Source organism: Conger conger, chromosome 2 (genome assembly GCF_963514075.1).
Source record: "Conger conger chromosome 2, fConCon1.1, whole genome shotgun sequence".
Lineage (NCBI taxonomy): Eukaryota > Metazoa > Chordata > Actinopteri > Anguilliformes > Congridae > Conger > Conger conger.
Genome location: NC_083761.1, coordinates 67,892,578 through 68,015,819, shown reverse-complemented (window position 1 = coordinate 68,015,819; position 123,242 = coordinate 67,892,578). Strand labels below are relative to the sequence as shown.

The 123,242-nt window shown below is 42.1% G+C and overlaps 10 protein-coding genes and 3 non-coding genes across 29 annotated transcripts in view; 8 read left to right on the top strand and 5 right to left on the bottom strand.

Moving 5' to 3' along the window:
* The window catches only part of rptor (regulatory associated protein of MTOR, complex 1), a 181,595-nt gene extending 179,408 nt beyond the window's left edge, over positions 1–2,187 (top strand). For both annotated transcript variants that reach the window (XM_061230924.1, XM_061230923.1), the window contains one exon: positions 1–2,187. This exon is cut by the window's left edge and continues 544 nt beyond it. The gene's annotated coding sequence lies outside the window, so the exon portion shown is untranslated.
* A 5,403-nt stretch (positions 2,188–7,590) lies between these two features.
* On the top strand, positions 7,591–22,909 carry pecam1b (platelet and endothelial cell adhesion molecule 1b). Of its 11 annotated transcripts, none has more exons than XM_061230974.1 (16): positions 7,591–7,767; positions 7,871–7,915; positions 9,050–9,340; positions 9,507–9,788; positions 9,898–10,161; positions 10,403–10,681; positions 10,872–11,156; positions 14,791–15,072; positions 15,707–15,808; positions 15,895–15,925; positions 16,166–16,245; positions 18,163–18,216; positions 18,454–18,546; positions 19,195–19,251; positions 20,065–20,087; positions 21,344–22,909. In XM_061230974.1, the coding sequence occupies exons 1-16, from the start codon at positions 7,695–7,697 to the stop codon at positions 21,401–21,403; spliced, it is 2,301 nt and encodes a 766-aa protein (XP_061086958.1). In that variant the 5' UTR covers positions 7,591–7,694; the 3' UTR covers positions 21,404–22,909. The 11 variants fall into 11 exon arrangements, 10 of the variants coding, with proteins under 10 accessions (XP_061086958.1, XP_061086957.1, XP_061086960.1 ...); XM_061230973.1 differs by having other exon boundaries at positions 21,341–22,909; XM_061230976.1 differs by lacking the exon at positions 19,195–19,251.
* Positions 22,910–38,219: 15,310 nt separating this feature from the next.
* Positions 38,220–57,349, top strand: p4hb (prolyl 4-hydroxylase, beta polypeptide). The gene is made up of 11 exons (XM_061225632.1): positions 38,220–38,559; positions 40,687–40,893; positions 42,174–42,307; positions 42,820–42,957; positions 44,367–44,471; positions 44,770–44,895; positions 45,300–45,500; positions 47,460–47,580; positions 48,568–48,749; positions 50,824–50,928; positions 52,655–57,349. The coding sequence occupies exons 1-11, from the start codon at positions 38,421–38,423 to the stop codon at positions 52,727–52,729; spliced, it is 1,533 nt and encodes a 510-aa protein (XP_061081616.1). The 5' UTR covers positions 38,220–38,420; the 3' UTR covers positions 52,730–57,349.
* A 2,220-nt stretch (positions 57,350–59,569) lies between these two features.
* Positions 59,570–62,803, top strand: LOC133122161 (protein phosphatase 1 regulatory subunit 27-like). The gene is made up of 3 exons (XM_061231944.1): positions 59,570–60,004; positions 60,561–60,711; positions 61,706–62,803. Exons 1-3 carry the CDS (start codon positions 59,773–59,775, stop codon positions 61,824–61,826), a joined length of 504 nt encoding a protein of 167 aa, XP_061087928.1. The 5' UTR covers positions 59,570–59,772; the 3' UTR covers positions 61,827–62,803.
* Positions 60,667–67,461, top strand: mcrip1 (MAPK regulated corepressor interacting protein 1). Of its 5 annotated transcripts, none has more exons than XM_061231949.1 (5): positions 60,667–60,711; positions 64,259–64,337; positions 64,733–64,851; positions 65,119–65,223; positions 65,642–67,461. In XM_061231949.1, exons 2-5 carry the CDS (start codon positions 64,330–64,332, stop codon positions 65,704–65,706), a joined length of 297 nt encoding a protein of 98 aa, XP_061087933.1. In that variant the 5' UTR covers positions 60,667–60,711; positions 64,259–64,329; the 3' UTR covers positions 65,707–67,461. The 5 variants fall into 5 exon arrangements, with proteins under 5 accessions (XP_061087933.1, XP_061087929.1, XP_061087930.1 ...); XM_061231945.1 differs by lacking the exon at positions 60,667–60,711 and adding an exon at positions 62,993–63,113; XM_061231946.1 differs by lacking the exon at positions 60,667–60,711 and adding an exon at positions 63,044–63,269.
* A 2,387-nt stretch (positions 67,462–69,848) lies between these two features.
* anapc11 (APC11 anaphase promoting complex subunit 11 homolog (yeast)) lies at positions 69,849–71,596 on the bottom strand. The gene is made up of 3 exons (XM_061232088.1): positions 71,419–71,596; positions 71,071–71,194; positions 69,849–70,861 (listed from the first exon to the last, which is right to left on the bottom strand). The coding sequence occupies exons 2-3, from the start codon at positions 71,177–71,179 to the stop codon at positions 70,716–70,718; spliced, it is 255 nt and encodes an 84-aa protein (XP_061088072.1). The 5' UTR covers positions 71,180–71,194; positions 71,419–71,596; the 3' UTR covers positions 69,849–70,715.
* A 1,530-nt stretch (positions 71,597–73,126) lies between these two features.
* LOC133122227 (THO complex subunit 4-like) lies at positions 73,127–76,712 on the top strand. Its single transcript, XM_061232087.1, has 6 exons — positions 73,127–73,549; positions 75,195–75,368; positions 75,626–75,773; positions 75,875–75,941; positions 76,095–76,269; positions 76,364–76,712. Exons 1-6 carry the CDS (start codon positions 73,301–73,303, stop codon positions 76,376–76,378), a joined length of 828 nt encoding a protein of 275 aa, XP_061088071.1. The 5' UTR covers positions 73,127–73,300; the 3' UTR covers positions 76,379–76,712.
* A 3,053-nt stretch (positions 76,713–79,765) lies between these two features.
* LOC133122554 (rho GDP-dissociation inhibitor 1-like) lies at positions 79,766–99,268 on the top strand. 2 transcript variants are annotated; one of them, XM_061232584.1, is made up of 6 exons: positions 79,766–80,017; positions 92,985–93,174; positions 94,049–94,132; positions 95,340–95,416; positions 95,781–95,844; positions 96,915–99,268. In XM_061232584.1, the coding sequence occupies exons 2-6, from the start codon at positions 92,988–92,990 to the stop codon at positions 97,112–97,114; spliced, it is 612 nt and encodes a 203-aa protein (XP_061088568.1). In that variant the 5' UTR covers positions 79,766–80,017; positions 92,985–92,987; the 3' UTR covers positions 97,115–99,268. The 2 variants fall into 2 exon arrangements, with proteins under 2 accessions (XP_061088568.1, XP_061088567.1); XM_061232583.1 differs by lacking the exon at positions 79,766–80,017 and adding an exon at positions 81,139–81,313.
* A 1,041-nt stretch (positions 99,269–100,309) lies between these two features.
* trnaq-cug (transfer RNA glutamine (anticodon CUG)) lies at positions 100,310–100,381 on the bottom strand. The gene has a single exon. It is a non-coding gene; the product is annotated as a tRNA-Gln (tRNA).
* A 456-nt stretch (positions 100,382–100,837) lies between these two features.
* Positions 100,838–100,910, bottom strand: trnar-ccu (transfer RNA arginine (anticodon CCU)). The gene has a single exon. It is a non-coding gene; the product is annotated as a tRNA-Arg (tRNA).
* A 1,029-nt stretch (positions 100,911–101,939) lies between these two features.
* Positions 101,940–104,437, top strand: mrpl58 (mitochondrial ribosomal protein L58). Its single transcript, XM_061232905.1, has 6 exons — positions 101,940–102,240; positions 102,338–102,362; positions 103,376–103,435; positions 103,694–103,776; positions 103,916–104,085; positions 104,207–104,437. Exons 1-6 carry the CDS (start codon positions 102,052–102,054, stop codon positions 104,283–104,285), a joined length of 606 nt encoding a protein of 201 aa, XP_061088889.1. The 5' UTR covers positions 101,940–102,051; the 3' UTR covers positions 104,286–104,437.
* A 1,689-nt stretch (positions 104,438–106,126) lies between these two features.
* Positions 106,127–106,199, bottom strand: trnar-ucg (transfer RNA arginine (anticodon UCG)). The gene has a single exon. It is a non-coding gene; the product is annotated as a tRNA-Arg (tRNA).
* A 1,346-nt stretch (positions 106,200–107,545) lies between these two features.
* LOC133121969 (cerebellar degeneration-related protein 2-like) lies at positions 107,546–122,851 on the bottom strand. The gene is made up of 5 exons (XM_061231583.1): positions 122,010–122,851; positions 115,601–115,713; positions 112,562–112,710; positions 110,940–111,104; positions 107,546–110,672 (listed from the first exon to the last, which is right to left on the bottom strand). The coding sequence occupies exons 1-5, from the start codon at positions 122,086–122,088 to the stop codon at positions 109,769–109,771; spliced, it is 1,410 nt and encodes a 469-aa protein (XP_061087567.1). The 5' UTR covers positions 122,089–122,851; the 3' UTR covers positions 107,546–109,768.
* Between the last annotated feature and the right edge of the window lie 391 nt (positions 122,852–123,242).

The window sequence follows — 123,242 nt, the reverse complement described above, 5'->3', positions numbered from 1 at the left end:
GCCACTTCACCCTTACCCCGCCCCCAACTGTGCCAAACTTACACACCCTGCCAATGTCCGCTGTACCCTGTCCCTCTGTCCCCCAGTCCCCCAGTCTCCCTGCCCCCCTGTCTCCCTGTCCCTCTCAGTCTGTGACGGCCTGTAGAGGGCGCTTGCTGCCCCTGGGCAGTATGAAGCAATAAATCAGTTGCGCAGCCCCGCCCCACTGCAAAGCCCCTTCTCGTTACTGGATCCCATTGGCTCTGACGCCCCCCACCCAAACACGGCTGTCCCAGCACACATGAGCCCCCCACCCAAACACAGCTGTCCCAACACACATGAGCCCCCCACCCAAACACAGCTGTCCCAGCACACATGAGCCCCCCACGCAAACACAGCTGTCCCAGCACATGAGCCCCCCACGCAAACACAGCTGTCCCAGCACACATGAGCCCCCCACCCAAACACAGCTGTCCCAACACCCATGAGCCCCCCACGCAAACACAGCTGTCCCAGCACACATGAGCCCCCGACCCAAACACAGCTGTCCCAGCACACATGAGCCCCCCTCCCAAACACAGCTGTCCCAGCACACATGAGCCCCCCACCCAAACACAGCTGTCCCAACACCCATGAGCCCCCCACGCAAACACAGCTGTCCCAGCACACATGAGCCCCCCACCCAAACACAGCTGTCCCAGCACCCTCCCCCTTCCCCGCACCCAGGACGGGCGGTGGACCATGAAGCCGACCGGAGATCCACAAGGAGTCTGAGGTCACTGCTGCAGTGGCCTGTTCCACAGGTCCCCACAGAGCCCCCCTGTGGCACCTTAGCGAGGTGCCCCACTCCATGCGCATCAGTCTGCCTGATCTCACTCGCACACCACTATGAACTGTCACCAGGCGGACGTATATTTATTTTCTTTTCTTTTTTTAAGGCTTGATTTTATTGCAAAGATTGATTTGGTAGTGTAGTGTAATGCAGTGAGGATGATGCATATTTCTCTCTTTTTTTTTTGTTTGGTTTTTTTTTTTCTTAACCCAGCTTTAGTGGTAGAAGCACAAGGTAGACTGCAGCCCCAGGGCAGACCACTGCACAGCCGAGGTCTTTAGTCCCTCCCACGAGTCACCGGTGTGGTGACCGTCATCACGAGCACACACACAACCATCACGGTCACGTCAGAGAGGGACTCTCTGTTGCCCATTGCCTCTGTCGGAACTGAGTATAGCCACGAGCCTGCGGTGGATTTCTGTGTTGACTGACACGTATTGCTGAATTTCGTTTTCATTTGTGAAAACCACAACAAGTCCGTGTTGCCCTTGAAGACTTTGCTCAGGTATTAGTTGGCCAAAAGTCATCACAGAGATGTTTAGTGTATGTGAGGGGCCTGGCATTGAGACGGGGGGGTGAGGGGGTCCTTAGGCAAGGAGGCTGCCACAGAAGGTCTTATGCTATTCTTATCTGATGTTAATGTTCCTTCCAATCAATTAATTATGACAAGCCTTTTAGTACCAGGGAACATAGATGGATAATGCGTAACCAACTTTAATGTGTGGTAAAAGGATTTTTGTATTGTTGTTGTGAGGACATTCATTATTTAATTTTTTTATTTTCATTATTTTTATGCTTTCTTTGTCGTGCTTGTAATTTTTTTCTTAACCTTTTGTCTTTTTTTCCTGTAAATTTGGTTTTTAACTCAGTGCCCTGTTCCCTGGCTTGCCACTCTTGATCTCTCTTAGGCAAATAAAGGAACGGTTGGGATGTGGGTAGAGTTGCCCTCATGTGTTGTTCACTTTCTCTCTGGCTTTTATGCAGAGTTACACGCGCCTCTGGCCCCTAAATTCCCCTGCTCAAATGTGGCCTCTAAAGAATGGACTATGACGCTAATGTGTGGACAGAATTGGGGAAACATGAATTTAGAATGCGGTCCCGCCCCAACTTGGCACTCTGTCTCCCTCCAGGGGAGGGAAGAGGTTATAGCAGCTTCACCGCATCACTGACAAAACCAGCTGCATATCGTGTCACCATCTCTTAATATCCTGCTCTGAATTTTAACATTTTAGAAAGAAAACTTTGAAAAGATATATAAAATAAAATAAAATGAAAACAATCAGGTGTTCTCTGTGACTGTAGGCTGCTTTGCTGACTACGGTTTGTATGACAGGAGAAGAAATCATTGAAATAAACCAAATACATAAAAACGCAAATGGTGAGTTGTGCGTGTCTTTTTTGAGGGCCATGACGCGTAGGAGTGCGCATCGGTGCGTAGGAGTGCGCATCGGTGCGTAGGAGTGCGCATCGTGCGTAGGAGTGCGCATCGTGCGTAGGAGTGCGCATCGGTGCGTAGGAGTGCGCATCGTTGTGTAGGAGTGCGCATCGTTGTGTAGGAGTGCGCATCGGTGCGTAGGAGTGCGCATCGGTGCGTAGGAGTGCGCATCGGTGCGTAGGAGTGCGCATCGTTGTGTAGGAGTGCGCATCGGTGCGTAGGAGTGCGCATCGTGCGTAGGAGTGCGCATCGGTGCGTAGGAGTGCGCATCGTGCGTAGGAGTGCGCATCGGTGCGTAGGAGTGCGCATCGTGCGTAGGAGTGCGCATCATGTAGGAGTGCGCATCGGTGCGTAGGAGTGCGCATCGGTGCGTAGGAGTGCGCATCGTTGTGTAGGAGTGCACATCATGTAGGAGTATGCATCGTGCGTAGGAGTGCGCATCGGTGCGTAGGAGTGCGCATCGTGCGTAGGAGTGCGCATCGTGCGTAGGAGTGCGCATCGTTGTGTAGGAGTGCACATCATGTAGGAGTGCGCATCGTGCGTAGGAGTGCGCATCGTGCGTAGGAGTGCGCATCGTTGTGTAGGAGTGCACATCATGTAGGAGTGCGCATCGTGCGTAGGAGTGCGCATCGTGCGTAGGAGTGCGCATCGTTGTGTAGGAGTGCACATCATGTAGGAGTGCGCATCGTGCGTAGGAGTGCGCATCGTGCGTAGGAGTGCGCATCGTTGTGTAGGAGTGCACATCATGTAGGAGTGCGCATCGGTGCGTAGGAGTGCGCATCGGTGCGTAGGAGTGCGCATCGTTGTGTAGGAGTGCACATCATGTAGGAGTACGCATCGTGCGTAGGAGTGCGCATCGTTGTGTAGGAGTGCGCATCATGTAGGAGTGCGCATTGGTGCGTAGGAGTGCGCGTCGGTGCGTAGGAGTGCGCGTCGGTGCGTAGGAGTGCGCATTGGTGCGTAGGAGTGCGCATCGGTGCGTAGGAGTGCGCATCGTGCCTAGGAGTGCGCATCGGTGCGTAGGAGTGCGCATCGTGCGTAGGAGTGCACATCGGTGCGTAGGAGTGCGCATCGGTGCGTAGGAGTGCGCATCGGTGCGTAGGAGTGCGCACATGAATTCTTCACCGTGCTTATCAGCTAGAAGCGGAAGAGCCTGTTTCCCATTTGGCTCCATATTAAAGTATTACGCGTTTGTGTGAAAGGAAATGTAAGCTTATGTCTTACAGCTGCTGTTCAGTATTGTAGTTGTTTTCTCATTGTTGCCCTGTTCTTTCCATTCTTAGGATTCCAGCCAAGAGGCGTGTGCTGGGCAGTGTCATAGAATACACTGTTTACTTTTTCCCAAAAAAATTCTCTGTTCATTTTGTCAGGCCTCTTCAAAAAGGAAGCAGAGAGGAAATCATAATGTATCCTAAAAATATTAGTGCATGACAGAACCTTTGGAAATACAGGAAAATATCAAATATCTCTTGCTCCAAATGCAGAAATGATGAAAACTTTGAAAGGAGCCCTGTCACGCTTATTTCAGTTGAGCTTATTTGGATTAAATGCTTAAATTATATGTGTATGCATTTTTTAAAATCACCTACAGTGTTGCAGTTTCCTAAATATGGGGCAAAACTTCTAAGGGCAAACACAACCAGTGATATCTCCAGCCTGTGTTTCCCATGAGGTAACGGGTGCTCCAACTGCCCCCTTGAGCGCAGAGACTGGTTTATGGACGGCCACCCCTCCAGGCCATGACATTAAAGGTACAATAGGTAGACTTCTATTTCAGCAACAAACACACTCAAACCACAACACTGTTTATCCCGCCCCCTTCTCTGTGAATGCGCTGATGTTGAAATGCCATTGGCTGTGGCCATTAGAATCAATTTTCAACCAATGAGCTTGAATTATTGTACAGCTATACAATATTTTGCCCGTCAACTGCATGTTTTGAAACTCGAATTTAAGGACTATAAACCCAGACAGAGGGTGAGTCAACATGTCACTGAGCCTTTTTCAATGAGAGGAAGGGATTTACAATGGTCTTGTAATAATGTTATAAGACAAAGATCTTAGCTATTGTGCTTTAAAGTTTAATAACATTAAGTTTAATCACATGAAGTTTAATGAGAAAGTATTAAATATTATAATTACAACAAAATGGCTGAATAATCGCACCCAGGGCAACATCTATAACAGCTGTGACAGCAGATTTGTGTGCGCCGCCTCTCACCCTCATTGGGCCTCTTGTGGTACCTCATCTTACTCTCTAACCTCTTTATAAAAGAGCACCTTCATTCACACCATCTTCAACAATGACCCTTTCTCCCATACCTCACTCTGCTGTTCACTGCTCCCTGTCTCTTCCCTTACGCCTGTTCCCTATAGACTCCTTTATCATTGGTCAAATTCAGAATGACTTCATTTATCTGAGAAGAGGGGTGCACCTTAGTCCATAAATGTAAAAACTAGCTAAATGGCTGCAGGTGGAATCTGTCTGGAGTCAGGGCAGAGCTGTTAGAGGAGCAGGATATCCTCACTGTCCTCCACAGTGTGATGTCAGAGTACACACCCATGATGTCATCATAGCGCTCTGCCCTTGTCTTCACAGTGCTTTCTCAGAAGCCTCTCGCAGTGCTGATGAGGCAGGAGCTGCAGCAGTGTGGCAGGCAGCCAGGACTGCTTTAATAAATGTTTTTTTTTAAAGTGCCTTGTGCCAAAACAAATAATATATTTTACATTCCGAAGTTAATGAGATGAATATTCAAGATTAGGTTAAAAAAAAAAAAAAAAGGTCTTGTTTGGTACCAATTAACTTGGCACAATATTAATTTTGCCTTTGCTCTGATACATAGTAGGTTCCAGAATTATTGGCAGCCTTGATAAAAATGAAGAAAAAAGGCTGCATATAATAAACAACACAGATAATAATGTTAGCATGGGAAATCTATTGTTTTATTTCAGTACATTTACTCTCATATTTGTGTTTTTTGTTTTGTTTTTTCAATATTTATTATTAGTAATCTCTTCTAGTAATCTAATCTTTTTTCTGAAACCCATAGGTATCAAAATTATTGTCACCCCTAACAATTATTGTAAATAAAATTGGAATTGGCAATAAAATGGCAATAAAATGTTGCTTTTAAAATGGTAGCCTAAAGGAACCATATTGTGTCATTAAATCACTTCTTGTTTCACTAGAGTATAAAAATGAGGTCACATGCATGAAATCTCCCTTTGTTATCCATCAGCATGGGAAAAGCCATAGAACTGTCAATTCAGAAGAGACAAAGGGTAATTGACCATCGCAAATCTGGTAATGGGTACAAAACAAATACATAAACGGTTAAACATGCCACTTTGCACTGCCGGGGCAAAAAAAAAAAAAAGTAATCATATGGAATGGTTGCAAACATACCAGGAAGAGGATGCAAGTCCATGGACTGTAAGGAAGATGGTGAGGGAGGCCATGAAGAACCAAAGGATTATGGTTTAAGAATTGCACAGATTGGTTGCATATTGGGATCACCAAGTCTCAGAAAGAACCATAAAATGGCACCTTCATCCCAACAAATTCTTCTGGAAGATGGCACAAAGACAGCCCTTATTGAGCACAATAAACAAAACTAAGCATCTGGAGTTTGCTAAAAAATCATCGGGTGAGGCCAGAATTGAATGTTTTGGCCATATCAATCATTGAAGCACCTCATAGCTATTGTCAAATATGGAGGTGGGCAATTGGTGTTTTTCTGATGTGTTGCTGCCACAACACATTTCCTGATGTGGTCCAGGGGCACTGTTTAAGATCAATCTGGCCTCATACAAGAACCAATCAAAATTTCTCAAATTTCCCTCGGGATGAATAAAGTATCTATCTGTCTATCTGTCAATCATATGAACAGATATTTTCTTGAATTGCCAAAATCTCTTTAAGAGAACTAGAAGTTTTTCTTAGGTAGGAACAACATCTACGAGTGGTCCTGACCGGCCGTAGCAGTTATGTATACAAGAGCCTTGCAGTGCTTGTCGGTGCAGCTTGTCTGGTACACCAAACTCTCAAACCTTTCAAACTAGGCATTGCAGATGAAATATGAATCAAATATTTTCTGAAATATATTATGGTGGACATTTTCTCTTCTCATTGGCCTCCACTGGCTTCCCATTGCCGCACGCATCCGTTTCAAGGCCCTAGTGTTGGCATTTCAGGCTGCTAAGGGGACTGCCCCACCTTACATACAATCCCTGATCACTCCCTACTCCCCAGCTAGACCACTCCGGTCTGCCAGCTCTGGTCGCCTTACGGTTCCCTCTCAACGTGCACCTGGCGGTCGAGCTGCACGTTCACGCCCGTTTTCCGTTCTGGTTCCTCAGTGGTGGAATGACATGCCTACCACTGTCAGAACAGCAGAATCCCTCCCCCTATTTCGACGCAGACTCAAAACCCACCTTTTCAAACTCTACCTTAGTCCTCCCTCCTGATTTCCCCTGCCCCTCCTTTCTGATATCCCTATCCTTGTCTAACCCCCCCCCGCCCCCCCCAAAAAAAAAAAAAAAAAAAAAAACTTCTGATGACAACTATGTTTAGAACAGCATTTCCTGTGTATTTTGCTAGTTTCTGGATGTGATGCTCTGACTTATGGTAGAACCTATGCACTTGTAAGTCGCTTTGGATTAAAAGCGTCTGCCAAATGACTAAAATGTAAAGTAAATGTAATTTTAAGAGAAAAAGATAACATTTATCAACGGTCATTGCGTTTTGCCAAAAACTAAGGAATCGCAGTCTACCCAATCAGGGTACTGTATTATGACATCGGTTATTGTGTATGTGTATTATGACATCTTGTCTGTTCATGCGTTTGTTGAATCTGACATGGCACAATAAGCCCTTCATTTGAAAAAAGTAAGATGCATTAATAAGAAAACCAAAATGTTCTTGCTGGTGGCCCTATATGCCAATTTTTTTTTTTGGGGGGGGGGGGGTTTATTAGAAAAATGTAATACTGGTTGATTCTATTGACTATCAAGCACACTGCACATGTTGGAAACTGAATAATATAAATTATCAATAACTGTAATTGTTTAGTTTACTGTATTTTTTGTGCGTATTTATCAAGGGTGCCTATAATTGTGGAGAGCACTAGCCACTGTTTGTAACATTCCTTGACAAGGTCAAGTTGTTTGGCGCTGGAGCGCGCCCCCTGTCCCTGGCCAAGGCGGGCAGTGGGGCATGCGCTGTAACCGTGTGTCAGCCTCCACAAAGAACATTCCACAACAGCCAAGAACTGGAGCTCACACATCCTGAGGAAGCAACAGTCACTTCCTGGCAAATTAAGCAAAGCAAAGGCAGTTCCGAGTGATAACGGGGCCCGTTCGGTGGATGTGGCATAGCCGGCCCACCCTCTCATAGTCGTCCTCCTCCCCTGGCTCCTCGCCTCTGCAGTCACCCCTGTGCCGCGCGCGATGTGGGCCGCCCAGCTGCCCCCTCTCAGAATGGGCCTCCAGCCTCTGCTCCTGCTCCTGCTCCTGGCCACCTGTAAGGACCCCCGCCTGTCCGCTCCCTCTCCCCTTCTGCTCCGGCTGTGTTTAAGTTTGCGTATTCATGTGCCTATCCTTCTCACTTTTCTTTTTTTTGCAAGCTCTTGTTTCGCCAACCCGAGTGCAAGATGCTGAGCCTCGGCCTGGTAAGTACAGACTGTGATTTAAATTCTGGTTTTCATTTTGGACGGAAGGCACAATCGTTTCACCAAGGTCGAGGAAACGTGGTGGTTTTCCCGGGTATAATGTTGGGTGTATAATGGAGGGTGTATTGTCGCAGTGTAGTGGTGGTTCAATCTTGGAATTAGCCACATGTAATCGGAATTGAATTATTGGCAAATATGTATCATGAGTAGAAGGAACTTGTAAACACTTTATTTTACTTACGTGAAAGGGTGAAAATGATAAATTTAGTATAAATTAAGTGATACTAAATGATTCAGATCTGCTTTTCAGACCGAGGTTTAACATGGCAGTGAATAAACTGGCTTGTGGCTCTGGGAATTGGTCAGTGTGTAGTGTCACAGGCTGTCCCTATCTGGGCTGTTTTGATTTGGGAAAGGAAAAAGCAGCTTTCGCTAGGCGAGAGAATGTGTTTTTCTGCCTGAGTTTTATGTTCTGTGCCAATTGTGATAGCACTCCCATTGTTAGGATTGGTCACTATGTCATTAACATGCTTTGTACTCATTGGACTTTTTTGTGTTTTTTTTATCACGGTGTTCTGGTCATTTGATTGGTGAGGGTTTTTTTGTATTTTGCCTGTACGGCGGGCTGGTGGTTTGTGTGTGACGGTGAGTGACGTTGGGTGGGGCAGGGGTCTAAAATAACGCAGCTCTGCGAACGGTCCCCAGGGACGCTTGGCTTCTGTTTGTTTAACAAAGTGCTTTCCTTCCCCTGGCTGTCCATGCTAACTGCAGCACTCCACTGAGAGGCTACAGGCTAGACATGCAGGTTTGGAGGAATACAGTGTCCCTTTATATTTTTCCAAGGACTTGGATTACAAATGAAAAGTTGGTTTTAAGAGATAAAAGAAAACAAATTGTTTACTTCCCTATATATCTGTGACTTCTGTGCATTTTCTTGTATGGAGTAGTGAGCTACAGTGTCAAATATAGCCACCTATCAACAAGCCTGACTACTGTATGACCAGTTGACAAACTTAACTTGGTGGAAACAGTATTTTATGCTTGAACTTTCACACAAATTGACAATAATTTGTCTATTTGTTTCGCTGTGTGTGTGTGTTTAGTCCCACAATTAAACAGTGTGCTGTTTGTCAGTTTTCTTAATAGACAGTGTCAAGCTCAAGGTTTTGCCTGGACACAACGTGGGGAGTGGCACCAATGTGACACTACAGTGTGTCCCAAAAATCACCTCTGGCACAGGGAAAGCCCCGAGCTACCAGTCCATCTTCTACAGGGACGGTGATCTGGTATTCACCCAAAACTCCACCACAGCAAGCCTGCTGCATATACCAGGGGCCAGAGTGGCTAACTCTGGATCGTACTCATGCGTTGTGTCTGGGTATGGAATGCGCAAGGAAAGCAAGTCTGAAACGTTGAGTGTCACAGGTATGTGATCTAACCCTGGTTTTTGGTTGATTGTCCTTCACTTAACAGAATGATCAGTGAATCTCAGGGGATCTGTCCCGCATGACCTCAAATCCTGTACGTCACACTGTGAAGGCTTTAGCGTGGAGCACCTCTCAGTCCCATCGCCCTCTCGCTGTGTGTCTAGGCTTGCAGACCCCGGTTCTCATCCTCAACAAGAGCTTTGTAACTGAGGGGGAAGAGGTGACGGTCTCCTGCAGTGCCCCTGAGGAACTTGGCAAGTTCTTCTTCTACTTTTACGAAGAGTCGAAGGAAGTTACAAAAGTACAAGCCTCCACCAACTGGGCAAAGGCACCGCTCATTTTTTCTTCACAAGGAAATAAGAGCTTGCACTGTGACTATGTTGTCGTCCTGCACCCAGGTTCTATGCGTTCAAACCAAAGCAAGACAGTAAATGTTTTTGTGCAGGGTAAGTCGATGGCTTTGGCCATATCTCCAGACAGCTGCAGACTGTGTCTCCATTTGATGATAAACTTTCTCCTATGGTCGTGTCCCTGAACATTTTCTTTGCTTTCCAGAGCTATCCATCAGACCCTCAATTGAGATACAGCCTAGCACAAATGTCATTGAAGGAGACATTCTGAACATCACATGTAAGGTCATCGGCTCACTTTACGAATCCGTCAATGTGTATGTGTCCAAGGACAATAAGCTGTTGCAAACGGGATTAGGCAGAAGTGTCTTTTCAAAGAAAATGCTGTCTGACGACTCGGGGACGTATGAGTGTAAATTACAGATGGGAAATTTGCTGAAAACAGTCAACAGTTCTGTCGTGGTTTCAGGTGAGAAATTCACTCCTGGTTTTCCCTGTAGCTTGGTGTGAGCTATGAGAAAGTAAGGACTACTAAGGTTCAGCAAGGTTGTGTATTTTCTGTGATAGTCAGGTCTTTGGTATTATAATAGAGTATATTCTTTTGTGTTTTTATCATAATATTAATAACAAAGACAGCACAGAGTAAATAATAAATAATATTAAATACAGTAGGTGAAAATATTTTTCTTGTATTTTTTTCAAACCCACAGAACTGTTTTCAAAGCCAGTTTTGACAATGCACCCCAAGGAGGTGTTTGAAAAGGAGCCCTTCTCATTAGCCTGTAACAGTCTCAATATCTCCACTCTAAGGATCCAAGAAAATAATGTGAAATACAGCATTTTTAAGAATGGCAAGATTCTAACACTAGGAACTTTTCATGGAAAATACAATCGTCGAGCAGATACCTCCCTCAATGGAAATTACACCTGCTATGCAGTAGCCCATATGATACGAAAAACTAGCAACACTATAGTGTTCAAAGCAAAAGGTAAGTCCAATTAGAAGCTTTTGGTTGCTTGAAATGTTGTATCCTCAAGGTTTGTGTTTTGGAGTTGTTTTGTGAGATGGTAGCAAGATGGAGTTTCAGTATTAAAAAACAAGAATTTATGCAACGTACTCTTTCTGTCTCTCAATGTCGAATTGTCTTTCTGGGTCTGGTTTCTTTTCTCATGCTTCAGTCCTCGTCTCCAAGCCATTAATGAAGGTCTCTGGAAACGTTATTGTGGGGAAGAATCTCTCGATCCAATGCCACTGTGAGAATGGCAGCCTGCCCATCAGTTACACCCTATTGAACAAAAAAGTACCAGTGCACCCTGTCATGACAGTATGGCAGCCCAACGACACTGCTTTGTTCAATGTCACCATAAGGAGGAAGGAGGACATTAAGAATTTCACCTGTGAGGCCGAGAACAATGGCTACTCTTCGAAGAAGGAGAGTGATGTGCTCAACGTTACAGTCATAGGTGAGCTGGTTAATCCATGTGCGACGCAATGGGCATAACACTGCCATTCAAGATCTGCTGATCTTACTGGGCCACATGTGCAATGCTGTGGGAGTTAGGCTCATTCCTTTACAAAATGTCACACTGGAATACAGAAAAGCTATTTGGCTAAATGTGCCGAGCCATGATATTTTATCTATTTTCATCAATCAGTTTAAGATCCATTTATTTAGTAAGTAAACTTATTTATTTGCAAATGCTTTTTTGCTCTTTTCAATATTTGCAAATGCAGTTTATTGCTCTTGTCAATATTTACAGCTACAATGTAATATATGCTGTATTCTTACACCGATGAAGCAAAACATTATGACCACGCACCTAATATGCTGTTGGTTCATCCTCCGCATGCTGCCAAAACAGTTCTGACAGACCTCTGAAGGTGCCCTGTGGTATCTGGCACCAAGATGTTAGCAGCAGATCCTTTAAGTCCTGTAACTTGCGAGGTGGAGCCTCCATGGATCGGACTTATTGTTCCAGCACATCCCACAGATGCTCGATCAGATTGACATTGGGGAATTTGTAGGGCAACACCTTGAACTTGAACATTCATCATGTTCCTCAATCCATTCCCGAACAATTTTGTGCTGTGTGGCAGGGCACATTGTCCTGCTGAAAGAAACACTTCTATCAGGGAATACCGTTGCCATGAAGGGATATACCTGGTTTGCAACAATTTTTAGGTAGGCAGCACGTGTCAAATTGGTGTCCACATGAATGCCCGTCCCCAGAGTTTCCCAGCAGAACAATGTTGAGAGCATCACACTCCCTCCACGAGTTTGTCTCCCTTCCAAAGTGCATCCTGGTGCCATCTCTTACCTAGGTAAAGGGTGAACATGTACCCGGCCATCCACATGATGTAAAAGAAAACTGGACTCATCGGACCAGGCAACCTTCTTCCATTGCTCCAAGGTTGAGTTCCGAAGCTTGCGTGCCCATTGCAGGCGCTTTTAGAGGGTTAGCACGGGGACTCTGACCATTCTGTGGTTACACCGCATCATACACAGCAGGGTGCAATGCACTGTGTTGTGACACATTCCTCCCGTAACCATCATTACAATTTTCTGGAACTTGTGCCACAGTAGCCCTTCTGTCAATTCGGACCAGATGGGATAGCCTTTGTTGTCCTTGCGCATAAATGAACCTCAGGTGCCTAACACCCTGTCGCTGGTCATGGTTTGTCCCTCCTCCGACCACTGTTGGTAGGTACTCACCGCTACTGACCGGGAGCACCACACAAAAGCCTTGCTCTTTGGGAGATGCTCCGACCTAGTCTTCTGGCCATAAGGATTTGGCCCTTGTCAAAGTCTCTCAGGTTTTTGCGCATGCCCATTTCTTCCGCATGTTGACTACGAGAACCAACTGCTCGCTTCTTGTCTAATATATTCCAGACCACGACATGCATTGTTGTTACAAGATAATCAACATTATTTGCTTCATCTGTGAGTGATCATAATGTTTTGACTCTTCGGTGGATATAGTATACTGTTTACATAGTGAGCACTTTATTGGGTAGACCTGTACACCAGCTTGTTAATGCAAATATTTAATCGACCAAACATGTGGCAGCAACTAAATGCATATAAGCATGCAGATGTGGTCAAGAGGTTCAGCTGTTTTTCAGGCCAAATGTCAGAATGGAGGAGAAATGTGATCATGACCGTGGAATGATTGTTGGTGCCAGACAGGGTTTGAGTATCTCAGAAACTACTAATCTCCTGGGATTTTCACGCACAACAGTTTCTAGTGTTTGCAGAGAATGTGAAAAACAAAACAAAAAACATCCAGTGAGCAGCAGTTCTGCGGGCAAAAACTTGTTAATGAGAGAGGTCAGAGTAGAAGGGCCAGGCTGGTCAAAGCTGAAAGGTGACAATAATGCAAATAACCCCACATTGCAACAGTGGTATGCAGAAGAGCATCTCTGAACACACAATCCATCAAACCTCTAAGTGGCTAGGCTACAGCAGCAGAAGAAGACCAATAAGTCTAAAAAAGAAGTCTGATAAATACCTAATAATGCTTATAATAGTGCCTATAGAGTGTATATATTTACTTCTCTGCTGCTGGTTAAACAGGCTGTTTGTTCCTTTGAAAAGTAACTGCATCACTGTAGGAGCAGGAGGGATCGTTCTTGTATCATAAATACAGTGCATCCGGAAAGTATTCACAGCGCTTCACTTTTCCCACATTTTATGTTACAGCCTTATTCCAAAATTGAATAAATTCATTTTTTTCCTCAACATTCTACACACAACACCCCATAATGACAACATGAAAGAAGTTTTTTTGATTTTTTTTTAAATTTATTAAAAATAAAAGACTAAGAAATCACCTGTACATAAGTACTCACAGCCTTTGCTCAATGCTTTGGCAGCAATTACAGCCTCAAGTCTTTTTGAATATGATTCCACAAGCTTGGCACACCTATCTTTAGGCAGTTTCGCCCATTCCTCTTTGCAGCACCTCTCAAACTCCATCAGGTTGGATGGGGAGCGTCGGTGCACAGCCATTTTCAGATCTCTCCAGAGATGTTCAATCGGATTCAAGTCTGGGCTCTGACTGGGCCACTCAAGGACATTCACAGAGTTGTCCTGAAGCCACTCCTTTGATATCTTGGCTGTGTGCTTAGTGTCGTTGTCCTGCTGAAAGATGAACCGTCACCACAGTCTGAGGTCAAGAGCGCTCTGGAGCAGGTTTTCATCCAGGAGGTCTCTGTACATTACTGCATTCATCTTTCCCTCAATCCTGACTAGTCTCCCAGTTCCTGCTAAAAAAACATCCCCACAACATGATGCTGCCACCACCATGCTTCACTGTAGGGATGGTATTGGCCAGGTGATGAGCGGTGCCTGGTTTCCTCCAAACATGACGCCTGGCATTCACGCCAAAGAGTTGACAATCAATCTTTGTCTCATCAGACCAGAGAATTTTGTTTCTCATGGTCTGAGAGTCCTTCAGGTGCCTTTTGGCAAACTCCAGGCGGGCTGCCATGTGCCTTTTACTAAGGAGTGGCTTCCGTCTGGCCACTCTACCATACAGGTCTGATTGGTGGATTGCTGCAAAGATGGTTGTCCTTCTGAAAGGTTCTCCTCTCTCCACAGAGGAACGCTGGAGCTCTGACAGAGTGACCATCGGGTTCTTGGTCACCTCCCTGACTAAGGCCCTTCTCCCCCGTGGTAAATTCAACTGAATTTACCACAGGTGGACTCCAAATCAGCTGTAGAAACATATCAAGGTTGATCAGTGGAAACAGGATGCACCTGAGCTCAATTTTGAGCTTCATGGCAAAGGCTGTGAATACTTATGTACATGTGATTTCTTAGTTTTTTATTTTTAATAAATTTGCAAAAATTTCAAAAAAACTTATTTCATGTTGTCATTATGGGGTGTTGTGTGTATAATTTAGAGGAAAAAAAGAATTTATTCCATTTTGGAATAAGGCTGTAACATAACTAAATGTGGGAAAAGTGAAGCGCTGTGAATACTTTCCGGATGCACTGTATCTCCATGATTGAGAGCAGAATATGATATGTAGCATCTGCCACAGTGAAGCCCCTTGTGTTCATATCGAAGTGAGAGCCTCTTCTCTTCCTTACAGAACCTGTGTCAAAACCAAACCTGCTCATTATGCCATACTTGGGGGATGTCACCGAGGGAGAGGATCTGTACCTTCAGTGCACTGTCAAAGACGGCTCTCCCCCAATCACCTTCGAGTGGTACCGCGATGGATTGGACCAGCCCCTGTACTCCACGAAGTCAAAGGGGAGGTCTGAATCGTATCGTTTGGGTCGAGCAACGAGTAATCACAGCAGCTCGTATCACTGCAAGGCTGACAACCAGGCCAAAGAAGAAATGCTGAGCAAGGCGGGCACCATCAACGGTGAGGTCCGGTCACTCACGCACAAACCCGTGCATGCGCACACACACACACACACACAGAAACACAATCCAAACATCCATTGGATTGAACAGATGCATGGAAGTTTGTTAGTGAATAGTGAACAGGATGTAACCATTTTATAAATAAAACTGAGCTGGAAGATCACTCCTGTTTTTCAGACTGCCGTCTGAAGGTGCCTTTTGCTGTGGAGTGTTGGTCTGGGGACAGGAATGATTAGTTTCCTTCTAAATCAGCTTGGTTGCTGTCACATCTTACTTGGGTTGCCATAAAGACAAAGTTTTGTTGTTTGGTTGTCACATATCCTTTAAATCATGGGTGTCAAACTCCAATCCCAGAGGGCTGCGGTCTCTGTTGGTGATTTTTTTGTACCAGCACCAGTTGACTGTGGCTTGGGTTCACTCCTGGGGGTTGCAACACCACCGCATGATTGCGCACACACTCATTATCGATCGATTGCATCCTGCTCCCGTAATCTGCTTACGGTAGCAGGTAACGCGTAGCTTGCTGGTGGTGGAGTGAGGAGACTCACATTGGGTCTCCGTCATTGGCCACCGTCATTGGCACAGGTTAAACCAGGCCTGAGATAAACCCTGTACATTCTCCTCCTCTACAGTGAGACTGGCCAGGTGGAAGAAGATCCTGATTGGTGTCTTCTGCATTGTACTTCTGGTGTCCTTGATCGGCTTTGGGTGCTATCGATACAGGGTCAAGAGAGGTAGAGAGACCTACAGTCCGCCAGCTTTTCAAGCACATGCCTGACTGCCTATGAGTCTTTTCACCTTTTCTCTCTGTCGCTCACAGGTAAAAGGGAGTCTGCCACAGAGCTGTCAGTGTGAGTTGGCTTGTACATTTGCTTCTCTGAGCATATATGACAGTTCTATGGGAAGTTCAATGGTTTACCTAAACAGTCTGTTATTGGCTTTTGACTTGACTGTGTGTGCACAGTGACTGGCTTGCTCATCACATTATGCATATGGACAGCTCCCGGGCCCCCCCTTAAGGGGGGTCCAATGAAATCATATTTGTTCTTGTTTTTAAAAATGCCAGCATTGATTTATTATCCATTTCTTAGAAAGCCTTCGAGCCCTAAATCAGAGGACTCTCTCACTGTGAGTCTTGCCCACAGCACGGAAGTATATAACGCTGACAAAGGTAGCTTGTTTTCCTCATTTTGTGGTGTGCTCTAACTGTCATCGTCCCCTGCAGCATAAACTCCATAATAAACTCTCGGCTCTGTCTGACCCATCCATCCATCCATTTCATGTAGACCATTTGCATGGTGAAAGCATCTCATCAGGTGCTGGGTTCATGTCGACAGCTGTGCATGCATACGGCTATTGGAGCAGCATCAGTTGACATAACGCTCTGCTTTAGTCGAGCCCCTTTGCCTTACCTGATGGCGAAACGGAAGTACATTGTCTCAGAGAAGCATGTAACCTGCCAGAAGCCCCAAGCTGTGTGTGACAAGGAATGTCAGGGGCAATGGGGTAGAATGAGATCAGTGCATTTGTTGAAGTGTCTGTGGCTGGCTGTAGAACAAAGTTGATTTCAGTTGTCAGTGTAGAATGATGTTCATGGGACGTGTCATGAGTGATTGGTCTGATTTGTTGGAGCTGATGTGTCCTCTGCGGGTATATTATGGGCCCCCTCCCCCCCCCCGTCTTATTGCAGGCGCAGCGCCCCACTTTGACAGCACGGAGGGGAGAGCGGCCAATGGGACACGAGATAGTGTGGCATCACTTCCTGCCAACAACAGCAACAGGAGCAGCTACAGTAGCCCAGCCACAGGCTAGCGAGGGAAAAATGTTCTTAACCAAAGCTTCCATCTGGGCAAACAAGCCGCAATGCGTCTGCGGAAAACTGGAGAGACAACAGGAACAGGGAAATGCCACAAAATATCAAAATCATAATGAGAGAGCAAACAGCATCATCTTATTACTATCTTTATCACTTAAATTGGGTTTTTGTACCATATTGTCAAGTTTGTTTTTGTAAATTGTCTTTTAAATGGTCATTCTGGTGGTGGTGGTGGTGGTGGTGGAGGGTAATTTGTTAACCACAGCACATAATGCTGAAAAGCAATCAATCCTTTGACGTAATGAACCTGGATCCCAACGGACATTGCTTGCTTCTTCTCCACGTCAACTGCACCGTCAAGTCCCTTTCCCCTCCATTCCAAAAAGTGGCTATTTCAGGAGACTCCCGGACCTCCGTGTGCATTCAAGAAGCACTACAGCTGATCCCAAGACTGTCCAACCCACTGTAGACTGTGTTTAGTGAACCACTCATGTCATACTCTTCACACTGTCTTTTGTGTTCTGTTCTTTGAAAAGCTGTGCTTGAATAACTCTCCTCGTTTGTCTGGCTGCTTGTGTCTGTTTCAGTGGTGTGTCCTCCAATTACTTCTCACACGTTTACTGTATGTGCCTGCGTATATGCCAACATACACAATCAGCATATTTGATAAATAATAGAAAGGAATTGTTTATATATTTTGATTGATTGACTGATTGGTTGGAGGAAATAATTTAGAATAAACAGTTTTATTTTCGAACGTGTCTCCATCCAGTGATTTTTGTCTGTGCAGTTTCCAGTTCTGGTTCAGGTGTTTGACATGTAGGCTGGTCTGAGAATGTCTATATTACATTGGCAAGTGGAGAAAATTAGCAGTTTGCCTTTTCAGAAATGGCTGCCAAAACATATCCACATCGGTCCTTTTAAATAATCGCAAGGGAAAGAACCAACTGGAATGGCCGACAGCTCAAAGCAGGGAGGTTCTGCTTGAACAATGCCTTCTGTGCACAACTTCCTCCGGGTCAGGCGTGAATGGCTGGCTTAAATGAATACAGCAGGTGGAGGAAATGTGTTCATTAGCAGTGAGTGGATATGGCCCATGATTAATTTAAAACCGAGCAGGCTAAATTATTTTAGCAGTGAAACACAGTCCCCACAGTGCCCCACTCACTTTAACATGTTTAACGTGCAAGTTGTCCACAGTGCTGAGGTGAATTTCCTCTCTGACCCCCCAGGTTTTGCTGTGTCAGCTCCTTATTGTACCTTGTCTTACAGACAGCGGCGATGCTAGGGGAAGGAGCGTCTGGAGCGAGAGGGAGTCGCACTCTGGTGAGGCCTGTTGAGAGCGGTCTGTTGAGCACAGTTTGACCTCTGAAGAGACGGTTATAAACTGTATGGGAAGAACTAGTTTGTAGTGGTGTCTCTGCAATGTCTGCTCAGGTACTTTAATGGAGCTGTCTGCTTGGGGAATGGTGTGTCTGGTGTATTGTCTGCATTGCTAGCTTTCATTTGTGTATGTAGATGAGGATTTTGCTGTTAAGATGCGCTTGTGCTGCTGTGCTCCAGACAACGATGAGCAGAGCAGCGAGGAGGCACCGAAGGAGCCTGATGTGGAGTACACCGAGGTGGTCCATCCTCAGCCTGCAGACAGCTCACGAGGTGAGGCACAGACTGCGGCCTGTGTGTGTGTCTGTGTCTGTGTGTGTCTGTCTACCTGTCTGTATGGGTGTCTGTCTGTGTGTGTGTGTGTGTGTGTGTGTGTGTGTGTGTCTACCTGTCTGTACGGGTGTCTGTGTGTGTGTGTGTCTGTTTGTCTACCTGTCTGTATGGGTGTCTGTGTGTCTGTAGGTGCTATGATCCCTGTTCTTGCTGCTACTGGACAGAGATAGTTCAGTGAGTTGAATCTGGGCTGCCTCTCAGTCCTCACTCAGTACAGTTAGCCAGCAGTCCAGGGGGGATGGCTGCATTTTCTACAATTCTTTGGTAGATGAAAGAAATGGGTTATCTGTAGGCCTTCCTGGGAGTGGTCTAATTACATATAATTGAGACAACATCAGGATCTGAGTTATGGTGGGGCTCATAATTCTTTTTTGTGTATACAGGAAAGGCTTAACTAACTGCCATACCCAAGTGCCCCCTCCCTGTCCCTCCCGTTTTGGGCCGTTAGTAGTCCCAGTGGTTCTATGTTGTGTCGTGTAAGTGCGGGTTAAGTTAATAGTCACAGACGAGGCTTGGTGTGGGCTTCATAGTGTGCGGACTCAGGAGGAGTGATATATACAGTAAGGGCTGTGTTGATGTGTTGTGCAGCTCCAGTGAGGAAAGGCACAGATACTGTGTACACCGAGCTCCAGAACTCTCCTCAAGGTGAGCTAGCTCCACAAAATCTCCCCCAAAAATGTGCTTATACCACACTCATAGTCCAGCCAGCCAATCAAATGCAGCCATTCAAATGTTTGAAAAATGCACCAGGATTGTTGTCACTACCTGAGAGTGGAAATGGAGGGAGAAATGAGGCAGAGGGGAAAGAGAGGCCAGGTGTCCATTTTCCTGTTGTTGTTTTAGGGAAGTTCCTGTTATAAGAAAGCGACCCACATGTCAGCTCTTGTCTGAAAAACAATCAGTACGAATCAAGCCATTGTTGCTTATAAGAAATCAGTCATCTTTATGTCCTGTGTACATAGTTTATGAGCTCCCATCTTATGTCTGTGGTCTGGGAACAAAACGGCCTGTAGTGGAGGGAGTGCTGGTTGTGTATTTCAACTTTCAGAGTACATTTAAACAATGGCCTCTTCAACTAGAGGACAAATGACTCAGCAGGCCCCCATACTGGGGTGTAGCACATTCTTGGCCTTTTGAGCATGTAACAAAGAGAGGTAAAAACTTGTATGTTTATAGAGAAATGGTCAAATTGTATTCCAGACAGAGGTCAGGCTGAGCTCCCAACAGCTCCAGAGCAGGGTCAATGCCAAACTGCTGATATGCATACAGCCATCTCCCTCGTTCTCAAACTGTAGCTAATATAAGCACATACAGTACAAACAAAACAAGGACCATCACACTCTCTCCCCTGTCCGCTATTATCACATAAGGCATTGGAAAACAACATATCTGTGGTCACTTTACAGCAGGCTACATGCATTTTTCCAAAACTGACCCTGTTGCAAATTCTTTCTGCAGATGTAACTGACCACTCTGGCTATGTAAGTACTATTTTCTTTTCAAATTAATTCTCTGAAGTGTTTTCATTTGAAGATTGTGTATAAGAACCCAAATAGATAAATCTGGAACTACAGGGAAAGCTGTAAAATGGGCACATGAGTAATGATGCTTTGCGGCAGGGCATGTTCTGTACACAGAGCTGCATCTTGTGAAACAATACTACAATATTACATTTAATGGGCTTGCCTGTATACTGTTCTCTCCTATGAGCCTAAACAGAATTTCAGTGACATGCCCACCTTTATCACACCATAGCTTCTATATGACTGGGCACAGCTAGCCAAAAAGAAACCAGACCCTCTCTGAACCAACACGGCAGTCATTTTCTAAGCGGCAGGCTAGCGGCCTGCGGGCTGCACTGACGCCCTGTCCGTAACCCGTGTGCAGAGGGAAGCAGCCGTCAGAGTTTCCAGAGGCAGAACAAAGGGAGCAGGGCCGTGGTTTCCTTCCCTATCGGGCCGCGGGATCTCGCCCTGCAAATTACCTCCATGAATCCCCAAAACATCTCGGCCCCCTCGCTGTCCTCACAATGTGCAGGGGGACGGGGCGGGGCTCAGGAAGCGCCTGCCCCGGAGCAGAAGGCCCGCCCACAAGGGCAACTTGTCTTTTAAGGAGGCAAAGTAGAGCGAAAGAGGACAGGATAGGCTGAAAAGGAGATAAAGAGAAGGGGGGCAGGATGGTAATCGAGGATGGAAAACACCGCAGACGTTAAGTGAGAGGTTCCTGTGTAGTACATTTCTGACTTATGACACAGAAGATAGAAATGACCGAAAGTTACATTGAAGCTATTTAGCTGACGCTTTTATCCAAAGAGATTTACAATTGATTAGACTAAGCAGGGGCCAATCCCCCTTGGAGCAGTGTGGGGCTAAGGGACTTCCTAAAAGGCACTGATCTTATTTTAGCTACACTGGGGCTTGATCAAACCAACCACCAAACTTCCAGGTCCCAGTCAAGCACCATAGCCACTAGGCTGTAGGCTGCTTAGTAAGTCTTGCATGCACTGTAACTATGACCATAATCCCATGTGTTTTCCTTGTTAAATATTCTGTTCTCATGATTTCACACAATTAAGCGAGACTAAACAATGAAACAGGTTTTCTCCATTGTGTGACCTGGTTATTGTGCATCCATCTACCCAGTTTGAATGCTTATTGTTTCATTGCCCCGGTGAAAGAGTGGTGATGATGATGGACTTGTTTTTGTGAGGATGCCACTGCTGTGTTCACGTTAGCAGGGATCGGTGGAGTACGCCCAGCTGAACCATGACCTGCCGGAGCCCGTGGAGGCTGTGTAGCCCTCAGCACGGTGGAAGGCTTCCCCAGCACGGCCTCTCTCCAAGCCGTACAATATGTGGAATATATTTATATATTGCTACAGATCTACATCACCATGTCCACCGCCATTACTGCTGGATGCTGTGCTGTAAATGATATTACAAAAACCAGTATTGAGGTTTTATGTAGGATCATAGATGTTATGAAAGAAGCCCACTCCATGTGAAGTAAAATGTTTATCGTTCTAACTGCTTTGCTGGAAATTATACTTCTACTTTTTATATTGACACCTTTTAAATGTTTTTCTCCTTTTTCTCACCAATTGGGAATGTCCAGTTGTAATATATCAGGAACCATTTGGGACAAGTACATGCTATTCTCCAAAGCAGGCTATGCCAGGTGCTGTTTCTTATTGCACCGCAGTTGGAAAGTTAGGCTTGAAGAGACATGAGACCGAGGGTGACTCTGCAGTTAAACAGGAGGACTTGCAGGTGCCTAGTTGATGGGATTTTCACCCCAGCCGACAGAAACCCTGCCATCCTCAAGATGCAGGAGTCAACTGTGGGTCCTCCTGCAGGACTGCCAGCCACAGTCAGCACTGGACTGTGGGATTCAGTACCAGACCATGGGCCTCATCCGTGCGCTAGAACAGAGCCTTAACGGGATAAGCCACTCTCCGCTGCCCGATACTCACACCACTATGAAAATTGAGTATTGGGGCATCGTCAAATTCTAAACTTCATCATCTGATCACTGGACGCTCAAGAAGTTGACTTTTTTAATTCCACTTCCCAGTCGGCTGGCAGGAATGTAACAATAACCCAGACTTCTGTGTTTAGTATGAAGGACCCACAAGTGAGTGGGAACACCTCAATGATTCATTAAAAGGAGCAGCATCCGCTATATTCTTGTATAACCTCACTGGGAAATGTATTGTAGTTGTAATATTCATATAATAATAATAATAATAATAATAATAATAATAATAATAACAACCACAACTTTAGTAATAATAAAAATAATAATAATGACTTGCATCACCATATTGCATTGGTTTATACTGTATTCTTCATTTCTGGCAGGACTGTCTGACCATAGCAAATCTTACAAAAATGTACTACATTAATATTTCATGTGATAGTAATTTGCTGGGCTGGAACCGAGCATTTGTAAATCTATCACTTTTGTTTTATTATTATTATTATTATTATTATTATTATTTATTACTATTATCAGCACTATGACTGCAGCTGCTGGTAGCCGAATATGTTTACCAGGGGAAACAGTAGAATTATATAAATAAGAGAAATTGTTCATGAGCATGTTTGTCAGCTTAATGATGCAAGTATTTTTGTCATGTAAATGAGTTCACTGTTAGCAGGCTAAATGGCTAATTGATATGATTCTGTACTCCGTGTACATGAAAATATCCTTAAAACATTCCTAAGGCTGTACTAGTTTTGAAACACAAGTTCTTTCAACTTTTCTTTTGTAAATTTTGAAAATAAACTTTGGTTACAGCATCAGACATGACTTCTTTGGCTTTCCTCCTTTACATGGACTGTCCCAAGGTTCACCTATCGCAGTTGAGCTGGCAGCCTTGGCATGACTAGGTTTTGGTTAAACCCACTCAGGGAATGCCGTATATTATCTGACAAACAGCAGAGATATGTCAAGTGTGAGAACAGGAGAGTGAAAACAAAGTCTTCCTCTCCAGCTCTCTGTGTGAGCGGCTGATAACACCACTTGAGCCCTCAGGCTCCACACCCAGCTGCCCTACACGCCGTGGCTAAGCCTGAGTCACACAATGCCAATCTCGGCGGTGTCCTGGATATCTACTGAGTAGCAGACATTCATACAGCTGCTGCCTGTCAAAGCAGCACTCGCTACGTCTCCCCAGAATGCATCCAAGTACAACAGAGAACATGCTGCAAGCGATGTCACCGTTGTTCCTGCCCATTACCTCGGCACAGACTGTGGAAATGACACTAGCATTACAGTGGCCATCCTGGGTTTGACTCAACATAATTAAAATACCTCAGATGTTATCTATTGCCTTGTGCGATTTTGAACACATCGTTTACTTTTGAACACATTGTTATGCCAAAAATGTACCAGTTGTATGTATTGTTTTATGAACCAGAGGGGATATTTTGAAGGGAAATAAATTATATGTTTCACTCTATTGTTTCAATGTAAAAGGTTGGTTCTCCATACAGTGCATCCAGAAAGTACTCACAGCGCTTCACTTCTCCCACATTTTGTTATGTTACAGCCTTATTCCAAAATGGAATAAATTCATTTTTTTCCTCGAAATTCGACACACAACACCCCATAATGACAACATGAAAGAAGTTTTTTTTACATTTTTGCAAATTTATTAAAAATAAAAAACTAAGAAATCACATGTACATAAGTATTCACAGCCTTTGCCATGAAGCTCAAAATTGAGTTCCGGTGCATCCTGTTTCCACTGATCAACCTTGAGATGTTTCTACAGCTTAATTGGAGTACACCTGTGGTAAATTCAGTTGATTGGACATGATTTGGAAAGGCACACACCTGTCTATATAAGGTCCCACAGTTGACAGTGCATGTCAGAGCACAAACCAAGCATGAAGTCAAAGGAACTGTCTGTAGACCTCCGAGACAGGATTGTCTCGAGGCACAAATCTGGGGAAGGGTACACAAAAATTTCTGCTGCTTTGAAGGTCCCAATGAGCACAGTGGCCTCCATCATCCGTAAATGGAAGAAGTTCGGAACCACCAGGACTCTTCCTAGAGCTCGCCGCCCGTCTAAACTGAGCAATCGGGGGAGAAGGGCCTTAGTCAGGGAGGTGACCAAGAACCCGATGGTCACTCTGTCAGAGCTCCAGTGTTCCTCTGTGGAGAGAGGAGAACCTTCCAGAAGGACAACCATCTCTGCAGCAATCCACCAATCAGGCCTGTATGGTAGAGTGGCCAGACGGAAGCCACTCCTTCGTAAAAGGCACATGGCAGCCTGCCTGGAGTTTGCCAAAAGGCACCTGAAGGACTCTCAGACCATGAGAAACACAATTCTCTGGTCTGATGAGACAAAGATTGAACTCTTTGGCGTGAATGCCAGGCGTCATGTTTGGAGGAAACCAGGCACTGCTCATCACCTGGCCAATACCATCCCTACAGTGAAGCATGGTGGTGGCAGCATCATGCTGTGGGGATGTTTTTTAGCGGCAGGAACTGGGAGACTAGTCAGGATTAAGGGAAAGATGAATGCAGCAATGTACAGAGACATCCTGGATGAAAACCTGCTCCAGAGCGCTCTTGACCTCAGACTGGGGCGATGGTTCATCTTTCAGCGGGACAATGACCCTAAGCACACACACAGCCAAGATATCAAAGGAGTGGCTTCAGGACAACTCTGTGAATGTCCTTGAGTGGCCCAGCCAGAGCCCAGACTTGAATCCGAGAGAATCTCTGGAGAGATCTGAAAATGGCTGTGCACCGACACTCCCCATCCAACCTGATGGAGCTTGAGAGGTGCTGCAAAGAGGAATGGGCGAAACTGCCCAAAGATAGGTGTGCCAAGCTTGTGGCATCATATTCAAAAAGACTTGAGGTTGTAATTGCTGCCAAAGGTGCATCAACAAAGTATTGAGCAAAGGCTGTGAATACTTATGTACATGTGATTTCTTAGTTTTTTTATTTTTAATAAATTTGCAAAAATTTCAGAAAAACTTATTTCATGTTGTTATTATGGGGTGTTGTGTGTAGAATTTTGAGGAAAAAAAATAATTTATTCAATTTTGGAATAAGGCTGTAACATAACAAAATGTGGGAGAAGTGAAGCGCTGTGAATACTTTCCGGATGCACTGTATATGATAGATAGTTTGGGCTGACTATATGAATCCTAACTTGACAGTTTCCTCTCATTATGTCATTATCTTGAATATTTTCTGTGCCAAAAGAAAACACATTTCCACATTCTCATTGTCCTCAGTTACTATGGGGGCAAATAACAGGAATGATGGTTTTCATCATCCTCATTGGAAATGTCCCCTCTGATTCAGATGATCTGAAAAGAAGCTTCCAATAAATAGCTTATTGTAACTGACACCAATCCCCCGCCCCCCCCCCCCCCCCCCCCCACATCCTCAGGAAGGAGTCCTGAGACCAAGTTTGGTATCAACACATCAAAGCATTGCTGAGATATGCCCTTACTTCCTGTTTGTTGGCTTCACTGCTTTGATTGGCTGTGCTGTACAAACGATTTTGAAAATCAAAAATCCATCTGATCAGTCCATGTGTCAAGTTTGGTTCTGATACATCAACGCGTTGCTTAGTTATGACTTCACATCCTGTTTGGCGACTTCGGCACCATTTTTGATTGACTGTAATGGACAAACACCCTGCCTTGGGATCTCCCAAGATACAACCACCCACAATAATGACTTTTTTAAGGCAAACACATCAACAGTTATTGGGCAAAACATGTTTTTACTTATTGCAGCGCCCCCCAGTGGTCAATTGATGTCCTTTGCACATCCTCAGGTAGAGGGTACTGGGTTTATGTACCAAGTTTGGTGACGATACGTCAAAGTGTTACTGAAATATGAGTTAACTTCCTGTTTGGCGACTTTGCTGTCAATTTCTATTGCCTGTGATGGAAGACTGGTTTTGGTTTTGAAAATGCTAACTCTTATACTCTTGTATGTGCCATCTGTGCCAAATTTGGTGAAGATTGGACAAAATTTGTGGCCTGTGAAAAATTCTTTAACATTTTTAGAAAATCCAATATGGCGGAATATCCAATATGGGGGAAACTGACGTCAATTGAACTCGGCATGGACAAAGGAATCCAACGGTACCTCATTTTTGGAAATTGTGCATTCAGCTCAAAACTACATAAATGTACCTCCAACTTCGAGCTGTTGGTGGTTGCTGAGCGCTCGAGGTGGAGACTGTAATCTTGGTGAAATGAATCATGGGACTATCCCTAATGAGTGTGCCAAATTTCAAAACTTTTGACCATGTTTCTAGGGGCTGCCATAGACAACCTAGCCAGAAGAAGAAGAAGAAGATGATGATGATGAATAAGAAAAGGTAGAAACACACTGTGCCTACGCAGCTTAGCTGCTTGGCCCCCAATAACGTGAAATATTCAATAATATTATGGTGAACATTATTTTTATAAAAACACATTGAAACAACATGGTACATAGTTAAGCTTAACACACTGATTCTGTGTGTATTTGCAGGAGTTGATTAAAATGTGAAGGGTTAATATATACAGCAGCGATCGATTACAAATAATATGTGTTAATTCAGATAAGTTTTTCATTTAAAATCCCTTCCTATCGTTGAAAAATACTCACTGACATGTTGACTCATCCTCTTCCTGTGTTTATAGTCTTTAGGGTTTCAAAAGTTGATGGGGCGCCACTCTGCACCAAAACAAGTTTCAGTGATCGCTTCTATGGAGTGCAATTTCAGTAGCTACCCGCGAATAATCCGAATAAGCCTCCACGCCATTGGCTGTGGCAATTAGAACCAATTTTCAACCACTGAGCTTGTATTATTGCTACACGTTCCATTTGTCTCTTCACGTGTTCAATCATGCGTGTTTAGCTAAACATTTATTTGTCTCAAACTAAGTTACAGTTGCATCTTTGTGGTAGACTATTTTATCTTAGTTATATAGCCGGCTAGTTACATAAACTGAAACCCCAAAAAGACAAAAAAATATATATAAATAGTGTTGTGTCGCAGACTAAAGTCAACATTTCATAAAGTCTCCTGTTCGGCAAACATTTTCTGACTAGAACACGACGAAAAGACGGCAGGCTCTGTCGCGTTTGTCACTGCCAGCTTTCCAAAAAGTGCATGAGAACACTGAACTGTATAATAACGCTTTATATTACGCGTTATATTCATAGACTGTGGGAAGTCAGTGTTGTGGTTTGAGGGTGTTTTTGTCGCTGCAATTCCTCTCTTGACCGTTAGGAGTCCGAAATGATCTATTGTACCTTTAACGTTGGCATGCAATATGGGAAGATTTCTTAAGCATGAACCATGTTTGCTAATTCAAACTTCGACACATTCAACACGCATTACCATACACAGTAGATTGTGTTTTGATAAGATGAGGCACCAAGAAAAATTACAGCTGGTCTTGCCTTATACTGTTGCTCCCAAAGCAATACCCTTGTCGGTGGACTTTATTTTTTGTAGTCGCACTATCCACTAGAGGGTAGTAGTCCATTTTACTACACACTAGAGGGTTGTGTGTCGTAAAATGTGAGGAATTGTTGGTTGCCTTTGTTTTATTCTTTGTTGTCTTGGACTGTGTTAACGCCACTGTGAGGTAACGATTAAGTCAAGATTAGGTCAAGATTAAAATATTACTCTGAACAATATGATGTCCTGAGGTAATACCGTTTGTGTTCAGATATATATGTACTTTCTCATATATTGTTTTTGTTTTCTTATATATTTTCAGCAAGTCTCCACTGCACTGAGATGCTTTGCTCTTTTGTTAAAGATCTGTATTTTATTATGAGTTTACATGTCGTACATGTAGACTAGCTGCCCCAGCAGGCACATGCATCTCGCAGCAAATGCTATATTATTCTATTTACAGTACATGAAAGGTTCATATATAAGGAGGAGCTGATAAGAACTAAGCTGATACGTAAATATCAAGCCTGTCCAATACATTCAAAGGCACCTGCTTGCAGTCCAAAAAAAAGACTACAAGATACTAATAATCAGAACAAAGAAAAAATGTGTAGGCAAAACATAAAAGACGACAGGAAATTACAAATAACAACATAAATAAACTGCAATTTTGGAGCTTGATCAGGTGTGATGACTAACATTCAAAAGTAGAATGAAATTTATTGATGCCATAAAATGTCTGGTCTCAACATTACTCTGAATGAGAGGCTTTCAAAAGCAGCAGCATTAAATATTCATCGGTTCCTCGGTTCTCCAGCCTATCAACTGCAGTTTTAATAATCTGTTTCCTCCACAGCATCAGGGCTGTGTGCATCCACTCAGCCAATGTTTCAGGAGTTCTCAGGTTTTAGAAGGACTAACTAGCACATAAAGGACAGTATGAGGTACTGAGAACATCCTCCTACATCCTCCTATCCATCCTATAAATGGAAAGGAGAAGCACGCTTAACTGTTATTCTAGGAACTGTGATTCAATCCGGAATTCAATTAATTATGTAAAATTTTTATTCACAGTTAATAGAAAGTTTTAGTTTATTTAACTTTTTTCAATTTAGTTAATTCAGCAATCATCAAAATACTCACCTTTTTGATTCAGTTACCAAAATACCGAAATAGATCTTTGTTGCTGTTGTTCTTTTACATGTATGAAACAAGTGCGCTTTTTAGAGAAGTAGTGTTGTTTTGTTTTATATTTGCTGCCCTTATTGATACAATGAGATCATTTGTATCTCCTCAGCTCTATGAATCTGCTTGCCTTTGGATTTCCCAAACACAAATGAAATTGCCCCATATACCTGCATCATTTCATGTTAACTTGGGATAGCATGCCCTAGCATGTGTCCTGCAAAATGCATGCTGCCACTTGCCACTTTTCATTCTGTTGACTAACCAGCTCACTAGCCTTTACATTCCTGTTTTAAGTCTAGGTTGTGTTATTAAGTGAATGTGACTTATAATCTGCAGTAACCAGAGAAATTAATTCAGGATGTATTGGATTACTGATACATCAGCGCCCTCTAGTCACTGAAGCCTTCAAACACCTCTGATGATCCATGTGGTGAATGGTTCAGAGCTTCATGGCTGTCATTGGATCACCTCTAGCTGGATTACTAATATGTGGCACACAGAGGGGTCATTAAGAGTGATTCCTTCCTTTACCAGTGTATCTTTGGTGCACATTTTGTACTTTAACCATGGTGTTCAACTTCAGAATCTGATTGGGCTTACTGAGGTTCCCCTCTGGACATCCAATGACTTTCACTGAACCTTAGAGCCACTTTTGGTTAATTGTGAATACAGTGTGATGGGATTCTGATACAATTCAGATGTGGGGGCTCGGAATTGAATTTCGTAAATAGTGGTGACATCACACCAAAGCACACCAAAGAATCAAATAATTCTTATTATTTTTTTATAATAAGTGTATTCATTGTTAATTAACTTGAAGGAATTGTATTTGTATTTTTTGCTTTAGATGACAAAGCTATAAATGCCCTATGCCCCAATGTCTATTGTTGGCAGCAGGTATTGTGTTCGGGGCTTATAACAAGCACACTACCCGGCAAACCACTAGAGAGCAGCACCACTATATAAAATCCAAATGGAGACGGCGCTCTTGCTTCCTTCAGTCAAAATGGCTTGCCATCCCAGTTTGGCGCAGCATCTGCAACTGTCTGAATTAGTTATTTTTAATTTGGATAAAAACAGAGTGCGGGTAACAACACCAGTGTTGTTTGTCTTTCTTCCTGATATGCTAAGATATGTGAAGACCATTCACTTGCTATGTACTGTAGTTGCTCTGTATTTATTCGCTGTACTTCAGCCTTCCACTAAATTGCATTATTATTATTATTGTTTTTGTTGTTGTTGTTGTTGTTATTATTATTCCCATTGAAGTTGTATGACAATATGTTGGGGGATTGCTGCTCCTTTTACCTCCCTAATGTCAATGCAGATTAAATTAGCATTTAATCAATCACAATACAGTGCAATCCATAAGTATTTGGACAATTGGTAAAATTTGGAGTCTTTTTTTGCTCTGTCCTTCGATACATTGGATTTGACTTGCATCTCTTTGTATGCATAGTCCCCCCCATTTTAGGGGGTAGAGTAATTGCTCAGTTAGCTCCTCAGCTGTTTCTGTTTAGTCAGCTGCAGTCGCTTCCTTAGCGCAGGCATTAGACAGCTTTCTGTATCTAGTCTTGATTCTATGCTTTTGATTGCCTTTGGAGTCTGTTATTGGCATTTGTCACCATGACCAGAATTGTGCCAATGACAGACACAGAAGCTGTTATAAGGCTGAGAAATAAGAGTCAGAGACATGGGCCAAACAATATGTTACCAAAATAAATAGCTTCAAACATCATAAAGACGAAAGTGAGCACAGGTGAGCTCAGTAATTGCTGGTAGGCCAAGGAATACCTCCACAGTTGATGACCAAACAATTGTCACCATAATTTAAAAAGTAAAAAAAAACACAAAAAAAAACACAAACACTGACAGATCAGAAACACTCTGCAGGAAGCGGGCGTGGATGTGGCTACTGTCCGCAGACAACTTCAGAAATAGATTTATAGAGGCTACACTGCAAGATGCAAACCAATAGTTAACAGCAAAACAATAGCCAGGAGTTCTGGAAAAAGGTATTTTGGACAGAAGAGACAAAGATTTACTTGTATCAGAGTGATGGCAAGAGCAAAGTGTGGAGGCTAAAAGCAAGAACCAAAGCACCCACTTCACCTGTGAAGCATGGTGGCGAGGGTGTTATAATGACATGTATGGCTGCCACAGGTGCTGGCTCACTTGTCTTCATTGATAATGTAACTGCTGATAGCAACAGCGAACAGAAGTATCTTATCTGCTCAAGTTCAATCAAATGTCTTCAAACCCATTGGACAGTGCTTCCATCCCACAGCAGGGCAATGATTCCAAACATACATCAGTGCTCTCTTTCTTCTTAATGACGTTCAAAACAATTGTTGTGGTAATCCTGTTGTTGGACCGACTGTTTTTATTTTTTTGGGGGTTTTTTTCCTCAGCCTCCATTGGTTTAATGGTTTCCTTGATTGTCATTGGCACAACTCTGGTCCTCATGTTGACAATGCCAAAGGCAATCAAAAGTCGAGAATCAAGACTAGATACTGAAATCTGGTTATGGGGAGGCACTTTGTTTTACTTCGCTCTGGATAAGATCTGCCAAATGCCTATAATGTAATGTAATGTAATGTAAAATCTGTGTTATACCTGCACTAAGGAAGCAATTTAATACACGTGACTAATCCGCAAGAGCTGAGAAGCCAACTGTCCAATTACTGTTTGTCCCCTAAAATGGAGAGGATTTCTACATGGATCATCCTAAATGGACTGATGTCTCAAATTAAAGATGATAATGTGCATTTTAACCTCATATGAATTGTTTCATTTCACATCCTATGTGCTGGAGTAAAGAGAGTAAAAAGAACAGAAATTGTACCACTGTCCAAATACTTACAGACTGCACTGTATGTTTGAGTTCCCACTCACTTGTAGATCCTTAATACTATACAGAAGTGTAGATTTTTGATACATTGCATTGCAGGTGGGTATGGGAGCCTGTGTACAGAGGAATGCATGCGTCAGCATAGATAAACCTGGAAAAGAGTGGGCGTATCTATCAGATGTTGTTGTTAGGGGTTGGGGTCAGGTCACATATATCAGAAGCCTGGCTTTTTTAAATTGCTGGGTCCTCACTGCAATGACCATGATTCAAAGGTGATGCTGGTAAAGCATGTTGGCATGGCAACCACTTCTCTACTTTCCAGTCTACCTTGTTAAACAGCCTTCCCAGGTGCTCAATTGACCTTGGGGGTTGAGGTGTGCGTCATTTCCTCAGCATTTCTGTTCAAGAGCATTGAAATGATGAGAAATCTATTTTAGACTGATTAAATTGTACTCTACGAAGGCCACGTTGGCTAAAGGCAAGAAGGGACAACCATTTTCTGTTATTGCTTTAACCTTCCTCTTTTTGTCCTGAGCAATTTAGACTTGTATTTATGTGTACTGTAATTGGATTTTTATAGCATGTCCTTCATAGACAGAAACATTTGTTTTGCATTGGTAGAATCATAGTCATGGATGGAAAGCATAAACTGAATAAATGAATTGACCAGGGGGGTAAAATATTGAGGGCTTTAAGAATTGAATGCCTTCACTCTCAGTGGTTTCTCTCACAAACCCCATACATGGCAAGCCTACAACGTATTCTGCCTGTCTTGGACTAATACCATTCCAGATTTTACATTGATTGCATAAATGCAACTGGAAGGTAACAAATTTTATCCTAATATACCGTAAGTGTTGTGTAGTTGGTGTGTTTGCTCCTTTGGCAAAACTGACCTTTAAGTTTTTGTCATGTCCCAAATGAACATGTTATTAACATGGGCTGTTTTTGAAGCACTTTCCAAAGCTCTTTGCATTGATCTACAACCTTGTGCAGGGGTTCGGTTCAAGCTTATCTTTCACTGGTGGCTAACTAGACATTATTACCCTTGCTTCACTTTTGGCCCGTAGAATAAACCTGATGGCACGGAAGTCACCAATAAGTCTCTCTCTGACTGGTTTGTGTTTTGGTTTTTCAAAGTTCAATACACTATTAAAGGCAATTCACCCAAAGATGCCAGAACTCACCAACTGTATCTGTGCAAGCAGAAGTTTCTGCAAAACACAGCAGTGTTCAATGGCCAAGTGTCAATTCTGATCAGTGTTTTAGCCAACTGTGCTTGGCGTGCATATCAAAGTGGACTGTGCATTCACCAACTGTGAACTTTAGTTATCAAAATTGTGCCAAGGAACTCCTTTAGCTTGCCATGTTTGACTACAAAGACTTTACCCCAGAATACTGTTGTACTTTGGCTGAAACTTCTGCTTTTGGGGACATAGTTGGTGAGTTCCAGCAATAGAACAAATAGTTCTTGATTAAAATGTGTACTTTTGAGCTCTGTCGATGTTCATGAGTAAATGTGGCATTATATTTGGGGGCCAAGCAGCGATGCTGCATAGGCACACAGTGTGTTTCTACCTTCTCTTATTATTCATCATCATCATCATCAATATCATCATCATCATCATTATCTTTCTTTCTGGCTAGGGTGTCTATGGCAACCCCTAAAACCATCCATCCATCCATCATCACCCGCTTATCCAGAGTCGGGTCGCGGTGGCAGTAGGCAAAGCCGGGTATTCCAGGCGTCTCTCTCCCCAGCAACGCATTCTAGCTCCTCCTGGGGGATCCCAAGGCATTGCCTGGCCAGGAGAGATATATAATCTCTCCAGCGGGCTCTGGGTCTTCCTCGGGGTCTCCGCCCAGTTGGACGAGCCCGGAAAACCTCCAAAGGGAGGCGCCCGGGAGGCATCCTGATCAGATGCCCGAACCACCTCAATTGGCTCCTTTCGACGCGAAGAAGCAGCGGCTCTACTCCGAGCTCCCTCCGGATGTCCGAGCTCCTCACCCTATCTCTAAGGCTGAGCCCGGCCACCCTACGGAGGAAGCTCATTTCGGCCGCTTGTATACGCGATCTCCCCTAAAGCCGTATGGTAAAAAGTTTTGAAATTTAAATTAAATTGATTCCACCTCAAGCACTGGGTATGAGTGTATGAGTGTGTGAGTGAATGAATGGTGTGTGTGCCCTGCGATGGACTGGCGACCTGTCCAGGGTGTATTCTCGCCTTTCGCCCAATGTATGCTGGGATAGGCTCCAGCCCCCCTGCGACTCTGTTCAGGATAAGCGGGTTCAGATAATGGATGGATTTCACTCTTTGATTTTTTAAGAATTCGCTATAAAAACATGTTTTCACTTTGTCATCATGAGTGATTGAGTGTGGAAATTAATTATTCATTTTCAAGTGTGTAAAAAGTGAAGGGTTTCTGAAGCCATTGTAATTGCTGCCTCCCCTTCCATAATTCTGAATCAAACTCCACTTGGTGTGGCCTCCATATTTCATCCTGGCATTTTGGGAATCCCCCCCTAGAAGCAAGGTAAGGGAACATCAGGAAAGCGTACAATTGGAATCGAACCCACTTTTCTAAGTGTTCTCCATTTGGAGATAATGGCTTTCGCCGTGGTTCGGTGGAGTCCTTGAGCCTCTGAAACATCTGTTTTGGAATTTCCTTTGATCGTGGCATGGTGTGCTTGTAGAGACTTTTTTGGTGGCTACTTCACTCTGATGGTAAGGTTCAGTATGAGTGAGGTTTAAATTCAACAAGGCAGGCTGCAATCAAGCCTGGCTGGGTTCCATCAGCAGAATCTAATTATCAATTAAATTGTGTTATTTAGTTGATTGAGTAACAAGGAGGATTACTTTTTCACATGGTTGATATGGGGGTTTGATAACTTTTTTTACATAAATCATTTTTTGAAATGTGTTCAATTTGTTCTAACTCAGTTTACTTTATTTTGGCAAAAGATCTGAAACCATCCATGTGACAAATATGCAGTAATAGAGGAAATGCTGTTGGACGTGCCTTTCAGGGTGTAACTGCTGTGTACATTGCATCATTAAGGACGGGAAACACAAATGAGCTTTCAGGGCAAACATTCTGACTTCATTGTTATCTGCATTACTGCTGGTAACAAAAATGACAAAAAAATGATTTAAAAAACCCTCTTAATGTTTGTTTAGGTTAACTGGCTTTAACACAAAGGTTACATGCTTTATTCCCAGTTAGGACATTGTTATTGTACGCTTTAACAAGGTATTTGGCCTAAATGGTTTTGGAACATAGCCAACTGTATAAATTCTGCAAGTCACTCTGGATAAGAGCATCTAAAATGTCAGTGATGTAATGTACTTACTTAACATGGATTATCACAAAACATAGTCTGTATCCCTCATACCCATCCACACTCAGCACTCAGTCACATCCAGGGAAAACAGCATTAATAGTAAATGAGAGGAGAGATGGGGCAGAGTGGAGGGAGCTGTAATTAATTCTGCATCAAGGAGATACATCAGAAGAGCAGAGGAAGGAGAAAAGTGTGTAGTAAGTGTGAAGTAGGCAGACATAAACGTTTCACGATAACTCCATGTGATAAGATGGTAGATCCAGTCCAACTGTAAACCACCACCAGTGAGTCATCACATGGTTAGCCAATCATAGGTTGCCCCATCATGAAATCTAACTTCTGCTGAGACCTGGGAGACGGCGTCATTCATTTTCTTGCTTCACACAGTACACTAGCATGCTCACTAGTCAGAATTAATGAATGACATTAAAAAAGCACTAAAACTGTATTGTTGGAATATGATAAAACGACTATTGTTAATGATATCATTATTGTAAACTTTTTTTTGTTTGTTTATTTTGTTATTATTTATTATTTTGTCATTATTTTCTGTTCACTTTTATTCAAATTGCATGTATGACACTGACACTCTTTCCAACCAAATATTGTTTAATGGATGTCAAATGTTTGTATAAATCAGTATTTATGTAAAAAGTTGTCCCCCGAAGAGGCATGCAAACCAATATACTGTACGTCTCTTTTCTAGACACAATTATGAAACTGGTTATGAAAGTCAATTTCTACAGAAATTTCTGAGGAAATTATTGAGAGGGATGAAAAGGATGTTTTCTTTTGCATGGCTAAAATCGAAGGGCCCCAAACTTGTTTCACTGGTGCTGTGCTAATAAAGACACCATCTGTGTCAACTAACCACATTGAAGTGACAGTTTAATGTGTGATGCTACTTACTTCCTTTCTAAGAATCTGTTTGACCCAGGAAAGTCAGAACTGAACTGAATCGCCAAACCCCTGGCTTTAGCTTGCAGAGTTCATCTATATTCTTAGGCCTTTTGCAAGCTAAAAGAACCGATGCCATGCTTTCTATGATATCTATTCATCAGACAAGGACTTAAAACATACTGTAATGCCAGCATGGATGCAAGACATTTCTAGTATAAGTCCAAGTCAAGTCTAAGTTGAGTAAACATTTTCATTAAATCCCAGCTTTTTCATGTATAAGTGACCTACTGAATGGGAAAATCAGTTAATTCAATTAATTTGAATTAATTCAAGCCAATGGCGAAAGATATTAATAATATTACACATATTACAAAGAGCATAGTAGGACAGAAGAGACAGAGAAGAGACAGAATGAGTATTTGGGCAATTCCACAGTAATGTCAACCTGAGCATGAAAAAACAAACTTACTTACTTCTCAATAAAACATTTAATGTCCCAAACAGTCGATTGTGACCATTTTGAAATCTGATAAAATATAGACTAACAACAGGAAAATTCTTAAAAACATTCAAAACCATTTCAGCTGGTTTTCTCAATGTCAAAACCATTTCAGATGACAACAAATGTTTTAAGATAAAATTTGATTTGGAAGTAGATCCTCAAACAATGTGCATTTCAGACGGATCCATAATGCTGGTATCACCTCATAAAAATCAAGGGGAATACTTTCAAAATTACAATTTTTATGTTCAGCCAAGCCTCATGCATTGCATGGATATCAAACTTCCTGCATTAGACTTTATAATTCAGTTTGTAGAAAATGTAGTTTCCCCAAAATACCTCTTTTTGCGTCACAAGTTACAATTTCTTTCTTTATTTTATTTTTTTTATTTTTTATTCTTTCAAAATTTTCTTGGCCCTTCTCCTCAGCCAAGTGGGTGCTATGATAAATATGTTATAACACTTCTTATCCTGTAAGAAGAGTAATTTCTCTGAGGGATTTTGTTTCTCATGTTGTCTCAAATGTCACATCCATAACGCGGGAATTGCTCATTTTTTCTTTTCATGTGAGTGACAGAACATTTACTTGAGGTAGGTTTGGATAATCCTATCTGATCCCACTCCACTGCAAACCAATATGGTGATCTGCATTTTAATTCATGTTTTACTCACTGTACCGTTGAAATGCTGCCGAACAACATTTCTGGTATTTGCGACACCCACTTACCCTGTGTCGGTTTCTGTGTTGAAGGTACTGTAGACGTGTTTGCGTTTGCTAGCCAGTGTTTTCAAAACAAATCTTGATGCGCTTTCCCCTATGGAGAGCAACACAACATCAGTAATTAATGCGAAGAATGTGCTTGTCAGGACACTATGTACATGTTTTGATATTCTCTTCGTGAACAACTTCTGATATATAACAACTGTGCTACACAGCAGGGAGGAGGAATACAAAAAGCACACACGCACAATGTTGCTTGTGATAGCTGTGCAGTGCCTGCTTTCGCTGTGGCTAGGCTCAGTTATGTCTCTCTGCTCAGACTAGGTGTCCTATTCTCCAATATCCCGAATACACTGTTGGCCAATCCAAAATACTGTTACATTAAACTAGTCATTTACAGTTTATGCACGTGTGCAGTGTTTTATTGTTTTTCCCCCTTTGAACTGACAGCTGTCCCAATGTTTATAAGAGCCCTGGTGTCTAGCTCCATCCTGGGAATTGTATTCTCATATGAAATGTTTACCAAGTAGTTAAATACATCAATACATCGTATTGTTTCAGTTAACTTAAATGGTGCATGCTTCGAGCAATGAGTATGATGTCATTATGCTAATTACCCCCATTTCAGCATAACTAGCTTGGGAAGCAGGACATCATATCGTATCTGGGGTGTGCAAAAACTGCTGTTCGATGCACCCTGGGACCTTGTCATGCATTTTAAACCAGTCTGTAATATATTGTACAGTATTAGCTCATCTCTTATAGAACTATTTATAATTTACAGATGGATACCGGCCACTTGAGGTGAGACAGCACTGTCGACAGACACCCGGGCGTGACAGAACCAATGCACATCTATCCAATAGTCCTTCTGCTACTACTGCTTTATCTTTTCGGATAAAAGGGCGACACTTCGGCCCAAACAAATCTCCTTTATTCGCTGCAAATACCGTGTTAAAATCTTATTTTGTTTCAATATATTATTATATATTATTAAGTACACGGCAATCTGGAAATAGACCAACGTATTACCATACCACTCCCAAATAAGAAATTCTAAAGAGAAGTTCAGACCGCCCAGTAGGCACATAAACTGCATGATTCACTTCCAGGTATTTCGTGCCGTGGTCCAGTCACAATTCAACACGAACAGCATTCAACCTGATAAAAGCGCCTGCGCAGTAGAACTGGCCTCTCTGGTTCCTGCGCGCAGTGCCACGTTAGTAGCGGCATACACAAAATAGAGGCGACCGCTCAGCAATCGAAATATTAAAAATACGCAAATCAAAATATCTGATTTACTCACATAAAAATAGTTGTCCACGGTACTGTGACCACAGCCTCTCAATTTTCAGTATTGAAGACGAGCACAAGTATGTTGAAGTTTTTGGTACTCTGTGCACTAGCTGCGGCTAGCAGGGCTGATGTTCCCGAGGAAGATGATGTCTTGGTTTTGAAGAAAAGTAACTTTGAAGAGGCACTGAAGGCGCACCCCAACATTCTGGTTGAATTCTGTGAGTATTCAGTTGTAGATGCGGAGTTAAGAAATGCGAGGCTAATGAAAGATGACATTTTATGTAGCTTGCTAGGTTGCTAAGTTAACGTTACTGTCAAGACTTTGGCTAAGTGAGTAGAGCTAGCTATCACCCCTGCCAGTCACTGTAAGTAGGTAAGTTGACGGATACTGTGTCGTTATATCGCTGTATATATCATACTAAAAACTATGTTGCATGTTCCAAATACAGTATACAGTATGAATAACGTTACATTCTTTCTAACGGTTGTAGTTTACCTAGCGTTACACACGAATGAATGTACTTTGCTATCGAGCTAGCTTTTTTGCTCCATTGTTGACAGTAATGGCAAGGGGATCTCGGACCTACGTTAACTCTCTCCTTGTGCATGTAGTTTTTGGTTGCTGGACAATACTGAGGTTTATTGTTGTGGAGTATCCCGATGGTGGTCGGACTGGAGACCAGTTTTTATTTGCACCTGTACATATCTGTATCTATATTTATCTGGATACGCTAACAATGCAACAGTGTACGTTGAAGATAATCGCACAGTCGAGTGGATTTTTTCAGTCATGAAATGTCCTTGTCCTTGTATTCCATGCATGCTTTGACTTGGTAATCGCATTGTGTTTTTAACGGGGATACATCCTTGTATTCCATACGTGTTTGTAATTGGCTAACGTTTATACAGCACAACAGTAACATGTTGATGTCTGACTCGACTAAAGCTTCCCATACCTCCTATCCGCAGTTGTGGTGCGTATTTCCCATAAATGTTTGATTGTTCCTATAAATGTTTGATTCACAGATTTCACTGGCATTCATTATGTAATGGGGATCAGAGATAACCTGGACAGCGCAACAGTTTCGTTTACCCTAAGGGCTCAATCGATTGGCTGTAGCTATTTGGGATCTTTGCCACTTTGCCTGCTGGTGAAATTCCATTGCAGTGTCCGTGTGTGTAACCGAAGTACGTTACAAGTTTTTGGTAGCTATCCATCTAGCCATCTCAAATACAATTCCCTTATATATGATATCTTGACCATTGAGCTGCAGTAGCTGTTTGCCTGTATCCCATGGAACAGTTTTGAATTGAACTGAAAAGTTCGTCCACCCCATTTTGTTGAGATTCAAGGACTGCCCTGCGATGACTCCGCTGGACCTTGTGAAAATGTAACTATAGAGAAGAATGACAGGTCGACTGACCAGTCAGAGAATTCCACGATTTGGATCTTCCAATGAACTGTGGGGGAGGGATAACAAATTCGCTTGTCGTTTTAAGGACGGGAGGGGCCTGCTGGGTCGACTGGTAGGTTGACGTGTACTTTTGTCGACAGCCAGGAAAACTTCCTGATGTTTTTTTTTTCTTTTTTTTCTTCCCTACTCCCGGTTTTCCGGACACGTAATTGATATCTCATTATCTATCGCCTTTCTGATAATGTTGATGTCGCCAGACCTGAAACGAAGTCAATTGTCTCCTCATAACGATATAAACCGTCGCTTGTAAATAGAATACCCTTTAGAATTGAATAATCTATGTGGAAGTGAACATTGGACTTTAAACTTAAGCAGTGCAATGTTGACTGAGTGACATGGGAATATTTGGCTCTTGCAAGATTATCAGGCACATACCCTAGCTCTGTTAAAATATGTGCATAATTAAGATCCATGCATAGATGCCATTGGTAATTTATAAGGAGCATAATTAATTGAAAAAAGGTATATACATCTTTGCTCACAGTGAAATTATTAAATACACTTAGGACTTAAATTGCTAGTTTTACGGAAGACAAAATACTTCCATAAAACGACTCAAATTTGGCAGTGTTATTGGTCAAGAGCAGATTAATTTGCTCCACCTTATGTATTCAGCTTTGTAATTTGGAAGGACTGTTAATATCAGACTGTCAGTTGGTAGGATTTAGTTGAGGATTTGCGCTAACTGAATTGCTACATCAGGCGCCACAAACCAGATTTGTAAAATTGGAAGCTTGCACATCTCCCCTGAGAAGAAACTGGTTTGATTTCACCGGAGTGGCAGGGGTGGCGTCTGGCTCTTCAGTTTGGGCCATTTTCTTTTGCTGACCGAAACCGCTGCTCATCTCTGACCTGTTGACCTTGTTTCAGATGCTCCATGGTGCGGACACTGCAAGGCCCTGGCCCCTGAGTATGCGAAAGCGGCGGGCATGCTGAAGGCTGAGGGCTCCGATATCCGCCTGGGTAAAGTGGACGCCACCGAAGAGGCCGATCTAGCGCAGGAGTACGGGGTGCGTGGGTACCCCACCATCAAATTCTTCAAGGGAGGAGAGAAGGGGTCCCCAAAAGAATACTCAGGTAACGGGTTTGACGCCTGCTTCTGTTGGAATTGCGGTTTGATAGCCCTTTTACATTCGTTTGTATAGACTTTCAGTACGAGTTTTGGAGATGATTTGTAACGATATGGCCAGCTTGGTTCAGTGCAGAGGATCACTACTTTATTCTCATCCATATTTAAGTCACAAACTGCACAAATTGACTGAAGATATGATCGTTATTGCCGTCGCCGTATATATTCAAATGTGGGATGGTAAGTTACGTCGTAAGGTGGTAGCGGTGATCTGAATGTCAAACCACTCAAAAGTGCCTAAATATATTCCTTAACCTATTCAGTGTAATGTAGTAGTGCATTTATTTTTGAAGACTGTGTGCAATATGTAGAGGACTTCCCCATACTTGTGGTCCCTGTTGGCTGAATGTAGGTTAGTGTTACATTCCAGTACTGTGACTGGATGCAAGCTGCTGGGGCTCCTCCTCAGACTCCGCCCACCTCCCTCCTTTGCCGAGTGTGCGATGTGCAGATAGTCACGTTGACTGTACTCCGTGTGGTCGGGGGAGCCGTAAAACTGATGGCAGTTTCTGGTATTCCAGTCTAAAATCTGAAACATGAGACTGCTTCTCTCCCATTGGCCTGACTGAGATATTGCTTTGCTGTTGCATCATTGGTTGGTTTCTGCTGTAATTTACAGAATTGCAGATTTTATTTATTTTTAAATAAAATAAGAGAAATTTAAGAAATTCCCTCAACTTTGTATTTCTTCTTATTTTTAATTGTGTTCTTTGCAATCACACTGCCATTTGGGAGATTTTACTTCTGAGTGCTAGCTTGTCCCATTTCATCTCATCTGAATCTGCTGTATCACACACCTCAGCATCCATCAATGCTGAATTGTTTTTGAACCACAGCTTTTGAGTGTTTCTCAATCAGCGTGGAGTTGCATAATAGGATCTGCTGCCCTTAATTTTATGCATAATTAATTTGGAATAATATGCAATATGGATACGGAATGCATGATGTGGACCGGCTATTCATGCCCATTTAGGCTGGTAATGTATCCACAAGCCTGGCCTTCCAACACCCAGCAGTCTCTGTTTGAAGGACCGGTAAGCTCTCACTAGGAGCACCTGGTGGTTGAGCTGCACATTCACGCCTGTTTTCCGTTCTGGTTCCTCAGTGGTGGAATGACTTTCCTACCACTTGTTTACCCATCTGCCAAATGACTAAAATGTAAATGTAAGCTGTACCATGTACCAGGTAACTTGTTTTGTGACCATGCTGTTCTCCCCCCTTCTCGTAGCTGGCAGGCAGGCCGACGACATTGTGAGCTGGTTGAAGAAGCGCACTGGCCCAGCTGCCACCACATTGACTGAAGTCACTCAGGCAGAGTCTCTGATTGCAGACAGTGAAGTTGCTGTCATTGGCTTCTTCAAGGTAAGGTGGCGCTGGTGTTCTCCCAGTACAGTTCGCACAAGGAGATTTGTAATTGCAGTCAAAACAAAGAGAATGTTAATATGGGAACTGTATGGCAAGCTACATGTAAATACCCACATGTAAATGTGATATTATGGTGCAGTTTTAACTTCAGCTCGACAGTTTGAAGCTGGCTATATTCATGCAGGCCTATGCAATGTTAATATTATATTATTCATGCAGGCTTATGCAATAAAATATTTATTTTAAATGTTTATAATTTTTATAACTTTTGGTGTGCCTAGCTAGTTTTAAAATTGGCATCTTTTTTAGTGAGCTTAAAAGAGCAAAGCACGAAAATGTAAAATTAACAAAAAAATAAAAACCATTAAAAACCACAAAAAAAATCTGTCTGCTTCCTGAATATAGACCACATCTGCATGAAGGAGGAGCTGTTGACACTCTCATTATGTGCTTAGTAACTGCCTACCGACCTCCATGAGAATAATTCACTATGCCCCTTCTCACCCCAGGATGCCGAGTCTGATGGTGCCAAGGCTTTCCTGAAGGCAGCAGAAGCTGTTGACGACATTCCTTTTGGCATCGCCTCTGACGATGCCCTGTTTTCCAAATTCGAAATGTCCGCGGATGGTGTCGTTCTCTTCAAGAAGGTATAGTGCAGTCTGTCCTCTACTGTGGAGTTTCCCTAAAACTGGACTCACCTGCAGAGGGCAATGTCCAAGCAGTCAGAACGAGAGGTTACTGTATGTGCTGTTGACAGCCCTCCCTGGTACACAAGCCTGAACCCTTATAACCTCAAACATGCGTACTACCCTCTTTGAAATGCTTTTGCAACGGGTTTGCAATAAAGCCTCCTCTGGTCTACACGCTCCCCTTTTCTGTAGTTAATAGACTTCTGGTTTGATCAATTGTGAAAGGTAACGGTTCTTTGTAAACAGCTTTGCTAAGGATACCCCACAAGGGTATAGGGAGCACAGGATCTGGCCCTCCCTATATCTGGAACAGTATTCCAGCCCTGCTATTGACCTTGCTACTAGAACTGACTTGTTGACCTGTTGGGAGTTGGATTTAGGGAATACTCAATCACTTGCTCTGCCTGTCTATTGGGCTCATTGCGGTTTTATGGCGACCTTTTACTATGCAAGATAATGGTCCTAGACCCTTCCAGCTTTCTTGCCTATCAGGTGTTGCCATTTCCAAGTTATCCAATGCTTTCAGGTTCAGGCAAGTAATATGCCGAGTTCAGAAAACAGTGTTAATATTAATATAATATGAATTCAACCCCCACAAGTCATTTTTCAAGACATTTGACTTTTGATCCAACCACCACTGCAGGCCAATGTAACACTTATGGAGAAGGCTTTTAGACCAGTCATGCTAGCTTCCATGGCAACAGTCGTCATTGCAAGCAGTGTCTTGGCATAATGTCTCGTAATGCTTGTTGGCAGGTCGATGACCTGTCAGACGACCAAGGCAACTTGAAATATCTGTCCCACATACCTGCAATACAATCTGTCATGACCTTTTCCCAGCAGGTGTCTACCTCAGATCAGATGAGCCCCTTACATATAATGTGTGCCCTACTTTCCTGGTCCAGTTTACATAAATTACCCTTAAAATACTTACTTTGTGGTGAATGCCTTGATGTCCAGAGTATCTCGATCAGACATTTGACCAGTGCCTTACTGGCTGGTCAATTTTAATTTTTCATTTTATTTCTTTTTTTTATTTTATTCTTGTAAAGTTTGGAAGGTTTCCTGATCAGTTGCCCCCCACTGCCCGTATCAGTAGCTTTGTCGAATGCCAACTTTTCTCATCCTTTCTACATTTCTGATCCTAATTTTTAGTGCTCTACTCATTGATTGGAAACCATGAATGACATTAAAAGCATGCAATGGTTAAATCGGAATTCACGCATGGTCAAGGCTTTCTGGAATCGCAACAGTTGGTTGTTCGATCTTGGAGATTCAGGATTAGTGAAGTTTGGTACATGCAAGTCAGCACTCTGGGTCTAAGCAGACGGTAATGTTTTTCGCCGGTTTCTCTTGTTTCTCCACAGTTCGATGAGGGCCGGAATACCTTTGATGGAGAGCTCAACAAGGAGAACCTGCTTGGATTCGTCAAGGCCAACCAGCTGCCCCTGGTCATCGAGTTCACTGAGCAGGTAACCGCTCTTCCTGTTCCTGTGGAGAGTTCACATCCTGATTCAATTGTGCACTTGAGATACTCTGGTCTTACCCTAGCCTGCCCTTTCTACTTTCCTTCTATGTTCACCACCCCCTTTTCTCCTTTTCACTCCTTATGCACTCCTCAACCACTGCCCTGCACTGACTTAATATGGACTCTCCTGGTCGTTTTGAAAACAATCGTGCTCACTAATTGAAATTTGAAATGGGCATCTGAAGAAGTAGGTAGATGTATAAAGACGATGTTTATTTTTGTTTTTTTTCCCCCCCACACAGACGGCCCCCAAGATCTTTGGAGGAGAAATCAAGTCCCACATCCTGATGTTTCTGCCAAAGGCAGCTTCCGATTTCCAGGACAAGATGGACCAATTCAAGAAGGCCGCTGAAGGATTCAAGGGCAAGGTGGGTGGATGTTTTTTACCCCTCAGGTAGTCTCCTTTAACGTTGAATGCTGACCCCATGTCATGACCGGGAACCTATTTTGGTTGATTTATGAATGCGTCTAAGCAAGCCTACTCCAGTCATAAATTCTCCTTGGCGTCTTCTTTGAGAAACCAATAGCCTTTACGTGCTCTTGGTATGACATCAAGCTCCCAAGATACATACGTTGGTGTGATTAATGTTTTGCACTAGTCTGAGCTCTGTATGTGCTGCTATTCAGAATTCTACCTGATGCAATATGCTCCTTGTGCTTTTGTATGCCTTCTGTAATCTGTAAGTACTACATTTTTGGAAGATACATATAGGGTAAAAAATATAAAATAAAAGTTATTTAATTTTTTAAAATCTCTCCCCCTTTCCTGCAGATCCTCTTCATCTTCATCGACAGCGACCTGGAGGACAATCAGCGGATCCTGGAGTTCTTCGGCCTGAAGAAAGAAGAATGCCCGGCCGTCAGACTCATCACCCTGGAGGACGAGATGACCAAATACAGGCCCGAGAGCGAGGACATCACTGCGGACAATATCATCGCTTTCTGCACTCTCTTCACGGAGGGGAAGCTCAAGGTATGCTGGGCTGCACGCATTCTTGCTGAGCTGCGAATTCCGTTCCTGCTGCTTCCGCCGCACTCCAGTTACGTTGTGACTTAAGTCCGTCTTCGTGTGAGGAGACACACGCGTCCTTTAAGGACGGTGCTCCTCCAGAACAGGCTGTACTGTACATGAGCGTTTGCTCCATTATCGTGACTTCACATCCGTTTTGTATTCCAAGTCGGTCAAACTGGAAGCACTGAGTGTAACACAATGTTCCCACTGCTGGCATAATGTACTGTGGCTTTCAGTCTCTGTTCCAACAAATTCGGGCACGGAGTAGTGTCACTAGCTTGGTAATGCAATGAGAGGGCAATAATTGGTGCCAACCCCAGTGCTTCTGGGATTGCTCAGTGATTTGAGACTAAATAAAAACTTTAAAATGGATGGTACTGCAACTGCTTGCAATATCCATTAACCACATCTAACCTCATGGAGCTGTTTTCCTGAGGTGGGATAAATTTGGCACAACTTCCGGCAACCCTTTTATAAGCAAAGGTAAAGTGAAAATGTATACCAGGTGTGATCCATTTAATTAGGGAGAATTTCTGACTGCAGTAAAGTAAATTATGCAGTTGAGTGGTCCTCTTAAGAATAGGGAGAATGTAATTGCTTTTTAGTTGACTAAAGAGAAATAAGGTGTAAATAAAATATTAAATGAAAATAATGGAGGCTTAATGTCACAGAATTTCTACACTTATCTTTGCAATTTTCCAATTTATGAAGTCTCTTCATGTTCCTGTGGGGGACACAATCTGGCTGCGATATGAGCTTGCTATAATTGTGTGGCTTCTTGCCACTCTGATTTGGCACTGGCCATAGTAATTTCATGCATCATTACCTCTGTGAAACTCAGCACATGCACCTATAGAGCTGCCAGTAAAAAAAAAAAAAAAAAGATATATATATATATATATATATATATAATGATTCAACAACATAAATCTGCCTACAGTTTAAGTAAGGCTTGAAATGCATTTTCAGAGCCTCAGATGACAAATGCTCACTTCACCAAAGCAAGATGGAAGGTTCCAGCCTCAGTGATGTCATTGGCTGACTAGCTGAGAGTAGGTTTGAGTTAGCCTGGGGTTCTCTTGCAGCTTTTGCATTTTTTTATTATTATTATTTTTTTACACTTTCCTTTATCAGGCTCTGATTGATGCTAGCAATCTCCTGTAGTACTGTGTGGCCTGTTGGGTGTAAATTATTCACTGAATTTCTGCTAAGTGCCCTGGAGCAGTGTGCATTTAAGCTACAATGCTCCTTATGAGGGTGCGAGTGGGGAGCTGTGACTTGAGGGGTGTTGAATTGGGGTGAGGAAAAACTTGCGTTCACAAAAGTGATCTCCGGGAGACCTTGGTCCTGCTGTAAGCTTGTGTAAATGAAGACTATGGCAAAGCCAAGCATGCACATTGGATGGGGAAGAGAAGGTGGCCTTCCACTGAGCTTTGAACACGTCCAAGCCATCTGCACAAAGCCTTATGGTGCTCATGTTAATATTAATGGCCACATGCTGTGGTGGTGTCTCGGCACCACTCTCCAGTTTGAAAACTGGTGTGATGCATCTGCCCTGTGCACATTGATTACATTTTCCAAACTATAGTGTATTTCTCAGAAATGGAAATTATTGGATCACAGATATGGATTGTTCACGAGTTCAGAGTTCACCTGCTTTGTTGAAATGGATAGTCCTCAGAGTTGAATGAGTGGAAAATGAGCCATCCATGTCATCAGTAATGTGATGTTCTCAGCCACCTCAAATGCAGTGTGCATTTTTCTAATGATTTGGATGAGTAGCTGGAGGTTTTAGCATGCTACAATTAATTAGACATATATTCTGTCTTCAGAGGGTTGATTGGTAGTGTGTGGGCTAGTTGGCAGGAGTGTTGAAATTGTGATAGCCGAATTAATATGTCCATCTATTTGTCTCCCCAGCCTCACCTGATGAGCCAGGACATCCCTGAGGACTGGGACAAAAACCCTGTCAAAGTCCTTGTCGGGAAGAACTTTGAGGAAGTTGTCTATGACCCTACCAAGGATGTCTTCATTGAATTCTGTAAGGAAACCCTTCAGTTGCTTTGGGGAAAATGGGTACTTAATGTCTCTTGATCCCTGGCAGAACTTCCGCTCCGGCGGTTTCAGGCATGACCCTGGGCAACGTGGCCAGTGCGCTTGGTTTTCAGGGTCAAGAACCTGATTTGGATTTTGAAATAATTTTGCCTTCAAAGCTGCAGCCCGCTCCTGGGCCAAGTCTCCATCTAGGGTTCCTGTGTTAATTCCCACTGAAAAGCATCTTTCCCTCCGCACAATTAAGTAACTTTGTATATGGAGCAAGAATACATTTTTATTCTTAGAGAATTGACCTTCCATATTCACCTCCTCTGCTGTAAAAGGATATGGTATTTTCCTTGGCAAATGTTTAATGCTGGCATTCAGCTAATGGATTTTGGTGTGGTCATTCCTATGGGGCTATTGTCTGTACATGATTTATTAGTTGGGTGGGTACTAAGATGGACATGCATTGGGTTTTGCATGTGCAGTGTGTGTCCTGTGTTTACTCGGGGTTAAAGCTGTAGTTGGAGCGCACCTGTCTTAAGAGACCCTGCTGCCAACAATGGCTTGAGCCTCTAGCTTTATTTGGAATATTTGTGGGCTTGCACCTTCTGCTAGAGCAGTGGTCTGTGTGTAAGTCAGATTCATATTTTTAGCCTAACCCTAACCCAGTAAGCCCCGAGGATAAGGACAAATGCTTCAAATCAACGAGAGGTGAAATGTCAATCTCTGTAAGACCTATTGTGTGCTGAATGTACGGCACAGGCAGGCAAATTTGTCAAATCTCTGTGCTTGTCCGTTTTTGTCAAATAAAATTGAATCAATTGGAATTGGCCTTCAAAAAGCACTTTCAGTCCTATACTAGATTTTCTGATCTTATTTTATCTTAATGTAAGTGCACATCTACCCTCCACATTGTGCACTTTCTGTGAGTTGCACAATGATGCATATATTGTGCTGCCCTGACTTCTGAGCCGTCTCCCCTCCATAGATGCACCCTGGTGCGGACACTGCAAGCAGCTGGCTCCCATCTGGGATAAGCTCGGGGAGAAGTACAAGGACAGCGCTAACATTGTTGTGGCAAAGATGGACTCCACTGCCAATGAGATCGAAGCTGTCAAGGTCCACAGCTTCCCCACACTCAAGTTCTTCCCTGCTGGAGATGATCGCAAGGTGAGTCCTTACTCTGGCTGACTTCTTGGGCTAGCGTTCCCATTGTAAAGAACAAGGGACATGGGGGTACAAATGATGAGAGTGAGGAGGTGGAGGAAGGTGGCCTTTTGATAAAGAGTGCCTGCTTGGTTTCTGTTTGGGTGAACCAACAATGACAAACTTTGACATTGAGCCTTAAAAAGAAATTATGGCAGTTGGTGTTTTTATTTGGAAGGAGGCTCTTTAACGATCCCTCTTTCCGAGCACAGTGGCCTATAAAATGTTCCATCGTGGGTAGGAAACCCCCGCAATACTGCCGGTAAGCCTCAGTTCTGAGCCTGTGGGTTTGGAGTTTAAAACCATTTGAGTGGCCTGGGATTTCTTTCCCCAGCGACGTGTAATAAAAGCCTCTGCCAAAATGACTTCACACCGCGAGCAGCAGCCCCACACAAACCCAGAAATAGAAGCGCTCCTTTTTCAGCCCCGGTCACACGTGCTGAACCCGAGATGGCCATTCCAGTAAATCTCCCTCGCGCAGCACCCAGGCACCCTCGCAGATGGCACTGCTGGCAGCCAGACACCCCGCCTTCGCACGTCTGCAGTCTCCCTCCTCTTGCTCCCAGCAGCTTCAAATGCCATAGGTAGACCGTGCCCTCCTGAGTGGCAGCTCATTACTCCCATTGGAGGGCATTTGGTCAGATTGTCACCCCTTTAAAAGTGACTGTATGTATGCAGGCTTTGCTAAAGATTTGCTTTGGTATGCCCCTCCCCCCTTGCCCCCATGTCCTTTGACTGAGAATCTTCGGGTAAAGAGAAGTGGCAGCTGCAGCTAATGAGCAGCCAGTTCATTTGCATGATTGGATCAGTTAAAGGGATGTATCCTGGTATTATACATAAAATTGTGACTAACCTTTATGCTATTGTAGTCAGTCACAGAACATCCATCGGGTCTCAACTCCAGACAAATATAACCTTGTGTCTGGCGTGAAAATGAGAATACTAGGAGCCAAATGTTTCCCATTACAGTTTGACCAAAGAAAGGGTAGATGTATATTGAAACAGATGGGCCGCTTGAAATATTGAAATTTGAGTTTAGCTTTACTTGGTCCAAATGACCTGTAGACCTATCCCAGCTGAGACTTGGACACAATGACACTGATGGCAGCCTTTTTCTTGGACAAAATCAAGTGGCTTTCCTATGCATTTACTGAGTATATGCAGGGGAAAATGTATGTTCATTTAAGGCATTCAAGACCGGGATATGAATGAACGGTACTTTGTTTAAATGGGTGAGGTAATGATGCAACGCTCTGCAATGCTTACTCATGGAATAGCCTAATGCTGTTTTTGGTAATCAATAATGTGATGGAAACGTGACCATGACCTGCTGTTACCTGATGTTTCTCTCCAATCCATTATTTATTTTGTGCCAGATCAGTGCAGGGACACCTGTGGGTTTGCAAGTCATTCAGCCAACTCTTCAATGCTGGTGGTTGCAATATATCTAATGGAAAGGTTAAGTTGTGGCGGTACAACCAGTTCAATGGTCAATCTCCAGATTCATCACCCAAAGCAGCATGTGTCCCTGCCCTCTTCCCCAGCCATTATTGAGGCGTCTTCTTTTCGGGACTCATTTTCTTAAAGAAAAAATGTTTGCACTGAAATTGGCTCCTGCCAGATTAGCAAATCTGCAATTATGCAAAAATTGAGGATAAGAAACGTTGTTGCAAATGCTTGGCCTTGCAAGAAAATGCAGTGCACGGTTCCTTGAATGATCAGCTTGACTGTTCACCAGTATTAATCTAGCCATGTCAACTTCGGTCGACTAGCCTTTCCTGCCAATATTTAAATGAAAGGTCCTGCATGTAAAGATTACGTGCCATACAGTTGGAGGTGAAATGTAATTGGTTCATCAGTAATTTATTAGTCTCTGAAAAAGAGTGACTTTGGCTGAACTTGTGATCACTTAAGATGGATGGTCCCTTTTTCTTCTGAAAAATGTGAGCAAAGCATAGAGTGAGACATATGGGACTGAGGGGGGGGGGGGGGGGGAGTGGCATGCCCCGTTAATCCATGTTTAACTGCACTGTTCCAGGTTATCGACTACAATGGGGAGAGGACACTGGAGGGCTTCACCAAATTCCTGGAGAGTGGGGGCAAGGAGGGCGGTGCACCAGCAGGAGAAGAGGATGACGAGGAAGTAAGTATGGCATCGGAGTGTGGAGGCGTTGCAATGAGGGATTGGGTTACAACTTGGATTGTGGAATTTTCATTAAGTCCATAGACTCTCCCTGCTTCTGGTAGGTATTGGTTGGGAATATCCTATATCTATGCAAAGATTTCCCATCACTCTTGTTTATTGCCCATTAGTCATTCACACATCTAAAATTGGCCTCCTTGTGCATGTGTGACAGACTGCTTCTATGTTTAGCATATATAGGGGCTGGAGGCTGTGGCTATGCTTTCCAGCTGTTGCTCACAGCATTGGCCTTTGAAATGTGCCAGTCTTTCCCTGGCCATTTTAGGGTGCTGCTTTTCTACATTGGGGCAGTGGTACCTTTGTTTACTCCCAGACTGATCTTCACCTGTGACCATTCCTTCAGTATAAGGATGACTGGCATTGCATGTCCATAGCAACCATATCATTCTAGGCAATTTCAGGGTGGTTCAGTGGTTTTGACCACAGGAACGAATTGGGTAGAAATTGCCAGTTGGCGATCATGGCACCAGCAGGCTGTTTTTTGAGTGGAGGGGGGTGTCTGAATGACTAATTTAGTAGATCATACCTCTCATTTTGCTACTTTCACAGGTTTATCGAGGAAATGATCTAAAATGACAATGTACACATCTGGTAGAGGGATCTTAATTTAGACCTAACAGTTGTAAACATGTCCTAAAGATGAGGAGTGTTTACATAATGATGTCTGTTGGATACATTTCCTCTGCAGACATCACATATGAAATCACACATATTGAAAATTCTTCCCTGCGGTGACCCCCCCACATTGGTTTCAAACTGCGTCGGTGTTGATTATTTCGAGACCATTCCAAAAGCGTGAATGAAAACATGCAACTAATTGCACCAGCTGATACAGGGGGGCACTTGTTGACTGTTCCATCTGCCCAAGAATAGCCGAGGCCACGTGCTAGCCGTTTTGTTTTTACCATTTCATTTGGCAAGCTTCGACTTAGGGTTTTCTGGTCAAGGAAATCATTTGGAGGACTGAATCTGAATTTGACGGCAACGCAAATTCTATTCTCATTCAACATCCTGTAGTCCTGTAAACTGGGTCATGATCAGAAATGTTCAGTGCGATCTTTGCAGTCTTGTGATCGCAGCGCTTGCCAGTTGGACGTGCCTGCTTTCATCAGCGAGCCCATGAGGGCATGGGACCAAATCCAGGGCCTGGGGAATCCAGCTCGGACTCGCTGTGCGTCTTTCTCAGATGGATAATTCCAGAGCTTGGCTATGGCCGCTAAGGACGGTGGCAGCTGTTGCTGCTGTTTACCATCCCCCATGGAAGGCGTTTGATGCCGGGTATGGCACGCCCACACCGTGCACAAACAGCACCTGAGTGCGCACACGTTTCAGTGATGGCCAAGCAGCCAGGCGTATCGTTTACAATGCGCTATTAATTATGGCGACGTCTCCCAAAAATAAATTGGGGGCATGGCAGAGAAAGTTCTGGATGAAGAAGTCAATGTTGTGCGGTTTGTTCTTCAATTTGTTGAAAGAGAATTTTTTATAATAATAATAAAATTGTTTACTCAGACATGTCGGTTGGGTCAGGATTTTATAACTAGAAACACCAACTCCTTTTGCGCGTTATCAACTTGTTTTGTTTCATAAGCGCAATCCTATGTTAACGTTGAAGACTTAAGATCTAAGGGGTTTTTTGGGACTCATCTTGACTCTCTCTTCTCAGGGTCTGGACGACCTTGATGACGACTCGCACGACGGGGATGACTCTGATGGCGAGGAGGGGCACGACGAGTTGTAGGAGACAACCGGAAGAGACGTACCCCCTCACCTTCCCCCAAACCCCACCCTGTCCTGTGAACACTGACCCCTCTCTTCCCAACTGCTTCAGTCACCAGGCATCACAGGAACCCTCAGCTGCCACCCAAACCACCACTCCAACCTCGCCCTCCTGCTCACACTGACCCGCTCTCTCAGGAGCTCAGCACTGAACCGGCACGTCAGGCGGGAGGGGGGGGCGGGTGCTCTTCATAGGACTCTGCATAGTGCTCCCCCCCCCCACCCCCTCTAAATCTCTCCCACCATACCTTTAAGTTGTACTTTTTCTGTACATATTTTAACCACAGCACTGTGCAATTGGGTTGCTTGCCCTGTTGAGGGTCATCGTTTCACACTTTTGTTTCCATACATTCTTATTCCTTTACAAATTTAAGCCCAAGTTTTTTTTTTTTCTCTCTCTCCCCCCCCCCCCCCCCCCCCCTCACATTTTAATTATCGCTATTTGTGGGAACACCGGGCAGCTTGCAGGGAAGTGACTGTAATGGGGCAACAGTGATGTCTGTCTGGAAGTCAGTCTGAAGGCCAGAACTGCATGTTGGCCTCCTAAGGCTGAACTCTCAGGGCTGTGGTCACATCAGGGGTAATCATGGAACTTGGGCTTTTAATGGAAGCCTACTGGAAGCACAATGCTTCAACCGCTAATACCACCATTTTCACCAGTATCTGAAAATGGACCAGACATCTAAGGCCTATAACAAATGAGTATCATTGCTCTCCAAACTAAATCATGTGCTTTTTTTTCCTAGTGTCTTGAGTTCAACAGCCTGGCTACTGATTTTTTTATTTTATTTTTTATTATTATTTTTGTTTTTGGTTTTCCTTTTTTTAAATATAAACTCCAGTTAGCTTATTTAATTTTCATTTAAATTTATTTTAACCAGACCAATTATGACCAGTATGCCCATCAGTACCAATGGTTGCATGGGGCAGTGTTGGCCCCTTGAGCTCTTGCAGAACTGGGATCATTGGGATCATTGGGATCATTGGAGATTTCTTTTTCTTTTTTTAAATATATTTTAATTTGATCCCCAAGTCATGCCACCCCAACCTTTCATGCCATCTGAGATTAGATCGTTACTGAAGTTGCACAGATCGTTACCTGCAGAAAGAGAACTGGTGTGTCTGCGGCATCTTTCTCTATATGGGGAAAATAATTTCAGTAGCCCCTCCTCCCCCACCTTCCCTCTATTTTGCCCTACCTTAAACTCTCCAAATGGAGTATCTGGGCTGTACTGTGTCTCTGTGGTCGATATGACAGGGAGGGGCAGTGTATGTGTGTATGTGTGTATGTGTGTATGTGTGTATGTGTGTATGTGTGTATGTGTGTATGTGTGTATGTGTGTATGTGTGTATGTGTGTATGTGTGTATGTGTGTGAGCTCTTATGCTTTTCTCACATCCATGGACAGGGTTGTGAATGTAATTATTTTATTTTTGGAGTGGGAGGGAAAGGTTTAAAAGGGGAATGAGGTGGGTGGGGGGGGGGTGAACAAGGGTTTTTGACTGTATTGACTGGGGGCAAGACATATGAAAAAATACAATGCATTCCATCATATTAAATTTGACTTGTTGAAAGGTAAACCGGTGGCCAAATAAATCAAAATTTACAAAAACCAAACATGTACTGGATGTGCTTCTCTTATATGGTACGTACAAAGTATTGTCAAGTTGTCTTGACGGCATTCCTTGTGCAGAGAAACAAAAGGGCTGAACTGTGCTTGGTCCAGTTGGTGCTGAATCGCAGGGCTATTTGAGATTGCTTCAGCTACTATTTTTGTGAACCCATTAGGCACACTATTTCAATAATGCTTTCATATTATTTTGGGGACCTGACACATTTTACAAGCAAAATCATGTCTATACTTCCTACTCTCCTCTCATGCGTAGACCACTGTCAATGTCTGTAGTGACATTGCAATGCAGGGCAGCCTGTAGCATAGTGGTTAAGGTATATGACTGGGACCTGCAAGGTCGGTGGTTCAACCCCGGTGTACCCACAGTAAGATCCGCACAGCCGTTGGGCCCTTGAGCAAGGCCCTTAACCCTGCATTGTTCCAGGGGAGGATTGTTTCCTGCTTAGTCTAATCAACTGTGCATCACTCTGGATAAGAAAATGCCATTCATGTCTTACTGAACCATGCCTGCTACTGTGTTCTTTGCAAACATTATGCAGTCAATTCCTATTGGACACAGCCTTGTCATTTGAGGGGTCTTTCCTGGTGTTTTGCAGATGCATGCATCCATGTTGCCTCCTTGCACTGGTGTTCCAAACCCTTAATAAGCTTATGAACAAAGTCTACGAAAGAAGTTTAAATTATGACTATGACTCAGCAGTTGTAATCTTTAGAGCAGGGGTCACCAACCCTGTTCCTGGAGATCTACTGTCCTGAAGGTTTTTACTTCAACCCTCATTTTGCACACCTGATTATAATAATTAGCAGCTCAATGCGATCTGAAGCCATTGAATGAGGTGTGCTTTGTTAGTAAGACCTCCAGGAACAAGGTTGGTGACCACTGCTTTAATGTCCAAGTGCATTTGGTTTTCAAAGTTTTATTAGAAATTGTTTTTAATTGTAAGCTGAAGGTGTTAACTGTACTTGCACAATGTACATCATGAACAGTTTTTTATGGCAGTTTGTCTCACTGACACCATTAAATTGCTGTGTAAAACTGAAATTGGAGATGGGGAAAATAATATTGGCAAATTATCATTTTAGAGCTTGGAGATTTATGTTCCATACTCAAATTTCGACCAAAAGTGCTTATTTTTCTCTGCTGTTTTTTGTGACACGATGCATGTTTTTACGTTATCGTTGCTAAATGGCACAGAGCTGACCATTGTGCTCTGTAGGCAGGGTTGGGGACATCACTCCTCTATGCAACCATTTTGTGGGCATCTTCGATACTAGAACCAGGCAGAGAAAGCCCATTCATGTGGGCATTTAATACAACACCTAGTGATTAACAAACTATTAAAAGTGGCAAAATTAAGAACATGTAGATTGAGAAGGTTAAAAGAATCAGATGTCACAGAACAATTCAAAAAACTGAAGTCAACAATTAAACCTTACAATAAGTGGGATTGGGCAAATGGAACAGAATAGAAAAAACAAGCTTACAGTTGTGTTCAAATATACGGCAGTGCGTTAAAAAAAAGTGAATAAAGTTCCAAAATTCCAAATCAAAGCATTAGCTAATTTTATCGAGTCTGCGTTATTCTTTTATAGGGATATTAATCTGCTCAAAAAAAATAGCAGTGTTGACATTTTTCAAGATTTTACTTCAATTTAAATTACGGAACTAATATTCAGTTGCATAACCCTTGTTTTAGATAACTGCTGCGCATCTGCGTTGCATCGAGTCAACCAACTTCTGGCACCTAGAAACAGGTATATCAGCCCTGGATGAACAAACTACATACCACAGTTCCTGTGAATTTTTGGGTTTTGCTTCAGAAACTGCATTTTTAATGTCCCGCCACAAGTTTTCAATGGGGTTGAGGTCCATTACCTCAATCCTTTTTGTCTGGAACCAAGATGTTGCTCGCTTACTAGTGTGTTTGGGGTCGTTGTCTTGTTGAAACACCCATTTCATTTCAGGGGCATTTCCTCTTCGGGATATGGCAACATAATCTCTTTTATTAGTATTTTGATGTATTCAAACTGACCCATGATCCCTGATATAGGAATCCAACACCGTAGTATGAAAAACATCCCCATACCATGATTTCTGTGCCACCATGCTTCACTGTATTCACAGTGTACTGTGGCTTGAATTCAGTACCTGGGGATCGTCTGACGTACTGTCAACAACCACTAGACCTGAAAAGACCAATTTTACTCTCATCAGTCCACAGAATGTTACGCCTTTTCTCTTTGGGCCAATCGATGTGTTCCTTGACAAATTTTAACCGATTCTGCAAGCGCCGTTTTTTCAACAATGGTCTTCTGACTTACAGGTAATTGTAGATCATCTTTGATCTTTCTGGAGCTGATGAATGGCTGAATCTTTGCCATTCTGACTATTCTTCGATCCGTTTTAACAGTAGTTGCTCGTTTTCTTCTGCGTCTTTTGGGTTTTTGTTGCCATTTTAAAGCATTTGAGATCATTTTAGCATCCTATAATTTGCTGCACTTCTTTATAGGTTTTCCCCTCTTCAATCAACTTTTTAATCAAATGACGTTGTTCCTCCGAACAATGTTTGGAACGGCCCATTTTACTTAGCAATTCAGTAGGAAATATATTTTATAATAATGTGTGAAACATTTGCTTCCCATCTTCCTTAATAAAGGGCAATTAATGACACCTGTTCTTTCACAGAATGAATGAATGCTCTAATTAAACTCCACACTGCTACTATTTTGAACACGCCCCTTTCAACGAATGAGTCAATTAATCAGAACAAGCAGTGTGCATGTCATGATATTTGGGTCTGTTGTTTTTCTATTAGACTACATCTACAAGTAAATTATTTGCATTGCAGAAATATCACTACTACTAATAACAGTGGTTCACCAGGTTACTGATTTTGTACTGTTATTTTCTTGAACACAACTCTATAAACACAAATTGGGTTTAAATTATGGCTGTGACTCAGCAGTTGTAATCTTTAGAGGGAGGCTGTTCCAGAGTCTTTCTGAGTGGGTGATGGCATTCTTAAAATTCTGTTTTTATATCTAAATAAATAAAAGAAACACAGCAGTATTTTCTGGCGAAGGGCTTAATGTTGGAAGCAAGTGTAACCAGAAATAGCTGAATCCAAGAAAGGTTTTGGAGGAGAGCGGGCCTTTTTTTCATCCAATCTTCAACTCACTAAACCATTTTGTAACTGTTTACCTAAAATCAATAGATTGAACTGACTAGTACATACTGATTATCATGAACATAACAATGAAGAATATATGCTGATGAAAGATTGGACCAAATGGTAACACGTACATGGAAAACAAATACCAGACAGATAAAATAAGAAGCACAGACTCAGCGATCCCAACCCAATTCCTGTCCATCATTTAGGATGGAACGCTGAGATCTTTTTTCGTGTAACATCAGAGGTCCAACTTGATGTCGTGCAGCCATGCCCTTGTCTCTGGTCCTACGTCAAAGAGGCTGGCTTCCGAGGGTGGTCTGTATAGGGGGCAGGTGGTAATTATGTGTTCGGCAGTCTGCTCAGGCTCGCCGCACTCGCATGCAGCGCTGTCTGCCAGGCCCCACTTCTTCATAGATGATTTAAAGCGACCGACCCCAGTTCATAGACGGTTCAATAAGGTCCATTGCCGGCGTGGTAGGTCATCTCCTCCTATGGCACCACCTCCCGGGTCCCAGATGTAGCTGTGGATGCGGGTGGGCCTGGCCATCTCCCACTCCTGCTTCCAAGCTGCCGCCAGCCATGCATTTCTGGACAGGTCCTGAGGGACAGAGTGAAGCATCTCTTGTGCCGCCTTGTTGTAGGGGTGGCGGGACTTGAGTCTACTTGGAGGTGCTGCTGACGTTGTTATGCAGGATGTGCCAGTCGTGTTTCTGTGCCTTTCTTGCCAGTGCGAGGGTGGCAGCCTCCCGCCGGAGACCGGCCAGAGCGATTCCTGCAAGGACTGGCAAGAGGAAGACAGGGGTAGGTTTCAGGCATCCAGTTATGATCCGGAGGTCGTTGTTAATAGCCATATCCACCTTTCTCACATGCGGGCTCCTGCTCCAAGCTGGGGCGCAGTATTCCGCTGCAGAAAAGACCAGGGCCTGGGTAGATATACGTAGCGTCTTAGCGGAGGCTCCCCAGGACGTGCTGGCGAGGCGACGGATCAGCGAGACCCTTGAAGTTACCTTGGCCTTAACTTCTTCAAGATGTTGTTTGAAGGACAGTGTCCGATCCAGACGCACGCCGAGGTACTTCGGGGCTTGCTGAAACTCCAGGCGTTTGTTGTCAATGCGCACCTCCAGTTCCCTCTTAGCTTCCCTGTTGCTGAGATGGTATGCTGCTGTTACTGTCTTACCGATGCTGAGCTGTAGACGCCACCTCCGAAGGTAGGCTACCAGCCAACGATGAGATGCTACATTCAGATCCAACAGCACCACCACAGAGTAGTCTCAAGGGTCAACATTAATCAAAACATCAATTGTGACCCTATGAAGGGTAGTTTCAGGTGAACTGGGGAAAACACACTGAAACATTAACTCTGTGCAATAAATGAGAAGTTACACAACTTAAATGAACTAATCGTCCATATTTTGCATCCTTAACACAGGGTTGAATCAAAATCATACTCAAAGCATGACTATGGTTGGCCTTGGGCTGTGTAATAATACATGTTTCTACTTGTAAAAGTGTCAAATAACAGTACTATTCCCTACTTACCATTTCCAAAGACCCTTTGTAGATTGTAGTAACAATAATGACATGTGTAGTTCATGTCATGATTTATTTCTAGACATGATGATTATCATATGTTACAAAAACTGTAACATAAGCTGTAAACTGTAATGTTTATTTCCCTCTGGTGTTTGCTAGAAATGACCTCCGCCTTTAATGGTCTTGACCCAATGGACAGTGAATGTGCTAAAGGCGAGTTTTAAAAAGTTCCTAATACACATTGGTGAAAACAAGCTGGGGTTACTGTTGTCATTTCTTTATGGGCCAAGGGGTGCAAGCAGAAGCTTCAGGCTCGTGACGGTATGATGGGAGGGACAAGGCAAGGGCCACTCATCTCACAACCCATGTCACTTGATCTGTGAGGTGACAGCCCCTAAAATAGCCCCACAGAGGGTATATAGAGACCCACATTACTCCGAGCAGCACTGTCTAATTACAGGACAAGACGAGATCTTGGGAGAAACTGAAAGCACTAATCTGAGAAAAGTCCGTAAAGGAACAAGCTTTTTTTGAGCAGGAGCTACGCAAATCAAAATTAACTGGGGAAGTTAATTTTAAAGGACAAAATATTCACAGGATTTTCACAGTTTACCGGGCCCTGATTCACTACAGGATTTTGGGAAGGTGTCACTTGTTAAAAAGATGAAGATGAAGTATTACAGCCAACAAGCAGTGCACGAGAACACACTTTTCAATCGCTGCATCCCAAACGACATTGGTCCTAGCCCTCGCAGGCTATCCCTCAAACCAAATCGCTCAGTCCACTTTTCCAATGACATTATCTTCCAAGAACATGTCCGACAAGGAGACCTTGAGCAGATCGGCCGCTTCATCAGAGCCGGGAAGATTAATCTAAACACCATCTACCTGTCCGGTGAGTAGGCTGTTGTTCATCCGATGATAGACTGTATATCCATTGAGACTAAACCTAATTTTGGTGTGTGGAATATCAGTGTATCAGGGTGCTTTTTGAGAGTATGTGTCAGTTACAATATCTTCATAGTCAATGCCAAATCATGTGCCTTACATACACTATATGACAATATCTGCTGTCAGTAGCCTTTGAGTTTAGTGAGAAGTGGGCTTTATTCATTTTTCACTTTCGACAGGTCAAAAACATAGATTTTAATTCAAGTACCTAGATTTTTTTAAGTATATTATCTTTCATTTATTTTTTTGAATTGATCACTCCAAATATATTTCACTTCATAATGACATAATATCACTCTTTTATTTTGCTAAGCTCTCATCGATACTCACTTCCAATGTAGGCTATGTTGTTCTTACAAATGGGAACAATAAGACTTGGACTTGCCTTAAACTTGAAATAAAAGGCTCTCTTGTTTAAGATAAAAATCTCCAGCCTTCTTGACCGTGTGTGTGTCTGCATTGTGTCCTGACTCACTCCCTGTCTGTCGGTCACACTGCAGGCATGGCAGCACTACATGAGGCTGTCCTCTCAGGGAACCTGGAGAGTGTGAAGCTGCTGGTGAAATCTGGTGCAGACATTCACCAGCAGGACGAGGATGGCTGGACTCCCCTGCACATAGCCTGCAGCGACGGGTTCCCAGACATTGCCCGGTGAGCCTCACCACATGCGCTCTGCGTTCTGTCACAATCGTACCATTTCATGCTATCTCACTCCTACATGTGATGGTAGTTTGCACTCATGCCATTTCCATGTATGAAATGTGAACCCTTGATTTCTGAATTCAAGAGCATCTTGTTAATCGCTCCTCCCATAATCCATGTTACAACATTTGTCTCACCTCCCATTTGCACAATATGGAAGAACCTGAATTCCAGGTTATTGTTTAACACACGTACACTCAGTGATCACTTTATTAGGAAAGACCTGGACACCAGCTAGTTAATGCACATAATTCATCAGCCAATCATGTGGCTGCAACTAAATGCATAAAGGCATGCAAGAGGTTCAGCTGTTTTTCAGAATGGGGAAGAAATGTGATCTTAAGTAACTTTGACCATGGAATGATTGTTGGTGCCAGACAGGGTGGTTTGAGTATCTCAGAAACTGCTGATCTCCTGGGATTTTCGCACGCAACAGTCTCTATAGTTTGCAGAGAATGGTGAGAAAAACAGAAATCAGAGGAGAAGGGCCAGACTGGTCGGAGATGACTAGAAGGTGACCATAACGCAAATAACCACGCATTACATAACATTACATAACATTACATTAATTACATAACATACATTACACCAGTGGCATGCAGAAGAGCATCTCAGAACACACAACACATCAGACCTCTAAGTGGATAGGCAACAGCAGCAGAAAACTTAAGTCTAAAGAAATAAGTCTAATAATGACCTAATAAAGTGCTCACTGAGTGTATATACAGTACATGCAAACATAACTACATATACATTTTTCTGGTACACCAGGAGGAACAGATAAGTCTTTTCATTGTCATTGCAACAAATATGTGTTAAAATCTGTTAAACAATCTGTGTGGCCTGCATAAGTGCATAAAACCATTCAAAAGATGTTGATCTGGTATGAGAGAGGGGCTATCTCTGTGCAGCAAGCTGAAGTGTCACTTTTCTCTCCGCTCAGGTACCTTCTCTCAATGGGTGCCAGCGTCGATGTAGAGAACAAGTGCGGGGAAAAACCGGCAGATCTCATCGACTCTGAATGCCCAGAGCTGGTGAAGCTGTTTGAGAAGGTCTGTGACTGATCCCTCAGCCATTAGCTGGAACTCAGCCACATTTCTCCTCATGATTGCTGCAGCGACAGAAGAGAATGACAAGTCAGTGACATGCACACTGATCCAGTGTATGCTCACTCAAATGGGATGATTGGCCTGGGCCAGGGGCAGGAGGCAGCAGACTTTAAATGGTTGCCTGATGAGGATGGAAAGCCGCTACGGATGCCTTTTCTGTCAATCAGAAGACACACTTCTCCCTTTAAAAATAATTTTAAAAAATATGTTTTTATACGTGGAGGATATGTGGTTTTCCAGGGATTATTGTGTCAATTTGAATGTTATTTTCCTTTCTGCTGCATTTTGTATTCGTGTATGCTTCTGTGTTATAGACAATAACTTTTGTGCCAATGCAAGAACCTTTTGTTTCTGACAGTTTTCAGTGATCACAGTCCTTAACCAGGTCAAATAGGTAAATTATTCAACATAATACACAGTACCTGCTCACCTATCACACAGTGGCACCCTCATTGGTCATGGTGAATCTCATTGGTGAGTCTACCTTGTCAGGATGTACTTTAATTATTAATATTATTTTCTCTAAATGTAAATGAATAACTAGGTCTACACCTAATTTTCACAAATTACAAAGCATCCACCAACATACAGATGTAAAAAGCTTGCAGTATTAAGAAGACAAATTTAAGTTTATAGTGACAGTGCCTTTTACTCAAATCACAGCACATTATTGTGATGACATTGCCGTTTCAACACATTTGTACCCCCAAAAATGACATTTTGAAGGCACTCACATTCACCAAACCTACACATGGACACACTCTGTTCTATGGCAAGCTATAACTTGCATTAACTTCCTTTGTTTGCTACTTGATTGTATTTTCGAATAGTAGGGGTGTTTCTCCAAGTTGTCCCTAACTTGCACTTTTAGCTTATGTGAAAGTCTTACAATTTTTATATATTTTTTCAATAAAGTTGCCTTTTATACCAAGCTTGGGTGTGAGATTCAATTTGTCATTCGATTATATGTGCATCATGCATCAATAAATGGTCTACCAAGTTGCTACAGTTTAATATAGGGGAATATAAGTAGATGGAAGAAATTATCACATAAAATACGTCAATAATGCGAAATACAGCCGCCGTCCAGATCTACTGTAATTTTACGCTCTCGTTGCTGCCATAGAGATAGGTCGCTGCCAAGTAGGCAGTGCATTTACTTCCGTATGATTATCTTTACCGGAAGGAATTGGTTGGCATTGGTAGCGTCACGGCCGGGAGGCCTAAATTACAACAGATCGAGTGAGTAAACGAAAGGAAAAAGAAAGACAAAAGACAGTAAAGAAAAGTGTGTTGTTTCGCTAATATTGAAAAATATCAAACACCCAGTACTACATCGACATACATCCTAGCTACGTAATAAAATCTGAGATCGCACGAACTCCAAAGCTTGTAGTGGTGAGTTGCAAAGTCGGAATGTTTTGTTCGCTAGGTAATTAGCTAGCTAGTTGTCTAACGTTAGCTAACAGAACAAGATACATAGCTTGCGAGGTAGCTAACTAACAATGGATTATTGAGAATATATGACAAGCAGACGGGTGCATCTACCTATTGAAATTCGCAAACATTGTTAAAATATCTGTCGATAATTCCACGCCTCTGCAAATAAGAGAGCAGGTTCCACTCGCGATGTGTTCCACTTGGCTACGTAGCTAATCTAGCTAGCCAACCTAAGTAAGTTAGACATGACGACATAATTTAGCCAGCTGGCTAATTTAGTTGTAAACCATACTATGACGTGTCGTGCTGGCTAGCTACAGTAATTTCCATGCCATAGAAGCTAGCTACCATATTTTTGTTCTCAATCAGGGTACTTCAAGAAAGCTACTGTCGCGAGGTTTGATAACTAACGTTAGCTATCTAGTTTCTGCCACTTACAAGAGGTAACGGTAACATTGCAAGCCACACAATTAGGGTTAGCTAGCCTATGCCTTCTTGCATTTGAGAGAATGAAACCGTTCACCGTGGTGTTAATGGACACGGCTTCAGTGTAATGTGTGAAATACGAGTTACTGTTTTTCCTCTCTTCTGTACGTTTTCAATAGCTCTGACATTGTGCATGCTTTGCTCAGAAGAATTTGATTATCTAGCTAGCGTTCTTAGCTGCTTCAGTCATACTAGCATTATGAATACGATTATTACTTGGCTATATCAACTTTGATGACGTTATGAATGGCTTACCATGTGTATTTTAAACACTCAGGATTAACGATCAAGACATTTGCAATTGCATGTGAAGATATTTGTGCACTTTCCTATTTTATCTTTTACAGCCTGGGTCCAGGTATTCTCGTGAACACGTTCCATGACTTCGTTCTGTCCATCCCTAGTGTACAGGACTGTGAAAGCTGAATTTGTCTTTCCTTTTTGTGCCTCTCATTCCACAGATTGGAATAGCCAAAGACAGAGAAGCTACAGTACACAAGGAGCGAGGAGCAAGAACGGAGTAAGCACAGAGATGACCAGGTGAGAAGCCTGGCATGTCTAGATAATGGAGTGTCATTGTGCTTGAGACGCAGTAACCACAGGTTAATTTTTTCTTGTTTCCATTCTAGGTCAGTTAAGTAGAGGATGACTGTAAACTTCAAAACAAGAACCCCCCCCCTCCCCCCAAATTAAAAAAAAAAATGTTATAGTCATAATAATAATAATATGACTGTATAGGCCTACCTTGAATGTGAGTGTTTTGGCAGGGTGTGTTCATGGTAATGTTTAATACAAATTGTATGAACATAAGAATTTTCATGACATTTGGGAATGTATACTGTTGTTCATCCACTTCCCGTTTTCAGTAGAATTTCTCGTTAGTCACAGGATGGGAGTTATTGTCACAGTGCCTCTGACTCAGATGTACTTTTCAGCTCACCTGCTCCTAGAATGGTTCACAGCTACAAACGGACCTCCAGCCCTCGGTCTCCGACCAACACGGGAGAGCTGTTCACGCCGGCACACGAGGAGAACGTGCGTTTCATCCATGACAGTGAGTCACCTGGGGCAAACACTGGAACCACCCTCATCGACCATAGACCACTCTGATGCTGTCCCCTTCTCTTTATGCTTGAAGGCAATGGCCTTTTTACTGCACCTAAAAAAAATGAATACTTGGGTGAATTCAACAACAAAGTCTACACACACAGTTTATTTGTTCATGTTTACTAGGTTGGTCCTCAGTCTTTTCCCCATTGTAAGGAAGAGGAGAGGAGAATATTTTTGAGTGTGTGTTAAGGCTTCACCTGTGTTCCTGCAGCCTGGCAGTGTGTCATGAGAGACATCAAATCTCCTCAGAGCAGTGAGCGCAGTGAGAGGGGACCTCAAGAGTATGTGGAGAAGAACCCGAACCCAGCGCTGAATTGTAAGTACTCTGGTGTGTGCGCATATGCATGTTTTTGTTCATCTGCATGACTGGCAAGAGCTTTGCTTGCATTTTGCTTGCATCCTGTGCGCGCGTGTGATTCCCAGTGCGTTTTGTTTAACATTACTATTTATTTTGTATGGAGTGCTATTGTGTGTTGTGAGCTTCTGAGAAACCAGCAAAGATGTAATTGTGTGTCAGACCTCCCATTCTTTCTTCACTTATTGCTTGCTCTTTCATTTGTTCACACCATCTGTCTGCATTGTGATACCCAGTGCATCTTGTTTGACATTACCATTTCTTTTGTGTAGAGTGCTGCCGTGTTTTGTGAGCTTCTGAGAAACCAGCAAATATTGAATTGTGTGTCAGTCGCGGGATTGACCGCTGTCATAACCACCTTTGTTATTACACTCCACAGCTTTCACACCAGTTGACCTGAGTGACATTAAGAGGCGGAACACACAGGACTCCAAGAAGTCTTAGTTGGTCATCTTACCGATTCAACCTTACAACCTTTACAACCTTACCCCACCTCCATCCACCTAATCTCCTATTGAACTTCTATAACAAACCTTCTACCAGCAAACCACCCAGTCTGACAGTCCCAGGGAACAATGTGCTTTTACTCCTTGGCCTTCCAGACTGACCTGCTGCCCTATACCCCCAGCAGTGACTTGAATCTTTCCTGCTACTTTTTTCTGGAAGTCTCCTTCAGTTGACCCTTCTGCATAACTACCACTCGCTGCCCATCTTCAGGCGTATGCTCTGGCTGACTCCTGACTGTAGCCTCTTCACTGGAAGTGAAAGGGCAAGGAGCCTGGGATTACATATTCAGGGTTTTTCCCCCTTCTTCCTGTTCCTGGTTTTATATTCTTGGCAAAAAGAGGACTAAAGCATGGATCAATTTTTATTTCTTTTCTGAAAGACATCAATTGGACTGAAGCTGGATCCATTAGGAACGCAGCACTGACTGTGGATGATTATGAAAATCTACAAATAGACTCATATTTCACCATCTCTTTCAGGACACATGAAGGACTACAGTCTTAAATGCGAACTGCGATCCATTTACTTTTCATCTTCATGCATTACCTGGAGGGGAATGCTGAAGGGCGGAGGATGTCGTTTTTCCTTTCCCTATTAACAAATTTATCTTAACTTGATAAAGGTAGATAATAAAATGTAGAGTGGGTGGGTGGCCTAGGTTATCATTTTTAGATGCAGATGTGACCATTTTAATCTGATTTTAGGCCCAAGCAATGTTAAATCCCAGAACAATAGTATGTTGCCATAGTTCTGCAAAATGTCATTATGAAACGTTTCCTTTTAATATTTTAAATTTAATGGTGTGGCACATCTGTCAGTGCATTGATTCCTATGCAGTTATGCAAACTGGCGTTGTGATTGTCACACTGAAAGATGTGTTTCTTAGAGAAAGTTTCAGTTAGGTCTTTTATAAGTTAATGGGCAAGGTTCTGCCCCTGGCTCCATGGTAAATTTGACCATTTTACTAAAGCCCCTTAGGTTCCATTACTCTGGTACACTGGTTTAGTTTATTCACACCACCTTGGTGAACCTCTCTCCTGCATCAGTAGATTTCAAGGAGGTCCTTGTAACATGTAACAAGTTTCCCCAACCATTTTCAAAGGATTCCACACTATTGGCGTTTGAGAGCTTATTGCAGGTATACTGGGTAACACTGAAATTGACCCACCTTGTAATGGTGTGTCCTGGGATGGTTGTGAACTTCCATTATGAGACCCAATTGGTGATCTATCTGTCTATCTGGCATTGCATGAGCCAGCAACACAATGCTTAATGTTAGTATTGAGGGGAAAACTGAGCTCCTTGATCCCATTGCAGCAGTGATTACAACCACATTCCCATGTGCAGATCTGCTCAGTGTTAAGGCATTTCTGCATACTGTGGAAAGGAATTTTCTTGCAGGTTTCAACAAAACCCGAAACTTGATCTAGTTAAATGCCAAACTTCCTATGGTCGAGTGACAGGAGGAGGGATCAGAATGTACAATGTTGACATGGGAAACCAAGGAGTTTGCTTTTCAATTATTTCTGTTACAAATATTAGTGAACAAATTGTAATGCATACCGTTTCTCTTTTTAAACCAGTGTTATCTACTGCTTCTCAAAACCAGGAAAGGCAGGTCCCAAAAAGATTAAACTGAATTGGAAAAAAAATTGGGGAAGGGCTGTGTAAATAAAGTTTTCTTAAGACATGTTTGTATGTAATGTCATGAGTTTTTTACTGTTTTGATGCCATTTATTTTGAGTTGTGTTGACATAATTTCAAAGATCCCAAAGACAAATTAAGTACAAATGCTATGGTTAACGGTGCCATTTCAACTTAATGGCATAAACATTGGTTGATATGCATGTTCAGCATTTCACATGTTTAAGTTGCATGCGTTTCTTTTTCTTTCTTTTTGTTACTTGTCCGCACATGCTGGTTCTGCTAAACCAGGCTACATGTGGTCAATTGCACTGGATAATTTAGGAACAGCCATTTCAGTTGCAAGCAAGACCACAATTCATCATTGTGGTGCCTGCCATTGTGTCCCTAACAGTCTTTCAAGGTGTAAGTAGTCACCTGGGGTAAGAAATCCGTTGTATACTCATGTCCTGCCTCAATGGGCCAAATGATACGAACCAAAGAATCCCTTTATTGAAAATAAGAAATATTGAATATGAGCTCTCGTATGCTGGTTTTTTATTTCCTACAAGTACAATCATGACTTTAGCTTGTGTTTCTTGCTAGTGCTGGGAGAGTCCCCTAAAATCAGTACAACTGTATAACTGATATGTTATCAGAAACTGCAGATTTCATTTTCTGCAGATTCTTCATTTTTTGCAAATTTGGAATGCCCATCAGATATTTCCCAAACATCTCAACACTTAAATGTCTTTCCGTGGAGAAAGGACAGACAAGGGTTGTGTCTCAAATGGCACACTTGTGAACTTGTATTCTTCTAAGCTGAACTTACCAGTGCACAAGTCAATAGTTAAAATGCAAGAACATAAAATCTGTACATTTGAGATGCACTTGAACTATAATGTCATGACTCTTCTGACCGAAGTAAGACACGCATCCGACTAGCAGCAGCGGCTGACATCTGAAGTTTGTTAGCTAGCAATGTTCTAGCAACAAAAAAAACAACAAAAAAAACATATTTGTGGAGAACATATATTGGTACAGTTTTATTTATGAAGTAAAAAGCAGCATGTACAGTACCAGTCAAGTTGATGACATGGGAAATAAAACATCAAACAATTCACGTGATCAAAGTGCAGATTCTCAGCTTTTATTAAAGCATTTCATTTCAATGTTTGAGACAAATTAGCATAATAATCAAAGAAAATCTAGTCATGTTTTGTATTTAGTTGCATATCCTTTGCATGCCATGACTTCTTGTGACCTATCAACATCACCAGAGTCTGGATATCTTTCAAATTGTCTTACAAGCGATACTAAAACCCTTTGCATTTGAATGGATCTCTGGGAATTGGGGGGGTGGGATTAGACTTGGCTGTAAATGACGCTGATATAGTATGGACCATATTTGTTGGCTAAATGGTTTTAACCGGCTGGACTGGTGTTGGTTTTTGGCATTCATTCCTTTTTCATGGTGCAATTTTCAATGACTGGTAGCAGGATATACCGTTTGAAAGTGTTAACTTGCGGTTCTATCTGTATAACCTATTTTAAGATGCCATTGCTTTAGTGACAATTTTGTAATGTGGGTGGCAAAACAAGTGTGGGGGGACCTCACCTTCTCTGCATTTTGGAAATGCACAGACTACACAATCAAGGTAATGTCAGTGTCGTTTTAACGGCAAGGGTCCAGTGAACCAAATGCATCATAGTTTCTCATTCTACAAAGCAACAATAATCTGTATCCACTCAAAAACAGAAAATATTTTCAGGGAAAAAAAAACTTGTGACATTCAGCTTCTGTAAATTTGTTTTAGTAATATATAGAGTAATTATGTAAATCCTAAAAAGTTACCTTTCTGAAGAGACCAGGATTGAAAGTGAAATTGAAATTGGAGTGAAAAGAAAAAGAATAGTGACCATTTTCTTTTGGGTAGACATATGTCGTTTTCAAGCTTGTGTTAAGAAACGGGGTGATACTGAATGTGTTGTCATCAAGGCTCCAAGGTATCAAATGAGCCTTTGTGCTGCTGCCAGATAGATACTACAAAGGTTGTTTTTCCTGACTAATTTTCCTGTTGAGCTCAATGGAAAAATGATTTAGGAGAAACAACCCTTGTAGTATCCACTAAATTTATTCGGAAAGCACAGTTGTCTGAGGCTGGTTTAATACCTTGATGACTTAAAACCATTTAGTGCACAAATATAGTGTTCCATACTGTATCAACGTAATTTACAGCTGAATCAAGTCCCACCTCCCAATTGCTATAGAAATCCACTCGAATGCAAAGAGATTTTAGTATTGCCAGACTCAGGAAGTCATGGCATACAAAGGATATGCAACCGAATACAAACATACAAACAATATTTATTTGATCATGTTAATTTGAAATGTCTTAAATATTGAAAAGGGGGCTGTGAATAAAAAGTGCTGCAATTACTACATGAAACCAAAATGTATAAAAAGACTTTATTTGATGACAATCAATACACTGAAATGAAGCAGAAAATGGCAAGATGTCCAAACTTTTGACTGGTTTTGTATTTGAGTTTGGGACGCACTTGACCGTTAACTTCCGTCCTTGGTTGACACACTAACTAGTCCACAAGTCTGCAATTTTAGACACAGCCAAGCACACCTTTTACTCCAAAGACATGCTCTGCTTGCCAACACTACTCCCTTATTCACCAACAGAGCTGTAGTCACTGCGCTGGACACTTCACATGTATCAAGGGAAGTGGGCTTGCAACTCTGAGGGTGAGAGTTCAATTACCAAGTGGTGTACTGCTGTTGCACTTGAAATAAGGTACCAAACCTCAGTTGCTTCAGTAAATATCCTGCTGTATAAATGGATTGTATGCAGCAGGAATTCCTTAAGTCACCACATTCACAGCTATACAGAATGCTGACAAATTCTAAACACCCCCTTTCACTTTTAATCAAGAAAAATGTAGCATACAACTTAGACATTAGCCAGTTCAATGCCCATGAGGGTTTTTTTTTCTTTCTTTTAGAATGAGTGAGAGGCAGCATACAATTAATAAATATACATATACTGTACATACAATTCAAACAGAAATTGAGAAGGCATGTTAAGACACCTGTTGAACAATGTCATTTTATGGGATTTGGATTCATTACTAGATTACTGAACTTTGTATGCTTGTATGTGTTACAGTCTCAACTCTCCATCCTCGCCAGACACAAAACTTTGCATAAAAAACAAATCAATTAAGTGATAAAAAATGTATATGCAATACAGTTCCAAGTTCTTTGTGATACCCCATTTTCAAACAGTCTTTGTCTGGCTCAAATTAATGTGTCATTCTTTGAACTTCCATTCCTGGCGACACATTGGGCACTGCTGCTGCACCTGCTGGGAGTTGAGCCATTTGAGTATGCAGTGCATATGGAAACAGTGGGAGCACTGGCCCCAAACCAGTGGGCAGTCATCACCTGGCACCTTACCTGAAGGGAGAGTGTGAGAGTCATTATTTTTTGAGGAAATAATTTTAACAATGCTAACAATAATAAACAGACTACATTTTTTTCCTAACTAAAATGTGTTCTTCCTGTGTGGTACAAAAGAAACTTCATCCATAGGATATGACGCAACACTGCACTCCAAAATGCATTTCTATTGAAATATTTACGTAAAAATAAATGGGTCAACTCACACTCAGGGCAGCAGCCGTTGAAAGACATTCTACAGATACCACAGTTTTCGTCATTGGCGACCCATAGCCATGATGCCACACCACTCCACTGTTTGATTTTCACCTTCATTGCCAGCCGTCAACACTGTCGAGCATACATTAACACAATTCACACTATCAAACCAACTAGATCGTTTTAAAAAGAAACTATTGATGTGACTACTGCGTTTACTTTGCATTCACATTCTAGTCGCATGCACCGAACAAGTAAACTGATGTGGGCGTCGATATGACTACTTAACGATAACTCTCTAAATGCAGATGCCCTTGTCTTTTAATTGAGTTACTTCGCATGTACCAGCTAGTTACCTGTATCCTTCTCACAGAACACTTCGGTAGTGCTTCTACAAAAAATTCTTAACCCCCGGATTTCACACTGCCTTTTCCTCCTCAACTGATGTGCTTCTTCTTCTTGGGTTATGTACGTTTAAAAGTGCATTACTGCCACCTACGGTGTTGGAGTATTTGTCACAATCAGTTTACCAAGGTTTAGACACCAACACCACGACTGGACAACCCATTCATTGCCTCTCAAAAAAAGCCCAAATACAAAGCTTATAAACGGTACCTCCTACATGTGCAGAGGCTAGCCTGTACAATCTTTGATATGTGGACGCTTTTCGCAAAAAATATTTTGAATGCACTGTCCCCTGCTGGTACAGACCAGGGCATTTTTCTACACTATATGGGCTGAATGAACATAATCGAAATGGTTTTATTATCTGCTAATACTGTAAGCCAGTGGTTCCCAACCTTGATCCTTCATTCCAAACATTGATGGAATCCCAGAATTTGAACAAGCCCTTAATTTTTGATGCTCATGTCGTCCTTATCAACATATATTGATATATTGTAAACAATTACATAAAAGTGTGTATTTAAATTAAATACGTTGAATCAATAGGCTCTTAATTGTGAAAGTGCAGATACATGGTCACTAAAACGTACAATTTGATAGACAGCAAAATAGACAAAGCAAATGATAAAAGCCAACCCTGCATTGTGTTAATAAGTTTAAGGAAAAATCATGAACAAACTTAAACTCATGAGCCTACTGATTCACCTAATTTGATTTAAAATTTTACCCTTTTTACCTTATGTAATTGTTTGCAATATTGCACAATAAGCACAACATGGGCAACAGACTCTTATTCTTCATGGAATGCTTAAGTATTTCTTAAAGAATCTGGCTTAAGAGGGTACATAATTACTAGAAATATGAAAAGCACCTCATTAAGAAAAAACAGCATCCTGTTAAAATTTTGGAATTGCAAACCTGGTCCCCAGGTCACCGCTGCTGTAACAATGTTATGCCCAAATATATATATTGTGGTGCCAGGAAGGGAAATCGGGGTGCTATTCACCAGGCGGCAGCACCGGCCATTCATACAGGTATGGGCACAGCTGCGATTCATTGCAGTTACTGTAGCTGTGGCCAATTACCTATACAAACAATAAAATAAAATATATATAGTCAGAATGAGGTAAAACAGTACATTTCAGAAAAGGAAGGAGCAGCATCAATGCAAAAGGGGCAGAGAGTATAGCATGAGCTAGTTCGTATTGCCATAGAGACAATATGAAAAGCTCCTCCTCCTGGCATGCACCCTAAAACCCTGAGGGCTCACACTGCAGGGGATGTTCAGGACAGTCTAAATGGCCTTAGCCTTCCTAAGGACCTGCTTACAGTAAATATCCTGGAGCTGGACTCATCCCCGCTATCTTACTAGCCACCTTAACGAGGCTGCCAAGTCTGTTCTCACTGGCCAAGTTGAGGTTCCCATACCAGACTACGATACAAAAGGATAAAACCGACAATAACATTTTTACATTAAATGAATTTTTAAAAAATCTATAAAGAAGCAATAATAATAATAAGCAGAGACATGGTGTTTAGCTTTTTGTTTTCAATATCTCGTGTATGTAAATACTTTTCTACCTACTTCTAGCCTGAATTAATTTCAACGGGCTGCTTGTTACGAATAAAATCCGACGCTCCTGGCTGTTGTTACTGAAATTCTCAACCGGAAATGACAACCTGTTGTGAATACGTCACTTCCGCAAGAATTACAATCACGCTGTGTTGAATGAGGTCCTGTCGTCACATATCAGTTCACCTACGCTGTGCAGTTTAGTCCTGTAGTGTTCAGTTGTGGTGCTCTTAAAATCAGGGTTTAAAAACAGTGTTAGCATGGCCGATAAGATGGATATGTCTTTGGACGACATCATAAAACAAAACAAGCAACAGCGAGGGGGTGGAGGAGGTCGTGGTGGTAGGGGAGGCCGTGGTCGTGGAGGTTCGGGAGGAGGACGAGGTGGCAGCGTCGGTCGATTTGGAGGCGGCGGAGGAGCCTTTGGGGGTCGTGGCGGCGGATCAGGCCCAATGCGGAATCGACAGAACCTGAGTCGCGGTAGAAGCAGACCCACGCCGTACAGCAGGGTAGGAAAAAGAAATTGGAACGGAAAGAGGAGTGCCTGAAAATGCCACCTTCAACAAAGTTTCTTCTTTTAGCTAACGTTAAATAATGGCTATGATGGCTCATATTAAATATAGCTATCTAGCCGATTCGACCAAGCGATAGCTAGCTAGCTGGCTAACATTACCCTGGAATGTTCCTGGATTTTACATTTTGGAAAAAGGTCGCATAAATTAGGGTAGTTTCGAAGTGAACACCATTAAAGGAAATGTAACTTAAATGTCGTCTTTTCTTTAAAAAAATCTACCGTAAAACGTATTTGTAACGGTGGAGTGGATGCGAATTTGCTTTGAGGCCAACTAGCTAGCTAGCTCACTTTGTACTGTTTTCACAGCAGCGCTAGCTAACAGAAGTATGCTTCTTCCAAGCATAGATAAATTTCACTTAAAACGCACTGTTTCTGATTAAAACTCAACGAAGATTATTCGTCTGTGTCTGAGGATGTCGACGTGAAGATGAAATGATTAACAAGCCACCAACCTCATCCATTCTGAATGAATGAATCATTCGGAGCATTAGCTGGAAAATTAGATAGCTAGCTAGCAGTACTGGCTAGCTAGCAGTATTGGCTGGCAAGCTAGGTGACAGACAACTGATTGAATTATGCACCTTTTTATCAGACAATCAATTTACCGAATGTAACGAAGAGGACGAACATTACCGAAGTCTGAATGCAAGAGAAGTATGAACACCTGAGATCCCCTTTTAAAGTCAAAATGGCGTTTATACAAAATGGACGCTCGAACAGCCAGCCGCCATTTCTCCAGCGACGAGATGATGCGGGCCAGATATTAGAGCTCACCATATTAAAGGCACAGACTCCAGCAAACGCGGTTTACACAAACAATGGGACTTGAATTTTAAATCTAAATGGAGTTGACATTTTTGGGATGCAAATTGAATCCAGCCGGAGAACGTTGACGCGAACCCGTCAAATCAACAAGGATCTTTTTTTTTCTTCTTTTTTTTTTTTTTTTACTACCGTCCAGAGGATTCTTTTCTTCAGTTGAATGGGCCAGCGATGCCAGAAAGGACTTGATACATTCTTCTGTTGGCGACTGGGCATGCGAAGGCAATCAATTCTCTAAACAACTTTGGGTGCAAAAAAGCGGGAGGGTGGACTTGACAAGGGGCCCGTGGATGGGTATGACCGACTGCACAGGCTGTAGGCTTCACTTCATATAGCTTTCCCGCTGTACCTCAAATGTATATGTACTGGATTATTATTGGATTACGGTACCTGCATGGCAGCCGTTCTTCTAAAAGTATACTGAGTTTAATTTTGGCAGTTTGAAAGGATGCAGTTTGTGAATAAGAAGTTTGACCAATTACATATCGATTAAACGTGTTTAATCTGGCATGTTCTTATTATGGCAGTCAGTAATACATATTGGATTATGTACAGCCATTTACCATATAGTGCCATGTTGTTCTTGGCTGACGATAGGAAGACAGTTCAGTACGCCGAAGTTAAGTTCTATTGATTGCCATTCTTTCTGTGGGGACAAATCAGTTTGTATTCCAAGCAGCTTGTTTGGTGGGATCACTGTGATTGGCAGCGGCAGGGAGCCAGAAGTCAGCAGGTGCGTTCTGTTTGTTCTGTTGCAGCCCAAGCAGCTCCCGGACAAATGGCAGCATGACCTATTCGACAGTGGCTTTGGGGGCGGCGGAGGCGTTGGCGTTGGCGGTGGCGGCGGCGGCGGCGGCGGGGCAGGTGTAGAGACTGGTGGCAAGCTCCTTGTCTCGAACCTCGACTTTGGGGTCTCTGATGCAGACATTCAGGTAAATCTTTGAGTTGTACTTATCTCAAATGTGCTCTGGATTTTCCCATGGCATCCTAAGCTACTAGTTATAGTTATGTCTCAAGAACAGATCTTAGTTGCCCGTTATAATCTTGTGCTTATAGTGATATTATTTTTGTGCATCCCTAAAGTTTGTGACACCTGGGATATTGTTAATATTCATAGTGTTTGAAGCTATTTTTCCTTTATTTCAAGTAATATATTGTTTCAGTGGTTTTGATCCCTGGCTTGTTTCAGGAGCTTTTTGCAGAGTTTGGCACGCTGAAGAAAGCGGCGGTCCACTATGATCGATCGGGCCGCAGCCTGGGAACAGCAGATGTTCATTTTGAGAGGAAAGCAGATGCACTGAAAGCCATGAAGCAGTACAATGGAGTTCCTCTTGACGGTAAGGCATGATGTCAGAGGGCTGTTCAACAAGCACTTGACCTGTGCTGTGCTATGGATCGGCACTTTAAACTGGTTAAATGTATTTTCTTAACTTTTCAGGCCGCTCAATGAACATTCAGCTCGTCACATCACAGATTGATACGCAAAGGCGACCCACCATGCAAGGGTAAGGAACTGCCGTTGGGGGTGGGGGGGGGGGTGGGTTGGGTAAATCAGAATGGAGCATTAAGGTGTACTTCCTGAATTTTCAGTCTGCCTCAAAATAAAGGAAGGGATTCTGCTGTGATGTGTGATCAAAGCCTTTTCCTCAAATCTTAAGGTTGAATCGAGGAGGTGGGGGAATGAACAGAAGCAGAGTTGGTGGTTTTGGAGGGATGACGAGGCGCGGAGGTCGTGGGGCTGGCAGAGGCAGGGGTCGAGGTGGAAGGAGTACCAACAAACAGCAGCTGTCTGCTGAAGAACTTGATGCACAGTTGGACGCCTACAATGCCAGAGTGAGTCGTCAAGTTTCAACTGGCTTCATATCTGATGTTTAAGAAACGGTACAGGATGCTTTTGACCCTCTAACCTTTTTTTATTTTTTTTTAGATGGACACCAGCTAAAACCTTTTGAAGTCTGCTGATCTCCATTTTTTCCATTACCCCACTCCTTTCCCCCCTGCCCACTCCTCCCCCCCCCCCCCCCCCCCCCGTGTTGGTTGTGGGCAGATACACAATTGCTTTTGCGATGGACATGGGATACTTTACATTTATCTGTCTTTAGATTTGTTTTTAAGTTTGTGTAAGGGTCTTATTTTTTCTCCTTTTTAAAAGCTCGATTTTTGTACTTTGTTTTTGAAACTGTAGGATTTTTAAGGGGAGGTGCTTGTAGTTGCTTTGATACCGTTTTCTCTCCCATTTACCAACCATTGTAATAAACCTGCAAGATGTACAAATACTTTTCTCACTTGTGATGCCTTTGGGGAAATGGGGATTGTAGTTAGATTTCTCTTATCCTGTAACAATTGGTCTGTATTATCTGGATGATCTGAATGAATGTACTAGTGGTGTTTGTGGCAAGTGTATAAACAACTGTCTGAATTCTGCCCTTACCCAGTGACCGAAAAATACCAGTAACATTACTTGGGCTCCCATCTGGCTAGCATTGGTAGCTAGACTGCAAAAGTCAGTAAATGTATATTTATGAATGTGTTCATACAAAGAATATATATTTCACATTTACCCAAATAACTTTTGTGCAGAGAAGATAGATTTCAGACTCATTTGCCATATCCAGCTAACTAATAACATTGGCTTCATATTTTGACATGCTTCTTTGTGAAGTCAGGGAAGATGGATTTGAGTGTACAAGTGGTAACTCCGACTTGATATCTGAATTTTAGCAGGTGCTTGGCAAAAATAGACAAATCAAGATAGAATACCAGCACACCCTTTTCACATTTAGGCATTTTGCCTGTGAGCAGGCTCCCAAGTGGAAAAAAATTATAGCAATTGAGTTAACAAGCTCCTTTACCCTAACACTTTAGTAATTTAGCAAAGGCTTGTAGCCAAAGCAACTTGTAAGACTTCATTTACATGTTAAGCAAACATGACAAGGGCTAGAGAGACAAGCTTACTGTCAAGTGCCACTGTTAAGGTGCAATACCTATGAGATAAAAGGGGTTTGTTATTTTTTATGAAAATGTTGATGTGTTTGAAAAGGTGAATTTGCTTTCCTATTTAGGAAAGGTAGTACCGGCATCTGATGCCACGAGAAGCAACTCCCACAAGATCAAAGAGCTGGGAGAGCCAGCTGGTGACAGGATGCTGATTGGATATGTCTGGTTTGGAGCATGATGTAATCCTTGATTGAAGACAAAAAAGGCGCAGGTCCATTGGCAGCTTGGCATGCCAGACAAAGAATGAAAAAGACTAGAAACCAGTGAAGGTTGTTCTATAGTGGCATGGTGTGCAAATTTAGACGGGATGAAAACAGGGCAGGCGTTAATGTTAAAGACCACATGCAGCCTGATGGCATAAGCCAGGAGGTAGCCTCTTGGGTAAGGAAGTATCTTCAGCGTATATTGGAAAGTTACACCTTTCCAACTCCCACAAGTACAGATGGGTGGCTCTTAATGAGGGAAATGATTTGAAAAATGAAACACTTGGTTATTTTTCTAAGTAACCATTCGGAAATGATCACTTCAGTTTGCATGAAATTGCAACTACAGGACATGGGCTCCACATGTCTATAAAAATGGACTGCAAACAAAATCGGTCACTACATCTAATACCTTTGTTGCTTTTGAACGGTCTATTTTTTGTCTACGTATACTCGTAACCCGGGGGCACGGATGGTGCAGTGGGTAGCACTGCCGCCTCACAGCAAGGAGGTCCTGGGTTTGAATCCCGATCAGCCAGAGCCTCTCTGTGAAACAACACTTACTTACCTTTTATGTTGTATATCCGGAAAAAAAACCATGAAGGAGGTCAGTCGGACTTGCCAGTTGTCACCTTAAAGCTGTAATTTCGTCATTACTAGCCTTGGTACTCACAAGCTCAGAAAAGGGCCTGAAGCCGTATCAAGCTTGGTCTTGAAAACTCTGTGTTTCTGTCTCAACTGTATGTCCTGGTTTTCCACACAGTGAGGACTCTGTGGGGGGAAAAATACTTCCTAATATCTGTGCGGAATTCATCCTTTGCCAATTTTCATTTATACCCTCTCGTTCTGCTAACCGAACTCCTGAAGAATTACCTGTAGTTGACTTTGTTGATCCCTTTAATGCCTCAATGAAATCCCCCCTAAGTCTCCTTTTACTAAGCTTAAAGAGATTAAGCATGTTAAGTCTTTCCTCGTAACTTATTTTACGTATGGAATCAATCTAAATGTAGTCTAACAAAGGTAATGTATAAGGTGAGTATACTCAATACTCTTTGCTATGTGTCCTAGCATCCTTTTGGCCTTCTTAGAGAGACCTCCTCCTCCCCTGGTATTACTGGTTTCAAGTACATTAATAATTGCATATTAATAATGTACATTAATAATTTAGTTATTGCAATTTCAGATGTAGAGGGCAAAATCAGATGAACTTCATTCCTTCAAAAATGTCATCAATGTTTTTCATTGCATTTGTATTTAAGCTTTTTTATTTTTTATTTTTTAAAGAATATCCTTTTCAACCTGCCTGACCCCAGTGTAGCACATTTGGAACAGTGGTGGTTGGTGGCAATTTACTTTGGTGGGGCCCCAGACACACACCAGTACTCACCTCCAACCTCCATTATCAGAGTAAACGTTTTGTGTGTTCAGAGATGTTCTTCTGCATACCGCCTTCCTGTCAGCTTGAACTACTCTCGCCATTCTCCTTGGACCTCTCATTAACAAGGCATTTTCGCCCACAGAACTGCTGCTCACTGGATGTTTTTGTTTTTCACATCATGATCTGTAAACTCTTGAGACTGTTGTGCCCAGGTGATCAAAAGTTCTCAAAATACTCAAATGACCCCGTCTGGCACCAACAATATTTCCACAGACAAAGTCACTTGGATTACATTTATTCCTCATTCTGATGTTTTGTCTGACAACTGAACCTCTTGACTACGTCTGTATGCTTTTGAATTGCTGCCACACGATTGGCTGTTTAGATATTGGCAATAATACATTCACTGAGTGTGCATTACAATACGTGAGAATTATAGCGATTGTTACCCATTACCTGTGAAATGCTGCCACCTAACGTCAATTATTTTAAAAACAAGTACTAGCCCTCACTTCGTTTTTCGAGCGTTACCAGCTACTGCCAGATTATGAATATCCGTTCGGATCCCAACAGCTTCCTTTTCGAATCGGTTGAAAACCTTAAAAATGTAATTTGGGGATAATGTACACGAAGGGTTAATTTGATGATAAAACGGCAAGCCTTATCTTGATCAAAACCTGTAAAATAAAGGCCATAATGGGTTAAAATTAAGGCTGTATTAGAATGCGAAATTACACCAAGAATGTATTGCTATGTCTAGCACAGTCTTGTGCAATCTTTGCACTGTAACGGTGCTAGCACAAGTGAAACATTCCCAAGAGTACTACGCGCCAGCCCTCATCATCAGTCCAACGCATAGACTGTAAAAACGTAGCCCAGCTGCACTAGCCCCGGAAGTGTGTCGTACGGGCGGCTCCGCTCCCTAATCGCCATACTTTGCCCGGTGGAGTGGAGCAGTAGAAGCACAGACAAACCAACGGTAAAACGGCAAAGACCAACTCAGGTAGTAAATTTTCTTCTGAAGGACATCTAGCCGCATATTCTGTGTCTTTGTAAATTATCTTGCTAGCCACATTGTCATGTTGTTGACCTTTTTTGTATTTAGCTAGTCAAGTGGCTAAATTACCTAGATTACTGTTTCGGCAGTATGACTTCATCCCAGTTTGACTGCTATTAGCTAGCAAGCTAAATTATGCTAGTACTGCCCTTATATTTCAACTGAAGCTGCATTCATCTTTGTTTTATTCAATAAAGTTGCAGTTACAACGGCGCTCGTTAGTCTCCTGTCTAGGTGCAATTGAGTGACCAGTAGTTGGCCAGCTAGCTAGACATATTCGCTCCTAACGGTGCACTTTTTATTGAGCTAGTCTAATTGTTTGGTAGATTGGATTGTAGCCAGTTTAGAGTGGCTGTCCTACTGGCTCGCTACTTCGCTAAGCTAGCTACCTTTCGCAGTTGCCAATTAGCTTACAAGCTACGACTTCTGCACACTTAACGATAACAGCTGCTACTTGCTGGCTAATTGCATATGCATTAAAGTTGAATCTGAGTTGAAACCAATACGACCAATATCTTTCAATGCATGCTTTAGAGAATTTTGTTTTTTTAGCCTAAAGTTGCACTTGTGACACCCGACATTATGAGATTCCGGTCCTTCCGTCTAGCAGTAGCCAAGTATTAATAATTGGGATGAATTTAACTACCAGAAAGGGAAATGTCATATTTAAATCCCTGCTTGTATGTGTAATTTTAATAAGTTTGTAATCCAAACATTTGTATTAGAACTATGTTAAAATATCCACCGACCAGCAGATTTTGATGGAAGCGTCATAGCTACCGTTAGCGGCGGCTGAGGATGAATCTGGGTAGCCTTGTTCTCTTGGCTACTTCCTGTAAGATATCTTAAACCAGCAAGAATAACGTTAAGTCGCATTTTATGTTGATACAAAATTGCACGCGTGTTATGGCCAACCCATGGATTTTCTGACTAGAAATAAGCAGCAAGACTAGAAATGTAAAGCTTCTTTCTTTGGTCGAGAGCGGACTTTGTTTAAGAAAAAAAACAAAAAAAAAAACTTGTGGCTGCAATGCAGGGTTTTTGCTCAAATTTCACTGCCAGAAGAATCGCACCTATCATGTAACAAGGGGATGTGATAACTGGTTGGTACGTTAAAAATTGATACAAAATGGCACCGGGAGGCGAACATGTGGGATTTAAAACCAATGGTGGATTGAATCATATAAACCAAGATATCAGAAACCACTAATCTTACGACTACCACGAAGACCGCGTGATATGGTGAATATGCAATGACTTATTTCCTGTGTCGGACTGAGCTTCCAGGCCCTTCTCTGCGGGCAAGGGTGGTGTCAGAAGGCCTGATGTGCCTTTTAAGTTCTGTGTCAACACCTGGTCATCTGCAATTGTCCCCTTCTCATTGGTACTTAAATTATGCTATGACAAAGCTCTAAACGTGGTGTTGTGTTGTTACAAATGGAAGTTCTTGTGCATTTCCCAGCCTCTGATTATTATTCTTTCTCTTTGATCTACCTCGATATAGATTGCTTTGCTGGAATTCTCATCTACCTATATCGATGCAGATGGAACCATTGGATCTGGAGCAATAATCAGATAATCTTTAATAATTTGTTAAAAGTAAATTTTGTGTCCAGTCGCTATCTAGATTAGTGCACTGCGTTGCAATGATATGTGATTATCCCTACAGCAGTCCATGTGTCAGGGCTTTCTGCATACCGGCATGCTGCTACATGTGCTACAGTGCTGCAGTGTTTGAGCATGTTTTCTCTAGTTAGGCTTCTGCATTAGCATACATTTCTTTACGCTCTAGAGCACACATGCAGTCGCTTGACAGTGGGGCATAGATTTACTGTATCCAGCTGTGCCAAGCGATAAATTCCTTTATTTTTTTCTTGAGATTCTCTTAGTGGAAAAGACTGTCCCTGAAAAGAAGCAGGTGTCTTCGGGAGCCACAGTTCACACTGCCAATTTACTCTGTTCTTGACCTAGAAAGGCTTGCCTGTGGTGCAGCAGGAGTCAGGCTTCCATTCCAGTTGTTGGGAGAACCGAAAAAAAAGAAAGAATCAAGCATATTACAATTCCGTTCCTCACGGAATATGGAAATGATTATTTCTGTGTAAATTGTTCCTGCTGTCATTTTGTTAAGTGGGGCGGCTGATAGAACATTCATTATTGCTTGAACCTTGGTTTTTTTCTTGCAGTTGGCTACTCTTCAAGGGTTCTGAATTTCTGTATGTTTACACTAGGACTCGGAACTGTACTGTCCTCTCAGGTCTACTTTTGCACTTGTTCTTGTGATTGATTTGCACTTTGTTGTACGTCGCTAAATGCCACGTAATGTAATGTAATGTAATGTAATGCTATTGGCAGAATGTGTATTTTTATTTAGTGAGACTAAAGCCGCTTGCTTGGGTTTACAGAAAGCCCATGGTGACTGCCTGTTTTCCCAGCATTGTGGCATTTTGGTGCACATTCCTTGACCTTGAAGTCTCGTATGCTTCTGTGGATACGCCAGCTGTATTACTGATGTGATTCATGGCAGTTGTTGAATATGTTATGGTGAAAATGGTGTGGAGCTTGCATATAGAGGGGTTGCTTGAATTTTGGAACAAGTTGGACAAGCAGGCAACTCAGCTTCCTAGCCCCTTATTTTCAGCAGTCAAGACATCGTTCAGACATGCACTGCCCCATTGAAGTAGCTTTAAGTGCTGTCCAGATGGTAAAAATGTGTTTGGTTAATTATACAGGCTTCAAAATGCCATAAATTCTTTAGTTTTTGATGGGATGTGGCCAACACTCTGACTATGTATGGGGAAGAAAATGACAATCAGTCAAACATTTCACAAATGCTAGTCATGCTGCAACTTTCACCACAATGCTGACTGCACTATTTGGATTGCATACACAGTGAGTAAGTTCATGGATCAATGTTATAATGGCTGCTATCATGTCTTCACAGATTTCAATGCAGGTTACCTGAGAAGTTAACTATCTTGCTGCCTGAAAATGAAATAAAATTAACTTTTAATTTCTGAAATGAATGAAGTTTTAATTTAGCTATAGATGAATTATGTATAAATGGAATATCCTGCCTAACCACTAACAGCTAGGGGTAGGTTACATTGGATAGAGTTCATTGGATAGAGAACTCTGTTGGCTGCTAATTAGAAAGTATGGGATAAATTTAATGGCCTACCAAGCTGATGTCTGCTACTTGGAACATATTCCAACTTGACATCTTTTTGTAATTAATCGATCAGCTTCAAAGGGCGTGAAAGTTTCACAGTTGATTCGGCAGAAGTCATACGACAATGGAAGGTTTATACCATTAAAACACAAGATTTTGTTTTTGTTCATGCTGCAGTATGGTGAATTGATTTGACCTCCTGCTGACTGCTTTCATGTGGTCCGTTTAAAGTATACACTCGTACAGTATTGTGTGTTTCATGGACATAACCTGAAGTAAGCCTGGGCAAGCAGAAAGTATTTGGAAAAAGGAGATAAAACCGAGTTTCCAAGCTCAATACTTGTAGCTAGATGACCACCTGTAGAAATTATGCTTTATTGCCTGGGTTAAAACAAACCAAATGTTTTGTTAGAAACATTTGCTGGTTTACTTTGGCACAATCTGTTCATAATGGTTTTTGCAATGCAGCATGCTACAGTGAGGAGCTGTTGAGGAAATGGCGGAATGTACAAATCAAGATGTGGGAGCCACGTAGTCATACTGCCATTCACTAAATTGAACACAGATAGCGGGACTGAGAATGTGTAAAAGTAAGTATAGTACGGTTATAATATTTCTGCTGTGCTTTACTCAGCAACTTTTCTGAGTATAAAACACTGCTATAAGAGTTTAGTTAGTGAGCTGATCAGTATCACCGTAAATGTAAATGAACTAGTTAGGCTAGCTGACTTTGTTTTTAAGCAGCATTTAATCTAAAGATGAGAAACCACTGTGAACCTTATTGAAACCTGGTATTTTCCTTTGCGCTCTCATTCTGCCACTTTTAAACCAGTTTGAAGGACACCGTCAAAGAACCCATTCTAGTAATATATTTTGCACGCAAGTGAAACAGCGGTAAATTAACCTGTTGTCTTTGGTCTAGCCTGGCCACCAACACTGTTGGGTTCATTCAGTGCTTCCTTAGTGTGAACTAGATTATTTTTCAACTGCTTGTATTGTCACATGAGTATGTGGCATGCCTTTGAGTGGAAAAATGTTATTTTTAAACGTATTTCCTGCTGTGCAGTAACTGAGTTTGATTGGGCTTCTGCAGTGTAGCCTAGTGAAACACATTAAATGCTCATGATTCAATCGACGCGCCCACCTCAGAGTGGCTTGAGGTATGGACTGACAACAGTGAGGTGTACACTAAACAAACTGTCTGTTCAGCCCCTGGTTGTTTTTGGCTTTCACCATGTAATCCTCAATATACCACTGAATGAATCAGTGGCTTATCCCCGCTTCTGCTGCATGCCTATCATGTGGCTGTGATTTTGGCTGGCCTTTTTTGTTATCTAAATGGAGATCTGAACCTCCCATTTCCACTCGACTCAGCTGCACCCCAAGTCAACCAGTGACTGAATTCTGCAGTGATTTTCCCGCAGCCCAGGGGCATCAAGAGAAAGTAGGCTTCTTTATTAAAAGCAGGGGTCTCCAATCTTATCCTAAAAGGGCCGGCGTGGGTGCAGGTTTTTGTTTCAACCCAGCAGTAACACACCTGATTATACTAATGAACTAATCGTGGTCTTTAATCAAGACCTAGATGAGTAGAATCAGCTGTCTTAGTCCTGTGCTAAAACAACAACCTGCACACACACCGGCCCTTTCTGGATAAGATTGGAGACCCCTGATTAAAAGCGTCTGAAAAGTTAAGAGTCTGAAAGTGTCTTCAGTGCTCCTCAAGTATAGTGGTCATAATTGCTTTAGTGATGTTGCATCCATACTTGCTAATCTGAAAATATTGTTCACCAAATCTATTGTTCACATGAATGAGAAATACATTGCACAGTGAGAAGCTGAACTAATGTAATGTACACTTCATCGGAGGTCATGTTAATGCAGAATACTGCATTTTTCACGCAGAGAAAGAGAGGCAAAATGCAGGAAAGGAAATAGATATTCTAAGATATTTGTAACAAAATTACAATGGACAATGACCCGAACATGAACCACAACACAATAATTACTCCTGTTTATTTGAGCCAATCGTCTTCAGCATCTGACATTTGTATTATTTATAGATACGTTGATGGCTTTTGCGAGATTCAAAGATAGAGTACTTTTGTATGCGAAGTCGAAAACTAGACCGTCAAGCTCTTGGTCACTTTTTTTAAGATAATACTTTTGTATTATCTGCCTCTGTCATCTCTGCATTGTAGCCAACTAAAACTTGGGAACATCATTTAAAAAAATAAACTCACTGCAGTAAGCTTGTCCTCTCTAAAATGTGCATTCCAAATGACCTCCTCCACAACATTTTTCATGCTTGCTGTGGCAATGTTGCTACCATCATAATATGTGCAGGTGCTGTCTTGTACATTAACAGGTTTGTTTCTAGTGCACATCCTAGTCAGTTTGATGATACTGCCAGAATCAAGAGAGGGAAGGTGCTAGAAGGCAGTGAAGATGAATGGCATGAATTTCAGGATGAGATCAGCAGAGCTGCGGCACAATGGCTGATGCTGTCCTGCAGATGCCCTGGTGAAGAAGATGTACTCAGTCACTTTTGCACACGCATAATAATGTCTTTCAAATGTAACAATGTTTGGCAAATATTAAGCATGACAGCTGGAGCCCTGTCCTCTTCGATTCAAAGTCTTTGTACTGTTGGAATTTTAAGAAGAATGATTCTTTTTTCCCAAAATCACGAGACTAACTCATCACTCAGCATTAATTGCAAGAAGCGCATAAACCCAACCGGTCAATGAAATGCGCCAGTTTCAGAGATCTCCAGAAACTAGTTAGACTTCTCTACTTGTGTTCCACTTCTTTCTCCCGTGAGTCTGTGGTGTTTGACTGAAAACGAGGCTCTCATTGCACACATTGTTGCCTGCTTTCTATTGTCCTACATTTTTGTTAGTCCATACCATATCAATTAGGTGAGAACCATCAGCCCTGCTGTGGGGTAGCTTGAGTGTATAATTGAAACTAGACCGTAAAGTGAAGCATTTCTCTATATTTCAGGCTGACGCAAACAAGTTCCCAGTTTCGTTTCAGCCATTAATACTGAATGTAAAATTGACAAAACATAAAATGTTATAGGGGCTACCTTACCCTTAATCTTAAAAAAAAAAAAGGAAAAGGCTCTTTTTGCTATTATAGGTGCCCTGTTTCCAAGGGAAGCGGTCGGATGGAATTTGGACGCAGATCCAAAGTCTTTAACTGAGCTGAACAAGCTTGGTAATCTTTCAGCTGTGATCTCAGCACTTCTATTCATTTTGCGGTTTATCCCACAAGATTTCTCACAGGGTCTTTCCAGTGCCTTTTATATTTAATTGATTCCTTCCTGGCCAGGGAGAACCCCTTCTCCCAGCCACTGTTGTGCATGAAAATCCCAGGAGATCAGCAGTTGCAGAAATACTCAAACCAGCCCTTCTGGCACCAACAATCATGCCACGGTCAAAATCACTGCATCATATCTGCATGATTTTATGCATTGCACTGCTCCCACACGATTGGCTAATTATATAATCGCATGAATATTTAGGTATACAGGTCTTCCTAATAAAGTTGGGATTGTTTCGTGGTATGGTTTATCAAAAACACACTCGGCAGAAAATGCACTCCGTTTAGATGATAAAAACATTAACATATTAACAGGTTAATATTCATTTGCATATCATTTGGTCACATGCATATACACGTGTATAAACACACTTCTTGTGGCTACATTGCAAGTTTTATTTTTGAAAACTGCGGACTTGCATCCACTTAAATTAGTCTTGTACACCCAAGTGACTTGTGTGCAAGGTAATGATCGAGCAGAGTCAAGAATTCAGTTTATGGAGCACATCATTTCATGAGGGATATAGTTTTGAAAGTCAGTAAAATTTCATGTTCTTCTAATTATTGTACTACAAGCTAAAAATTTTATGAGACTGACACGCACACACACCTAGTGAAGAGGTGGAGCTATTGTACTTAGTGACAAAGTCCTCAGTCTCATTTCAGAGGCAGTATTGTAATTACGTAACACTCTACTTCTCAGTTCCTTGCTTTCCCTGTCCTCTAACCTCCCTGTAATTAACAGTTAATTGCTGCTCAGACACACCAGTGCTCCTTTTTGTTAAAGTATTCATGGTGGAACTCTCCCTATGTGAATAATTCATTTGTGCCCAAAAAACCTTTCTGCCTCTGTGATCTTTGTGACAGAAATGAATGTTCCTTTCCTATCTGCAAAGACTAACACTGATGCACAACACAGTTAAGAAATAAATTATCAATTATCATTCAAAATTGTATGCCTTTTGCAGAGGCATCATTTGCAGATACGTTTCCCTGGGGGAAAGAAATGAAAGCTTTTTATACGATTACAAGGGCAAGCCAAATAAGTTATTCATACCTTCAAAACAAGTCATCTTTACTAAATAATGGTTAGAAATGTATACCCATCATGCAGGCTTCGCTATAATTTAGCTCCTGTATAGCTGTAGATTTGTAGTAAATGGAGTAGGTAACTAATTGGCTATTCTTAACCGACAGAAAGACAGTTATGCAAGTGACAGTGGACCAACCAAATCAGGTTAACTATGCTGACTGGAGTAGACACTAGAGCACAAAGTGGGAAGAAGCCAGTCGCTTCATTAATTTCCCAGTTGACTCTGAGCTCTCTAATCTCTGCTAAAACCCCAGGCCTGCTTGGTAACAACACCTTCATTTGAATTAATCTTTAAATCCAACAGTCGTGCTGCACAGGCTTCCCTTCTCCTTATATTTTTGTGAGATTAATTGTGCGTCTGTTTGTACGTTTCGCACCAACCTCAATGAGTGTAGTTGGTAAAACCAATAAAAATAAAATGTGCACCAGGATGGGTACGGCTAAAGCCTGAATCAGTTTGTCACAGTGTCACTGTAATTGGGGAAACTCTCATTCCCTGTAATGCATTTATTCTTGTGGAGGGATGTTTTATTTCTCTCTATGAACCAATTCCATTTCTTTGTTTCTTGTGGAAGACTAAGCACATGTATTGGTCATGACTTGTCTCTTAAACCTGTCCAAAGAGAACTTGGAACTTTCACCGAAAATTCTACCAATATGTTACTAATAACTGCCTATTTGTTTTTGGCATCCATTCCCCACAGAATTTCTGTGTTTATGTTTTGCATAGCTGCTGGTTTTCGGTTTACAGTATGTTTATCCTGACAATCATGGCTGAAAAACCAGTTTACTGGCAGTTGTTAAATTATATGACCCGTCGAATTTGTTGAAAATACTCTACATTTTGATAAGCAAAGAACAGTATTCTTATCAACCCAACCTTTTGTTTCTTTCATGCAGGCACGTGTGTGTGCAGTTCTGTTAATTTGCTTTAAAATTATAGGTATTGACTGCCTTTCCTATCCCATGAGAGATTCATTAGAGGATAAGGATGTCTGTTACCTGGCGGTAGATGTGTAAGCTTTGCCAGTATCTCAATCTCTTGAGCGGCTGATCATTCAGTTTGAGAAATTGCACTGTGCTAATTCTCCCAAGGGAAATGTTTTGGTGGAAATTGCTGAAATGAAAAGGGTGAGTGCGGTTGTTTATTGATCTTATGCAGAACGGCCCTCGATTCCTGGGCGGCTTTTGGTCCACTGTTCCGTGTTCAGACAGGCTCCCTCTGACGAGGGTGTTCCGTGACCTCTGGATTTGTGGAATTCCAGTGATCTCCATGTTCTCAGTGCCCTGTTCAGACAGGTTCGAGAGGGCTTAAAATATTTTCACACCCTTGCTGTAGGGGCATTGCTCCCTGTTTCCCCCCAAAAATGTTCTTTCTCTAACATCACCAATTCAAACCTAGGATGTCCTACGAGTAGCTGTGGCTTCACTGCAAGGATGTCAGTCGGTTATAAAAAGGAAAAATGTAACTGAATCTTAAAGAAGTTAATGTAATCACTTCACAACAAATAGGATTAATGGCAAAACAAATTTTTTTTTTTTTTTTTGAAAGAAGACACGACACAGGTGGGCCTGGACCAAAATTGGTACATTTGACATTTTATTTCTGAATGCCAACTGACTTATTCAAGGAAATATCTCAATTAAAGCAAATATTTGTTGAACTATTAAAATGTTTATCCCATCAAAACAAATATTATTCAAAAGTACTTAAAACAGCTCACAAACAAATTGTTTGAAAGTGTGGTGTGTATATGTAGTTAAGAATTTTTATTTTTATTTTATTTTTATTTTATTTTACTTTCCAAACTGTAACTAAATGAACTATTGAGTTTTAACCACTAGTTTAGACTGAGGTTGAGGGGGACTTTGAATGAGGAGCTGTACCAATCACAAGGATGAGTTTAAACCTCTAAATTCAGGCTATTTGTTCAGCAGCTGCGTGCTCAATTTCAGTTACAGCTACTTTATAAACAAGAAATTTGTAGAAATTTGCATTCAAATAGTTTAATTTAATTTAATGCAATGGCATTAAAATTACGTTTAATTAAAATACAAATTTTACGTTTAATTTCAGCAATGGCATTTATATAAAGCTTATGAAAATGTACACCAATGTTTTCGGGAAATAATAGAAAGTAACTAAGAGTTGCTTTATGATGTATCACACTGAAGTATTGCCCTTGGTCTGAATCTGGATACAAGATCCTAATAGCTTCTGACCGCAAATTACACCGTATAAGTGCCTAGGTGGAAAATGTCACACAGCCTCTTGTCTTGAACTGGTGTTTACACAGACGGTGAAGGCTCTGTTGTTGAGGACCACAGATGAACTCATAATGGATCACTGGAAAACACTTGTGTGCGCGCACACACACAGGGGCCAGGACGGGTACTGTCTGAAATCTATAACGACACTTAAAAGTCAAACCTTTATGTAACAGCTTGTGCCAAATGCATATCAGGATGATGGAGAAATGCACATGACATTTCTTTGTAATTAACAAACTATTACTTTTCTATGAACTATGATGGGAGAACAAGGATTGCACAATTATGGGTTTAATAAATTCAAAATAAAGACCCTAGTTTAACAAAGGCACTAGTTGCACAGTGCATATATTAGAATACTTCAGTTGATTGTGGTTAACTGAATCGGTGTGCTCTAACCACACAAAAAAGCATTTAGCCATTGCATAGCTTGAACTTCTGTCTAATGAGCAAAGCTATGCCGTGCTTGAGATCTCTGCTGGCACAGACAGACAAGAATGGTACTTAATGAAGTTGCATAAACATTTGTCCAATACAATCCAGTTGTGTATTATTGGATGATAGCGTATCCATAATTTACTGCACGAAACTGTTTATTTTTTAGTTTTGAAAAACTGGCCTTCATTGCCGAACTTCCTCTCTTTGTTACTTTAACAAACTGACAGCACTAATGTTTTCCGGAATGTGTCTGCGGGTAAAAGGAGTGTGCCTACATGAATCTACACGTCGGCCTGTGCAGCCATTATAGTGTTAATGGGTGCTGTTTTTCCTCAATTTAAGAGGCTCCCATATTTGGGAATGCACAGTACACACACTACAGAATTAGGCATGTGTTGCTTGTAAGTGGGACAAGTGTCAAAACCACTCACTAATTAGCTTTGCTTGACGGTTTTTTCATGGAGAAAAATCAGCCGGTGTTCACAAAGGTTACCGTTAGATTACTGGAGATATAATACAGAGCTCTGTTCAGTCATAAAACTCAGTCAATCCTGTTTCACTTAGAGTGCAAGGCCTGCCAACATTTGTTCCACTCTGTGCAACACAAATAATGATCCAATGCAAGGCATAACAGTAAAAATTCACTGGAAAAGAAAATGGCTAAATGTTTTGAGCAGACCTGAAGTGTTCTGAAGTTAAGGACGTCTCGCTGTCCAAGTTCAGACCTTGTTAGGCCAGGGTGATCTGTTCCCTCATTTGGCATAAACACAGCCCTTCCTGCTTTTGTAAAACCTTTCAATGTAGCCATGATTGAGAGCATTTTCCAGCACTTCTGTTCTGGCTGTGGAACAGAAGTTTGCACTGCAGATTTCACAATATTATTTTCCAGTGTTTTGCAAGTCTTCGTTTTATCTGGGTTGCGGCTGTATCCAAAATTCAGTAAAGTAGATGTGTTTTTTTTTCTGTTTGAGAAACACATGTGCAGGCCAAACATTTTGCTTCTAAAAATGTAAAAATGTTTAATATCTTTAACATCAGTGACACCAATCTTTCAAGAAGCTGTTTGAAATGCAGACCTCCAAAACTGATGGAACATTCATAGCTCCCTCTTTATAAATGTATATTTCGAAAAATACCTTTGTTACGGAGTATGGAATTGTGTGTGTTTGTGTGTGGGATCCAGTTGGAGGATATTCGGTCATTGAATCCAAACAATCTCTGATTCCAACTTGGATGTTCGTAGCAAGCAACAAATGCAAATATTTGCTATCAGACAATATAGATACTTTTTTATGGGGAAATGTTGACTAAATGTACCATAGCAATTGCACAAAAGGTAGTATACAAGTAATAAAAGGAAAAATATAAGGACAATATTGGGACCTGTTATGTGTTGTATGTTTAATTCTGAGTTAATGATTTGCTTTATGATGTAGGCTGCCTTTTATGAATGTGCAGAATATTGAAACTGTTTGCATCTTTGAATTTCACCAGCATCCTGCAGCCATGGCTAAATAATGAGCAAGAGGGGAAAGGCCTAAATGAGGGCAGGAAATGATGGGACTGTGGTCCTTGGGGACTGGTGCTAGAGTAACGCTGATTAAGATAAAGGCCTTCATTCAGACCCTTCCCTGCAGTTGTCCCAGTGCACAACACTGCATTATCTACTCTGACCTCAAGAACAGCTGTGTCCATTACTGGCCTGACCAGCACCGGTGGCAGGGGGGGGGGTTAGTCATGACCGAGCAAGCTCTTGCATGTTACCTCGCTTAGTGGCCCATCTAAGTTTTAGTTTCAAAATTAAATTATGTTTAGTTGGGGCAAGAATTTGTGTCCTAGGCCCCACTTAAAATGTTTTGACAACCGATTTAGATCTGCACAGCTGATTTGGCTTGGCTTAGGTTCGCAATTCTGAAAATGTTTGCGCAGAAAATATTTTGTCATTTGGCAGACGCTTTTAATCCAAAGCGACTTACAAGTGCATAGGTTCTACCATAAGTCAGAGCATCACATCCAGAAACTAGCAAAATACACAGGAAATGCTGTTCTAAACATAGTTGTCATCAGAAGTCCTTTTTTTTTTTTTTTTTTTTTTTTTTTTTGGGGGGGGGGGGGGGTGTTAGACAAGGATAGGGATATCAGGAAGGAGGGGCAGGGGAAATCAGGAGGGAGTACTAAGGTAGAGTTTGAAAAGGTGGGTTTTGAGTCTGCGTCGAAATAGGGGGAGGGATTCTGCTGTTCTGACAGTGGTAGGCAAGTCATTCCACCACTGAGGAACCAGAACGGAAAACAGGCGTGAACGTGCAGCTCGACCACCACTGCTCCTGTGTATAGTTTGTATGTGGATTGTAAACACAGGTGTGTTTTGAAAAATGATTGCTACTATATAATTTATTTTTTTGTATTCCCTAACTCAACAGTCCTTCGTCATATCTCCTCTATGGTTTGAATCCTTTTCTTAGCTGTTACTTCACAACTTCTCTTGTCCGAAAGTCACACAAGGCAAATATCCTGTATTACTGGAGTGCGTGTAAAAATGTAATGGATGTGAGACTGGATAAGGCTGATTGTGGAAAGGGAGGTTAGCTCAAACCTGCGTCTATTTGCCTCCCTCCCAGAAAATGGCTGAACAGGAGCCCACCTCGGAGCAGCTCGTAGCCATCGCAGCCGAGAACGAGGAAGAGGACCGGGTCAACTACCGGCCCCCTGCCCAGAAGACCCTGCAGGAGATCCAGGAGCTGGACAAGCACGATGAGAGCCTCCGCAAGTACAAGGAGGCCCTGCTCGGGGCCTCGCCTGTCGCTGCTGGTGTGTGCACACTTATGCTTTGTTCCTTTATTCACATTTTGTTGTAACACTTGAGGTAATACTAGTGTGGGCCGCTAAGGCTGTGTGTCTTCAGTGCCAGGAAAACGAGTCTTTTGGGTTCGGTCTCAAAATAAACTGGTCTGTGATTAAGATGGGTTCTGGCTCTCACGTCGTCGGAGGGCTGACCTGATGCCGGCCCTGCGGCGTGTCTTGGGGATGGAGATGGGGAGGGGGTGCTTCTTTAACAGGCTGCCGTCTCTGGAGTGCTGGTGCTGTTCTTAACAGTGTGTCGGAGGGTGACATAGGTTGCACTAACGAAACAGTAGAAAACGAAATCACAGCCAGTTATTTGTACTATTTGCAAATAAAATAAACAATCGGGATTGCTCCAAACTGGTTTAACCGAAGCTTCTAGACTTCTAAAGGTTTTTAAAAAATGAGTTTATTGTTAATGGTGTGTATCTGTACAGCTTAGGAGGTTCACCTTATTGCAACAGTTCGAAGAGGATTGTTTCTGCTGAATGTACTCCAGCATTTGTCATTTTGAGCTGTGTTTTAAATGTGCTCAGAAGCTTGGTGATGGTTATGCATGTCTTCCCAGCTGCAGGCTAGGGGTAGTGGTTGAAGAGCAGGCCGGTGGTATCTTGTTCATTTGTCGTCAAACCGTCCATTTTACATGATTTCCCTTTTGTTCCTTGCTATTGGCCTTTGTCCCTGTATTGCCTTATGCTCCTCCCGGAGCTAAATTCAGCTATTATTTGCCCTGTGTGATTAGCGCCCTGGTACCCTGCCAACCTGCACTGAGTAATAATGGTGGTACACTTTAATGAGCGGTGGTTGTGTTGCTGACGCTGTTGAACTGGTATTGTTGCAGACCCTGCAGCTCCGAACGTGGTGGTGACACGTTTGACTTTGGTTTGCGAGACAGCCCCGGGCCCCCTGACTCTTGACCTGAAAGGTGAGTGAGACTGTGTGGCCCAAGAGGAGACCCCTTCCCCTCTGTGAAATGGAGGCTAAACCCCCAGCCGAGGGCAGCTTTTTTATGCCTGTTGTACATATAGGACAACTGTTCAATTGCTGCTGTGCCTTATGGTCAATATTTATGCAAATCTACCTTGACTGTGTTCAGCTGTTGGCAGGGAATCCTGACTCATACAGAATGATGATCAAAAATCCAGACCTAGTCCATTAAGGCATTTTATCTGCAGAGAGCCCTTTCTTACTGAAGGCAGAAACCTGAGTTCTGTTGATCAAACACTTATTCAACAGGCTCCTAGAGACTTGACTCATGGGCGAGTTCTCTGCAGATAAAGTAACAGGTAGAGGAAGAATAATTATCATATGCAAAGAAAAAGGCCAACTGGAAGATGCATACATGGCGTTCTTGTCCATATTAAGTTAAGTATAATAATCCATCCCCTTGGTCCGACTCAAATATTTGCGTGCCAGTGCATTTGGACAAATGCCTTGGACAACTCATGCTCAGGGAAGCCTAGGTTTTCTGCCACAGATTGGCCTTGTCAGCTCTTCCTCAGCTGAGATGCATTTTGCTGTTCTGCTTCTGTTCCATCTGCCCTCATGTGGATGATATTGGAAGGACAGACTGGCAGCAGCTCAGACTCTAGCAAACTAAAAAGTGAATTACACTGTCACAAGCAGAATGGTAGCATGCTGACTGGCTGTCAGTTTGTATACATGTGTATACGTTTACTTATTGTATCCACCATTCAAACAGATGAAGTTGCATCTTTATATCTACAGACTATTCAGATGTAATGGTCACATTTAAATTACCACAAATTCAAATGCACCATTACAAGATTTTCCTAAATATAAAATTCACAAAAGATGATATCTGCATGTGTCTTATTTTCTCAGTTGATCTCCACATGTAGCCAGCAAAGCAGCTTAACAGAGTGAGTTGTATCACGCTTTCATTTTCAGTGTATGTTTCTGTCTTTTTCTTAAAAGCAATTTGGTCGCATTTAGCCTTCATTAGTCTTAAGTTTTTAGGTCCAGAACTAAGCTCAGTTGTAACAGCAGAATGCAGGCCTCTCTTGCACTATACTAAGGATGAAAATCAGAACATTGGCTATGCAGGCCAGGTTGTACTCCATAGTATAGCTTTATTTGATCCTCTGTATATCTCTCCCCTTCTCAAATAGGAGACCTTGAGTCTTTCAGAAAGAATCCTTTTGTGCTGAAGGAGGGAGTGGAGTATAGGATAAAGATCAGCTTCAAGGTGAGGGTGGAAGTCGTCTGTTTTGTAGTGGAAGTGTTATGTTAAAATTTAAAGTTAATACAGAAAAATATGCTTTTTTAGTGCTTTGAAATATGTAGGATTAATTCCTGTTTCCAGTTTCTGTTATAAATTCTGTAAATTGTGTATTAAGCAGTGGTGTCTTCATCTAATGTTAGACAGGACATTTATGCATTTTTGTTGTGTGTGCATGCATGTTCGTTCATACGTGCATGCATTAACACATCTTTGCATGCAAACACTGTAAGTAGATGTTCGCAGCAGAAGGACCTGGATGCATCTTTTGATCTAAAACAGACATAAATGATGGTCTGGAGCAGCACTGATGAGTAATGTGCCTTCACAGGTGAACAAAGAGATCGTCTCAGGACTGAAATACGTTCAGATGACCTACAGGAAAGGAATAAGGAGTGAGTTTCTGCCCTTCCCCCGTTCCCTTGCTTGTGTATGCTGCACGCACCACTGACAGTCCTAGAGACGCCTGTGTTTGATACGTTATTTCCATATTTCATTACTGTGACCTCCATTACTGCTATTGTTAAGAATTTTAATGATTGAACTGAAGATATGGCCTTCAGCAATGCCAGTGTAATGTTGGCACAGTGTTGCTAAAGGGGGTGAAGGCGGTGCATGGATTTGTTGATGCATCCTGTTAATCGATAATGATCTACCCAACTGTGGAATATCTTATCTATATTTAAACAGTTTTTTGTTGATTCTACATTATGATAGCCTTACCCGTTTGGGTAACTGAATAAACCACGGGAGAGCCAAAAGTTATGATGTGTGGTATTTTTTAACTAGAGTTTATGAAATTCAGTGAAATGTGAATAGATTTGTACTTTCTCAAAGAAGAGGGTCAAAAATGCATTTTATTTATTTCTGTGAGCTGTAAATGTTAATTCAACACAGTCTTAATTGGGCCATACTTCATAACCCCCATTGCATGCGCTATGATGAAAGGAAAGTTGGGCATGATTCGTATTTTTCTACCATTGTAGAGATGGATCACTTTTCTTGCCTACAGCCTTGTATCCTATATCCTATATGGGCTCTGGATTAAATGTTTGCATGATACTGCTTAAGTATAAAATAGCAATCATATTTATTTCCTTCATTTAGTTTTGTGAAACTGACCAGATTATGTAATTCCACTTGTTCTTTTTAGTGGCATAGTCTACTCTGTTACATATTATTAAACCTTTTGAGTGGCAGACTCTGCTACTGAACTCCACTGTGGGACATTTCCTCTCTGACATTGCGCTGTGGGTGTCACTGTCTTACACAGCCTCGTAACTCATCTACCACTTTCCGTTCTGTAATATATAATAAGCTGCCAGCAGCAGTCACCCTTAAAGGTTGTGATAGTTTCTCGTGGGTCACATTCAATGAAATGTGAATGAAAACGGGTGTTCTGATCGATCAGGAGTGACTTATTTTGCTCGCTGTACTAATGGTGATTAATTCTCCTTCTCCCCAGTTGACAAGACCGATTACATGGTGGGCAGTTATGGGCCACGGCCAGATGAGTACGATTTCTTGACCACACTAGAAGAGGCCCCCAAGGGCATGCTCGCCCGTGGCACTTACAATATCAAGTCCTTTTTCACTGACGACGACAAGCATGACCACCTCTCCTGGGACTGGGACCTCAACATCAAGAAAGACTGGACAGAATGAAATGCCTTCAGAAATACCATCATTCCCGCATTTCTTTCTTAATCACCATGTATTCCCTCCTCCTTATCCCCCTTTTCACTGCTTAACTTCCGGTAGTGTCAAAGGCTCCTTCTCCGCCCGTCCAGCTTTCCTCAGTCTACTGCTCCATACACACACACACACACACACACACACACCCTCTCCATCCAGTCACACGTTACACTGTACTGTACCTGTCTTTGACCTGCCCTGTATTCTTTGTGCTGCTTGAAGGGATAGCACCGTCTCCAGCCGCCAAAACCCCTACATTCCTAATCCCCTCCTCCACGCCGTCTTCCACAGCCCTGAAATACGCAAGTGGAAAAAAAAACACAAAAAAAACTAACAAAAAAAAGATGTACAATCCATTTTTTTTGCATATTTGTTTAGACATAACTGTTGAATTAAGGAAAAAAGCAAAAGCATTGTCACTTATAATTTGGCATGGCTGTTATTAATCTCCACAATTTTGTTATTCTTCTATGTTAATACCCTTCTCCTGTCTTCTCTTAACACATTCCTTTTCCCTCCCTACATGTTTTTTTTAAATTATTTTTTTTTAAACCAAGATCTGCCTTGTGAAGTGTTGAGTGAATGAATGATAGCTGCTCTGTATCAGCTGCTTCCTCCCTTATAACACATTCACATTCCTGTATTCCTTTGGGGTTGTGGGCCAAACGAGCGTCAAAATGGAAACCAGCTCCTTCTGCCTTAGCCCGAGTGATCAAAACAGGGACAGACATGGATTAATGTAGAGATTAATGTCGAAGTCCAAGGGGTTGAAGATCTTTACACAGCTATTGAGTTCCTTTAGGATGGGGTAAGATTGTGCTAGTGTGGAAATCAGTCAGCGTAACAGCCAATGTCTGTGAGTTCTGTTGAAGCCTATTGGAGGTGCCAGCTGAAGAGCAGCTTGAGCCCTCTGCCTCTAAAGACAGCTCTCTCACTGGGAGAGGGTCACACAGCCTTTACAGTTTACTGAACACAACCGTCCACTTGCAAACTTGACAAAAGCCTGTATGCCACTCTCCCTTTTTATTTGTTTCCCAAGCTAGACAGTCAGTAGCTATTTATCCCAGTGATTCGTTTCCTGCAGCCGTGTGGCCTTAAGGGTGATTCCTGTTGTAAAGCCAATAATGTCATGTTAATTTTTGCCTTAAATGTTCATGTGCCCCCCCACTGTTCTGGTGGTTTAAAGGCCCTCCGCCCCTGTTTTTGGGTAAAAGGACCTGCCTAGTACTGGAGAATGTACATTGGCTAAGTCATCTGCTGCTCTAGACCACAATGTTGATTACATTGACTACAGACACAAATTGGTAGTGCATCCTCATGACAGCCTTCTGCCGTGCAACACTAAATACTAATAATTCATGTTTATAAAATGTTTATCATAATTTGAGCTTGCGCAGCCTTGATGTTGCTTGCAAAATTGACTGGTCAGTTTGAGTAGGCACGAGATGGAGTGCATATCAGGTGGGATTCATTTCAAATGGGGAAATGACTTCTCTGGATCAGCTGCTTCAGCCCTGCAGGTTATCATAAGCTACCCTCCAATTCTGCCTTTTCCTCTTAAAAATGCAGATACTGTATTCGCAGGGTGGATAATATTTGGCTATCAGTGATGATTATTTTCTTGTTCAATGAAGTTGCTTAGCTGTCTCTTGAGCAGATTACTTGAGTATGTATGTTTGCGGTGATCTGCAGTTTGGCTCTAGTTTGCCTTGCTCTTGGGACGTTAGTACCAACGTCTGTCTGACTGGAAGATTGGTTTACCAAAGCTAATTTGTTGGCCAGAGTTGCTTCATTGTTCCCTGTGAAAGTGTCAGGTGGCCCCTCCCTTTTTCCCCTTGCGGTTTAGTTTTCTTTTCCTGGACTGTACATCCAGGCCAGTGCCTGTTTATCACAGGTATGCTGTAGGACAGGGACCAGTCCTGCAAAGACTTGCAGCTGTGTAACCCTCTTTACCCCCTCCCTTTATACTCTCATTCTCCATTATACTAGATCATTGTTTCTGTTAACAATTCATTTTTTGTTTTTGCTTGTGTGCTTCTTTGTGACGCCTGGAGATTATTCTGATCGTGATAGTTCTGGACAAGCTGTTTACCTGTGTCAACATTAAAGTGTTCAGACTGGAAATCAAGGCCTCTGTTCTTTTTGCTTTCTGAACAGTCGTGACAAACCAGCGAGCAAATCTCTCGCGTATCTGGCAGGTAGACATTTTGAATTTTTTCCAGTTTTTAAAAAGTTCCACATTTATTTTTCTTAATTTTTTCTTTATTTTATTTACTATAATAGATTAAAAGGTACATTTCTCTCGGATGTAAAAAAAATTCATAAAATTAACAAAGGAAAATATATATATATTTAATAGAATAATAAGTAATCACTGTGACTTTTGAAGACTGACCCCGTTTTAGTTCGAAAATTCCGGGATTGCATTTTAATCTGGTTTCTGTGTTTCTCACTCCACAGTTTTGTACGGTGTTAAGTTGACTTGCTCGCTTTAAGAACTCAGTGTGTAGCCATGGTAAAATCTTATTCGCAACTTATTTTGAGGAAACGTTAGCTATGGCCCCTAAAAGAAAATTTAGGACTAGCGCTTAAGGGCGGAAGAAGAAATTGGAGATGGAGAAAAGAACACGGGATAAAGGTATGATTGTTCGTTGAATATGATTGACTGACAGTCGTTTTTCTTGCAACATTAAAGTTGTGTTTTTGAACGAAACCGACCATTGCCACAGCTAACAGACACATTTTAACACACCTAGGTAGGATTGTAAGCATCAAGTATCTTGTTTGAGGCCACCAAAATCCACATTTAAGTGCCTATTACTGCCTAGTTTTAGCAATTAATGGGCTCAGGGATTAATTTAATATTTTATTGTACGTAAATATTGCTGTTTTACATTGCTGAAAAAAGGCAATTGTTTAAACTAAACATTAGTGAATGCTTGAAGATCTAATACACCGCTATTGCCAACAGATTTCCAATTGCTTTCTACAAACTCCAGTGAAAACACAAAGAGAACCATTACAGAATTGGTATGGATTTGAATGCAATCATTTATTTTCACAGGATTTAAATCGTTGGGATCACTGACGGCAACTATGAAATATACAGTAGAACTTCTATGGGAGTGAAATCAATGATGATGTTTCGCAACACTGGGAAAAGACAGGTTCCACCGAGATTTGAACTCGGATCGCTGGATTCAGAGTCCAGAGTGCTAACCATTACACCATGGAACCTCCGTTAGCCATTTTTCGTGGCTCATAGTAATTGACATGTCCCATGGCTCCTTCCTAACCAAAAATTATCCAATCACGTATTATACTGTCACATTTATTTGCAACATTGGAGAGTTGGAATTGTATTATTTCAAAATATGCTAGCATATTTTCCAAACACACAGTCTGGGGTTATTGTCTTGCTGCAGGACAAAATGGCCAGATTAAATCTGCCTGTACTTCCAAATGAATACACGTTTATTTTCTACGTTGATATTTTGTGAACACGACTACTTTTTCGTTAATAACGTTAATTGTGAGCGTATGTATAACATTTTGTAATCTACCTGATAAATTATCCAGTAATCGTCGAGCTAGAGTTAAAAAAGTGTAATGGGTAGCTCTGGTAATATTATAAATTATTTGAAAATTCACGTCGCATCTTCCAAATGCAAGCTGAAACAAAAGATTATCTACCACCCCAGATGGGACTCGAACCCACAATCCCTGGCTTAGGAGGCCAGTGCCTTATCCATTAGGCCACTGGGGCTGGACATCCATGCTAGCTTCCATATCATAATATATTGGTAGTCCAATGCACTGGAAAACGAGAAGTATACTATGGTATTTTACCAAAGATAAAAATTGAAGTGTGATACAAATTAAGCCATTTAAACTCGTATCACACTGATGGCTTTGAGTCGCTCTTTAAATTTCAACAAATAGTAGACAGCGTATGAATTTAGAACGGTAATTAGGCTTGACCGGTACTATATGCCAAACGTTCAGAAATTCAGAACCTCGCATCCAATCAGAACCGAGGATCATTAAAGGTATAACTACCTTTAATCTGTGACGGTTATATCTGGACCTAGTTTTAGCATGTAGCCTAATGTTCCGAGTAGAAGTGATAACGAATGTATACTACATTTCGACATAGCTTTGTCGTTGACACGTTTGTAAAATGCATTTAATACCAAAGTTTGCGGACCTGGTAGAGCGGAGGACTGTAGTGGATAATATGAAGTCATCCTTAGGTCGCTAGTTCGAATCCGGCTCGAAAGACTTTTTATATGATTCTAAACTTGGAATGGTTCCCATTCGATGTAGAACCAAGCGACTGTCACTACCAAATCGGACTGTGGTAGCAATGGCATTTATTTACAACACCATTTACCTGGTAGTACAATCCATCAAGTCTTGCACTGGTGGAAGGTGACACAAAGATTTTTACTGGCTAATACCATCCCTACGGTGAAGCATTGAGGTGGCAGCATGATATAGGGGTGCTTCACAGTGGCAGGGACAGGAAGACTGGTCAGAATTGAGGGAAGGATCAATGCAGCCAAATACAGAGGTATGCTATGGGGGTCATAGAACATATGTGGAGAGACCCAAAGATGGCAATTCACAGACACTTCTCATCCAGTCTGAAGGATCTTGATAGGATCTGCCAGGAAGAATGGGATAAACTGCCCAAATCCAGGTGTGCAGAGCTTGTATAGACTTACCCAAGAAGCCAAAGCGACTACTGAATTCATTATCTGAATACTTACACCGATCAGCCACAACCACCATGTTACTCCTTTAAATGTAGTCTCTGATCCACACTCCGGAACAAAAGGTGGCGGCAATGCACAATAAAGTTGTATGCCAACCGCTTTAAAACAACAACAAAAAGAAGAAGAAATATGGCGGCGTCCGTAATGAGAGGATTCTATTTAACGTTATGTGTTTCTGGGACTCGTAGGATGCACGTTCCTATTAAGTACGGTTTGCACTACACAATCGTGGACAGAGATTATAGAGGTGCTTACAGACTTAATTTCTCTCCCACTCCCAGACTGAACTATGGCAGCAAGGCGGAGGGTTACACACAGGTAAAATAAACAGCACATCGGATTTAGCTCATCTTTCTATAGTTAGCTAGCTACCAGTCAGCAAACATTTGATTGACGTTTATCTTTTTCTACGCAGGACGAACAGATAAACATTCCAATTGGTAAGTAGCTAGTTTTCTGATGAATTTGGCTGCTGATACCTTGGCTAGCTACAGGAAACTCCGATGCGGGTCTTGCAGCTGAAAGTATTATAACGTAGACTCGTGGTATTCCGAACGCTTAGTTAGCTCACGATTTTCTCAAATTTCATGATTAATAAATTAGACCAGCTTTGGTTTCTGTGTAAAGTGCATCGACATTCTGGGTTTCCTCCGGTACTCCGGCTACAGGGGGCTACATTGGCAGAGTGTGTCGAAGTGTCCCTGAGCATGACACCTAACCCCAAAATGCTCCTGACAAGGTGGTTGGTGCCTCGCATGGCGATGCATGGTTGGTGTTTGAGTGTGTGTAAGAATGGGTGAATGAGAATCATCAATTGTACAGTGCTTTGGATAAAGGCACTATATACATACCAGCCATTTCCCCACAGTCCAAAGACATGCAGGTTATGCTACTTGGGGGGGCATTAACAGGGCGCTGCTGCCAAAGAGCATGTATGCTCAGTCAACTTACCCTGTATAAAGGTTAAATAAAATACTAGAGGTGGAACTAAGTTAGCAAAAAGCTACTTCTGGCGAACTTTGTAAAGTTCTGAAATTGAAGTATTTAAGCGGCTAATAATACTGCAGGTGGATATCATAATACTAACATAACATTAATAAAAAGGTTCCTGCTAGCCACACTGTCTCCTCAGACTAGCTAGCAAAGCATGCTCTTTTATTTGTATTAAGCTAAATTATTACATCCAAATTGTTTGAGGTTATTCCAGTTCTTGAGGCACATTATACAATGTTAAATTGTTTGTTTATAGTTAAAAGAAATACATGGAATATGCATATGATATCTTGTTATGTTTATGAATTTTCGACCCCCTAAAGTATCCTTGGACATCCCAATTAGATGTGTTCGCTGTGTTCTGTTCGGAAAACACCGCGTGTCTACGTTACCTGCCTACAGCATGCCTGTTAACTATCCAAATTTGGATGCCAACATTTGTCTTCTGTGCCTTGTTTAGATCGCCTGACAATATCGTACAGTCGGAGTAGTGGGCCAGGTGGTCAGCACGTTAACAAAGGTGACAGCTTTGCTACTTGCTCAAATATCGTTATTTTGACATTGTTATGTTCGCAAAATTTCAGAGACTATTTGCCAGTCCAGTTAGCTATATTACAGTAATGCCAATGTGCATATCAAATACATAGAATTGAAGTCAACTATAGCTGCTGCTAAGTCATCTTCTAGACGAGTTAGCCACATTGAATTAGCATGATCGACCTACGACACACAACCGCACATATGACATAATCACTTTAGCTTGATTTATTTTCCTCAGTGAACACAAAAGCAGAGATCCGGTTCCACGTTCAGGCAGCTGACTGGATTCCAGAAGAGGCACGAAACAAGATCCTTCAGAGTGTAAGTGTTTAAGTTACTAAAGTTTCAAATCCAACTTGCTGGAGTACAGAGCCAAAACCCACTGTGCCCTGAATAACAAATTCCCCCCTTAGTTACCACAAGTGATAATTAAATTTCTCTCCTCTCATGGTCAACAAAGAATAAAACCAGGATAAACAAAGCAGGAGAGTTGTTCGTGACATCAGAAGTTAGCCGGAGTCAGCAAAGAAACCTAGAAGATTGCTTGCAGAAAATCAGTGACATTATTGCAGAGGCCAACAAGAAGCCACATGAGCCAACCGCAGAAGACGTTGCTCTTCGGCATGCCAGGTAAATGTATATCTTCTCTGGTCCAAAATGGCCATTGATTCATACATTTCTGAATGGAAAAATAAACATGATTTCACATATGATTGTGTTACAACTGATTTCATATTGTTCTATTGTTTAGGCTGGAAAAAAGGAAAATGGACATCTTAAAACAGAAAAAGATGAGGTCTGCACTAAAGCAGAGCAGAAGGGTTGATTGATCTGCTCCCAGCTAGATCACACAAATAGGACCGTGATTTTAAAGTGAATTGTTTGTAATTGTTTGAATTCTTTGCTTCTTTCCCTTCCTTGAAACATAAATCTAAATAAATCAACTTTATAATGTACTGTTAATTACAGTATGTGTAATCAACGATATTGGTGCTTTTCAAGGTTTAATGCTCTTCCTTACACAAAGGTACATGTACATGCTGAAAATGACTATTTGGTCCCGTAAAACCGCCATAAAATCTGAGGGGCTAATTTCGAGGCCGAACATGCATCAGCTAAAATGTTTTTCAGTCATCACTTCAATAACATTCATGTAGTTGGCTCTTTGCTGGAGAAGGGAAGGTCATTCCACCACCGTGGGACCAGAACAAACAGCAATCGTGACCAGGAAGTGCAGGTGACACCAGTCACCTCCAATAGCCATAAACAACAGAACCACCTACACAAACAGACCCAACAAACCTGACAGTTGTTAATTGCCGTGTGGAAATCCAGGTCAGTACGAATCACAGCATGGCACTAGCACTCAACCACCCCACACAGCAAGGATGATGAACACAGACGTCAGACAGTACACCCCCCTACCCAGCACACAGAAGAGGATGACACCACACACACCATCACCAGACTTACGGAAAAAACAAAGACCCCAGAGCCAAAGAAAGTAGACAAACATTACAACACTTAGCCAAAGCACAACAGTTCTAATATTATTTGATGGGAAATATACCCTGACTATAATTTGTAACTTCACATATCCATTGGATTGTACATGAAAAGAAACTGGTTTGGTTGTTTAATCATGTTTTAACACTCCGTCGAGTCACTGTTTGCAGTCATCATAAATGTTAGTCCTGTTAGGTTGTGAACTCAGGTTGTGAGTTCAATCCCACCTTGAGAAATGGGATTGACGATAAATTGACAAATAATATGAAATAATGCCGAGTGTGTAATGAAGTAGCACTAGCTTGTTTGCATCTCTTTTTCAAGGGAACCCTGGCCAAGAGCAACAATAATGAGCGTATACATAACACAAATGAACATCAATAAAACATACATGGTACAATTCATGTAAAACCATTACATTCAGTTTTTCGCGTCTCCCATAACCTCTTAAAATCACCCAGAGGGATTCTTCAATATTGTTGCTGCTGTCATCGGAATCTGCCCCCGTGTTTATTAGCTCGGTTTCCACAGTTGCTTGGTAAGAAATGGTCCCGCGAGAAAGGGAAGCCTTGATTGGTAAGAAATGGAGCGCAGAGAGAGGATTATTTAATTGGTATGAAATGGATGGGGCAGACCACGCGATTGGAATTGAATGGAAAATGGAACTCGAACTTGTACCCAAAGACTATTAGAGAAGAAAAACTAGCAGAGGATGGTTTCGATCCATCGACCTCTGGGTTATGGGCCCAGCACGCTTCCGCTGCGCCACTCTGCTTCCGTTGATATCACAATGAAATTCCTTTCTATACAATAGCGTTAACTAACTGAATAAGCAACCGTTCATTGTTAATAATTAGTGCCAATGTTAGATTAGTGAAACAGACCTGGATTCGATTCTCGAGTCTCTATGCTGGTATGCAAATGACACCTTAGCTTCAAATATTGTTACCGCTGGTTGAAGGTTCGTTAAAGAGTAGGTTTTTGGAACGCTAAAAAAAATAGAACGTTCAGTTAAGACAATTCTGATCATATTTATCTTGCGTTAATGTTAGCCAACTCGCTAATTACGTTGGCTAACTATGAAAAATACTTGGAACGAATATCCTATTTTAAGTATACTGCTCTGGTAGAGTATAGCATTAATAATTGCTGGATAAAGAAAAAGCGACCACGAAGGGACTCGAACCCTCAATCTTCTGATCCGAAGTCAGACGCCTTATCCATTAGGCCACGCGGTCCATCTGCTTAACCGAGCATTTTCAAGGACAATAACCATCGCAACAATCGTAACCAAGAAAGCACTGAATCTGTGTTTTAATTTCAAAGTTCGAAACGTTCTACAAAATTCCTTGTTCGTCCTCCAAAATATATTTGTTGCAACTACAAAGCTCTGCCATCTGCACCTAGTAATGTTAATTAACATAGCTAGCCAAGTTAGGCAATTTATCACAGTCGACGTCGCCAAGTTAACGTAGGCCATAAGTAAGCCAGTTCACATTCAACATATTTGCAAGTTATAACTAACATTAATTTTAGCAAATACGTCCATTTACGTTTAATTGCTCAATCCAAAAATTACAAATACTGTCGTTAGTATCTCGTTTGTTTATGCTCGTTGTCCATTTAACTAGACTTGTCTAACGTTTGCTAGTTTGTTTTGGTATAACGTGTTAGCGTGCAAGTGCAAAGCGAATTTGCTAAAATGATCGTTTTTAGTTTCAAGGGCCATTGTTTGTTTGTTTGTTTTTTTGCTTGTTGCTTTGAGCCAGTCAAGTTATCTAGGTATTTATCTATTTATCTATCTATTTTATTTTTATATTACCCATGGCCTACGTTTGGTTGCTGTCAGGATAAAGAATAAAAATGGAGCACTCAACTTGTCCTGGATGATAGATCACAGACACTAACGTTCGGCTCGTAGTAGCTTTTGCAGCCTACTGATAAAAGTCCTAAGCGCAACATTACATTTCACTTTGCACATACCTACAAAACCTTGAGCTTGTTCTTTTCAGAAGTCGCTGGTTGTGGTTTTTGAGTTCGTTTAAAACAATCCCAACACTAATGGCTCCAAACCATGCGGTTTGAAATAGTCTCGTGAAAAAGGTCTGACTCGGCTCTATTTGGGTGTGCCGTCTTGCAAATTGCTGCGTACAAGCCGCAAACCGTTTAGTTAAAGGAAGGTATATCCGATTACGCCCCGTTTGATGGGCCGGAATTAAATGGAATGAAAACCATGCCCACCCGGTGCAACTGGCTCGTGAGCAGGTGGGGTTTTGTCGCCGACCCAGAGATTGCAAAAGTTGACAGCTATAATGATGTCATACCTGAGCGGAAGGTAAAAGTGTTGCGTACAGGCAACCGTGTCAATGCCTGGAAAAGTGTTATTCTGCAAAAAAATAAATGACCGTTATATATCTGACCGTGTAACCAAAAATTACATAGCTTAAACACGCATGAGGTTTTGTCCTCTACGATACTGGAAGTCACATACACAGGGCCATCTCAAACATGAGGAGGTGAGGTGATGTTTGGGGCATTCGCATTTAACACGATTTATATTTAACACAACTACACACAAGGACACTTGTTTTCAATGGTTTAATGTAATAGAAGGCATAAGAGACAGTTTCGTCAGGTATCATGATGTGTGATAAATGTAACAATTACACAGTATTTTTTTAACATAAAATTCAAAACCACCATGCCTTCTCATACAATGTGTTAATCCTCTTGAAGACAAAATACACATTGCCAAATCCAAGTACTAAAACTAAGTTCACAAACTGATAATGTGCAAAACAAAACAAATTGGACAATAAGTACAATAATTATTCTGATGCAACAGTTAAAATTCAAAGATGGCATTTCATTTTACTGTCACATTATCCATAAATCATATTTGTTCAAACGGCACAGTGACCATAGGTGGCAAAAGCATTTCAGAGAGCCAGTATATATTCAGTATAAATAATACATCAGTTAATAAATATACTGTATAATAAATGAGAGCTGAAAGCATCTTCAAGTGCAATAGGAGAAATTTCAGTACAGTGCCCCAAGGAGGCTACTGAGAATAAGCACAACCATTAAGGCTGGGACTCAACTGGTCTCCTTTTTGGCAATATTTCCTCAAACCAACAGAATGTACACAAAAATTTCAGTGAAACTCTCATGCCATTTTCCTTCCCTCTACAATTCTGTAAGTAACCCTGAGAGAAGGCAGACCTGGCTTTGACTATTCTTCTTAGAACCCAGACACAATACTAAGTCTGGTGTTGCCATTACTGACCATGAACTCTTATAGGCAGATAGTTATGCAGGCATAGTTAAGATCTGCTTAAGCGCTAAGATATTCAACTGACCTTACCATGTTTTCACTTCCAAACCACAACAATGTAATTACCGGACTATCCATGTCCTTGATATGTAATGCATTAGAATATTATCATCACAATTATGAAGTCCAGAGTTTTGGGATTAGTTATCCTGGCTGAATTGAGTAGCAGCTTCCGTATGGAGCATATAGTGACGCAAAGCTGCAGATGAGCTATCAAACTTCAGCCTTGACTTGGTTCATACACCTGTCCCACTGTCAACATCCCATTAGTACCACTGTTTGAAAAAACCTTTTTTCATTACCATTTTCTTAACGTTTAGCATCTGCAAGGCTTCACATGATGAAGCCAACGTGTCTCTGAAAAGATGGCTTTGTTCACACTGACGCATGGCTAAACTCAAATTTAATAGTGAACAAACATAAAATGGGGTTTCTAAGTTGTGGGTAGAAATTAGGTTCTAAAGATGCCACTAATTTAAATGGCTGAATACATATTTGTCAAGTCCTGCCTAAAACTTTACTAGTAGCCATTTTACACAGCCATTATTTACTATGTAATCAAAACAATTACACCAACCATAGGATTGTCCAGGCCTCTTTTCATGAAACAAAAAGGTGAATTTTGTTTTAGTGTTGGATCATGCATGCACAAATTAGAGAACACTCACTATCCAAAACACAAAACCATAAAGAGAAATTGCTCCAAAAATGTAGTAATGTCTGCAGACAAACAGGTCTGCTTCCACAGTTTTGACTTGTCAAATTATTGCTTTGTATATCTCATACAGGTAGGATTGTCTTACTGTTTGCACTGAAATAGAGCACCCCCCTCTTCCCCCCAAAAATGACACAGATAAGTTGGAAGAACATCAATCCGTTTTAAAACCCTTAAGATTAGACCAACAGTTGGGCCTTAATTAAAGCATTTCATGAGTAAAAAAATAATCATGAAAATATTGTATCAAGGAGCAGTGGTTTGATGTCATCTCAATCCAGTCAGCTCTCTGGTTTTTGCAAACTGGATTTGTACCTACAACCTAATGTCTGTGAACTTGCATTAAAATAAAGGGATTAGATAAAGGGACAGTGCAATTACCCGACAAGAATCACCTTTGTCCTACCTAACAAGGTTTTTAAAAGTGTTTGATTCCTGTGCAAAGCATTTTATATGAGTTTGCCCAGCTTGCTACAACATGTGATGAGAATTAGCCTATAAGGTATTAACTTTCCAGCAGTTGATAAGCTGATCAGCTGGGAAAAAGCTTAGCAGTTGAGCAGATCAATTTTATTTTTTTCAGAATTTCTTCAGTACACCTTGATTAAAACTGGTTGGACTACAGCAATCCTTGTGAGGAGAAGGAAACTGTAAAAGTTAAACCCTCACCAAGACCAATGACAGCAGTAGAGAGACCGAAGAGAGATGTTTAATTTATTAATTTACTCTTAACGTAGGAATGGAGGCAAGGAGATTCATTTACTGGTCTTGTTTGCTTTGGTGGAGTTGATGTCCGTCTTGGTTTTCTGGAGACGGGAGAAGATCTCCTTAAACAGCGCCCGGTACTCGGGCGTGTTCTGGCCCAGACGTTTGTCTACTGCCTCCACTTGCTTGCTGATGCCCTCTAGGGCCTCGGGGGTGGATGGGGTCTGTGTCGGGGTAGGCGGAGGTGCGGGGGTGGCGCAGTCCTTCATGGAGGGGTCTCGGGACACGGGACGGGACGTCTGCACCTCCGCGTGCCGCAGGCTCTCCTCGTGACGCCTGCATTTCCCCAGCAGCTCCTCGTACTTCTCCAGCAGGGCGTGGTACTGCTCGTCCACCTCCCGCAGGATGGACATCCCGCGCTTGCGCACGCTGTTGGCGTGGATGGCGTAGCTCCCCCGCCTGCGGCCGGACGCGTCGCGGGCCACGATGGCGTTGAGGGCCGTGTCGCTGCAGCTCTTCCGCACCGGACTGGACGCCGGCAGCGCCTGCCCCTCCCCGGCCTCGGCGCCTTCCGCGCCCAGCGCCACCTCTTCCTCCAGGGTGTCGGTCTCGGGGGTGCTGTTGAGCAGCGTCTGGGTCAGCCCGTCCTCCCCGCCGATCACGAACGTGCGAGCCCTGCGCAGCTGCTGCAGCTCCTGCAGCTCGGCCTCCAGCTCCCGCACGCGCAGCTGGCAGCCCTCGGCCCCCTGCAGCCGCTGCTCCAGGCCCGCGAACTCCTGCAGGATGGCGGCGCACTCCCGGTCGGCCCTCTCGCGGCGGCCCCGCTCCGCCCGCACCGCCGAGCGGAGAGACGTCACGTTCTCGCGCAGGCGCTCGTTCTCCTCCTGCAGCGGCCGGCAGTCCGCCTCCGAGTCCATGCTCCCAGGGCTGCCCACCACGAACCCATCCTCATACCTCACAGAGAAACACAAAACCCACTTTCAAAAGTCCAGTACTTTGTCATTATCATTTAACACGTACAAGTAATACGTCTCTAATTATTTACGGGTGGTATCATTTCAAGCAATCATTTCAAATTCAGAGTACACTTGGAGTATAGGAACTGACTGCAAAAAGAACTGGCCATGACTGACTGAAATGGACCATGAACTGATGTATTGGCCTAGTTAGATAGTTGGTTTCTACCCTATGGAAGATCCAAGCAAGACCCAGGGTTCTGACCTGGGTGCGGTACATAGCTCCTTGAGGCAGGGGAAGGAGTGGATGGTCTTGCGCCGTTCCCTCTTTTCACGGTGCACCCTCAACTGCTCCAGGGAGCGCAGCTCCTCCACCTTCACCGTCAGGGCTTCCACCTGTCCCTGCAGCACATCGATTGTCCCCGTCAACCTGCCAGGACCACAGTCATTCTACCATTCAGTGTTACGCTGACAAAAGCAGACCAGAATATAAATGTGCATAAACTGATGCAACTAGACAGTCTTTTTATCATGTACATACACATATGACCAATGTTGCATTTCACAGAAATCACTGTGCAATAGCCAACATTTGTTCATTTACTTATGTAGATGACACTCTCTCTATCAAGAGCCAATTCCAAAGGCCATCATAAAACAGAAATCAGATTGAGGTTATGGGTGAACATTTATTTTTTAAATCATCAAGCTACTACGACAAGTACATGTCCCAACTTAATGGGATCCTGGACCTTCATGGAAGAAATGCAGCCTTATCTTTGCGTGTTTTTTTAAATGACAGACCTGGTATGACATGGGATTGGCAGTTAACAGGTAGCATGTACTGTAACATACACTCACTGAGCACTTTATTAGGAACACCTGTACACCTACTTATTCATGGAATTATCTAATCAGTCAATCATGTGGCAGCAGTGCAATGCATAAAATCATGCAGATACGGGCCAGGAGCTTTAGTTTAAGATCCCATAAACCATCAGAATGAGGAAAAAATTTGATTTCCACCGTGGCATGATTGTTGGTGCTTGACACCTGGTTTGAGTATTTCTATAAGACTCTAGAGTTTGCTCAGAATGGTGCGAAGAATGAAAAACATCCAGTGATTGGCAGCTCTGCAGGCAGCAACGCGCTGTTGATGAGAGAGGTCAACGGAGAACAGCAAGACTGTTTAAAGCTTCCAAAAGGCTACGATAACTCAGATAACCAGTCTGTACAAATGTGTTGAGCAGAAAAGCATCTCAGAATGCAGAACACTTCGAACCCTGAGAAGGATGGACCACGTTGGGTTCCACTTCTGTCAGCCAAGAACAGAAAGCTGAGGCTGCAGTGGGCACAGGCTCACCAAAACTGGACAGTTGAAGACTGGAAAAACGTAGCCTGGTGTGATGAATCCCGATTTCTGCTGAGGCATACAGATGGTAGGGTCACAATTTGGCACCCACAGCATGAATCCATGGACCCAACCTGTTAACAGTCTAGGGTGGTGGCGGTGGTGTAATGGTGTGGGGAATGATTTCTTGGCACACTTTGGGCCTGTTAATACCAATCAATCATCACTCGAAAGCCACAGCCTATTTGACGGGAAAGTCGCAGCATGAATGTGCAGCTGACAAATTTGCAGAAATTGCAATCATGTCAACATGGAACAGAATCTCAAAGGAATCTTGTGGAATCCATGCCACTAAAAAACTGAGGCTGTTTTGAGAGCAAAGTGAGGCCCTACCCAGTATAGTATAGGGTTCCTATTAAAGTGCTCAGTGAACATCTGGTGCTCATGGAGTTTAGTGAGAGACAGATACACAGTATTCGTGTGTTTGCTTGTGATTGATCCATTTATATTTCAGCAGGTGTGTGAACAGGACCCACCGCTCTATTCTCTGCTGTGAAGCCTTGCTGTCCAGCACCAGACCCTGATTGGCGAGTTCTAGCTCACGCGCGGTCACGTCCAGCTGCTCGTACACCTTGGCGTGTTGTTCATTCATCTCCCGCAGCGTTTCCAGCTGCTTTGAGAGGTACTGCAGGAGAGACATAATGAATAAACCATCACAAAAGTCCATCCATTTCTATATAGATTTCTACCTATATATGCAAGACAGATAAAGGGTATAGAATCCACTCTTTGACATACATTTAAGCATTTTCTATATCACAGGACATTTTAGAAACAGAAGTTCCACAGGACTTCCTAGCTTCACAATGGCTATTGTACCTGTAGGAGCATCAACATGACAGTGGCTAAAGTAAGAAAAAAAACCCTTTAAATCCATCATTTTGTTTAAATTAGAGATTATTTTAAACTACCACCCCTGTGATGGTTCTATAATCTTGGGCTACCGCAAGCATTCTACAAATAATTGGAAAATGTGAAATCACAATGAAGGGCTATTCTTTTCCTGGCTAGAAAGCAATTTGTGTAATTTAATATAGCAGAAAAAGAAAAAGCCTTTTGCTTTTCTGCACAATATTAAAATGATTGAGTGTTAATAAATTCCAGAATATTACGACTAAAACATCTGAAAAATCTTGTAATTGCAAACAGTATCCTTGACAGAAGAAGCAAAGTACCAAATTGAATGGAATGATGAAATGGTCACGCCTGAGGGCTTGATTTTACACAGCAAGTAAAATCACACACAACGTATCCCCCTCCAGTGTTTCTCAACTCGGGTCCCTGGGACCCACTGTGTATGCAGGCTTTTGTTCCAACCATAATAACAAGCCCTATATTGTAATGAGCTGCTAACTGTTCCCTAATTATTCTCTTAATTAGACCCGGTACATTCATTGAAGGATAATTCCCCCTCTTAAAGCCACATGATGCCAGAAATAGCCGTTTATGCCCTAAAAATAAATGTCCTATATATTCACATCTCAGGAATGTCAATTGGTGAGACCAACGTATGCTTTAATTTACTATGCTCTATGTACTATACGGCAAATAATTAGACACTGAATGAGGTTAAATTTTCAATTGATTAAATTACAACCGGACAGCTCAAATCATTTGCTGAGCATGTGAAAGTCTGAAACCATCCATGTAAACTTAACGGAGTTTACAGAAAGCAAATGGCCAAGCCTGCATTGTATTAAACTGTGCTTCACCACACAATTAGGATAGAATTTAAGCATATTTAAAAAAAAATTATTGGCTTTGACAAACATATAGTGGGTCCCCAGGACCAAGGAGGAGAAACACTGCCTTATACGATGGCCTGTTCAGCTCTAATTAAATTACGATGCAGGTAAGGTGACTGCTGCTGGGAAGTCATTTCATGGTCCCATAAAGAGAAACGGTTCCACTAATGCCCCAGCACTTCATCTCCTCCCTCCTCCCTGCATGCTGTGAGGTTTAATTGCCCAAATGGAGTGTCAAGGAGAAGTGGTCAGGAGTGAGAGTCTCCGCTGTCAATGTGCCAAATGCCCCTGCACGACCAGACTTGCCTCACTTTTGGCAAAGGACAGGGGAAGGCTCACTTGACAAAAATGCATGCATGATTGTATACATGCACAAACAGCAGCCACAGCACAACATGCATAAAGACAGTCAGAGGTACACAGTACACAGTACACAGTACACACACACACATACACACACACACACATACACACATACACACATACACACATACACACACACACATTAATATTGAGCCTTTATAGTTGCCGCATCTACTCTGCAAAGGTACTGCGGCTTTAAAAGCTGATCATTTTGTTTCATTTACATCTAGGTCTGCTCTATACCAATTCTTGCTGAGTCAGCTTATCAGCAATGCGATGTCTTGCCTATATTCTGAGCACTCTGTTTAACCTTGGGTCAGCCACAGAATCTCTAAACTGAAAAACATGGATTGGTTTCACTTGGCATTAGATCCCACAAGTAAAATAACACATTTATTACTATTAATACATTTTTGTACACACCATTACAACAGATTACAAGCACAGACTGTTCCCACAGGAACACAGATGCATAGAATTTTTCTTTTCTTTTTTTCTACTTGCATCATTCTGTTATTCTCTGGAGCAGGGATAGGCAACTCCACTACAGGGGGGCCAGTGTGTATGCAAGATTTTGCTGCCTCCAGTTACACTGGCTAAATGAGCTTCCAGTGGGTAGGTAAAACCAGTACCAGAAAAACACTAGCCGTCTTCTGACAGAAACTCGCCCACATCTGTAGGCTGTCCCTTGGCTCTCTCTTAACCCTGAAACTCTTTAGCCTATCATTAGTTCCATCAGCTACTTTGCACAGGTATAGCATTTGCCTAACCTATTGCCAAGCTTTATCTGTCACTACAGTATACAGTTGTATTCCTTATAATAATAATAATTATTATTATGCCTTCGTTTTTCAATAATGTTGTTTTGTCAGTGGCCTGGAAAAAAAGTGACTGCAAAATGACAATAATGTAACGTAATTTAATAACTGCTCCACCTTCATGACCAACCAAGGTGATAAAACTCTGGTTTCACAGACGGAGTAGATAGTGTTTTGCACTGGAGACTGTGTCATATACTTGGGAGTTAGTTTTAGGAGTTTTAGCTACTGGAATGCATTCTGAGGGCAGAATTAAATGTGACTGGTTCTAAAAGGAAGAGGAGTCAGGAGGCAGATTCACTTTGTTTTGCTCTCTTACAGTAAGACATTTTTCAGCTCAGTCCAGGGGGTTTGGGGAAAGGCAATCTTAATTTCTTTTGTTTTGTCATTTTTGTTCATTACTTTCAGCAATGTGTCGTGGCTAACAAATGCTAAAATTGGGTCATTGCCCAAACGTAGATCAGGCTCCCACATCCAACTGAAAATGACACGCCTCCTCCTTTTTTTTGATTGGACGCTTGATAGAACCAGAACTACAAAAATTCCAACTCGCATATATTTGTGTGACAGTGGACAGCACAAGTCTTACCTCAATTTCCTGCACCTGTTCCTCATTGGTGATGTACATCTGCTGCAGGGCATCCTCCAGCTCCTTGTTGCGTTCCAGCAGGGTCTTTCCCAACTCTGCTGCCAGGTGCAGGTCTGTGAGGGACATGGGGAGAGGGCACAGGGAGAGGGGAGAGAGAGAGAGGGGAGGGGGGAGAAGAAGCGAGAGAGACCAGGATGGGAGGGAAGGGGTTAACTCTTGCATTCTTTTCCCTCCATTCTTAATCAGATTGCAGAAACAGCATTTCAAGCTCAGGGCTATAATCAGATTAAGACCATCTCCATTGTGTAAGTGAAAATGAAATCTCTCAGTAATGCAGGAACTGCAGACCGTCTCCGAGAGACATCCTTTGTTACACATTGCGTGAATATATGTTCCTGCATCTCCAACCAATATCTTACGAAGTATTTATTGGCAATTTTGTTGAGCTATTTCTTCAGTTTATTTCTGTTATATATGGAAAATGTCTAATTTAAAACCATTTGCTTTTGAAATATTCAACAATGAACCAGTTCATTAACGCACCGTTGGGAGAAGAAAAACGAGAAAGGAACAAATCCCTCACCCAGTTCCCCCTGCTGCAGGCTTCTATTTTTAATCCTCTATCTGATTAACACAGACAGTCACTGTGATCTCAGCAAAGATCAGCTCAAGGAGCTTCTCTATGAAAACCGTGACTGACATTGGCTGCATGAATATCTAGTCCTGGTCTGTTATGGACCGTTTCTGACTACATTAGAAAGTACAGATGCTGGAAAGAAAATGGCATGTGTCCCAACTGTAGCGTTCCTGAAAATGCCAGCACTTTCATCAATGCTGACAAAAGGAACAGTCAAAACAAACATTCACATCCCATTTTATAGAGCATATATCCTAACAATAGTAATATTTTCCTTTTGATTCCTTCTAGTTTACTAGAAAATGACGCAAACCATATAAAATAATTATGACACAACTACTACTCCCTAAAGATTATCCAAACAGTAGTGGGGGAAATTAGAATGCTAACTTCAAATCGCAAAAAAACATCTCATTGAATTAAAACAGCTGTATAATAATATAACCTAGCTAGCAAGCTACAAATATGATAGGAAACTATTGATTTTGAAAATATGAAACTGTATTAAAACATTAAAAGGGTGTGTTAAATATTTTAGAGAGGTGACAAAGTGCTCTTAAAGGTGCAAAATATATTTTTTACACTAGGAAGAAAATCAATGTGTTATTTACATGTTTGCTATTTAGTCTAACAAAGGTTTTTAAACTTTGCTATACAGAAATATTTGTCCTCAGTCTAAAATGTGGGTCAAGTTATGTCACAGGATGTCTGACTGTGCGGAACTATCCAAGATCTAACCAATACTCCAATACCAAACATTGATTCCAGTGACTGTGTTGGCTTGACACTACTGGACTAGACGGATAGTTTTTGATTTTACAAATCTGTACAGTTTTAGAGGAGACAAATAGAAAAGAAAGACTAGAGGCATGCAATTAATCATGTCCAGAACCTTGCGTTTCTGCTATGAAAGTGTAAACCTGAATGTGTTACCTCTGCGAAACCTCACATACTGACAAGCGGGAGGAACACTCTGTCACCCCAATCTGTTTTTCTTCACAAAGCTAAAAGGAGATAAAATTATCCAGGAAAATCAACACATGCATGGTATTGATTTTCACAGAAGTAATCTTACAAGAAGGTCAACTGATTATGAATAAGAATACCAGAAAAAGGTTTGGTGACATACTGTAGGCCTATTACACAGATCGTAATTATCATTTCCACTTTATTGAGAAACTGAGCACACAAAAACAAACATTCATGGTAAAGAAAATTCAAATATGGAAATTATTTGTATCATTTTTTTAAATTATTATTATTAAAATAGATTATTTTAATTTCAGTGGAGTGAAAGCAGAATGGAGTTTACCAAGCAATTCTGTTTTCCCTCCATGTTTTTCTTCTATTTTTTATTTGCTAGTTGTCTTTGCTCTGCTTCAGCCTTTCTCCATTAATTACAGTGACTGAGGAAAAAAACAAGCCTACGCCAAGCCCCTTACACCAGTTACAATGCAAATAGGGAGTCTCACCCTGACAACTTAATTAATTCCCAGGGATCTGCTCTGTGCTGCTGCATGAAAAAATGAAAGGCCTTTAACAGATAATAATAGCCCAAAAAAAAAGGAAGAGCTTAATACTGTACCAGACCTGGGGTCCTACATCAACTGTGACTAAAAACATTGACCCCTATTAAAGAACATGAATGTTGCATTTTATCACCAAGAGTGAGGTGTCAGCACTGCAGGGAAAATTGTGCCAGGGCCCACAGTTCCTCTCTCTCTCTCTCTCTCACTCTCACACACACACACACACACACACACACACACACACATACACACACAAGGGAGGTGCAGAGCAAAAATACAAAGAAGAGATGGCGAGAATCTACTGTATGTCTGCAGGAAGCTGAAGGCAAGTCAAACAAACAAATAAACAAATAAATAAATAATGTGCTCCTTTTGTTTCCTCTGAATGCCTGTCTCCCAGTGGACAAATGCAGGAGAGATTTTACTGAATGTGCTGTATTCAATGCAATACAGAGCTAATAAACTAAAGTTAGAGAGGAAGAATCATCCCCCTGCCCCACCCCTCAAGACCAACCGTGGTGGTGACACTGTTTCATGGAGCCACACTGCTGTATGTGACTGAAACACCCACACGCACACATGCAAGCCACCTACAAACAACTGCTTTGTCTTGCCAATGGTTGGAAAGGAGTTGTTATGCAATTCTAACATAGCATAATGGTAGTTCAGCATAATGCAATGAGCTGGTACCACAGCCAAGACTGTGCTGTGATGCAGAAGCAGTGAAAGGGACATTTTAGCAAGGTTTGAAGGTCAGCTTAAAGGGGTAGTGATGTCATCGGAAATGGCCCACATAAACCGCGGTGTTAAATCTTACCGATTTGTGCTTGAAAACTGAGTTTCTGGGATGGATTATGTCACTTAAGCATTCTGTGCACATACAATGCAGCCCATAGCTATTTGCACAGCAGTATTATTTAAGTGTTTGCATTCTGCACATTGAAGTTGAAATGAAACAATGAGGTTAATGTGCAGTCTAATTCTAGTGCATTCACATCTATATCGGGGGATCTGTCACAAATGCCAATAACAGACTCCAATTGCAATCAAAAACCTAGAATCAAGACTAGATTCTGAAAGCTTGTGCTAAGGAGGCAATTGAATACACTTCACGAATGGGAAACAGCTGAGAAGCCAACTGTCCAATTTCGGTCCCCTAAAATGAGGCAACTGTATAAAAAGGGGTGTAAATACTCTCAAATTAAAGGCGACAGTCTGCAGACCCGGAGAATATCATGCAAAGCTTTTCACTGTTGGGTGATTGGAAAGTGCAGCAAAACTTAAGTACTGAAGATTGATAGCATAACTCTCTCCATTACAGGGATGCAAAGAACAGTTCAACTGTACACCAGGTGGCTGCTCTAGTTCAGCTCTGACTTAGGCCATCAGCACAACTCACTTTCTATATTAAGAGCAAAAGGACCAGCACAGCATTTATGCAAACGTGAGGGGATAGGAATCTATTAACTTTACAGGCTTTTAGTGCACTAATTGTGTCCATAAGAGTCCAGCATCTAAAAGAAAAATGGAGAGCAGCAGAATAACTAATAACCTCAATGGACATTCTTGACATGGATAGTGCATCCATAACCAATAATTAGTTTTGCCATGCAAATCTAAGTCCATTACAGGCTACACATACACACACAAACATTTTAATGGGATTAAGTGCGTGTGTGTGTGTGTGGATGCACTCATGTAACCAAGATATTGTAGAAGTTTCCAGTAGCAGTGTTTCACCAGCATTTCCCCTTCAGCCACCCCTGCCCCTTCCATCACCCCTGCCAAATCGAAAATCCCTGTCTGAGAATCAAGAGACGTTGTCTGGTCACTTTAATCAGATCATCCAGGGCTTAGTACTGCCAAACCCCAGGTGTCTGGATGCCACCAACAGAGAGGTGGCCCAGTCACCCCCCTGGACTGTGAAGTGTCAATCTCTGCACCACACACTGTCTTTTCATTCATAAATTCTCACTCGTTGTCCAGAGCAGTGCACACTCCATCGTCACTCTCTTGCATTGCTTGGTGCATTGTAACCCCCTTTGGGCCTGAGCTGCAGGTCTGCACTATGCTCCACTTTGCCTGCTGGGAGGGAAAAACGGCTCACTGGCTTAGGGAACTGTGAGAAAACCAGCGGTCATGGCGCATGATTTATCTCCTCAATATATCTGTGCAAAACTGCAAAGACAAAAAGACAGTCACTTAGCTGGGAGCACACTAATTACATTACATGAATCAATATCATTGCGAGCTTTCTAAAAGATTTATCAATGGCAGGTGACAATTCTGATACACGCCCAAAGAAACTGAGAATGCACACGCCTGTGTATATTGTCTTCGTGTTCTACATAATCGTGCAATATGTTTGCGGTATTTAAGACGGTCATCTGACTGAGATGTCACGCTTGTGCTCATGAGGCCTGCACCCTCTCATCAGCCTCAAAATGAGCCTTGCTGCTTAAGAGCTGGCCTCAGCCCCATCACTCCCCACTACTAGAGCTCAGGGACACTCTGGTATGAAGCATTTCTGTTTTCTCTATAACTGTTAGTGACACAAGAAACAATTCTGTATACTTATGCATGTGGAAACAGTGGAAATAACTGATTCTCTGAGAAATTCTTTTAACAACAGCACTGTCATGTCTGCACAGTGAGTAGATTAAAAAAAGAAAAAAAAAGAAATGACATCACATACCAATACAAGGGCCAGTGAGATAGCCAGTGCCATTTAAAATACAAGAGAGGAATGGAGTCTCCCTGGCTTCTCTCTTCCAATCTCCCTGCATCTCTCCCCTGATTTCACTCTACCATCTTCCCTCTACATCTCCCATTCTCTCTCTAGCGCACCCGTGCGCAGTGATAACATCACAACTTGAGGTTCATTGCACATCAGCTTTACTGGTTCTTCGTCTCAGATATGTTTTAAATAACTAGCAAATGGATGAGGTTGGGTCGGATGGATGAAGGGAATGGAAAGTGAGATATGAATGTGTGTTTGCACAACTCAGACACCAAGGAACAAATGAAGCGTTTGACAAAGTGACCATAACACTGGAAATAGCACAGCACAAATGACCAGCAAACTGGGGCTGTCCACTGTATTGTAGCAGGGAACTGCAGGTCTTACTGGGTGTTGCACTTAGAAACATTAGCAGTTCAACTGAAGACCTGTTTAAAGACAAAACTACGACATCTGATGTTACTTTGATTCAATATTGCAGGAACCACAATATTATGTTAAATACACAATTAAGAACAAGAGCAGAGAGTTAAAAGTTGTGCTGCTATGCATTTCTTACTAATCATAAGATATGAAATGGCGTTTTAAAAGTACAATTGGTTCAAGTATGCACCTGGGGCGGTCACATGCCGTTGGTAGAAACCCTGCAGCTTCCCTGTCTTCAAGGGCAAAAGTGAAGCTACAGTAGTGTGGGAGCGGACAGTAGTGTGGGAGCGGACAGGAGCAGAAATCCACTCATCTAGTCGGCGATGTCTTTTTTTACAAAGCCTGAACTTTGCATTATGATGGGTCCTCCTCCTTGTGGTTAGGTTACTCATTATACTTCAGACACTGTGCATCACTCATCACGTGCATTCATTGTTAATAAATAACTAGTGTATTTCGATGGCAAAGTGAACAAACATTTAATCCCAGCAGAACAAAGAAGAAGAAACCTTGGCGCAAACACGCATTGATGCGAGAAGAACAATCGAAGCTTTCACGCAATTCAGGGTGGGGGGTTGTTGTCTTAGTTATTGGATTGTACATAACAATACTAGAAAACCTATCCGTCGTTGAAAATAATTTAATGAAAATAATGATGTTATCATTTTGTAATCTGCACACTTAACCTTTCCAGTCGCGCCTACAATGTTTCTGAAAGATTTAACATAGTGCAAGCATACTGGATTTGACAGACAGTTCGGCAGCTATGATGCTAGAAGCAAGGCCATCCACGTAAGGTTAGCGGACTAGATAAAAGAGCGGCGTTTTGTTTGATGAAGCAACAATTCGCGTAGTTTACATTTAAGACACTATAGCTACTTTTACATAAACGAAATGTATCGCTAATTAATATACTGCTGCAGCAACGTTAATAGCAAACAGCACATTATGAGAAGAGAACCTTTGTTCGGAGATCACACAAGTCTACTTAAAATTATAGGGACTGTAGCCTACACAAGTGCAGGACTATCATAGGGAGCGAGAGAGGCCGCAATTCTACGCATCTATTTTACTCACCCTGCTCCAGATCTTGCTGGTCGTACCATGGCTCCTCTTCCTCCGTTTCAAATTCTTGCATTCTGCCTGCACTAAGCATCGAGGCTGTGTGACCAGAAGCAGCAAGGCAGCGCGCCGGCCGACCACACAAACACTACCACAACCTCTATCCCGCTACCGGCGGTCAGAGGAGAGGAGGAGCAGTTCTCCACGGCGTAAGATACGGATGTTAACCAACAATTGTGCCACTATCTCCGTTGACAAATAAATATTTCCTGTAAAACACCGCACATCTTTCTCCAAACTGAATATCTGCTTTTCGAAATTTAAAGTAGCCCCACTTAAAACAGGTTAAATCAAACAAAACCAGAACTAGGCTTTATGATACGGATATCTTAATCGCGTCAATGAGCTCTTATCACCAACCTGACTTTATTAAAGAGCACACAAGCCGTTCGAACAGATCCGAAAAACGGGAATACAATCTTTAGAACATCAAGATGTGACCGTGAAAAATTGAATGCAAATGAATATGCACAAGTATCCAAAAAATAATACTGCAGGCAAATATCCAGTTTCTGTCCATCAGCGTCAGTGCTGTATGGTTCGGTTTGATGCGCACTAACGGGACAGCGAAATACAGTGTTGCCTAGCCTAGAAGTGCTGCATGACGACAATTTCTACAGTTTATTTAAGCACGTAGGCTATGCGCTTCTTCGATTAAATACGCATTCAACTGATGTCAGAGTATTCCCTGTTAACTACGAATTCCTCGATGTTTTCATGTTGTGTTGCGCTCATATCTCTCATCCTCTCCCTCTGTCCCAATGAGCTCTTTCTGTACAGACGTGGCAGATGCTGAATCTCTCCCCCCTCCTCTTAGTTGCAGAAAGACAATAATTCATCCAACTGGACAGCAGGGCTAATTGAGCACGTCACTCTATGAGAATGATTGAAATGCATGGTTTGTTGACCAACGTGACAGTGCACTTGCTAAAACAATTTCCGTTCTTTGGTGAATAACAATATTTGATATAAATAATGTCACCCGTAAATAGCAGGGGCCCATGCACAAACACAAGCCCTGTTTTTGGCAGGCTGTAATTATGCTGTCTCATCCGATAGATTTTTCATATAAATTCGGGGTCGTCCGAAGAGGCAACAACTAAGCTTATTTAGCAATACATTTGACCTAAAATAAATAATTACAATGAGTCATACATTTTACAACGATCACAGTATAAAACATATTTT

Bases quoted from the DNA above. Each gene is read 5' to 3' on its own strand.
- mcrip1 (XM_061231945.1), top strand. From the start codon at position 63,038: ATGATTATCTTTACCGGAAGGAATTGGTTGGCATTGGTAGCGTCACGG. The intron at 63,114-64,258 runs GTGAGTAAACGA...CTCATTCCACAG, and splicing joins CCTAAATTACAACAGATCGA to ATTGGAATAGCCAAAGACAG. The intron at 64,852-65,118 runs GTGAGTCACCTG...GTGTTCCTGCAG, and splicing joins CGTGCGTTTCATCCATGACA to CCTGGCAGTGTGTCATGAGA.
- pecam1b (XM_061230973.1), top strand. From the start codon at position 7,695: ATGTGGGCCGCCCAGCTGCCCCCTCTCAGAATGGGCCTCCAGCCTCTG. The intron at 7,768-7,870 runs GTAAGGACCCCC...TTTTTTTGCAAG, and splicing joins GCTCCTGCTCCTGGCCACCT to CTCTTGTTTCGCCAACCCGA. The intron at 9,341-9,506 runs GTATGTGATCTA...CTGTGTGTCTAG, and splicing joins TGAAACGTTGAGTGTCACAG to GCTTGCAGACCCCGGTTCTC.
- p4hb (XM_061225632.1), top strand. From the start codon at position 38,421: ATGTTGAAGTTTTTGGTACTCTGTGCACTAGCTGCGGCTAGCAGGGCT. The intron at 38,560-40,686 runs GTGAGTATTCAG...ACCTTGTTTCAG, and splicing joins CAACATTCTGGTTGAATTCT to ATGCTCCATGGTGCGGACAC. The intron at 45,501-47,459 runs GTATGCTGGGCT...TTGTCTCCCCAG, and splicing joins TCACGGAGGGGAAGCTCAAG to CCTCACCTGATGAGCCAGGA.
- LOC133122161 (XM_061231944.1), top strand. From the start codon at position 59,773: ATGAAGATGAAGTATTACAGCCAACAAGCAGTGCACGAGAACACACTT. The intron at 60,005-60,560 runs GTGAGTAGGCTG...GTCACACTGCAG, and splicing joins AAACACCATCTACCTGTCCG to GCATGGCAGCACTACATGAG. The intron at 60,712-61,705 runs GTGAGCCTCACC...CTCTCCGCTCAG, and splicing joins GGGTTCCCAGACATTGCCCG to GTACCTTCTCTCAATGGGTG.
- anapc11 (XM_061232088.1), bottom strand. From the start codon at position 71,179: ATGAAGGTGAAAATCAAACAGTGGAGTGGTGTGGCATCATGGCTATGG. The intron at 70,862-71,070 runs GTGAGTTGACCC...CTCTCCCTTCAG, and splicing joins CAACGGCTGCTGCCCTGAGT to GTAAGGTGCCAGGTGATGAC.
- LOC133121969 (XM_061231583.1), bottom strand. From the start codon at position 122,088: ATGCTTAGTGCAGGCAGAATGCAAGAATTTGAAACGGAGGAAGAGGAG. The intron at 115,714-122,009 runs GTGAGTAAAATA...TGTCCCTCACAG, and splicing joins CCAGCAAGATCTGGAGCAGG to ACCTGCACCTGGCAGCAGAG. The intron at 110,673-110,939 runs GTCAGAACCCTG...TTTCTCTGTGAG, and splicing joins GAGCTATGTACCGCACCCAG to GTATGAGGATGGGTTCGTGG.
- LOC133122227 (XM_061232087.1), top strand. From the start codon at position 73,301: ATGGCCGATAAGATGGATATGTCTTTGGACGACATCATAAAACAAAAC. The intron at 73,550-75,194 runs GTAGGAAAAAGA...GTTCTGTTGCAG, and splicing joins GACCCACGCCGTACAGCAGG to CCCAAGCAGCTCCCGGACAA. The intron at 75,942-76,094 runs GTAAGGAACTGC...TCAAATCTTAAG, and splicing joins AGGCGACCCACCATGCAAGG to GTTGAATCGAGGAGGTGGGG.
- mrpl58 (XM_061232905.1), top strand. From the start codon at position 102,052: ATGGCGGCGTCCGTAATGAGAGGATTCTATTTAACGTTATGTGTTTCT. The intron at 102,241-102,337 runs GTAAAATAAACA...TTTTCTACGCAG, and splicing joins AGGCGGAGGGTTACACACAG to GACGAACAGATAAACATTCC. The intron at 103,777-103,915 runs GTAAGTGTTTAA...TGGTCAACAAAG, and splicing joins GAAACAAGATCCTTCAGAGT to AATAAAACCAGGATAAACAA.
- LOC133122554 (XM_061232583.1), top strand. The intron at 94,133-95,339 runs GTGAGTGAGACT...CTTCTCAAATAG, and splicing joins CCTGACTCTTGACCTGAAAG to GAGACCTTGAGTCTTTCAGA. The intron at 95,417-95,780 runs GTGAGGGTGGAA...GTGCCTTCACAG, and splicing joins GGATAAAGATCAGCTTCAAG to GTGAACAAAGAGATCGTCTC.